Here is a 134,769-nt window from a genome sequence, read left to right on the forward strand (position 1 = left end):
AGTTCAATATCCTTAGTCATCAGGGGAATGCAAATCAAGACAACACTGAGAATGGCTAAGATAAAAAACTCAGATGACACTAAATACTCAGATAACACTCAGAATGGCTAAGATAAAAAACTCAGATGACAGTAAATACTGGTGAGGATGTGGAGAAAGAGGAACACACTCCTCCATTGTTGGTGGAACTGCAAACTGGTACAACCACTCTGGAAATCAGTCTGGCAGTTCCTCAGAAAAGTGAACATAGTAGTACCTGTGGAACCAACTATACCTCTCCTGGGCATATACCCCAAAGGTGCTCCAACATATAACAAGGAGACATGTTCCACTATCTTCATAGCAGCCTTATTTATAACAGCCAGAAGCTGGATAGAACCCAGATGTCCTTCAACAGAGGAATGGATACAGAAATGTGGTATATTTCCACAGCTATTAAAACCTATGACTACAGAAAATTCTTAGGCAAATGGATGGAACTAGAAAATATCATCCTGAGTGAGGTAACCCAGTCACAAAAGAACATACATGGTATGCATACACTCATGAGTGAATATCAGCCCAAAAGCTTGGAATACCTAAGAAAAAATTCCCAGATAATATGTCGCTCAAGAAGAAGTAAGACCAAAGTGTGGATGCATCAGTCCTTCCTAGAAGGGAGAACAAAATACTCAGAGGAGCAAATACAGGGACAAAATAGTGGAGCAGGGACTGAAGGAAAGTCCTCCAGAGACTACCCCTTATAAGGTTCCATCCTATATGTAGCCACCCAAACCAATCACTATTGCTGATGCCAAGAAGTGTTTGCTGATAGGTGTCAGATATGGGTGTCTCTTGAGAGGCTCTGCCAGAGCCCTACTGATACAGATGATGATGGTTGCAGCTAACCATTGTACTGAACAAGGGGACCCCAATGGCAGAGTTTGAGAAAAGACTGCAGGAGCTGAAGGGGTTTACAACCCCATAGGAAGAACATCAATATCAATCAACCAGACCCTATCAGAGCTCCCAGGGACTAAACGACGAACCAGTGAGTACACATGGAGTGAACCATGACTCCAGGTGTATATGTAGCACAGTATGGCACTGTCCAGCATCAATAGGAGGAAAGGCCTTTGGTCCTGTGAAGGCTTGTTTCCCCAGTGTAGGGGAATGCCAGTGCATTGAGGTGGGAGTGGGTAGGCGGAAGTAGTAGCATCCCCATACAGGCAGGGGGATGGGGAAGGGAGTTTGCGAGAGGGTGAAAAGAGGATAACATATGAAATGCAAATACATAAAAAAATCCAAGAAAAATAAAATAAAAAGAAATACAAATGCATAAACTCTCCAATAAAAGTAAATAAATTAAAAAAATGTATTTGGGTGTCTTCCACAGAGACATATGGAAAAAATCAAGAATTCACTGGTAGAAATCAGTTTCTACCTTGGTCCTCTTACGTAAGTGTAACACTGTTTCCTGTCAACAACTGGCAGGAGAGACACTTGTGAGAAGAAATAGTATTCTTCCTGTCCAATTTGTTCTAAAGGAGTGGTACATGTCTTGCTGCCACATTTTGTACAGATAATTATGAATGTGTACAACTCTCAGTAAGGACCTAGGTGAAACAAAACAAGCTCAAGGTATTTTGTTCATTCCAAGTATGTATTTTTTTTCCTAAAGAAGTTAATCTTTTCGAGCATTCGTGACAAATTTATCTATCTAATCACTTAAATTCCAGGTACCAAGGTAGGAACATTATAAATCAGATAAATAAAATCTACAGAAGCCTGGTGATTACCTTATTTGAAAGACCAGGCTTCTTCTGTCCTAGATGGACCAGCTTTTGCAGTGTCAAGTGAGTACTTTAATGTCTAATGAGTTAAGAGGTTCCCTAAAAATATTACCCATTCGGTGTCTGTGAACCCAAGGAGCCAATCTAGCCATGAGTGCGTAGTTATATAATAGAGATTGTAGACAATCATTTGGAAGCTAAGAGTGTTGATATTTTAATTAAAAGACAGGTTTATCTTATAGGAAAAACCATCTGGATTTCAGCAGAATGTGAGCTCTTTTTCTTCTAATCAGAAACACATTTCAGCAGAGGGAAACACATGTGTATACAGTGGCAACTACACTTCTGATAAGAAATGCATGAAATGTTTTCTGTCCCAATCAAAATAGGAAGCTGAAGAACTGTCTTGCTTAGAATAACCAGTTCTTCAGTGAACTATCAAAAAGCTTCTTGCAGGGTACATCTATGGATGGCCTTGATTTATGTCGTTACAGTCACATCAGTTTTTTATAAAAATTACCATCACTGATAAATGGATAATATTTGCAAATTGTTTATAGAATATCCTTTCTGGAGGCCATTTAAAAAGCTAAGTGTATTCTTAACTCTTATTGTCTGTTCATCTGTGAGTAGTAGTAGAGAGATGTGAGCTACCATTTGAATTAGCTTATTTTAAGATATGGATTATGTCTAAAATTTGAGTGATGAAGACATTTGAATTAATAAAAATAGATAGTATATACTGTAAGATAGTCAAAAACTACTATTCTCGAAGCCAGAAAAAAATGTCATATGGTGACATATAAAATATTTTTAAAAGAGAGGAGGGTGATATGCAAGAGGACTGACTGGCTGAGGTGGAATTGATTGGTTTACAGTGCTACTTCATTTTTTTAATGAAAGAGAGAGTTTATTTGGGTTCACGGTTTCAAAGGGATAAAGGGCAGACATGGTAGGAAGGCCTGGTAGGACGTGGCAGGCAGCAGGAGCAGAACACTGTGAGATCCCAACTCTAACAGAAAGCATGAAGTACTGAGAATATAGGAAAGTACGGCAAGGCTGTACACTCTCAAAGCCCACCCCCAGTTACATACTTCCTCCCACAAGGCCACAATTCCTAAACTCTCACACACAGCATCACCAAATGGACCCTGAGTGTGCAAATGCCCAAGCCTTGAAAGGACATTTCTGTTGTTGTAAAAATATAAAAAATAAAAAAAAAGTATTGTTGTCTTTTACCTCGCTAGGTCCTGCACCACAATGTCCCAAGATATGTACTAGATATATTGGTGGAAGCACATCCCACCTCCGCAGCAGCCCAGTGTCTCCTGCTGCTGCATTTTGCTACACTCAAACCATCACATAAAAGAACACACAACACAATAACCTTTGACCTAATTGATAAGATATAATTGCCCACCTAAACATACAAAGCTCAGTACCATCCATCCCTTAAAACACTGAACTGAGAATAGGACCCCCGTTGAAGGAATCATAGAAAGAACTGGAAGAGCTTGAAGGGACTCGAGACCCCATATGTACAACAATGCCAAGCAACCAGAGCTTCCAGGGACTAAGCCACTACCTAAAGACTATACATGAACTGACCCTGGACTCTGACCTCATAGGTGGCAATGAATATCCTAGTAAGAGCACCAGTGGAAGGGGAAGCCCTGGGTCCTGCTAAGACTGAACCCCCAGTGAACTAGACTGTTGGGGGGAGGGCGGCAATGGGGGGAGGGTTGGGAGGGGAACACCCATAAGGAAGGGGAGGGGGGAGGGAGATGTTTGCTCGGAAACTGGGAAAGGGAATAACACTCGAAATGTATATAAGAAATACTCAAGTTAATAAAAAAAAAACGAACATTAATAACAACCTGTTAATAACAGAGTCGAATCTTAATGTCACCTGCCATGGCTTCTTCCCCTTCTCTCTTGTCTGTCTTCCTCCTCTCCATTCTAGTCTCCTCCTCTTCCTTCAAACTTCTCTCCTGCCCATCCTTCCTTCTCCTCCAGTGACAGGCCTCCTTCTATCCTGTACCTGCCCCTCACCTGTATTTTACAAATTCAATGGAAAGAAGGTTCTGGTGAAATCACCTGAGTCCTGAGTACTTGACTAAGCAGCTGTCCTTGGGGCAGTGGAATTAGCATCAAAATACAGATAACTCCAGGGCAAACCACAACATTTCCCCCTTTTTGTCCAGTTAAAAGGCCTTTTCACTTCTATATAAATTGAGTACAATTGTTACCATTCTACAATTTTTAAAACATATACTTAACACCGAGTCCATCACTATATCAGTTAAACAGAACATTTAGTTATCCATTCCAGGTTAAGAAAGTCTTAAAATCTATATTATATCTTGGTTAGCTTGTATACTATCTGATAACTATCCAATAAAATATGTATTTCCAGAGTTAAACAGCCTGATAGTCAATGAGACTATAATCAGTCTTCAACCCTGTCAGAAATCTGAGAATGACCAAATATCTATACACATAGGAAGTCTAGCATGGCTTCCAGAACTGAGAGGTTGTAGAGACAAGTCTCCACTAGCACAGTCCTCTGTTAGCAACATGTGAGCTCAAGTCTTCAGCCTTCTGACCCAAAATCAACTGACAGACCCTTGAAATGCAGATTTTTGAAGGGCTGATTACCCTGTCTTGGCAGAGCTTATTAGTCAACTATTCTGCATAATTTGTCCTTTTCTGGACAGTATTAGTCTGCAGATGAAACAGGCAGTTTTGTCCAGTGGCTGCCTAGGCACAAAGTATTGCCTCACCTGAGGTAGAGATGTTCAAATTCTTCATTAAATCCACGAAAGGGGAACCATTAGGAGCAGATATGTCTCAACAAAAGATAAATAACTTTAAATCTTAAATTTTGTGGATTTCTGACATTTTTGAAAACCGTCTAGCTATATAAGACAATCTGGGCTGTTCTCTTTATATCTTAATATTGTCTTGTATGTACTCTCACAAAGTTAGAGCCATGAATTTGCTTTTTAGCCCTTCACTCATAGGTGTAATCAACTCAGAAGTTTGTAATGACATCATTAGAAGGACTGGCTCTAAACCTTGTACTTATAAACTTTTTTGACAAATAAATTTTATACCAAAGCAAAGATATGATTTTAGCCTAGTTACCAAATGAGATTATGACTATACAACTCCATCTAGCTAATTCCTCCCTGTTAAATTACAACTATTTCTAAATTCCTCATAAAATCAACTTTAGAATAACTGCTTTCAGCCCCCCAAAAGTCCAGGGTTGGGGCGACTCCTCCTCCATAACTTCTTCAAGCTATACATGGGCATTGAGATATCCTTGGGGGTAGGGGGGTAGGAAGAATGAAGCAAATGCTGTAGCCGATGTGTCCTGACACGGGACCCAGCTGAAAATCCTTGAGACCAGGAATCCAAGTAGGCACACTCTGTAAAATACAACTCTCAAAACAAAAGTTTAGAATCAAGATATCTTTTTGTTTGATTCTCCTGAATCAATTTTTTCAGGCGGTCTACCTCTATCAAATCTGATCAGTATGACTCTGTGAGGTTTCCAGAGCCTAATCATACTTTTTAAAAACACAAAGACAAAATCATTCTCCCAAAATACTGTGTTCCTTAGTCTGTAACCAGAAAAGCTTGTATCTTGCACTCTCTCCCAGAGTAACAATATAACCACAAAACTCAAAGTCACACCCATTTTGAAGATTAAACAATTTTTTAAAAAAGGAAGTAAGCTAAACAATGAGCCTGATAGGCTTTTGTACTCTATGATATCAGGAAATGAACCCAAAATTCCCGTGGAGCCCACATTAAGAGAATCTGTTTTTACCACAATTTCCTGTTGTGGTAAATATCAAAAGTAACCACAAACCCTTACTAGCTGGCATCAATGAGCCATATGGCCTTTAGTGGGGTAATTCATAAACTAAACACCTTCTATCAATTCTAATATCAATAAGTAAACCAGGACATTAGCCCAAAATATCTCAGTCTGTTAAGCTCTCTACCTGGAGCCACAGATTTTTATTTAACCTTAATACCTTCTATAATATATGTCTGCATTCACTCCACCTGGTGTTACAGACATTATCGCAACTCTCTACTTGGAGTTAGTGACTAATTTTTCCCTATCTAAGTTCTGATCAGTGGATGAGAATCCCCACCTGATTCAGGTAATCTCTTTACTCTCTTCTTTCTAAAAACAAACTTAATCACCTTTTAATAATACCTGTCACTAAGAAGTAGCTTGTCTAACTAGAATTTCAACCCAAAATTCCTGTGAAGCCCACGTTAGAAGGAATATGAGTATCCTGAAAGACTTTCTAAACAACTTTCTTTAAAAAGCAGCTTTTAATCTCTATCTCTCTGATCTGCCATTACTTATATCACAGCAGGGGACCTACAGCCTACCAGCCCAGGCTACTTTGCTCTTTCTTTGTTAAATTCCCTAGCTTGAGATATCATATGACTTAACATGGCACTGGCCTCCTCCTACATAGAAAATAAAACTTTCTCTCAATTCATAGGATTACTAGTGGATTCTTGCCCATCACATTGGTTTGCCATCAGTTGTTGTAAAAATATAAAAAATAAAAAAAAGTATTGTTGTTTTTATCCTCACTAGGTCTACAACGCAGTGCCCCAAGATATCTTAAGTCTCAGATATCTTAAGTCTCAGTCAGCAAAGTGTCTCACCCACTTTGCTCCATCCCATATCACACCGCCAAAGGCCTCTCTCTAAGCAGTCAGTAATTTTTCTACCTATCTATTACCCAAAGAAGATTTCCATGCCAGAAACACATCCCAACTCTGTGGTGGCCCAGACCAGCTGCCCCACACTCCATTACACTTAAATCTACACATGAAAGACCACACAACACAATAACCTTTGACCCAGTTGATAAGATATAATTGCCGACCTAAACACACAAAGCTCAATACCATCCATCTCTTAAGAACATTAATAACAATCTTAACGTCACCTGCCATGGCTTCTCCCCCTCTCTCTCCTCTCTCTTCCTCCTCTGCTAGTTCATTCTTGAAAACAAGGGAAAAAAATCAGAAGGTAAGTTTAAACCACTTTGAAAACACACATTCACTTCATTCTTCTGATATATGCTTTTTTGAACTTTCTGAAATTTTAACAAACACATGCTTCTGGTGCTTATGGATAAGTTTTGACATTTGGTTGAATCATTCCAGGTTATCATCATTCCAAAAATTAGTATTTATCAGTTTTAAGTTAGGGTGCTATTGATGTCCTTTAAGGTGCCTTATAGTGAGGACCAGTGGGGATAGCTTTACAATGAGATCCTAGGTTAATAGCTCTAATACTGCAGATTCAAATGGAGGTGTGCTGGCTATTCTCCTATCCCATGTCCCAAACAATGGTTCGAGGTATATAGACTGTTTAGTCCCTCAACTTCATGCTACTACTGCTGTCACACACAATTCAAGGTTTGCTTCTGAAAAGTCACCCTCCTGCATTCCCCCAAACTATAATGTTCTCATCCTCAGTCCTCCAAAAATGTATTTCTACCCCTGATTTGTCATGCAATCTTACTTTACTATTAATCTTTCTTCATACCACATTTTTTATCATCAGATTGTAAAGTTCTTGAGGGCCAGAAATATATGATTCTCTTATATCCCATGACAAATAGTTAATGTGTTAAATAAGTTGTACTTCTATTATAAACAATGATATTGGTCATTTAACCAAATGATCATCTATGATTCTTTATCTGGAAACAAGCTGTGATTTTTTTCATGCAATTGAATAATTGCTGAGACTCTGTGGGGCCTTACATTGTTGTTTCCTAATTTTAATGCAGTAGTGTGTATAGATACCCAGAGATACTTTTAGAAGATACATTGTAACTGTTGAAGGATATTGTAAAGTACTTAGAATTGTTTTATAATTAGTAGTTAGTTGCATTCGTATCTCTTAGTTAACCATCTTTAAAATTCTAGTTTTAACACTAATTGACTTTCTAATTACAGTATTTTAAAGACTAAAAGAACTCTAATTAGTAATTTCAGTTAAAATAATATTTGATCACTTGAGGCCAACAAAATTATCTCTTTTATAACTACAGAAAATCCACTCAGATCTACCTCTCATGGATCAACTAAATTCTATCCAGATCAGTATACCCACCAATCAATAGCCTAAGTTCCCACTTGCTACCTATTTCATAGGGTAGGATTCCTCTCTTGTGCCCTGGGATTGGGACTCCCCTCACCCTTAACCACAAAGGTTTCAAATGTACACCTAAGAAATACTTTTTTGTTGTGTTTCATTAAAAAAAGAAAAAGAAGGCAGGGGCAAGATTAGTGGAGGTGCGATATGATGTGGAGGAAGGGGGTGCCTCTGTAGGTCCATGCTGAGGCATCCCTTCCCTCTGAGGTTCAAGCCACAGGACAGTGTAGTACAGAATACAGTTGATTTAGGGCATGGGAAGGAAGTTGAGGGAGTAGAGACACAGAGAGAGAGAAAGAGAGAGAGAGAGAGACACAGAGACAGAGACAGAGACAGAGACAGAGAGAGGCAGACAGAAACAGACAGAGACACAGAGGAAGACAGAGAAAAGACAGAGAGAGATACAGACAGAGAGACAGAAAGAGGGAGGGAGACAGAAAGAGGGGCGGGAGAGGACCAGTAGCCCCTTTTATAGTGAGTCAGGCACACCTGGCTATTGCTAGGTAACTGTGGGGTGGAGCCTAGATGAAATGCCAACACCATGGCTGCCTGGACACTGCCATGCTTTCTGCCATGATGATAATGGACTGAACTTCTGAATCTGTAAGCTAGGTACAATGAAACATTGTCCTTCATAAGGGCTACCTCGGTCATGGTGTTTCTTCACAACAAAGGAAACCTTAACTAAGACATTTATACCCTTCAAACAGTGCATTTTTATGTGCTAATGAAAACAGGAAAACACATAATTTTGCATGGCCCTTTTGCCCTTGCTTTCGCCTGCTTGCATTTTTCTGATATATAACTTTTCATGTAGCCCTGGACAGTGTTAGTCTTTGCACAGTAGGGGACCTAAGAAGACTTAGCTGTGAAGTAAGGACCACATTGTACCTTTAGCATACTTGCTTCTTCATGTACCTCCAGCTCTTTAGGCTTCTCTGCTCTCATATATCACCTTCCCATCTCGCTACACAGAGCCCTTTTACTCCTTGCTTTGTTTTGATTGTCAACTCAGTGCTCTCTCTGAACAGAGTTTGAATAATGAAATAAAAATAAGTTTTTCTCCAAATAAATTAAATCTTAAAATATTCTTTAGGATTCTGGTTATTTTTTTTTTACCTATGATAATTAGTAAGTGAATGCCAAAATTATATTTTATTAAAAGAGGGAATGTTAAACAAAGCCACAAGAGCTTTTAAAATAAGTAAGGTGACTCTAAGACAGTGGGATTCCAGGAGAATGGATTGCTGTTTGGCTGCAGTAAATGGCTTTACTTTCAAATCAATGAGCAGATATTTATATTTTCACTTCAATTATTATTGTAACATAGCTTGATATAGGGAACATGGGGAGCCGAAGGGGTTGTGGCAGGTAAAGGGAGAAGAAAATTGATATAATTCTATTTAAGTTAAAAAAAATAGCTGTCTCCTGAGAGGCTCTGCCAGAGCCTGACAAACACATAGATGGATGCTTGCAGCCAACCATTGAACTGAGAATGGGGTCTCCAATGGAGAAATTAGAGAAAGGACTGAAGGAGCTGAAGGGGTTTGCAACGCTATAGGAAGAACAACAATATCAACCAACCAGACTCCCCACCAGAGCTCCCAGGGACTAAACCAGCATCCAAAGAGAACACAGGGATGGACCTATGACTCCATCCACATTTGTAGCAGAGGATGGCCTTGTCTGGCATCAATGGGAGGAGAGGCCTTTCGTCCTGTGAAGGCTAGATGCCCCAGTGTAGGGGAATTCCAGGATAGTGAGGTGGAAGGGAGTGGGTGGGTGGGCAGGGGAGCACCCTCATCATGTAAGTAGGGAGGAATATAAAAAGGGGTTTCCAGAGGGGAAACCAGGAAGGGGGATAACATTTGATATGTAAATAAAGAAAATATCCAATAAAAATATTAAAACTTAAAAAATAAAAGACAGAAAACCTAAGTGCCTAAGCTTGGCTATGACACTTTGCAGCATTTCCTGGCAATAGTTTTGACAGAACTTAATTATGAAAAAGATATTTCCATTTGTGGCATGATGAATAATCTTGGAGGATATTATTCTAAGCAAAATTATCCTAGGAAGGGCAAACAAATACTGTATGATTTCCTGTGTTGTGACTGCTACCAGGATGTGGAAATAGATGGTGGGATGTTGGGTACAGTGTGAACAGTTCAGTAATCCAGAGTAATCTATTGTGTGGCCAAACATAATATAAGTGAAATTTTATACATTCTCATCATTAAACATTGGTACAAATTTGTCTAATTTCTCTTGATTTTTCATTTTGTGTGCTTTCTGAAAGTGAGAGAAAGAACATAATGTTGGGTAGGTAGGTAGGTAGGTAGGTAGGTAGGTGGGTAGGTCGGTGGGTGGGGAAGGTCTATGAAGATTTGGGGAAGGTGAAAAATCATGATATATATCAGCACACAGAAAAAATTGTAAGCCCCAGTTCTCTCTGGAAAAACTGGTATACAAAATATTCCACGTTAACTGGTTTTATTTAATGGCTCAACAGTATATGAGGACATGAAACACTGCAGTGTAGTATGAACTTTATACCAAAATCCACATCTACCTTTCCTTTGCTCTCTTTATCAGTTGGTAAGAGAAGTAAAGAGGCTGATTTTGTTCCCCAAGGTGAAAACAAGCCTCCAGGGCACCCGGATTCCTCCACTATGCTTCATTGACTATACATATGTTTCCATTATCACAAAATACAGATAAGACATTGTCACATAGTCTCCCTATTTGTCCTCCTTCACTGCAGTTACTTCAGTATTAATCTACATTTTAAAATTTTTTAGTCTGTTCCCTTTGTCCCTAAGTATCTCTTACAGTTTGCCCTGGTCATTGGATAAATTGCTCCATAATTTTAAATAAACCCAATCAGAGTCCTATAACAATTTATGTCCCAATCATGTTGCCCAAGATGTTAGGAAGGTAGGAAGTATGCCAGCAGATTGCATAAGGGTCTCCGTCAGGTGATGAGATACTTTGGCAAGGGACAAGTAAACAAGAGGATCAAAAGGAAGAGGGTGGAGTTAAGGGGAAGGGAAGATAGCCACATTGGCACAGAAGCAGAAGAGACGATAGCCTTTGACAACTATAGTGTTATAAAGACTTATAGTCTAAAGATAAAGCACAGAGAGATGATATGAAATGTTGTTCAGATACTTGCTTTACATGGAAAGAATAGCAATTATATGTCAGTCATAGAACAGAACAAGCACATGAATTGATGACACACAACAGGGGCTGGGATAGGTGAATCACATTGCGGCCTCCTGTACTGGCCCTAGAATTGTAGTTGTGTGCTCTCTAATATTTATCACAGCATTTATTTAAATAATTGGAGAGAATTGATAACAGTCTTTAAATTGTCTTTCATGGAACATGAGATATCACTTATATTTTAAAAACAGAAAATTTGCCTATTATTAAAGATATTCTGAATTTAGACATATGGATGTCTGATTACCTTCAAGACCAATTTCAAGGGTTTTCACCCATATTTTTGGCAAAGCATGAGTAATCTGTGTACTCTATTGTCGTATACAATCATGGTTAGAAAATCTTTATAGGAAGGAAAAGTTAGATACCAGTGTCTTCTACTTGCTCCTGATACAAAATCCCAAAGATTAATAATTTTATCTTTTAAAATGATATTGATTGAATTCTGTTTTCTGAAAAGCACTATCTGCTTTGCACAAGTGTCAGTAATGGAAAAGAAACCTTGGGAGTGGCATGTAGAAAAGCCATCTGGATGCTGAAGAATGTAGGATATGAGCTTGTTTTGTTTTGTTTTTTTTTTTTTTTACGATGAATTTCTTTAGGGAGGAAATGTGTTCCCTCCTCACTTACAAGATCTCCATGGGGTAGTCAGTCCTTCTTGGGCCATTCTGCTCATTCTTTGAATCATGCTCTCAATCTTGAAAACAGGATTTTCTTCAAGGTTTTGTGTATCTAAGAGTTGGAATGCTCATTGTGGAGAGGAAGATACAGAAAACAATAGAGAGGGCAATATGTTGGAACTTAGTGTTCCAGGATGTTCGATCACATGTGAAACCCAAGAGTGTGTTATTTATTGCGAATTTGAAGATCAGCCTAGCTTATGCCTTCACTCTCTGTGGTTGGCATATAAACACACTCTTTGTACACAACTTTAAACCCAAACAATGAAGTTAGTTTATAGAAGGAAGCACCCATGTTTGAAAGGGCTGTCGAATTGAGTGGCAGACAAAGTGATAAATCAAGAGAAAGATCTGACAGAATAGGAATTGCCCAATGTCAGGAGAAAAGAGAAGAGAATCTATGAAAGAGAGTAGTGCAGCGAAAGAAGCAGGCAGTTTCACTGGAAGAGTTTTACAGAGACAGGCTGAAGAGAGAACAAGCTAGACACAGGTGAAGACAGAATGAGCCAGAGAATGAGAAGGAACCAGAATATTAGAACGGATTGCTGGAGTTAGTTTGAGGCCAAGTGGAGCAATTCAGGAGAAGCCAAGAGAAGCCAGATTCAATGATTCTCCTTGGAGAGGAGTTTGAGCTAGAACAGCTGAGTTAAACCATTCAGACAGGATTCAGAAAGAGTGAGCTTATTCAGCAGTAAATCTCAGAGGCTGAAAACATTCTAGGCCTAGATTAGATTGTATGGAGTCTAGAAGCTTCTAGGACAAGGCCTAGGTTTGCAGAGGCAGTAAGCCTACAAATGATGCCTGCTTCAGAACAAAGGATGCTTTCACAAGGTAGTCAATTGACTTGTTATTTCAAAAGGAAAATGGAGAGCTTGCTACTCTCAAACTGACCTTATACTGTGTTGAACGACAGCATACCTCATTGTCACATACCTGTCTTTTGATTGCCTTCCTCGTAGATCATGAGAATAATCCATCTAATTAGATAGTTATAACTCTTTGATAATTGTTACAAACTGGTTTATCAAATTCATTGAAAAGTCTCCAGTACATAACTAAGATCAGGTTAAAAGTTAATATTTCATGAGCAATAAATTAAGTTTTCATTTGGGCTACCATTAAAGATTTGTTTCTGGACTTGGATTTTTTAAACAACGATGTCCTGGATACTTGAACAATATAATCAATATCAAACAACTTCATAAACCCACTTAGCCACTTAGGGGGTTATGAATGGTGAATTAACATGTCTGCAAAAAAAGAAATCCAAAAAACAAACAAACAAAACCCAACCAACATAAGTTTTTTTTTCTCCTCAATTTCTCTTAACTTTGTTTGTTGCAATTACAGCCCAAGTTCTGACTTAGTGTCCAACCTCTGTTTTAGCATGTCTGCTAATTGCTGTCTGTGGACCTCATATTCCCTTTACTATTGAAGGTACTGATGAACCTAATCACTAACCCAGGACTTTAGGTTCACACAGTGAAAAACTAATAAGCATTAGTGTTACAGGCTTCACTTCTGAAAAAAAATGATACAAGATCAAAACAAATGACCTTTAAATGTTTTTTGTGAGAAAAAAATTCAGATGACACGGACCTGAACTTTACAGAAAGAAAGATAGTTCCTGGCAATGGGGAGAGCCAAGCAAGGCTGACTGCTTCTGTGCTTCTGTGATCCCTTTAAGCACACACACACACACACACACACACACACACACACACACACACACACACTTCACCCCTTGTATTCTCTATGCACTTCAGTTTTTATATGAAAAAATAAAATATTGTGAGTTTGGAGTCTCCTTGGAGCAATTTCTGAGAAATCTTGATCCTGCAACATATGTAGCAGAGGGTGTCATTGTACAGCATCAATAGGAGGAAAAGGCCTTGGTCCTGTGAAGGTTTGTTTCCCCAATGTAGGGGAATGCCAGGGCATTGAGGTGGGAGTGGGTGGGTAGGAGTGGGAGCATCCTCATAGAAGCAGGGGCACGGGAGGGGGTACTGGGAGAGGAAGAAAAGGGGATAACATTTAAAATTCAAATACAAAGCATATTCAAGAAAAATAAAATGGAAAAAAGTCAGTCCTTGAAATCCTTACTGCTGAATCCACTCATTTGTATAGCATAGCCATTATTAGCTTAAATTTCATATCACTTACGTGAAGGACCAGATGTTTCCTTTAGAATAACTGACAGATACTTATGTGTTTCCTTTTCTTCTTCTCATGTTTCAAATCAATCAATGTCTACTTTGAGGGACATTATAGTGTTGAAACCTTGAGCTGGAGACTTGCCTCTTCCTTGTCTCAAGGAGAAGGAAGGAAACTCTATGTGTGGAAAAAACAAGGGAAAAAAATCAGACACAGTATATGGTTATACCAGATGAGGCTAAGAAAAAAATAGAAAGAACTCTTGACCGTAAGCACAATCTAAAATAATTCCATGGAAAAAAATGTTCCAGTTTCAATTGAAAATATTTATATGGTTTATTTTAAAATTCAAAATAAAACCTAACAATTATCTTTTAAATTATGACTGCTCACATGTAAGGCTTAATATGATTGTATAGTTAGCAGTTTCACTATAAACCATTGAAAGAGAAAAACAATATCCCTGGCAACATTATTAGCGATTTTTTTGTTAATTTTTGAAATTATAATATAGTCACATCTTTTTCCCTTCTCTTTCCTCCCTCCAAACCCTTCCGTTTATTACTTCTTTCTGTCTTTCAAATTCATGGCCTCTTTTAAAAGTTGTTGCTACATGTACACATACACACATGTGTGCACATAGAAATATTCCTAAGTCTAACCTGCTCAGTCAGTAAAACATTACTTGTACTCATGTTCTCAGGATTGTACATTTGGCCACTGCATAACTAATTGTGCTCCTTGCTGGGAAGACTGTTTCCTCTCACTCTCAGTCCTCCTTAGTTACCTGAAGCTATTACTGTTTTGTGATTTCTTTCTTTTCCTTTTGATGTAAGTTTGATCTGTGCATTTAAATAGTACTTAGGTGCTTATCAAGCATCACTAAAATGTTTTGTTCACACTTCTGTGCAATGGGTACGTTCATCTAGTTTCTTGACCTTTGACTTATGTTCAAATAATAATCTGTTTAGTCTCCTATGCTTTCAGCAACTTTTCTGACCAATTAAATCTCTCTGACTCTGTGCATGACCTTTGTGTTCTAGGCTATCAATTCTTTTATGCCCAGCTTTTCAAAGAAGCATATTGCTTTAAAAAGGGGGGGGAGGGTCAAATACTGTTTATTTTTTAAACTGTGCATAGCAGTCATTTTATTGTACATTAATCAATTTCTCTTAGACATTTCTAATCAAATTTTTATACACATCTCAGAGTACTGTAACTTGCGACTTTATGTGTCATGTACAAATTACTTGGCAGAAACTTTCCTCCACTAATTATTTTCAATGTCCAGCGGTCAATGGTGGTAAAGTTCTGAGTAAATCCGCTTCAATTTTTGTTAAATAATCAATTTGGAATATCATTTTCTATTGAACAAAGCACAGTCTTGGGATCTCCATAGTGACTGTCAAATGAGCAGCACTCCATCAGGAGAGCTTTCAACATGAATTGATTTTAGATGATCAGCATTCTTATTTAAATGTTCTTATGTGCTGTAGATTTAAAACGCTGGGAAGCAAAAAGCTGTTGAAGAGTTCAGGTAGACAGGGAACATTTCCAGCCTTTATTGCTGTAGTGATTTGCATTTATAAACTGGCAACAGCACCATAGGTGTCTGATTTGAACTATGTGTTCAATTGAACAGCATCCTAAAATAGTACGAAAAGTCATATTTAGCAGTTCAAATCCAATAATCCAAAACTAACTACTGATGACATTTTCATTTATTGATCCAAACACCATAGATAAGTGGAACTAGTAATGCATTTTATATTTCACGGACTTCAACAAGTTTTCCTAATTCACAATAAAAAATATAATATATTTAAGCATGAAACATTAAAAAGTAAATAGCAAATAATTAAAGACATACTTGCTTACAGGTAATGTAAAAAGTTAAATTCTAGTTTATTTTTTCAATAAGCTTGTAGTAATGAATTATGATGATTAAAATTTTACTGTACACACTAACAAAAATACTTCTGATATTTTATTGTCTAATTATTTAAAAGTAAAATTTCATTGTTAGATCAAAAATTCAAATTCAATTCTGTTATGACTATCCTTAAATACATGGTATATATTACTTAGGCATATTTCACAATGATAAAGATGAAACCACTTATTTACATTATTTATCTATGTGGTGTGTGTGTATATCTGTAAATGAGTGTATATATGTGGTGTGTATGCATGGATACATGTACCTGCTCCTATGTGCATGGCTGTCGAGACTGGAGGAGGACATTAAATGTCCCATGCTCTCCATTCTAGTCACTGGGTTTGTCTACACTTAAACCCAGAACTTGCAGTTTATCAGATAGACCAGCTGGCCAGCAAGTTCCAGCCATCCTCCTGTCTCCACCCACTTCACAGTGGGTTACTGGCCCACAGAGTCTCACCAGGCTTGTACGTTGATGCTGGCAATCCGAACTCAGGTCCTCACGCTCCTGTAGCAAGTGCTCTTACTCACTGATCTATCTCCCTACCCCCTTCAAGATGATCTTTAAACCCTAGAGGGTTTGCTTGTAATTCTAAAAAAAAAAATGAACAATGAATAAAAGAGATGGTTAGAAATGTTAGTTCATATATAAAACAACCAAATGCTGAAAATTAAATTAACGTTTTATATTCACTCAGAACTCTACTGCACACATATACTTTTATAAATAACCAGATTCAAAACCCATCACATAGGAAGCTGGAAAGATGGCTTGACAACTAAGACTACCTGTTGGTTCAGCAGCTATGTTCCTAACGCCTACATCATGTAGCCCACGACTGCCCAAAACTCCAGCTGCAGGCAAGCTAATATCCTCTTCTGGCCTCCATGTACAGTCATAAGACTTGTGTAATACACTCATTTGGACACAGAAATACAAAAAAATCAAGATGAATATATAAATATATTTAGTAGGAGTGTTCGAGTAACTTTTATTTGATAATGCAGTTATTGTCATCTCTGAGGACTACTGTCTCTATCTGTTAGCCTAGGTCTAGTCCTAGAAGCTTCTAGCCTCTGTATAATCATATCTATGTATAGAATGTTTTCAGTCTCTGAGACTTGCTGCTGAATAAACTCACCCCTTTCTAGTTCTTTCTTATCTCTTGCTGGCTGGTTCAACTTGAGTGTTCTAGCTCAAATTCCTCTTCCAGCTGATAATTCAATCTGGCTTCTCTCTTGGTCTCTGACTAACAGCTTTGCTTGGCCTTAAACTAACTCTAGCAAAGTGTTCTAATCTTCTAGTTCCTTCTCAGTCTCTGTCTCACTCTGTTTTCACCCTGTCTCTGTAAAACTCTCCTGGCAAGACCTCCTCCTCCTCCTCCTCCTCCTCCTCCTCCTCCTCCTCCTCCTTTTCCTTTTCCTCTTCCTCCTTCTCTTTCTCCTCATCTTCTTCCTCCTTCTCCTCCTCCTCTTCCCCCTTCTCATCTTCTTCCTCCTTCTCTTTGTCTCTCTGTCTCCCTCTGTCCCTGTCCCTGTCTCTCCCAACCCCTCTGCACTGCTCTCTTATATAGTGTCTCTTTCTGCTCTTGTGATATTTGGGCAGATCCTATTCTGACAACTCTTTCTCTGACTTTTTACTTTGCCTCTCAATTAGACACCACATTCAGACGTGGATAGTTTCTTCTACAAAGTAACTTCCCTGTCTTTGGGATTAAAGGTGTATTCTAAAGGTATGTCTGTATTCTAGCCAGAGGGATTGAAGTTGCGTGCTCAGGCTGAGCCACACCAGAACTAGAAATGGGTTTTTATAGTAAAATTCCAGAATTCACAGCACAACCAAATATTCTGCAACATAAGAAAACTCAGTATCGAGATTTATTTTATGAAAAATTGTTGGCAAAACCCAAAACACTTCGTTCGGATAGTAATTCCATCATATACAAGTTATAAGATTTGGAGAATAACATTCTAATGAGGTAATTACTTAGTCACGGACTCAGTGCAGTAACATTGCTGACATGCTTAGCTGTGTGCTACTCATTATGCAGGGATCTTGAGTTCATTCAGGATCTACTGAGTGCAGCTTCAGCTTGCACGTGATACCAATGTGGCTGCCATCTATCTGGAATGTTGGAGAGGAAGGCATGTTTTCAAATAGAAGAATTCACACTAAAATCCTGGAAGTTGGTTCATTTTTCAGTCTCACTGTGTGAACACTTTATTTGTCCAGAATTAATCGCTTCATTGATGTTTGCCATTACTTTCACCCATGGAGGAGACATGCTTTTCACGTGTGTATATGTGTAACACACACATAGACACAAACACATATGCATATTTTTTGGTGTGTTGTGTGTTCATTGCTGTTTTTCGACCAGACCTGATGTACTCCAGACTACCCTCCAACTCACTATGTAACTAAGGATGAACCTGAACTTCTGATCCTCCTTCTGTAACCCAAAGAACTAGGATTTCAGGTGCATTCTACCGTGCATAGTGCTAGACATCAAGTGAGCCGGGTGATGTGAGATTGCTATGGTATGTAGTGGCTCCTGGCGGAATGATGTTTGAGCTGAGATATCGGATGAAGATATGGAGCAAATTAGGAAGCAATCCTAAGAGGAAGTTTTCAGAGGTGCGAGCTCCCAGAAAGAGGCTAAAGGCAGAATGACATCTGGAATATTCCACAAAGCCATCAAAACATGAACAACATGAAGTGAACATTTAAAGTGGCAGAATCAAGGCAGGGGTTATCTACAAGTGAGGGGTTATCCATTTCGAGCCTTTGAGGGTATTCTTTTATACTGAACTCTTAGAGTGTCATGAACTCATTTTAAGATAAAGGTTTACCTAATCCGCCTCTCTCTGAGTTCCTGAGTAAGAAGGCTTAAAATCTCCAGAAGGACTGCCCTTTTATTTGTAAAAGACTTAAAATATAGCAAGTTCCCTTGTGGTTCTGGCTTCCCCAAACAAGAAAGGCCACAAATGAATCAACAGGCCTTATCTAAGAAATTGAGGTAAACCTGTTTCTTTGGCTTTTCTTTCTTTTTCTTTTGTTATTTGTTTAATTCTTCACTACTTTTGTGCTCTATACTACTGCTTAAGTACATTTTTGATATAAGTATCATAAAAGTGAAATCCACTTTGAAAACCACATCTGAGATACCAGGATTCTTTTTAAAAATGATGACTCATATTAAATTCAATATGTAAGAAATTGTTTAAGCAGACTACAGTGGCACACATCATTAATCTCAGAACTCAGGATGCAAAGCAAGGCAGACCTCTGGAAAGTTTGGTGCTAAATCCATTAATGCTTGTGTTCTACTTAAGAAAACTACAGGGTGACAGGACAACCTGGATTATATAGATAGTACCAGAATAGCCAGAGCCACTAGGAGAGACCCTGTCTTCAACAAACAAACAAACAAACAAACAAACAAACAATTATTCAATGACATAATTGACTATAGGTTAAGTTAAATAAATACTTAACTCTTCACTCTTCCAATGATAATAAATATGTATGCTAAATCTTACAAAAGAAGCATGTAAATCTGAAAGAAAACTGAGACCATATTTTGGTAAAATGATTGGCAAAGAGGCTTTTGTTGGATTATGAAATTCAAGAAGACATCCGAGAGGGAATGCTTTCACTGATGTTTTTTTTCTTTCTAATTCTTCTTCAATGTTTTTTTTCTTTCTAATTCTTCTTCAATATATCACAGTCTGGCCACAGTTTCCCCCTTCCTCCGTTCTTCACACTTCCCACCCCCTTTTCTCCCAGATCCACACCTCTACTGTTTCTCTTCAGAAAAGAGCAGTCCTTTTACCCCAGGGATCTCAACCAAACATGGCAGTATACAATACAATAAGAGGAGGCACAAACCCTCATAGCAACTGGAAGAGGTGACTCAGTAGGAGGCAAAGGATCCCAAAAGTAGGGGAAAGGGTCAGAGACACCTTCCCTCCCATGCTTAGGAGTCTCACAAAAAATAACATGTTAACAACCATAACATAAATACAGAAGGCATGGAAAGTTTGGTGCTAAATCCATTAATGCTTGTGTTCTACTTAAGAAAACTACAGGGCGACAGTAATATTTAGTATATAACTACATGTGATATATTATATACAATATACATTCCATAGAACGCACATCGTAGAAATGTCTTATGCCAAGTGTAGAGTAAATTGCTCTCAAGCCATGTGGACATTAGCAGGTGGCTTACTACAGCACTGATAGTATGTTGCAGAACCCATTATATCAGGAATAAGTTGTAAAGGGATAATGATTAGATATGGTACTTTTTCCAATCATGATTGAATTTTGACACACATTTAGCTAGAAAATTAAAAAATCTAGATAACAAAAATACTTAAAGAGTGAGAAATGCTATAACAATTACTGTGACTTGTTGGATATTTCTGGTATGTTCTTGGGTTCAGTTTGCTAGTACTTTATTGTGTATTTTTGCATCAATGTTTATAAGGGAAATTGGTCTGAAATTCTTTTTCTTCGTTGAATATTTGTATGATTTGGGTATCAGGGTGACTGTGACCTCAGAAAAATGCAGTGTTCTTTTGTTTCTATTTAGTACAATAGTTTGAGGATTATTGGAATTAGCTTGTCTTTGAAAGTCTGGTAGAATTCTGAAACTAAACCCTCTGTCTCTGGGATTTTTTGTTCTTGTTTCTGTTTTTGTTTTTTTAATTGTTATTGTTATTGTATTAGGAGATTTTAATGATTGCTTCTATTTCCTTAGTGGTTATAGAGATATTCAGACAGTTTGTATGATCTTGACTTATCTTTGGTAATTGGTGTCTGTCTAGAAATTCATCCTTTTAACTTAGATTTTCCAATTTTCAGGAGTACAGGTTTTTGAAGTAAGATCAAATGATTCTTTAAATTTTCTCAACTGTCCATTGTTTTGTATCTCTTTTAATTTCTGATTTTGTTAATTTAGATTCTCTCTCTCCCTCCCACCCTTCCTCCTCCCTCCCTCGCTCCCCTTCTCTCTCTCTCTCTCTCTCTCTCTCTCTCTCTCTCTCTCTCTCTCTCTCTCTCTCTCTCTCTCTGTGTGTGTGTTTTAGTTAGTTTGGCTAAGGATTTGGATATCATATTGATTTTCCCAAAGAACCAGTTCTTGGTTTCCTTGATTCTTTGTATTGTTCTCTTTGTTTCTAACTGGTTGATTTCAGCCCTGAGTATGATTATTTCCTGCTGTCTACTCTTCTTGAATGTGTTTGCTGCCTCCTCCTCCTCTTCTTTTTCTAGAGCCTTCAAATATAGTTTTCATACATTAGTCTGGGAACTCTCCAACTTCTTTATGAGAACACTTAGTGCTATGAGCTTTCCCCTTAGCACTGCTTTCATAGTGTCCCATGAGTTTGCATATGCCATGTCCTCATTTTAACTGAATATTATAAGGTCTTTAATTTCTTTATTTCTTTCCTTACCCAGTGACCATTGAGTAGAGAGTTGTTCAGTTTCCACAAGTATGTATTTTTTTCTTTTGTTTCTGTTGATTTTGAAGTCTAGTCTTAATCCATAGTTATCTGATAAGACACTTAGGGATACATCAATATTCTTGTATCTGTTGAGGTTTACTTTGTGACCAAATTTATAGTCTATTTTAGAAAAGGTTTTGTGAGGTGCTGTTGAAAAGAAAGTGTATTTTTTTTGTGTTTGGATAAAATGTTCTACAGACATTTGATGGGTCCTTTGGAATCATAACTTCTATTAGTTTTGTTATTTCTCGTCTTAATTTCTGTCTCAATGACCTACCAATTGGTAAGAGTGGGTTGTTGAGGTTTTCCACTACTTATATGTGGGGCTTGATGTATATTTTATGCTTTAGTAATGTTTCTTTTACAAATGTAGAAGCCCTTGCATTTGGGGCATAGATGTGTGAACAGAGGAGCAATCAACATAGGTAAGCAGGTATCACTATAGTAAGATATGGGGCCTCTAGTAATATGCACGGGACTAGAAGAATTAGATAGTGGTGAATTCATTTTTAGGTTTTGGGGAACCTCATATAATATTCTGATCTCTATAGTGTCTATGCTAGTTTATACTTTCATCCACAGCAGTAAATATGTCCCCTTTCTCCACATTTGCACTTAATTTGATATCGTTTGTGCTCTTGAGAGCAGGTTAATTTCCAAGGACATCCCATCAGAATGGCTGATGGTTCTAACTGGCCTATGCAGCATTTACTCCAAATATGCCACAATAAATATGGAGTAAATAAAATCAGCCACCTAACTTTTTTGTTTGTTTTATTTTTATAATATTTTTGGGAGTGTAGCCCAGTTGGCTTAAAGCTCATTGCTCCTCAAGGATTAGATTGTATTGGTTTGTTTGTTTTTCTCAATTTTTAAAATGATACATATTTATATTTTCATAAGATGTTAAATAACATACAATAGGGCTGGAGAGAGGCTCAGGGGTTAAGAACACTGACTTTTTCCAGAGGTCTTGAGTTCAATTCCCAGCAACCACATGGTGGCTCACAACCATCTGTAATGTGATCTGATGCCTTCTTCTGTTGTGTCTGAAGAGAACAATAGTGCACTCATATATATATAAAATAAATAAATCTTAAAAACAAACAAAAATGCATATAAATACCAGTGTATAAAAATTCTCAATGACCATTTTTATAGTTAAAATAGACTTTGTAGATCAAGAAATAAATTTTGGATCATTTTGGAAACACAAATAGCTGAGAGAGAAAAGAGAGAATATTAAAGAAGAAAAATGTAGGAAAAATGAAAGTGTACATCTAGACATTGATGAATATCTACATTTAGAATACTCGTAGAACAAAATAACCCCAACAAGAGTCTGAGCAAGGACAGCTAAAACTCAGGAATCTGTACTTTATAAGAAGCAGAAGAACAATATATGGAACACACTCTCACAGCTAGATATGTCAGTTCTAGATATCTACTGTGGAGCTCACATCTGTCCTACTTCACCTCTCTGTGTTGCTCTAAAAGAAAAGGTGGTTGTGCTATGTATTATTGCTTACCAAGCAAATACAGCAGAAGTGTGGTTAATGATGATTATTATTGCTGATAAATTACCTGAACACATCAAAAACAATTTGATAAACAGAAAGTGCCTACAGCATGCAAGCAGTCACTGTAACAAGCACAGGCTCCGTGTTTGATTTAAAAACCAGTGGGACATCTGCTTGGCTGCTACCATAATTGGCTAGCAGCCTGTTGTTTTGTTCTGCTGGAAAAGGGACCTTGTGTCCTGTGAATATTCTCTGCCCTTGGTCTAGTGGGACTTAAGTTTCCATTAGACTACAAGCTCTATACACATACCCACATGTGTATAAAGCTCTTGCAACATTTCTTTAAATCATTCTTGGTTGTTTTTCAAATAATGGGTTTCTTCACTTCTTGGTCTGCAAGAGTTATCTTGTTGGAACTATCTTTAAAGGTGCCCGTTAGTTGTTTTTTTTTTTCTTCTTTATACCTTGTGGAATCTTTGTGTGAGAACAAAACTAAACAGTTATTCACACCTCCTCAGTATTCCTAGAGGATTTTTTCTTTCTTTCTTTCTTTTTTTTTTTTGGCTGGTTGAGTAAGGATTCCACAATCCAGAACCAGAGTTAAGAAACACTTGCCTATAGGCAACACACATTCTCACATATATGCCAAATTATCTCTAGATTACTTATAATACATACACTAATATAAATAAAATATATTTTTTTTAATTACTTGAGATAATGACAAGAAAATGTCTATTTCCAGTATAGATTCAGTTTTTGTTCAAATATTCTTTATGTGGTATTGGTTCGGTCAGTGCTTGGAAATCAGAAAGCACTGATACTCTCCATATTTCAACACCACTGTTCACTGCCATCTCCATCAAACCCAATCCCACAATAACTTGCTCTCCCACTTATTCTCATTCAATTTCAACACTCAGTCTGTGCCTGCCACTCTAGCTCCATGCATCCTGGTGGTTACCCAAGGAAAGCTACTTCTACGACTGCACATAAGACTTCTTAAATTAACCTCATCATTTCCCTCCTAACAGTCCATAATTGAAAACCTACTTAAACTTCAAATTACATTTTCAAAGAAATCCACATGTGTTCCCTTTTGCTTCTGGATCGACTTTGGACAAGTTCCTCCTCTTATCCAGCAAAGGTTGCTCTTCTGGCTTCTTTCCACCCATTTCTACATCCCTACACCGCGCCCCCCGTATCCACCAGCTTTGCTCTTATAGACTTTATCAATGGAATTGAGATTTTATTATGCATTTCTCAGGGCCCTTCAGAGTTCTAGAATATGTCAAAGCTTCTTCTTGTTCCTAGTGTAGAGATAATCCTTACAGAATCCTGTACCATCTATTCTCACTCTTTCCTCTTCTCTCATCCAGAGTCTCCTTTGTGCTTTTAGTTGTTTGAGTCTGTCGTGCTCCTTACCCTCCATGGTTCACTACAGTTGCTGGCCCTTGTTTTTAAACACTTTCCTAACTGTTTGGTCACTAAGACCTCTTTACTTTTATACCTCAGTTCATTTCCTTCCCATGTACATGATTGCAAATATTCACATGTAGCTGTACATCCACTTAATAATAAAATAGAGGCACAGTCTATGACACTTATTATATAATGGAAGATGTTCGCATGTACACGATGTTAATATAGCCTCCTACTGTGTCAAAGAATAAATGGCCACCTGATGAAAAAAAAGCAGTGTGTCTTTTGGCTCTGATGTGTTATGTTAATTGTTGATGAGGTTTTTGTAATCAGTGCAGATGAGGATAGAAGGTGGCATTAAATGTGATATGAGGTTATTGACAATTTTAAGCTTTGGGAAAATACTGGAGATCTTAGTAGAAGTTGACCTTAATGGTATGGATTTCCTCTAATCTTCATTCTTAAGAGTGAGAAAACAGGAAGCGATTTCTTCTACATCTGATACTTTACAAACATAATACCGTAAGTTTTAAATTTAAGCACAAGTTGTACATGTTAATCATAGACAATGTGTTCCTTACCATACATATGTTTTGTGGGATGACTAAATCCACTAGTTAACATGGATCCTTCCAGACATTCTGCCATGTAGTGAAGCTAAGGTCTCTTTTAATTTTCCATGAATAAAACTTTTAAGTAATTTTTATGGCACACATTTCTTCTTTTTTTTGAAATTTATTTTTTTTTTATTTTTACACTCCAGGTTTTATTCCCTTCCTGGCTCACCCTCCTACTGTTCCATATCCCATACCTCCTCCCACACACCCACGTCCACTAGGATGTCCCCACTTCACCCACCCTGCCAGACCTCCAAACTCCCTGGGGCTTCCAGTCTCTTGAGGGTTAGGTGCATCTTCTCTGAATGAACCCAGACCTGGGAGTCCTCTGCTGTACATGTGTTGGAGAACTCATCTCAGCTGGTGCATGCTGCTTGGTTGGTGATCCAGTGCCCGAGAGATCTAATCTTTAAAGTCAGTTGTGTGGCACACATTTATTCTTAATTACAGCACTTGCAAGCCTGAGACAGGAGAGTTTCTATGAGTTTGAAGCAAACCCTGTTTGCATAAGTTTTGAGGCCTTGTGAGTTATAGTGTGCTATTACAAAATTATGACTTTCCTCCCCCAGAAAAGGAATTAGGGAGAGAGGGTCACAACAAAACCTTTGCTTCGAGCTGATGTTTAGAAAAAGGAAATTACATGAATGGCAGATTTGTGAAGAACTTAAGCAGAGAAATCTAATATGAAACATTTGCCACAGTTCTGATTTAAGAAATGTTTTTTAGGAAGGATGGCTTTGAGTGGCACCATTTATTCAATGCTAAGTCATAATACAAGCATACAGAAAATTCCAGTAGTGATTTGCTGGCATGTTTGCTCATAAATTAGCCATCTTTCTGATCCTGTGTACAAGCTGATAGTTATCCAAGGGTGTTTCTCAAAAATGTTTTTCTGAAACACAAGTGAGCAAGGTTAATGTTTCAATATCTCGGTGACAATTACACATTGTTTTCTAGTGCGTCAAGGAGTTGATGCCAATTTTTCCCTAGAAGGCTACAAGCTGTTCCTTCCCTGTTACGCTACTAAGCCAAGGATTCCAAACAGTTCACTGTGAACTCTCAAACAATGGACAAGGGAATACAAAGGAGGATATTTGTAGTTCGAATTTTTTGCTCGTCTGAAATGATTTTGAAAATGACCGTGTTATCACTTTATGTGCTCGAAACGTATCCAGCCTGATATATTGATTCATGACTAAGTAAATTTCATTAATAATTAATGCTTGCCAAGTGGGAGAGGAAGACATATAAGAGAGAACGACCCCTAGATCACAGGACGGATAGGAATAATGCTACAATTTCCACATCAGAGGAATGTTGTCAAGGTCCAGGTGGATTTACTCGATTCCTTGTAGTAAGCTTTTTCAAACAGAAATGAATAATATTTGATATTGTCCTGTGAGGACTCTTATCTCAACAGCTAGAGGTTAAACTATTCACTGAACCACAAAGCCTCCAGGAGTGCTTTTGGCATTGACTTGTTCAAAGTTCTAGGTTTGTAAACACTACAAAAGCAATCAACAGGTTAAGTTGAGGTTACACATTCATATTCCGTGGTGAAGTGTTGTTTTGAAGCTAACACATTAAACAAAAAAATATTTCTGGTGGTGTCCTGAGCACATGGGATCAGTGGTCTTATCCAGTAATACTACATAGACCCTCAGTACTTGGAAGTTCAACCCATGCTATCAATATCTGGCTCTCAAATATCCAGTCATCAGAAACTTATACAGAACAAACGGTGAGCAAATAGTATTCGCTTATCATTCTTAGAGTGAACAGTCAATGTTTCTATTTTAATTTACAGAGCACAGTCCACACTTTGAGCTCAAGATGCTTGGAATGCCCAAGGTGTTCTGTAATTACCGATAGGTTGCATAGAGTATTTCCAACCATTTCCTTCAAATAAAATGAGAATAGAAAGTTGAGGAGTTTTTAGTCTAAGTGGTAGGCCCAGAAACGTGTTTTCTATGATAATGAGTCTTCTTCCTTTATATTCTGGAATATATATGCTTCAAAGCTCACATAAAAAGACCTTCTTGGTATTGAGAAAGAAAGCCAGCTGCTGAAATAACTTTCGCTTGCCTACCCTTCCAGTCTGACACCTATTAGAACTCAGATTGCTTTTGGGGTGCTGCTACCCAGAAATACTCCACTAGGTTTAAGTGTGAGTCTTAAACAAGTTGTCTGGAGGAACTTGACACACAAATATAGGGGATGGCAAAGACCTCTCTACAGCTGGAGATGAATGCTTGTCTTTTTTGTGTTTGCTCAGACACAATGCTTCTGGAGCTTTGCTGGTTTCTGAGCAATTCTTTAGGGGTGGGGGGCGGATTTCTATGCTTTCCCTAAGTTTGCTTACACAAAAATAAATAGATTAAAAAGATACCAAAGCAGGTGAAATTGATGGAGAACCTGCAACTCCGGTCCAGTCAAAGCTGCATGGTTTAGACATGCATGTGAAGTCCTTTCTTAGTACTGTCCATATTTATAATTCTAAGTTAATTTTCTTTACTGTAGAATGGCCTTATAACCAATAAGTTGATCGAAAGGCTCGTTTGGGATAAGGAAACAAAAATTGATTGTCCCTCACACACAGAGAAGTGCTAAGGAGGTGGATGTCTCTGCACATGGGAACTGCAGCTAAAATAGTGTGAGAGTATTGTTTGTAATGATTTGACCAAGCGGATGGTAAGTACTATTGGTTACAGCAGAGTTTCGTATAAAACATGGAACTCTATGTGCTCTCTTTCTACTGAGTGCCCCTCTAGACCTTTCTAAAACGGAATTGTTAAATGAAAATATACCATCTAAAAAGAATCAGAGCAGTGTTTCTGTCTGAATGTCTTACGCTTTCTTGGCCTCTCTGATTAGTGTGTTTACCTGTGGAGAAATTCCCAGTACATGGATTATTTACCAAGCTAGTGATGTATTGATAGAATACCTACCCTTACTTCACCAGAGTTTAACTTTAATCACAGATTTTATTCGGATTGAAGTTCAGGCTTTAATTCGTGTACCTACCAGAAATACTAAACCCAACTGCTGAAAACAAACATTCAAAAGATTATTAAATAACAGTAATTCAAAAGTAACCACCACAGCCATGAGTGGCACATTCTGCCTCATTAATTGAGTTAAAAAAGAATGACCAAACTGACTGAAAACAGGGGAAAACATACTAAGCTTACAGTGTAAACATTCACATTTTAGGGACTGGTGTGTAATAGCTTCTCCAAGTGGCTGGAGCAAAACCCTTTTTGTTGACGAAAGTGAATTGAACTGTTATGCTGCTTTTACACTTGATCAAGAAAAAAACCCAAGACTATCTCTATCAAAGGAAGGATAATCAGAAGAGAAGCAGACTGACTATTATTCTCAGATCATTTTGAATTTCTCTATTGCATAAGCACCGCAACTCTTTCTTAAGGAACATAACAGGGTTTCAGCAGGAAGAGGATTAAGGGTTTTGTTTTCCTCAACTGAGGTACAAAACGAAGGTGATTTTTTTTTTCATGTCAGCTTTCATTTCATTTGGCTCAGGTAGCAGAGACCTATATTTATCTCCTAGTAGGCGTGGGTCTGAAGTGTTGGAATGCTCAGGATGTCAATGGCTGTCAGATGTCAGGATAACCGAGAAGATAAATGAATGGTTGAGACCCCGTGGCCTCCTCCCAGAATTCTCAGCTGCTCCGCTGTGGAAATGGTATGTTTACTTTCTGTGTCTCCTTCAACAGTCTCTCTGAAGCCAATCTTACGGTCCTGTGACTGGGCAACAAGCAAGTTCTTCTAGAACTTGGTGAGCAGAATTTTTATTTAGGAGCGTAGCTGTCTGTGTCTTTGTAGTTGATATCCTGTTATCTATGAATTAATTGTGTGAACTTTCTGAGGTTTGTGCTGTCTGGTATAATAATTAATGTGCAATACTTCTCTTAAGAAGTTTATTTGCTTGCAGTTAAGGACATAGGGACAGTTTATTTTGAGTCCTAATTTTTACATTGCCAAGTCTTCTAATTTGTTCTCTAAGATTTCTTTTGGGAATTTCATTTTTTTTCTTTGAGAATTTGTGGAAACACATTTGTCCTTGAATTTTATGTATTTTATATTTTCAAATTTTATGTTTCATGACTAAATCCTATTTCATATCTTATTGTAATGTGTTTATGTTTTAGGCCTTCTAGAACATTAATATTTTGGGTATATTACTCTAAAACCACGAATTAGACTTTGCATATTTTCTTGAAGGTTACAAAAAATCGTTCTTAAAAATCAGAGAAAGGTATATATAGACTTTGTTTACAAGCTCTGAAAGTGTTTTCTGGCTTTGGGTCACTCCTGACTTAGTGCATTAATAAAAAAGAACAACTTGTACTCTTAGCTAGTTAGCTTCTAGAAAGAATGGGAAAGACATTAATCATTGATGATCACATAACTTACATTGACCGTTGTCCCCCAGATATGTCTTTTGTGGGTCAGTGGAAGGCAGGTTTGATTATATAGCAGATATTTTTCTGCAGGTGTGTTTCATGGACAGCCATATAAGCAATTCTAAAGTAGCAACTTTCCATAAAGTGAACTCAAAAGTGTTCTTACTTATGGATTGAATAGCTGCTAGTGTAAAAATGGCAGATCATTCTGACTCTCAACTCTATTTTGCAAACCTTGGGTCTGAATTAGATACGTTTCTTGACTGGGAAAAGGTCACTGGCTTTTTGTCTCTGGAGAACGGTTGTGTGCCATGATTGCTTATTGCTGGCTGATTATTATAAAAGGGTATATATCTGTGTCCCTCACTGGTTGGAGGGAATCTGGATCACATGGAGACAAACAAGCCACCTGCCTTCTTCTCAGGTGTAGCCAAACAATACAAGTGGATTTGTGGATCTGTGAGACTCCTGTGAGCCTGTCAGGGGGGAGCGAGAAATCTCTCTAAGTGATGTACTCCAGAAGCACTAATTATATGAAACTGGAGCTTTCAGGAAAGGGGAACACCAGCTTTACAGTGGACTGATCTGATAGTTTAGAAAAGAAATCAAGCACTGGAGGATAGCAAAACAACTTCTCCTGGGAAGAAAAACAGAATGACATGCTCCAGGTCTCCAAAGGTTGTTTGTTCTTGTTGGGGGTGGGAGAGGCTATTTCAAGTGCTGTAAAGTTAGGGCCACAGGGAAGTGTGGGGCTGGCAATTCAGCAAGTGACAGCAGTGACTGAGGTTCCTTGTGCTTCTGGAGGCAACTCTTCATCAAGACGAATACTTAAAAATTTAATCATTACTAGTGTCTATAAATTTATCTTCATAGTTATTTCTGTTGAATAGGAAAAGTTACAGAATTTAAAATTAAGAATTTCTGTAAATCGAGGGTCTGCACTAGTTCCTTTATATATAAATCATGTCTTCTATGGCTTCTACATTAGCATTTGTATGAGGTTCCTGACAACGTGAATGGGTTGGCCTCTGTTTCTGGTGGCCTCTCTTTGACTCTTTCCGTCTGTTGGTTTGTTCTGTCCAATTCCAATGTGTTACTTTTTGTTTTATCTTTTGTACTATGTGAATTATGATATTATATTATTATCTCTTAGAATCCTGCTAGTTTTCTAAAGAGACAGAAAGGGAGTGGGTTTGGGAAGGAGGGGGGGAGTAGGAAAGAGTAGTGGATGTAGAAACCATAATCAGGATGCATTATGTCAGAAAATAATCAATTTTGAACAAAAGGGAAAGGGCATTAAGGACCACAACTTTCTGTAAACGGAGAGAAACGTGTTTGTGAGTTACTGTGATTCTTTATGATAGTATTGTTTGCAGGGAAACTGTGGTGTGCATTACTTTTTACAACTGGGTAACGAACTGTTTAGTCCTTGAAATTCTTTCTCTTATGAACAGTTAGTGAAAAACAGGAAATGGTCTAAAACTCTAAGGACACAGGAATGTAGAAGGAATTGTAAGTTCAGTGAAGAGTAATAAATCATTTGTTTTGTGTAGAAAGACAGGAAGTAGCTAAGAAACTGGAGGCATGTATGAGGGGCTAACAGTCTCCTATGGATTCTAGCATATATTTGTTGTTTGTTTTGAGACAGAGTCTCATATATGCCAGGCTGGCTGATTATGGCTACTACTCATTATGTAGTTGGAGGACATGGAACTGCTAATTCCCTTTCCCTGCCTCCCAATTGCTGCGATTTCAGGTATGGGCTCACAATTCCCTTTATGAGATGGTGCACATCAAAACCTGGGATTCATGCACACATGCTAAGTAATCTGCTCTACCAAGTGAGTTATACCTCAGCTCCCATAAGCTTTTCCTAAAAGAGCAGAATAGGGTGAACTCTAGTTTGTGTCCTTTACAAATAGACCACGTGCAAAATGAGATAGCATTTAAGTTAGGTGCTTTGTAAATGGTTAAATATGTGATGTGCCCAGAGACCTTTGTCACAGAAGCACTACCATATGAATGAAGAAATGACAAAAAACTGGCAATGGAAGGGACATATGAGACAACTTGGCTGCACTCACCAAGGACCAGGGCATGACCTTCTAGAAGTACACTGCTTTGCCCTTCAGTGCTTCTAAGGTTTAAAAGTGTGATGAGGACAACTTTCGGCATTTTTTATTATTCTTATTTATTGTCTTCAAAAAGTTCAAGTATGAATTTTATACTTTCTAATTTTTGTAGTAAATTCAAAATTTTGGGGCATAGAATACTAAGGCACAGAGGACATGTTCTTTGCCCTCCCATAAACTCACTGATCTGTAGGCTGAGGCAACCAATCTAACAGGTCACATATCCTGGAATACAGAATGAGTCTCTGTCTAGACAAAAGAAAACTGCCATCGCCACAAAATAGACTAATAATCATCCTATCATGTTTAAAATGTGATTTCATTAAGATAGTTTCAATTTGTCTACAATTCACTTAGATACCAGTTTTGTCCTTTCTGGAAAGTTTGTGCTTATCTATTTGGGCTGCAGTCAATGCCATCCTAAAGGGCACCTGCTTCCTCTGGTTCTGAGAAGCTGAGAAATGATGTAATAAAATCAGCTTTTGATACAGTAGTTCCATGATTTAGAACCTTGAACATCAAGTGAGTAAACCCTTCTTTCTAAGATGCGATTTTTGAGAGTGAAGCATAAAGTAGCAGGATTGGATTACTGTCTTTTAGACTTACCTATTCACTAAATGAGTTGTATGGTGTCTTTTCTAGGCAACGTAGACTATTGCTAGATTCTCTCAGCCCCTTATAACTGAGCAGTATCTTTTCATAAATCCTCAGCTTTGCTAATATAGACTACGACCTTCTGATGTAACTGATAAACAAAACCAAAACATTAATAATGAAGACATAGAAAGCATCTGCACAGTTTTCCTGTACTGTTCCTATAGACATTGGAATAAGCCGCTGACAGAATAAGGATTCAAACAAGCAATAGAGGTCCTTAAGAGAGCAGCATAAATGAGGATGGGGGCAGAGTCGTTTGCTCCCCATCCTGATCAAATGTGTGGCTTCCTTTTACAATGCTAGAGGACTTCATTGGACAATGGAAGGTAAGCAGTGTTGACTAAGTCTGTGTTCTGTGTCATGAGACTTGTGTGCACACGCATTCTGAGATGTACAGTGTTTTTCAGAATAGGTGCTTCTGGCTGAAATCATAGTCTCATTAAGGCCTTTGCAGCCTCACTTGCTGGAATCAGCAGTATTTCAGGAAGCAGCACCCACTAAATAGATTCTTTCTCATTTCAAACTGTAAGTAAAGTTTTTCGAATCTGAAATGTTCGCTGAGGACCATGACTGGTTAGAATAAATTAATTGTTTGAATAATTTAAGAATGAGGTTCTTCGATCTCATGTTTCATAGTCTTTGAAAAGTATATATGTACGCTATCCATAAAGTACAGAGATCTGTGAAATATTGTTGAATAAAATATGGAGTTAGTTGTCATTAGAGAATTACTTATCTCAGTACCCTTGGTCATAGGTGCTTGCTCGCTGGCTCTCTCTCTCTCTCTCTCTCTCTCTCTCTCTCTCTCTCTGTCTTTCTGATTTTATAGACATTTATTCATTTATTTTCATTTTTGCATCCAATCAAAATTAGCTCACGATTTACTAGAAAAATGCTCTACAAATTTTATGTGCTTGTTATTGGCAACTCATAGTTACTGAACATTCTCCATTGGTTCTGTCCACAAGTTCATTCATTAGGCCAGCAATGTCTGGGTCCTTTTTCTCCCCTTGCATGTAAGACATAGACAATTTTCTTCTGTGTTCAGTTTTCTATAGACTCCTTTTGTTATCTGTACCTTTCTAAAGTTAAAATCAATGAAAACACTGAAATCACTCTTTCCTACTGTCTATCAAAAGATATTCTTGGGAATTCACTGCTTTTTCTCATGTCTGGTTGTGACTTTTCTTGCTTTTATTTTATAAGTGACCACCGTTTGTATAATCAATGGTCTTTCTGGCTTGGCCACATTCTCTTCAACATTTTTTCTGGGTGCAGTAGCTGTGGCTGACTAGTGAAAGATCCCCAACTACCGTCTATTTCTTATTTTCTTTCTTGGTTTCCTTGTAACTCCACTGGAAGACAACACTAAGTTTATTCCTTCTGTCTTCTATGCTTTTGTGTATAGCATCCTTGCCTTGCAGCTTATGACGGTGTTGTTGGAAACATTGTTTTATCAACCAACACCAGGAAACCGAAGGATAAGCAAGGCAAAAGAAAATCTTTGTACTGGAGGGTAAAAATAAAATACTTGACCATAATCATCCTATTTTCTTCCCTAAACCATTAATATTCCTTTTGAGTGTCCACGATGAATTTTGTCTTCTCAAATCTCCCATGCACAGTTTCTGTACATAGTAACAGGGAGCATTTCTGAAGCAGAAGTTCTGTAGAGTAAACAAAAGCAATTCAACCAATCTGAATGGTCTTTCATTGAAAGAGAAGGCTTAGTTGTTATTTCCATGGTGCAGAAACAAATCTTGGTTTGTTTTATAAGACTTAGAGATAGAAATCTACTTCCAACTCTTCTGTAATGCTTACATTTTGCTTTCCTACAAATTCATCAAATAGTGGTAGTAGGAATGATTCTGCACACAGTTATAAATCAATGTCTACTGACTTTTGCAATGAACTAGGACTAATAGACATTTTAAGTGCTCACTGTGGGGAGATTGTCATCCCCTTTCCAGTTTTCACATTATCTGGGCCTATCTCTTCACACTAACTCATCTCCTAAGGGAACTTATTCAAGATCATTGTTTGATCTGCATCTTAAGCTCTAACCACTTTCTAAATGTTCTACTCAGGTATCTCTATGTCTAGTGTTTGAGTTTCAGATGCTGCTGGCATGCTGCAGGTCAACTTAAAACTGTATGTTCTTTCAATATACATGCTTGCCATTCTCCAATTTCATGGTGACAATGCTTCCATTAAAAACAGATGAGAAATAGCCCCCTAAATCTGTATACCTTGTACCTAATCTGTCCTAGGCATCAGAAAAACATCTGCATATAAAATATACTCTGTAAATTCTTATATTGTAAATAAATAGATAAAATATGCTTATTTACTCACTTTGGATAGTCACAATGGAGTCTGATAATGATTATGCAAATGATAAGTATTTAATGAAAATCATTATAAATGATTGATTAAAGTACCCCCTTTTTATTAACATTTTATATAAACATAATCTGAGACCTTCCAAAGTCCTTGGGGTCTGTGAATTTGGGCAAGTTAGTAAACACCTTTGTGAATCTGCTTCTGTATTATAAATCTGGACAATAAATGTTATAGGGTAATTCTAGAAAATTAGTGAGTTAGTGTAGATATATATATTGACTTTCATGTATTAATTGATCTAACAACCTAAGTACAATTTTTACATTGATTTAAAAGTACCAAATATTAATGCTATTTTATGTAAGCCTTTTTATTTCAAAGTGTTAAAAACAAACCTATCATAAATTCAATTAAAACTTTACCTGACAATTGCATATTTCAGATGTATCACTGATTTCTTCATGTATACTTATAAACATTAATGATTTTATTATTTATTTATTTATTTATTTACTTATTTATTTACTTTTTTAGTCTAGATTTTACTCTCCTCCCAGTCTAATCTCTGACTATTCCACATCCCATACCTCCTCCCTGCTACCACCCCTGTCTTCATGAGGATGTCCCCACTTCACCCATCCCCCATCAGACGTCTAAATTTCCTGGGTCTTCCAGTCTCTTGAGGGTTGGGTACATCTTCTCTGACTGAGCCCAGACCTGGGAGTCCTCTGCTGTATATGTGTTGGAGACCTCATCTCAACTGGTGTATGCTGCCTGGTTGGTGATCCAGACTATTTTAAATGATTAAACAGAGAGATTGAAAGACTAAGCCAGGACTCTGCATGTATAAAACATGTGTTCCCTTTAAACTCAGTCAGTATTAACTCAGAGTTTTCTCCTAACTTTTCCTCAGTGTCACGGGTACCTCCTTTAATCTTGTTGCTCAGTCTCAAGCCTGGGAGAGTTCCCCCAACCAGCTAATGGCTTGTCATGGCCCAGCTACAAATTTCACTGTCTTGGTGTTCCGTGACTTGTTCATATTTCTGAAGCCTTCCTTCCTTCCTAGATTCTTTAGCAGCTCGCTCTGGCCTTACCTCCAACTGTTTCTGTTCAATGGCTGTTCTAGTCTTTGACTTAAATATCATAGAATGAAACCTCTTCACTGAAGGAAATTTGCAATCCTGGATGCTGTTACGTAGCCCAAGTTGTCTTTGATGCCCATTTTCTTGGTGGTTTGAACTTCTAAAACTCATACATCATAATAAACCTTACCAAAGTCATGCTTCTCCTATTGTACAGTCTCTTGATGTATGTTTTCTATTCTTCTCTTTGAAAAATCCTTTGTCTTCTACCACACCCCACTCCACCCTGGACTTGCTTTCCATAGCCCTCCATGTCAGGCTCCCTCCACCAATTGTTCCACAACACCTCCCTCATTTCTCTCTGGAATTCATTCTCAATACAGTCACATTCTAGTTCAATCAATGGTGTAGGGGTATACCCTTCAAATACTCTTCAAGTTACCCGTGGTCTACTTGGGGAAGATCCCAGACTTGTGCTTACTTGCATCTGGAATTCTCTGAATGAGGTGTCTAATTTCCATAATCACAGCACTGGGAAGGCTGAGACAGGCAGATTGTCATGGAGTTTGAGTGTAAAGATCAGAAGGAGATTGTATCTTTAAAAAGTAATAATTCAGGGACTGGAGAGATGAGTTACCGGTTTAGAGTCCTTGTTGCACTTCCAGAGGACCAGGGATTAATTGCCAGCATCTACATGGCTGCTCACAACTGTCTGCTACTATAATTTCAGGGGATCCAGTGCCTTAGTCTAGCCTGTTTGAGCACCACACACTTACATATTGTTTAGGCATATATACAGGCAAAACCCTCATACTCACAAAATGATAAATAATAAACGATATTATTTTAGAAAAGGAAAATAAAAAGCATATTCCAAGCAACGACAGGAGTGTCAAGTTCACACATATGCTGCTGATTTGAACAAGAACTACCTTCAAAGGCAAGATAAGAGCCTCAGAATCAACCAACCACACCTCCCAAAGCTCCCAGGGACTAAACCACCAACCAAAGAGTACACAAGGTGGGACCCATAGCTCTAGCCTCATATGTAGCAGAGGGTAGCATCGTCTGTCATCAATAGGAGGAAAAGCCCTTGGTCCTATGAAGGCTCATTTCCCCAGTATAGGGGAATGACAGGGTGTTGAGGTGGGAGTAGATAGGTGGAAATGGGAGCATCTTCATAGAAGCAGAGGGAGGGGGAGGAAGGATGGGAGAGGGGAAAATAGGATAACATTTGAAATGTAAATACATAAAATATCCAATAAAAATAAATTTATTAATTAAAAAGAGAATAATTTAAAACATGGGGCATTTTAAAGTGGGGGAGACAGATTGATGAGTGTCTCTTGGGAATTATGGCTGTGCATAATAAGGATACATTGCATGTGTCTATGAAATCGTCAGAGTAAATAAAAATATTAATTAAAAAAGATAAAAGATCTGATGATTTTGAAATGGTATTTGTCTGTGTGCTTGGTGTTAATCTGTCAGTGAGGAGAGATATATTGGAACATGGTTTCAGTTGCAGGCATGACTCGTCAGCAGGTGCTTGCTATGTAGGCAAAGGGTTGAGGGCAAGATAAGATTAGGGAAGGACATGCATCACACAGGGAGAGCCACGCTGAGTCTGAGTTAATTTTAAATGTTTCCACGCTATTAGGAATTGGAAAACAAATATAGGACACAGGGCAGTGAGAATACACAGCTTGATTTAACAGTGGATTAAACTGGGTTAGGCTGAGTATACTATTTCTCAAAAACCACTGAACATTGGAGTACTGAACTCAGCACTCACGATGCCAGCTTTAAAATCTTCATTATAATTATAATGTAACAGTTATTGTACCTGTTGCTTTAAGAAACAGAAAGTTGTGCCTGTGTTTATTGCCACATAGGTCGTTTTAAGATTTTATTTTTTTCTAACTGTGGAGTCTGTCTATTTCATCTTTAAATGCTATTCAAAATTCATTATTATGAGTTTGCTTGCGGTGAGCTGGAAGGATATTTTCTTCTCAAACCATATTATACTCTCCCGATGGACATTTCTATGAATAACAGAATATTGTAATGTTGTGGCCAGGATTTCTCTCCTGAGTGTTATCTTGCTGATATAGAAGAACAGTTCTTGGCCTTCTTTGGAAACACAACTCTGATAAAGTTCTAAGGTGCTACATGGTCCCTGGTAGGTAACCTCTCTCTCCCGGTGACCTCCTGGTCAGCTCCCAATGACTTCTTAATACTACTCTTCCTCTTAGCCCATGGTTTTCCTTCTTAGAAGGTGCATTTAGATTTCTTGAGAATTCTCACGCATATCAGAGCATTTGGAGTGAAGCACACCTATCACTGCCCCTGTCCTTGCTATCAGAAAACATCTGTGGATCAACTTGTTTAGCTGTTACAAGGAGGTAAGATATAGCATGTGGCAGTGAGGGTGACCCAGTGAGAGGTTGTGTCGAGTGATGTTTTCTATCACTGTAAAACAAAAACAAACAAACAAACAAACAAACAAAAAACCAGAGCATATCAAGTTAAAGGGGAAAGGATGGTGTAAAATGTTTCCATTATTTCTGCAATGGTAGTGAGGCAGAGCATTATAGAAGCGCACCATGGGGTGGTACTCAAAGGGGTGAGGAAGGGGAGGAATTTGTAAGCGCATGGGACTGGGAAGAGAGGAGGAATGAAGTTCTGGATCAGGATGTAAAGTGAATTTGAAAAAAAATTAATTTGTTAGAGCAAATACGGAGAGAAAGAGGCATGGAAAAGGGAGAAGGGGAAACCAGTTCCCTGCTTCTTACTAATTCTCTCTTCTAAAGTTTCTATCCCTTCACAATATCCCTTTGAATTATGAATGCATGAATGGGTTAATCCATTCATGAATTTAGGGCCCTCATGTCTCAGCCACCTCTCAGATGTCCCGACTGGAACACTGACAATGTTTTCAGCACATGAACTTTTGGGTTCCATTAACATTCAAATAACAGAAGCTCTGAAATTTAAAAAAAATTGATAGAATTTAATTGTGGTTGGTAGATTTGGGAAGGAATATAAAGCTGGGCAGCTGAAGTAGAAGGTGAGATAAGGCAATTTATGTTTGTGTTAATCTTTTCTAGTCAGATGGGAGGCTAGAATGATGCTAAAGCTGTAATTGATAAGGAAGCAGTTGTTACACAGTGTGGTTTCTGTGGCTTAGACGCTCAAAATTTCCCTGTGTTCACACATGATTGTAGAGGACTTCCTTTAGTATTTATCCATTATGCTCTCAGAGAGTTATTATCTAAAGAACATGAAAGTCTAGTTGTGAATGCCAGACCATGTCTACTGATAGGCCTTGATCAGCTCCAACAAATTGGCTGTTTTTCCTAACACTCTGCAAACTTACTTTATGAAATCTGTACGTATAACACAATTTCTACAAGTTTGGAATAAGATTCCAACAAAGTTCCTTTCCTAATTTCCTCCCTCGCCCATAAGATAGACAAAACACACTGGGTATTTCAATGGGAAAGTCACTGTTTTGCTATGAGTGTGGTGGTTAAGAAGCATGAGAGATGATCAGCCACTATATAACTTTAAGACACACACAGTGGTCAACAGTATAATTAAAAAGCTACAGAAGAAACCATATTTTGCTCCCTACTTCTATATTTATTGTATTCTATCAAAATCTATTTTATTTGAACTTCATAGTTTGCCCTTTATTTTCTTGATGATAACATTTAAACAAATAAAATGTTCATTCTTTCCTTTCAAGTTTTACCCTCTGACTGGGTGGTAGTCCAAGTGCTGCTTTCAAGTCAAGCATATGACTATTTCATAAAACCTAAAATAGCTATTTACTGATTACAATACTGGTATTATGATCTTACAATATTACCTGCTTATTATGACTTTAAAAAAGTAAAATGTATTTACATCCTTCCCTTTCTTCTCCCTTAGTGTCCCTTATCTTTTCTCTCTCTAAGCTATCCTACTGCCTCTAACTCTCTCTCAAATATATGTTTTCTTTTTGTTTGATTTTTATTGTGTCACACATTTACATAATTATATAAATACAAACTGGTGACTTCTAGAGTTTCATATGTGTGTGCGTTGGGGGATATGGGTGTGTGTGAGCCCTTGTGTGCATGTGTTTTGTTGGTGTTTTTTGGCATACCATGTATAGACCAAATAGTTTTAAATGTTCAAGATGCTCAGGCCATGGGTTTATTTATATCTAACACAGCCCATAATTGCCCTTTTCATGCTTTACTCTGATTGTTCTAATACTAAAGAATCATGTGTTGATTATTGAGTTGACATTTCGTTAGTATAAAATCTTTATCACAAATAAGCATAAAGTTGTATTAGCGATTTGGGAAAATAACATACTACTCTTGGAGTTATTTTTCTTCAGCACCAGATTTACATATATTTATTATTTGTACATATCCATTGGTTAATATTACTGTCTGTAATGTTACTATGATAAAATATGCAAATTTTCCTGGTATCAAAGTTTATTCTGTATGCCTTGTTTTATAATTGAGAGTTACTTGAACTAGGAAAAAAAATAATAATTTCCATTGTGGAATTAGCTCTATGGTTGAGCTTTTAAATACCTTAAGTACTTTCAAATAACTACGTAACTTTCCTTGCTTTTGTCTGTTCTTCATTTGCCAGTGTCTTAACAGTCACTTTCTTCAATCATTATAGCAGTTTTCAACTGGAATGACCTGGACATTTCTTGGAGAATCTCCTTCTTTAGCACTTGGTTTGCTTTCATTCTCCTATATCTCTTCCTATTTCATCCTATATGTTTGAATAATCATGATATATTTATGTATCGTATACCCTTTGTCTGATAAGATGGTCTAAACATTTTTGCTCTGAAGCTAGGAGTTTATGTAATATCATTTGCTTCTTCGCCTTTGGGAAGTTGGAGAAGGTTTGAATCTATTTCTAGACCCCAGATGATGTAAAGGAAAAGATGCATTTCCCCTCTTTAATGGTCTCTGGCCTTGGACAGGGACTCTGTCTCTTCACTTTTTCTACTGACTCTTACCTCAACTATCTCCCATTCAATCCCCTTGGTCTTAAGTTATATTTGAGATACTAAGCTACTGCCCCTGTTCTGCAACACGCAGAAGTTAACCTTTTCTTTTTAGCAAAATCTATCCCTGGATTGAGCCTCCTACCCAAACTGAGAAAATGGAAGAATTGGGGTACTGTTCATGTCATAACACTAGCTGAAACTTTAGTCACCTTTTATTACCACGGCTGCATGTTAGCTCTATACTGTCTGTCATTCCAAGCAGAGCTGGTCAGTGCTAAAACCTCCATTTGTTTTGACCGTCAGTGTTTTATCTGCTTTTCCTGAGACTGTTGCTTCATTGCTTATCCAGTTCCCACTGCCTCTTTATTTCTCTATCCTGGATGTTATGTCTCAAAGTGTCCTCAGAAGTAGTTAGGAAAAGCATGTCTCACAATATGATAAGGGCGCTGGAAGTGTGCCTCTTGATTTTACAGCTCTCTCTGCTGTCAGGATGAACATGGAGCACGTTCCCAGGGAATCCACACTCTGACTCGACTAAGCCCAATGTACTCTTTAAAACTACCTACATGTTTCATTTCAGGACCTAATGTGGTTTTGGGGTTTTTGCATTAATCCTTCTGGGTGAATAATCTTCCCTATCTTCTCTTTTTCATATCCCCTTTAAAATTACAAACTCGTATCCTGTTGGGTTTCTTTACTTAGAATTACTTAATAGTGCTATTCTGCTTTCAGCATAAAGTTCAAACTCCTTAGAATATTGCACAAGGCACACAGAGTTCTGGTCGGCACTCATTTTGCTCCTTCTTGTCAGTTTTCCAAATGTGTCACTCCCTTCCTGCTTTTGAAACTACACATTCCGCCCCTAATGTCTTTTCTTCCTTTAGTGTTACTAGAAAATGTGTGCTCATGAATTGAGACAAATTCATTACTTTATAGTCTTATTTGCTCTCATCAAACCCAGAATCTTTTAAAGACTGTTTTCTTTTCTCTGAATTCTGCTGCCTGTTTCTTCAGAGATTTCTTTCTTCTTAATGTGAAATTGAACATTTTCTTTCCTTTTTATAATTCTCTCTCTAAAAGCTTTACAAAATTGCTTTATAAAAATTTATGATGTTTCCCCAATGGCTATTTTCAAAGATATAGCTTGCATATATGTGGTATGGGCTGTCTTTGAAGTCAAAGGTATTTCTTCAGCACAATCGTTTCATGACCTCAAATAAATTCTCTAACTTCAGCATCTCCTTTGAAAATGAACGTGTGAGTATCCTGTGTTTAAGGTTTGGGAAACCAAGATATGGGAAATTTGAAACTTTCTTCATGAGAAAAGGAATTTTAATCTTCGTGACTAAATTAAGACATTTAGATATAAGCATTTTCATTTGTGTATGTTGTCTTCATTGATAACTCTGCCTCTAACACACACCATATAAACTAGAACTCCTCTGCATCAAGATAAGGCACAAGAATTATAATCTTGCCTCACTTTTCTGTGCCCATGTTGGCCTTAAAAACTTCTCTGCCCTTGTCTAACTGACAGTAGGTGATAAGACTCTCCTCCTTTCCAGGAGATGCTGCGTTTGTCTTCCAGGAGAATTTGTACCAGAGCCTGTGTTTTATTGGTCTGTTAGCATTCTCTTCAGCATATATTCACGCAGTTAGGTCCATCCAAATGTCTCCACAAAGCATAAGTCAATGTATTTGAGGAGTCTCTATATAATTGCACTTGGGAAGTGACCTAAAAATAGCATGACATGGAAAGTCTTCTTATATATTTCCATCTCTGAGTTTCTTCATTCATGCCATGTGTTATATCCTTCCTTATAAGCTAGCCACTGTGGTGAGCATTTCTCTGAGTTCTCTCATCTAGTCTAGCAAATTAATCAAATTCACACTGTTAATCCAGTTTATAATCGGTAAGTGAAAGACATAGCAAGAAAAGGTTCCCATGGCTGTGAACTGGTATGTAAAGCGTAGCATGTAAAGCTTAGAAGGATGTGTGTCTTGAAGATGGAGCTTTCATTATAAAGAGTATGGGACCATCTCCATGTAGGTAGTGGTCCCAAAGTTAGGATTCTGCCCATCTCTTAATGCATCACTCACTGAAATGCTAAGTACGTGAAAGGGGGTTTATTCACCAAGTAGTCATAGAAAAAGAACTCTCCATTTCCATAAAGAAGTGTTTAGAGGTGTTTGTAAGACAAAGCACCAAGATTGTTCAAGAAGGCAAGGAAAAATAATGTAGGGTGTCTCTGTGCATATGATCAAACTTCATAGCTTTCACAGGAAACTTACTCAGAAAATGGAAGCTCTAAAGTACTCTAATGGTCGGAGTTCCAACCATTAGACACCTGTCCATATTGTACTTTCTCAGACCCAAGCAGGGCATCAGTCATTTCTAATGGACAAGAGCACCCCACAAGATGTTAGATGCAACTTATGAAACCATTGTAACCATGACTGGTGTGCAAGTGTCAGCACCAGAAAAGCCAGTGGAAGAATAAGACACTGGTTAGCTATAACAATCCAGCAATAATATAAACCAGAACTGGTGACTTTTTAATCACTTAAATCAACTGCCCAAAATTAAATTCAGATTTATTTGATATTTTCTTCACTTTCAATTGTGTCAGACTGAACTAGACTAGGGGATAGTAAACTGTCTTTTGTAGGATCGCTTGATTGCTTGTGTGTAGGAAAATCCCTTATAAATTGTGGGTCAACAATGAGTGTAGTCAGAAGACAGAAGAAATCAGACATTAGTTAGACCCTGTGATGGTGGCTTCTTGTTGCTCTCATTACAGAACCAGGAAGCATGATCTTTAACTCTCTGTAACTTCTAGCACAGGAGGAAGGATTGTGGCCTCTAGGGGTATGGGAGCTCCACTTGAGGACCAACAGAGTCAACTAACCTGGACCCTTGGGCTCTCAGAGACTGAACCACCAACCAAAGAACATGCATGGGCTGGATTTAGCCCTCCCCACACATATGTACCACATGTGCAGTTTTGTCTTCATGTGGGTCCTTAACAACTGGAATGGGGGCTATCCCAAAAGCTGTTACCTGTCTATGGGACATATTCTTCTAGCTGGGCTGCCTTGTCTGGCCTCAGTGGGAGATGATGTGTCTAGCCTCACAGAGATTTGAAGTACCAGGATGGTGGGATACTCAGAAGGGCCACAACCTGCTCAGAGGAGGAGGAGGTGATGAGGAGAAGGATGGTGGGAGCAGGTAACTGGGAGGGGGTCAGTGAGTGGGATATAAAGTGAATAAATAAAGGAATAACAAATAATAAATAAAAATCGGTAGCTTTGTATAAAACATAAAGAAAAAAAGCAACTTCTAATATTATACTTCTATTTCCTAAATAAAATGAGGCAGTCGTCCTAGATGCTACGTGAACAACATTTTAGTGCTGTGGTTATTTGCTTTATTGTGACCCAAATTAATCAATCTTTGTTTATATTATTTTATATACAATTACATTGATCTTTATTTTAAAACTTATCCCTATTCCTTAGAAACTATGTGTGTGTATGTATATCTCATGTTTTTTATCTTGCATCCATCATACATTCCCTTAAACTATGTATATTCACACAAAATACTCATAAAAATTGAAATAATAAAACATACAATAAAATAATAAAAAATGCAATATAAAATATTTGATGGCAGCATTTGTTATAGCAAACAGAGAAATTCCAGCTAAAATAGTTGGAGAATTTCAATACATCTCTCTCCTTACTTAATGTTTAACTAATAACACACTTCAACCAATTAGCATCACCGATTAGTACATGGGAATGGGAGTCCCCTATTTGGGGATGCACAACCAACAATGGTTACCATCTAAGGAACCTAATCCCCTTCCTGGTGTTGGTCAGTTACCTGCCTCTCTGAGTTTATATGTACAAAGTTTTTTTCATGTCTTTGACCCTTGACAGCATTCTTCTTTTAGACTAGCTCTTACATTCATTCTGGATCCATTTCTATGATGTCCCCTATGCTTGTGAAGGTGACCTATCAACACTAATTTTTCTTTAAATGGTATTGACAAAGACAATTTATTTATTCATTTTTTTACTTATTCACTTTATATCCCATTCACTGCCCCCCTCCAGTCACCCCTTCCCACAATCCTTCCCCCATCTCCCATCCTTCTTCTCTAAGAGGGTAGGGGTACCCCTGGGTATACCCACACCTGGCATATCAAATCCTGTGAGATTAGGCACATCTTCTCCTACTGAGGCCAGACAAGGCAACCCTAGAAGAACCCAGCTAGAAGAACATATTACCCACACAGGCTACAGTGTTTGGGACCCAAATGAAGACCAAGCTGCATATCTGCTTCCTACGTGCAGGGAGAACTATGTTCAGCCCACGCATGCTCTTTGGTTGGCCGTTCAGTTTCAGAGAGCCACAAGTGTCCAGGTTAGTTGACTCTGTTGGCCTTCCTATGGAGTTTCTATCCCTTTAGAGGCAGAAATGGTAACAAAGACATTTTTAAAAGGGGAAATTATATAAATTTATAAAGTTAGTAACTGGGAATTAGTGAACAATTTGCCAAAATATCTGGTCCATTTCTAAACAAAAATAAATGCAGAAATTATGAGCACCTCAAAAAAATATTATACATAACATATAACTAATATCTAACTTTAATAATATATATTTTCTAATAGAATATAATGGTATTTTAAATGTGTTTTTTATAATACTGATGAGTTGTTTAAGGGTCATTAGAACTAAAGAAAAATAATAGATAAAATATTTGCAAACAATAATATAAATTCTAGAAAAAATTCAGTATTGTACATTAATTTTAGAAATATATAATTAGGAATGGGAACCTAGAAAATGAATTTTTTTAATCTTAGCAGCTTTAAGTGTCTTATAAATGATTTTGCCAATTAATGCCTAATATGGATAAAAGTGACACACACAAACTTTGCTTTTTCTGTAAGGAAGATTATAAAATATTGTTCTACATGAAACTCAAGAAGGATGACCAAAATGTGAATGCTTCACTCCTTCTTTAAAAGGGGAACAAGAATACCCTTGGGAGGGAATAGGGAGGCAAAGTTTAGAACAGAGGCAGAAGGAACACCCATTCAGAACCTGCCCCTCATGTGGCCCATACATATACAACCACCCAATTAGACAAGATGGTTGAAGCAAAGAAGTGCAGGCCGACAAGAACCGGATGTAAATCTCTCCTGAAAGACACAGCCAGAATACAGCAAATACATAGGCGAATGCCAGCAGCAAACCACTGAACTGAGAATGGGACCCTCGTTGAAGGAATCTTAGAAAGGACTGGAAGAGCTTGAAGGGACTTGAGACTTCATATGAACAACAATGCCAACCAACCAGAGCTTCCAGGGACTAAACCACTACCCAAAGACTGACCCTGGGCTCCAACCTCATAGGTAGCAATGAATAGCCTAGTAAGAACACCAGTGGAAGGGAAGCCCTTGGTCCTGCCAAGACTGAACCCCCAGTGAACGTGATTGTTGGGGGGAGGGTGGTAATGGGGGAAGGATGGGGAGGGGAACACCCATACAGAAGGGGAGGGGGGGGTATGGGGGATGTTGGCCCAGAAATGGGGAAGGGAAATAACAATCGAAATGTAAATAAGAAATACTCAAGTTAATAAAGATGGAAAAAATAAATAAAATATTGTTCTTGCCGGTAGCTTGTAAAATCACACAAGGGTTGCCAGCACAAGGAGGGACACATCTCTGTCATTCCTTCTAGTATCCTAAATTGATTATACCATAAAGCTGTTTATGTGTTGATACTCATATGAGAGCAATGAACCCCACATTTTCTTCTCTTCAACTTTTAGTTTTGTAAAGGATATGGGTAAAATCTTTACCCTTTCAAGCTTTATCACTTCATATTGTCTTTGTTCTTTAGAAAATCTTATTCTTTAATGGATACAATTATACTTACTTGTGTCACTAGAGAAAATTAGCTGAGCTTGAAAACAGGCTGTAAAAGGAATTTAGACATAGTTTTCATAAGAGATCTTTTTACGTAATCACATTGACTTTATAGCCACCAGCAAGAACAGTGTTTTATAATCTTTCTTAAGGAGAAAGCAATGTTTGTGTAACAATGTGTGTGGGTGACTTTTATCCATATAATAGACATTACTTAGCAAATTCATTTGTCAGACACTTAATCTGCTGAAGTGTAGAAAAATTAATGTTTTAAATATATTCCCAGGAAGTTTTATATTATAACATTATTGAAAGAGTTAATGTTAGCTAATATTACATGGCTATTTTATTCATTCTTGGCCTTCAGGCAAGTTACTAAATGTGAATTTTATATTGAATGAATGCAAGCAGTACAGTGCCTTCCGTGACCGTCAAGCAGTAGCCCCAGCTACTGGACACCTATATTTCTATGCTATTGGGTTTCGATCAAAGCAGAAATAAGCCTGTCTTTTCCATTCCAAGTTCAACAGTGGTAAGGCTAAGAAGAGCCCAGACCAAAACTATCACAGTGCACAGAACGGTTAAATCCACAGTGGAAGAAACAATAGTAGTCTCTCAAGAAGAAAGAAGAAGCTGAATGTGAGGGAAATTGTCAAGAGATAGACAACAAATAGCAGATGGACTCACTCTGTTCCATAAAATATAAAATACAGATTTATACTAGGAAGGTTGATTTCCAGAGAGTTTCTTCAGAAAAATGGAGAAGCCATGGGAAAATCATCAGAGTGGTGATGAGGATTAGAGGCGGCTGGAACTAAAAGGACTGGTTAGGAGTTATCATCTGCTTCTCAATTCACATATAATCTTGTGTCAAAATATGTTTATCAAATGAGTGATTTTTATTGAAAAGTCATATGCATACGAGCAAGACTAAACAGATTCAGCAAAAAAGCATTTACACACAAACTTACACACACATTGATACATACATACATACATATATATATATATATATATATATATATATATATTGTGTGTGGGGGAGTAAAACAATCAAAATTAGGTAGAAAGTTCATGGAGTTGAGAGTGGGAGTGGCCATGGGAGGAACAAGGATGGAGGAATGTTGAGCAGAGATTATGTAAATGCAGAATACTATGCAGATATAACATTTTCCAAAAATTAATACATTCCTCTTTAGCAGTTGATAATAAGTCCCCATTATTGAAGACAACAATTGCACAACTCTATAAACTATAAATATCAAGTAGTTTCCTACATAGAGTCTTCATGTTTGATATTTCAGTGTTGTTGGTTCAAGACCTACTGTTCAAATTCTCAACGGAAAAATGCTTTATCTACAACGGTGTCCTGCCTACAAGATATGCTAAGGCAGTGGTGGCACAAAGCTTGTGCATTAAACAACCAATATCTGATTTGACATAAGGCCCATTCTTTGAGATGAATCCATAACTGACACCGCTTGACACCTGGGTCAAGATGGCCCAGGGAGCTAGGGTAAAATCAAATAATACTGGTCTACAAAAGGAAAACAAAATGTAGTGATAAAATGACTTCTCATGATAAATTGCTACAGTTAGACCACAGCCTTGTTCAACTATCAGCAGAGAAGTTTCCTCCTGTTGACATTGGGGATAAACACAAATACCTAACTCCTGACATTATTGAAAGTGAGAGATCTTGAAACACTCAGACCTAAATGGGACGTCTTCATCAAACCCCTCTCCTCAGTTCTCAAGAAAAACCACAGAATAGGACACTGAAAAAGTTTAAGAGTCAGAGGGAACAGAGGAAGCCAGGAGTACAAGACACTCTAAGTCAACATGAGTAAAGCTCACAGGAACTCACAACGACTAAAGCTCTCTGCACAGGTCCGCACCAGGTCCTCTGCATATATATCATGGTTTCCAGTTTAGTATTTTTATGGAATTCTTGGGTGTGCAAATGAGCAGGTCCCTGATTCTTGTGCCTTTTCTTGGGCTCTTTTCCTTCTGTGCATTTGTCTTTGATGTGATAGCTTTTTATCTTATTGTATTTTGTTTTGTGAATGAGTGAAGGAATTAATGACTGACTGAGTGAAAACGTAGCTGCTATGGTGGAGGTTAACAACCGAACTGTTACTTACACCTGTTGGGAGAGGGGAAATGGGTTTTCTCAGAGTAACAGTTTATCAACCTCTTTAGTAGAGGATTTGTGCTTAAATGTAGTGGACAAAGAGAAAACTGGATGCCAGAGATGTGTGTGTGTGTGTGTGTGTGTGTGTGTGTGTGTGTGTGTGGTTAAAGTTTTGGTTCTCTCTTTTTCTTTCTTTCCTTTTGGATATGCTTTTTTCTTTTCTATTTTTTCTTGAGTGGGAGATGTTGTTGCATTTGGTTTTTGTTTCTTTTATTTTTGGGTTTTCCAAGGCAGAGTTTCTCTGTGTAGCCCTGGCTATCCTGGAACCTCCATGTTGCTCTCTAGACCAGCCTGACCTAGAACTAACAGAAATTGCCCTGCTTCTGTTTCCTAAGTGCTGAGATTAAAGCCAATTTCATTTGATCTGTGCTGGATTGATTACACAATCCCTAACCTTATTTGCATCTCTTATGATGTCATAGTTTCCTATTTTCCCAGTTTATTGACTGTTCTATTTGTTTTTGCTTTGTTTTCTGAAGGTATTAATCAAACAATATTTCATTTTAAAAATATTTCTTTTAGACACAATTTCATCCACAACAGTATAAAGCTTAGCCTCTTGTTCTTATGTCAGTGTCTGGCTCAAAAAAGAAACCTTGGGTGTTTTGCAAGTTGCACATGGAGAATAGACAGGCCATGTTGATGGTTTGAGAGGTCTAGAGTTTAAGGCTCTTCCTAAAGATTACTGACTTAGACACTGATCTCCCTGGCTTCCCTTTTTGCTAGTTCATTGTCTTCCCTAAGATACTTTGACACATTCTTTTGACTTCTGATAGGCTTTCTGCCTGAGGTGTGAAGGGCTTTAAATATGATACTTTTAGATTTTTTTTTGAGCTAATCATTCCTTCATCTTCTTTCTAAGTGTTGTCTCAGTTTTTATTCCTTATCATCTAACTCTTCGGCAAGCATGTGTGTTCACCTTTCTTTGAATTTTATTGTATCTTCGTGAGAATTTCAGGCAAAGATGAAAATAAATGCTGCATTAAGTGTGCCATGTTAATCAGAAGGCTTGTCCCAACTTTCAATCCTGATTTTTTTCAATACTTGCTTTATACTGGATTGTATCCACACATTCTTATGTCCACTGATTGATCTCTTTTATTTTCCTTTACCCACATATGTAAACTGATTGTAATCTGTTTCCCTGTACCCATGGCTGTGCGCTTTGAATTCAAACAAGGCTTCAAAATTTCACCTGCCCTGTCCAATCCGTTGGGATTGCTATGCTATTTATTGCTATGCTAATAAATTACATAAGGTCTTATTTCAGCACTAAACTTTATTTACTCGTAATTCTACTTCCTTCTACTTAGGTTCAACTAATCTTCTTGAACAGATTATTACAGTGCTTGTTTCTCTCTCTCTCTCTCTCTCTCTCTCTCTCTCTCTCTCTCTCTCTCTCTTTCTCAGCTAACTTTCAAATCACATATCTGTTTCCTACCATTTTAAATATGTTATTGCACATATCTTAACTAGCGTTTTACTGCTGCAAAAAGACACCATGACCAAGATAACTCTTATAAGGACAACATTTAATGGGACCTGGATTACAGGTTCAGAGGTTCATTCCATTGTCATCAAGGTGGGGACATGGTAGAATCCAGGCAGTCCTGGTGCAGGAGGAGCTGAGAATTCTACATTTTCACCTGAAGGCCGATCGGAGAAGACTGACTTCCAGACAGCTATGACTAGAATCTAAAAACCCACGCTCAGTGACACACTTGCTACCAAAAGGCCACACTTACTCCAACAATGCCACATTTCGTAATAGTGCCACTCCCTGGACCAAGTATACTCAGACCACCACAGTATGGTATTGATTTAAAGGTTTGACTCTTCTACTCTCTTCAATCTCTATTTGGATTGAATACATGTGAATCAGAAAATTGGGGAGGGGATTTGGTGGAGCTAAGGAACTGATCTTATGATATTATTCAGTTTTAAGAAAGGGAAGGCCATTGTAATCTCATCTGAAGATGAAATGCCCACAGTTTTCATCTAGTGGGTGACTGTGGGAATCTCAAAGCAGAAGTACTTCTCAGTCAGTATGAAATATTGAAGCATCATTGACTAACTAAAGAGTGCAGGCATTCCGGCTAGATGCCAAATCATAGAACTTCCTGATCCTACATTTTTGTTCAATGCCCTGGATTGTGTGATTTTAATCAAGGAAAAGATGATTGCCATCTACAAAGTACCTATCATGAGGATAAAGGGATACCATAGCACTGAATTCAAAAAAGGCACATCCTATCGTCCTACCTATAAAAACATAAATATCTACTAGGAAAAATTCAGCTTGAGTTTTAAAGATAAAATGACTAGGCCTGTCAATATGTTAAAGTGGCTTATCAATGATAATAGAAATTACCCTGGATGACACAGAATGGAGGTGTGAGGTAAAATTAAATGTAGAATATAAGTTAATCTTTTTGCAGACCTGAGCTTATGCTCTGAAATTGCATTTTGTTTAAATGACATTTGTCTTCACAAACATTCTTTGTGACAGCTCTGTCCTGCTAATGACAATGAGGACACTTCCTGCATCCATTTCAGCTCTCCTTTGGTCTAAGCAAACTCACTGTTTCACATTGCACTTGTGAGGAGGAACATTCTGTTTCTCTGAGTAATGCAAACATGTAACTAATTCTTTTTTTGAATTTCCATTTTATTTCAAAATCTTAGAACATAGCAATCATTTTCTTTAGAGCATTTTAATGCTTTGGAAAGTACAAATACAAAAGTTTGAAAATGTATGAAATCATGCAAAAATGACCAGTTTAGACAGAATTTTATTTTCCTACTTTAAGTAAGGTTACTGTATTCTCTCATATATAACACTGTTTCCTGAGTCATATAAGGGCCTTAGACCACCTTTCTATGTCTTTATACATTGTTTCGTGTTGACAGTATTTGGTAACAGTGTGATGTAGAGAAAAAGGGTCAGAACTGAGCAGCAAGCATTTCTGGTGTCATTCAACTCCACTAAAACTTTTGTAAGTTTCCCAACCTTCAAGTATCACTTTTGCTACTTAAATGATTGGGAAAATAGTACTACATTCAAGCACTGATTGCAAGATTACTTTATATGATGTAGCTGTTTCTGGAATGCTCTCTAACATGTGGAAAGCACTCTCTTGGCTAACTATTAGTATAATATATCACAACGTCAGTCTCTTATCAAAGATACCTCTGAAAAGATGATTACAACTCTGCAAGTTAGGCATAGAGGTGTAAGACTGATGCAATTAGTTGAAATGTCAGTCAGTTCACTACACAATCGTGCCATCCTCCTTCCGATCAGATTCTGACTGTGTGCACAGACTTTTAAAACATGACAATAGCCTTAAATTTACTTAGATTCTGGAAAGGAAGGCTATAAGACAGCATTTATGTGGAAGTTATTATTTTATTCACATTGATATTTCCCTAATTGTCCTTTTCAAAGTTTACTCAGATATCTAAATATTTGACTGTTGGCATAAAGTCAACTAAACGCAAGGTAAATGAGCTCAGTCTTTGTGTTGGGGTGATCAGTATCCCTTACATGACTGAGTAAGCCACCTGCTCTTTCTTATTGCCTAATTGGGTTGAGAAATAGGAGAGCCTCCAGGACAAACTGGGGACAAAGGCCAGGGAGTAGTTTCCACATGGAAAAGTGTTCTTGTCCTCACACTGCCCATGCTGGCCTGATTTCTGGGAAGGTTACTAGAGATTATGAATGTCTGGTACCAGAAGAGCCTCATGTCCATATGGTGTGTCCGGGTAATTTTGAAATGGCTAAACTCTTGGGAACTTAAAAAGTTATTAATAGAAAAGGACAAAAAAATCCATAGGAGTTTATGTTACAACTTTTAGGAAACTATGATTGAACAGACTTAGAATATAGGCTCTCCACAAATAAGAATGGAGTAGGTGAAAACAGGAAAATAAAGTTTTATTTCGACATTTTTTCATTTGTAATTTTAAATATTTACAGAATTTTCTTGCTGGGATTTAATGGCTTTTAATAATAATGTAATACCAATTTTCTGTCTTATTTATTATTCATCCATCTTCTGTTTTTTGTTTATTGTTTCCTTAGGCCTAATCATGAGTGACAGTTTTCCGTGCGTTTGTCATTAACTGTAAGGGAGTATGGTTTTATCTTCAGTAAATCAGATAAAAATATACTAAGAACTTTTTAAACATTATATTACCTAAGAAAGCTGCTATATACACTTTCCTATAGATACTTTTAGTTTAAAAATTTAGTTTTAAAAATTAAAGTGCTTCCAGTTATTTATATGACTCTTTAATTTTGGCCTTATCAATCATTTCAAATTCAAGTTGCTACATTTCTATAACAATACAATATATATTCCCTCTTTTTCTATATTCAAATGGGTTCTCTTTAAATTGTCAATATACCAAGTATCGAAATAAAAGTCTTTTAAATGCTTTCAGTGTGTTTGCTTTTTAACCTTAATTATAAATTTTAAGACAAGATATTTTTGCAAATATTTAGCATGTTTAAGAACTTGATACTATTTCCTTTTAAATTCTCTTGTGAAATACACATGTTATTTCTGGCCGTGGCTGAATTGAGTGGCTGGCTTCTCATTTACTCTGAAGTCACAAAAACAAATGCTCCTTCTTGGAAACTTCTTTAAGAAGTTTCTAAATCTCTCTAGGGAATGGAGAAATGTCCTCCCTCTCCATTCCTCCTCTGCACTGGCAGGTGACAACTGGGTGACTCCTGACTCATCCGAGAAAGGAGACAAGATCCTCTGTGCCATGTTCTCTTTCCTAAACACTCCCCCTTGGTGACTGCTACTCTTCTTACGTTTTACTACCGTCTGCCTTGTGTACTTCATGACATTTTTTCTTTAGTTTAGACTTATCTCTATTAAACAGTTTGTTTACGTTTTGATACCCTGCACCAGGAAATAGAAATAACCAAGAAAGACTAGTTCCTTACAAGTAAGGAAACCAAAGTAATGACAAAGACAAGTTGTTGTCATTTGTCCACGATAATAATGAGAATTGTCCTAAAACACCCAGTTAGTATAACCCTATACTACTATCAACTGAAGCAGGTTAGTTTCGAATATTTAAAAGAAGTTTTCAATTAAAAATATCAAAGCCCACTGAAATGAGAAATTGTAAGCTAATTGGCGTCCTTCTAGCAACACAGTACAATTGACAATGCATAAAAATACTAAAACAGTGTAAATAATCCCAGAGGTGTGAATTAGGTGTATCTGTGTCATCAAAACCCAATGATAAATGACAGAAAGTGAGAGCAATTTTTTATCAAAGCTTGGGACAAAAACTTAGAGACAAGATGGTGAAAGAGAACACAAGAGGAAGATATGCCACCACAGGAGCAAGGCAGCATGCACTGTGGGCTGTTAGGTCATTAAGTGATTTCCAAGGGTTTCCTGATTCTTGGACCTCTGGAGCCTCCTTTGTCAAATGACCAGGATCAGATGATGATTTCCTACAGCTTGTTCACCTCCTGTAATATAAGAGCCATGAAATGCATCACAAGGAGAGTAGATGAGAAGGGGTATGAACTAGAGGATCAAGCACTCATGTCCATACAAATGGAGATCTTTGACAATTAAGACACCTCAAATTCTTTAGTGGTTCAGGTTCTCTATTTTGCCAATGGTTGGTTGTTGTTGTTGGTAGTGGTGGCGGTGGTGTGTGTGTGTGTATGTGTGTGTGTGTGTGTGTGTGTGTGTGTGAGAGAGAGAGAGAGAGAGAGAGAGAGAGAGATTGCCCATACTCCATACTTGAGCTTCTGATTCTGTTCGCCTTGCTTCCCCCTCCACTGATTGTGCTAGAACTGCAGACATTCATCACCATGCCCAATTTATGCCGTGCTATGGGTCAAGTCCAACACTTAATGCTTGCTTAGCAAGAACACAATTTCTAGAGCATCATCTTGGCCCCCAATCTCCAGCAAACCTGCTGCAACGTCTCCTAAACATAAAATGTGTGTCTTAAAAATGAGCTGTTGGAAACTTTCTAAGCAAAGTGAGCTTTACCAGAAGCCATCATCAGTACATCAGCTTGGCTGTGTTAGCAGATTCAATAAAGGGCCGTTCATCCAAGGCATTTGCTTAAAGTGCTAACTGAAGGTAACTGGCCTTCTGAACCCAGACAGTCATGACTGCAATAAAATCAACAACTAGACCGTATGCATGTAGAGCGCCAACCAGGCTTTTGAGAATTATGCTTTTTTTTAACCCCTGAGGTGTGAGGGTAGAATTTTTTTACTATTTCTTTTCACTTGATATGCTTTAAAATCCTTCATTACTTCAGTAAAAATCTCATGGTCCATACCATATGAAATATTAAGTGCTAGTTAGCCAGCTCTCGACTAAATGCTCTAAGCTAAGCATAATGTATCGTTCATGAGATCAGATTGGCCTCTTCAGTGCCTGATGGAGAACTGTAGTGATACTTATTACAGAACGATTGGCAGAAGGTGTTTGCTTTCTTCCTCTATGGGGCAATGTTCTAAGCACAAAGGGCTCACAAAGTAAATGAACTCACAAGGAAGGATGTTACTAATATTGATCCTTAGAGATTTATATCCTTAAGAGATTAAGAAGAAGAATCATGAATACTTGGTCTTATTTAGCACATTAGCATATTATGCTAATATTAAATAATACTAAATAATAATACATGAATGTCCTACTTAGCATAGTTAGCATATTATATATAATGACCTTTGGAGTATCTTTATGTTTTAAATTTATATATGAATGTATATTATTTGATGTATAACACACACACACACACACACACACACATATATATATATATATATATATATATATATATATATGAGAATTAGACTTACCCAATATTATCAACTTTAGTGGCATATGTGACAAAAGAAGATCAAAATGTTTTAAGTCTGAGCTTGGTTGTTTTGCTGGTCTTTCTGCAGTGCTCAGTGCTGTCCTCACAATTAATACTATCCTTGAAGGTAATCATGGTGTTTTGAACAGCTTTGGCTCCCAGAGACTTATATTTGAATCCCTGACCCACGAGGAGTAGCACTATTAGGAGGTGTGGCCTTATTGGAGTGGGTGTGGTCTTATTGGAGAAAGTGTATTATATATATGTATAATTTGCTTAAACTCCATCCCATATGGAAGAGAGTTTTCTTCTGTTGCTTCTTGATCAAGATATAGAACTCTCTGTTATGCCATCACACCGTCTGACTGGATGCTGCCATGCTTTCCTCCATGATGATAATGGACTCAACCTCTGAAACTGGAAGCCAGCCCTGATTAAATGTTCTTTTTTCTAAGAGTTGCCATGGTCACGGTCATGGTGTCTCCTCACAGCAGTGAAACCCCAAGACGCAGTGTTCTTCACTTCAAATTACAAGAGCACATGTCTTTCTTGAGATAAGTATAATGACTATACATACCTCTTGACAATGAGCAAGGAGACTCCTCGTTGGTGGTATTGTTTTTATATCAGTCAGAGGTAGAGAAGTGGCAGTCCTTTGTTCATCCTAGGTTAATGGTTGGCTTGGTGGTCAATGTTGTCTTATTTCTAGAATTCATAAAAAATCAAATCCAGCAATGATACACAGCAGGAGGAAAACAGAGACTTTCAGGCAATGCAAAGACCTGTCCTCTAGCACAAGGCACAGGTGGCCCATAGACACCCACTTGCCACCGAGCCGTACAGCATGTCACCCAGGGCCCAGCATGCAGCATGAGCCACCACAATGTATGTGGTGTTCAGAGGAAAGAGAAGAAGAATGGAGCAGTTGAGAGATAGAGCCAGAGGTTTGAGGGTGGAGAGGAGAGGAGTGGCCCATTATGAATGGCCAGCTCTGATACCTGGGGCCATGGTGAGGTCAGAGCCTGAAGTGTTCTGTAGAGCTGCCCCTGTCTCTCACTGTTGGCAGCCCTTTGTAGAGCAGAGTAAGACCTGTACCTTGCCCAGTCATTGCAGTGAAGCTGGACCTGGTAGCAGCAGTGTGAGTAAACCAGCCTGAGGGCATGAGTGTGGGCGACCTGACCTCATAGTACAAAAAAGGGTTGGCCCTGCTACTTGTCTGTCATGAGATGGTGTGTGTGCTGGGGTGATGCCCTTCTACCCCCTCACCCCTCACCACCTGTGGCAATCGGAAAAACTGGCCCTAAGTCTAAGAGGTCATGAGAACAGGTAAGCTGTCCTTGTTTCTCCCCTGCTGCAGCACTCGGGAAAGTGGCCCCTGCACCTTGTCTGGGAGCACTATGGTGCTGACCCTGGCTGTAGGAAGAGGGCAAGGACACAAGAAAGTTCCTGGCCAGTATCTACTCTTCTCCTGTGAGGTGACATGGGTACAGGGCTTATGCCCACTCCTTCCCCTCCCTCTTCACCAGCTGCAGATGTGGGGAGAGCTGGCCCTGGGGTGATAAGAGACCTAGTTCTGCCCCATCACAAGCTGTACCATTTGGAAGAGAGGGTCATAGCCCTAACCTGAGCAACAACACAGAAGAGCCATGATAGTGAAGGTATGGGTGAGCCAGCTTTGAGCTTGGGAGAGCAGGGAGCTGTCTTAGCTCCCCACAGTGTGAAGTGGTTGAGGTAGTAAGCCCAGTCCTGCTAGCCTGGGTAGGACAGTGGAAGTGACTCTTCAGCATGGGTGTAGGTGAGTTGCCCTGAGGACATGAGAGCAGGACAGCTGACCCCACAGATGGCAGTATTGGGTGGCCATGGTGGTGGCCGTACAGCACCAACAGGGAAGAATGTATGAGTGTTTCACTCTTGGGACTCTACTGTTTCAAGGCCCCTGGAAGTCCCTTACCACTATGCTTATTACCTGTCCCATGTGCTACTAGCTCTCCTTGCTTTTGCTATGCTCCATACTCATAGGACTATTAGGTTTCACTTCGTTGATCGTGGACAAGGCTGGGATCATGCAGGCTGAATGCCCTGGGGAGACACTATGTTTTTCTTAAAATTCCTTCTAGGGATAAAACCCTCTTCTTTTTCTGCTTCTATCAACCCCTGAGATGGAAGCATTAATCCTGGGCTTTTGGGGACATGTAATCATATTCCTAAAGAAACAACTACAGTCACGCTGAATAAGATCTGATCAACAGAGACTTAAAATGAGGAAACTATGGCAAATCAGGACACTTAAAATGGAGAAGCTATGTCTGATCAACAGAGACTTAGAAAACAGGGAAGCTATGTCTGATCAACAGAGACTTAAAAATGGTTCTTGGAAAAAGATGCTATCAGAAATTAATGGGTGTATATCAGGAAGGGTTTCTTGGTACAGCGAGAAAGCATGTCTCTGCACTTTAAAGAGTGTATGACAGAGGGCTTCTATTTGATGATAGGACGTGTAACCACAAAACCTTGTATAACTGTGTAAATGCATTTGTTAGCTAGGTATGGGCCCATGTCTACAGGACATGCCTAGCTAGACGTTTATTTTTGGCTTGGTGAAATCGTGTTTTGTAGTGCAAAATAAATTTGAGGGTGATTGACCCAGTGGATGTGTGGAAGGAAAAAGGACATCTCTTGGGAACTTTTGTAATAATGGAGCTTTTATAATGCTAATATTAGGATTTCTTTTAAAATAACCAAAGATGCCACTGCTCAGTTGAGCAGGATTGTCATTGTAGAAATAAAAATGAATTGAGTTACTTGGGATTATTTGCTTTAAAGTCAATAGGTGGTCAATGTCTGCATTTGAGCCAACCCCCCCTTGCCTGGTTTAGGACCTGAGCCTTGCAGCTGGAGCTGGTCTCCGGCAAGTGGTGCGCTGAATAGGGACCTAAAGTTGGTAGGTAAATATTGGGACTGAAGGAGATAGGATTCTGCCTAAGGGTACTACATACCTGCCAGGAGGACCCCTGGCTTGAGGGAGAGGCAGAGACTCAAGAACTTGAGAAGTGTAGTACTCTGTCCTTCATAATAGGACAAAGTTAATCACAGGAAATAATACAAAAACTTGAGAAAGGTGGTACCCTGTCCTTCAGAATAGGACAGCGTACATCAAAGGAAATGACATGATAACTTGACAAACGTTGTGCTCTGTCCTATAGAATGGGAAAGCCTGTATCAAAGGACATTATTCTCTATGCAGATATCATAAAACAATTAGTCAAAAATAAAGTTGCTACTAATTGGACTTTAGGGTTCGTAAAATTTGTTCTACAGTTTTGCCCCCAGTTTGCCTGTTAGGGAACTCTTGATTCAGATGTTTGGAAGAGAGTACAAGTTAACCTCAGGGCCTGGTGAAGAAGTCCCTATTCCTACTTTCACACTGTGGGGGTTTGTTTGTACCTGCATGACTCATGCTAAGGAGGATACCTCCTCGCTTCCTGAATTTTACAGAGTTACCAAAAGAAGTCCTTAACAGTTCTTTTAAGGGGTCCCTTCCTCCTTATACCCTCTCACTAAACTCTACCCTCTCAAAGAAAAAACAGAGGAGAGGAGGAAGAAGAGGAGGAAGAGGAAAATGGGGTGAAACTCTGGATATTAGAGATGCCTTTGATTTAGAGGAAGAGGCAGCTCTTTATCATAATCCAGATTGGTCTCCTCTAGGGAGAGATAACAGGAACGCAGAGAAACCAAAGATTAAATTTAAAACTTCCCCCAAAGCAGGAGGAGTTTCAGTAGCTTTACCACAGGCTGCTTTTGATTATGGCTACTTACACAGGAAAAATTGCTGGCAGCCTCTCAATTGGTAAAGGAACAACTTAAGGCAGGCCATCTTGAGCCCTTAATCCCTGGAACACTGCTATTGTTGAAGGTAATATATTTTATTCTCTTACCCTGGCTGTTGCTTCTTTTTTTTTTCTTTTCTATTTTTCGGGGCTGGGGACCGAACCCAGGGCCTTGCGTTTGCTAGGCAAGCACTCTAACACTGAGCTAGATCCCCAACCCCCTGGCTGATGCTTCTTAAAAGAGGTGCTCCAGTGTCTCACAGCAGCGCTTAATAAATTTAGACTTAGTGTTGGCCTCCCACCAAAAACAAAACAAACTATCAAAAGACTCCAAACAAAGCACTCTCAATATTCTTATTTATAAAGAAGGATAGAGAATGACTTTGTCACCTCTCAGTCTTTGCAGATCTGAGTAGACAAGTTACAGACATGAAATGATTTCAGAGACTATTGGGTGATATTAACTGGCTCAGACCATATGTGAAATTATCTACTTCCAAACTTAGGCCTCTGTTTGATATACTTAGGAGTGATCTAGAGCCTAGATGTCCTAGGACACGAGATATCCTAGGACACATACCTCTGGAGCACAAGAGGCCCTAAGGATAGTAGAACAAACTATTGCCTCACAAAAAGTGACAAGGATTGATTACACTAAGTCCTGGCTCTTGGTCTTTATTTCAACAAACCGTACACCTACTGGCTGTTTATGACAGGAGGGTCCTTTGGAATGGCTTCATTTACCTGTGTCTTCCAAGAAGGTTATAGCCTCATACACTGATTTGGTAGTCACTGTAATATTAAAAGCCTGAAACAGAAACAAGGAATGTATTTGGTCAAGATGTTTCAGAGATTACTATACACTATACTACTGAACAAGTAACTGTATTGTTTTCTGAATCTGATAATTGGCAGATCACTGCTTTGGGTTTCACAGATATCTATAAACATCCTTTGCTCCTTTGCCCACTCCTGCATTTTGTCCATAGACATTCTTTTATATCCCCTCCCATTTGCCACATTTCTCCTTTACTTCCCCACAAAGCCTTGGTCTTTACAGATAACTCCTCTAAAGGCACAGCAACATATATCATCAATGGTAAGCCACATTCTTTCTCCACAGAGGAGACTTTGGCTCAGAGGGTGGAGCTCAGAGCAGTTCCTGCAGTATTTGATTGCCTCTCAGAACAAACTTTTAACCTTTGTGCAGACTCCTGGTATGTTATTTCCTCGCCTTGAAACTGCTGCTTCTTGCTGCATGGACTTCTGTAGTTTTATTTTTACTACAGTTTCAACCCGCAGTTCATTCACAGTCTTTCCCGTTTTTTTAATTGAGCACATGCGTGCTCATTCTCAGCTTCCTACTCGCCCCACTGTTTGCTCAACGCAAGAACATCAAGATCACGCTCTGCACCGTCAAAGCCCTTCCGCTCTTCGTCTTCAGTTTCACATTCCTTGTGAAGCAGCACACGTTATTATTAGGGATGGTTTGGCTCACTCTACATCTTTTTATCCTCTACCTATGGGGGTAAATCCCCAGGGTCTTCACTCCAGTGACCTTCGGCAAGTGGACGTGACTCACTTTCCTTCATTTGAAAGGGTCTGGATATTTTACCCAAAATGCTAACATACCCGTTTGAGGTCTTCATGGTGTTTGAGTTCTTGGTTATGAGACAGCATCATGGCAAGATACCTTATTCCACTGCTGCCCCAGCTGAATTGGAGACACAAACACCCACTATTGGGGACCCAGCCCTGTCCACCCAATCTTTTACTGACTCCAGAGGAAGAGATAATGGTGGGAAAGTTCGCGGCGTCTAAGTGCTCTGATCCACTTCAGTTTCTTATGTTTCACTTCACCATTGTGTCCACCATGCTTTGCTCACTTCGGGTCAGACCAAGGCCCTCGCCTCAGGAGCCAAGAATTTGCCTCACATTTTTTTTTTGTTTGTTTATAATTGTGATTGATTTGCTTGCCATTCAGGTAATCCTCTTGTTTTTTCCTTTCTGTGCCAGGGCAAGGTCAATTCTAGATTTATGTTCCTGAACCACCATTTCTCCATCCTGTTACTTGGGATTATGAGGACGTTATAGTTGTGGTAAAGGACCCAAAACTGATGGGGTTGTGGCTGGGGGCGTGGGCGGGGGAGATGGTGATGCATTTGTTACTCATAAGATGTCTGATGTTCCAAATTACACTGGATATGCTGATGGCTTACTCAACTGTTTTGCCACTGTAGGTCTTTCTCCTCAGCATGGTTGTGCTTCTCTTAATTATAGAACCTTATTGATTAATTTTCCTAAAGGAGGAGCAGATGGTAACAGATATCTCTGGACTTCGAACTTTGTTTCTCCTTCTGATGAGATTTCTCCTGGGGCCCCTTATAATCGGTAAAGATTCACCATCCAGTTCCTTACCTAGCTAATTTGCCAGCTGATCATTTTAACCACAATTAGGATATGGTTGATCCAAGAAGTGGCTAACCACAGTTGTCATCTTGAGTGTTTTCTAGTAAACGAGTAACTTGTATGGTTTAATAATCCCCAGACAACATATATTGCTCTGTTCCTAATCATACCTATGATTATAGAAATTATTTAAATGTCAATAATGTCTGCTTTCCTGGAAAGATGATATACTTAAAAAGTTCTCTCCAATTTGTTATTGGTATTCCACTAGTTGATTGCTTCCAACTTTTCTAGCTAAACCATCTGACCATCTGTCCTCCAAAGACATTTATATAAACTTTTGGCTGCAACCAATTATATTGTCATTAAATGCCCCTTGCCAAGTTCTTCTTTTTACTCTGGGTTTTAAGCCTATGTTATTTTGAGTGAAAGTTTGCTCAGTGTTCTACTATTAGAGAAAAATAATCCTTCCTAATGCCTCTTGTGTTAATTGTGGTATCACCAATTGTACTCGAGACGTTTGCTCCTGGCAATTATTTTTTTGATTGTTAGACAATGTCCTTGGGTTCTTTTGACTGTAAACTTGTCACAATGACTTGGTGATCCTGGAACTTATGGAATGGGAGTGTGGCTCTCTCAGTCCATGTGCTTTATTTCTGCCCTGATATTGGAAATTGCAAGGTGGATCTTTATGATAGCTTCTGTTACTGCCTCTTCCACAGCTTTGATTCAGCAGGTCCTTACTTCTGAACATGTTAACACACATTCTAAAAATGTTCTTACTGCTCTTTTTACACAGGAAAGAATTGTGACGTTATTTCAGATAGAATTAATGTTTTACAGGAAGCTATATTGTATATGGGCACTCAAATTCAAAATATTGAGGTTAGGCTTACCACTGCCTATATAAGTGAATTTGTGTTATTCCCTTGCTCTATATGGCTTAGATTATACTTGGGACTAAGTTCAGAATCATATTATAGGTGCATATGAAATAACACTAAATTGATTTATGCTTTGTGGGCAGATTGCAGCACTCTTGCATCTTCCTTTACAGCTGCCTTTGGCCTTCTTTCCCAATTCCGTCCAGTCTTATGTTTCTAATAAGGATTTCTGGTTTTTTTCTCAGTTATCCAGGAACCACTGTTGCTGTGTTTCTTATGTTTGTTATTCTTTTTCCAGTCATTCTCTCGCAAGTAAGTCCAGTCTCCATGTTGTCGTATTGATGTCCAATATCTTCAACTGAAAAAAAGATTAAAAAGTGAGAGAGATGGTGGTGGTGTTTTAGGTAGGGTTTAACTGCTGTGAACAGACACCATGACCAAGGCAACTCTCACAAGGACAACATTGACTTGGGGATGGCTTCCAGGTTCAGAGGTTGAGTCTACTGTATTACCAAGGTGGGAGTTTAGCAATGTCCAGGCAGGCATGGTGCAGGACGGGCGGAGAGGTCTATATCTTTATCTGAATGCCACAGGAGAAGACTGGCTCTCATGTGGTTAGGAGGAGGTCATACTGCCTACCACCATAGTGACACACTTCCTTCAACACCTACTCCGCCTACTTCACACCTACTCGAATAAGGCCATATTTCTAATGGTGTCAAGCATATTCAAACCACCACAGGTGGGCACGTAGCATCATTTTCAGAGAACAGCGCATGAGTGTTTCTCTGGTGGCACTTTATTACAGCAAGCTCCATGGAAAACCCTCCTCACTCAGCGAGGAGCAGTGACAAATTTGGTGGCCTCTGTGATTATTACCTAGGTCGCCTGTGCTACAAGTCATCCTTGTTCGTGCTGTACTCTCTTTGCTCATGGCAACGTTTAGCTCTCTTTGTTGGTCATGGGCAAGACTAGGGTCATACAGGCTAAAAGCTCTGTGGATGATTCTGTTTTTCACAACACTCTTTTTGAGGGGTAAAAGCCTCCTCTTCTCTTTCTGTGACAATCAATCCTCCAGACGTGACCATTAATCATGTGTACGTTGGGACTTGCAATCATGTCCCTAGAGAAGCAGCTACAGTCATGCTAAGTAAGCCTGTGGCAGTTCTGGAGAGCAGTAGTTCCTACTTGCGTAACTGTTTTGAGGAAGCTGTGTCTGATCAAGAGAGACTTAAAATGATTCTTACAAAGATGGTATCAGAAATTGGTAGGTATATATCAGAAAAGGCTGCTTGGTACTGTGAGCATGTCTCTGGGTGCAATTTTAAAACGTTTTATAAAATAGGGGAGCAATTTGATGACTGGACTTATACCCATAAATATTTAATCTGTAGTTAACCTTGCTTAACTGTATAACTTTATCTGCTACCAGCTGAATATGGGCTCAGGTCGACAGGACAAGGCTGGCTAGACATTTATTTTTGGCTTGCTGAAATTGTGCTTTGTAGTGCAAAATCAGGTCAGGGATGGGTTGAGTGTCCCTGCAGTAGTGAGAAAGGAGGAAGGAAAATTATTGGAGGCATTTTTGTAATGTTTATTTTATAATGCTGATGTTAGGATTTCTTTTAAATAAAATAACCAGTGAAGTTACTGGTCAGGCAGGCAGGATTGTGATTGTGTAAATAAAGATGGCTTGAGATGTTCTAGGCCACTTGCTTGAAAGTCAGTAGGTGGTCAGTGTCTTCATTTGAGCCCTTGTCTGTCTCAGGACTTGAGCCTTGTGGTTGAATCTGGTATCCAATATTGCCTGGTCAGAGCAGTGCAGGAGAGCTCTCCCTGGTGGTGAGAATAAGGGAGAGCCAGTGGACTGATAAGCTCAGATACCATCTAGGCCTAGATCCTGAGCTCTACATTGGCCTACCCCCAAATCCATATTATCTGTAAACAGAGGCAATGCACTGGCGGAGCAGTCATGCTGCTCCGTAGCTGCAGAATCTCTATGACACAGGCAACAACAGGATAGTCAGGAGTCCTGATGAAGATCCAATGCTGATGAAAGAGATCTCGAACTAGAGCAATTCAATGAACATTAGCAAGTGAAGACATGTGGACAAAGAGATTTACTGGGGACCACCCTGGCATACTACAGCTTCCACAATGAGACGTTTTCTATGCTTTGCTGTTGTTGTTGTTTGGTGGTGGTGGTGGTGGCGGTGGTGGTGGTGATGGCGGTGGTGGTGGTGGTGGTGGTGGTGTGTGTGTGTGTGTGTGTGTGTGTGTGTGTGTGTGTATGTGTAATTGAAGGGGAGGTTATAAAAGGAAAGGGTAGATATGAGGGGATGGTAAAATGAGGAGGAATGGGGTGCATGATGTGAAACTCACAAAGAATCAATAAAAAGTTTTTTAAAATTTTATGATTATAATGTCCTATGTATTGCTAAGACACAGGATGCTGTCAAGGGAATTGCTGTGAGTATGTTAAGTGGAATGTTTCCCTAGAGAGGGTTCTGCTCCTCTGTTCTTTTAAACATTATGTAGTACTTCTTTCCTTCCTTCTTTCTTCTTTTCTTTCTTTTTCTTCCTTCCTTCCCTCCTTCCTTCCTTCCTTCCTTCCTCTTTCTTTCCTTCTTCCTTTCTTCCTTTCTTCCTTCCTTCCTTCCTTTCTTTCTTTCTTTCTTTCTTCCTTCCCTCCTTCCTTTCTTTCTTCCTTTCTTCCTTTCTTCCTTTCTTCCTTTCTTTCTTCCTCTTTCTTAAAGAGCAATTCACGTTTAAGCTGGACAGGTTAACAAAAGCTGGATGCCAGGCTTACTTTGGTTTATAAGCTTCACTGCTGCACTGGAGCGTCAATCAAAGTTCCACAGCCACTCTTGGATACTTGGAGGTGGGGCTAAGTGGTGAGCAGCAGTGATTTGACTTGGGGCAAAAAAGGCTGGAGAGATCAGTGACTCTGTAACCTTGCAACTGCATTTTGATGGTTCCTTTAAACTCGTGGACTTGTACTCTCTCCTCGGATGGCTAGCTGATTACTTCTGTGTAGTAAGTGAAAATTACCTAGACTATAATTTGGTGATCTAGACTTTTGCCTGCAAATCTAAAAACAGTTCCTTTGATGGGATTATTTGGTTCTTTCTTGCACAGTTTAGAGTATAATTTGGACTTTTGTCAGAGAAAGGGGAATAAGTAGGAAATATTATATGTAGTCAGACATCCTGCTTAAATTTGTAATTGAGAAAGAAAGTAGATATTTTGTCAGCTTTACTAATTTTACTGTAATTTTGAGAGTGATGTTTATGTTAGTAAGTGATAAAAAGGATGCAGAAATATCTAAAATTATAATACATTTTATGCATATTATATATACACATGTAATATATATATGTGTGTGTGTATGTATGTGTGTGTTGCATTAGAAGGATATCTTAATGGAGTTAAAAGGGCATATTTATATATAGGTCTCTATTATCTACCTACCCATTTATCTGTCTGTCTATCTGCCTATCTCTGCCTATCTGCCTATCTACACATGTATCCTAAGAAGACCGTTAAATTGCAGGTGATCTTTTTCTTTCTAAGAAGGAAACATAATAAACATTATAACCAAGGCTTTAGCCTAGGAAGACTTTGTAGCAGAGTGCTTGTCTTTGTAATCTTTCAGAAAGAAGACTATGTCCTTGCCTGCTTCTGGTGACCGATAATAATAAACGGAGGTCACAGGCAGTCACTGCTGCTGGCTTTCCTGGCATGGTGCAAGTCAACAAGTCCTCTGTGAACTATTTGTAAGATGATTTTGCAACTTTGTCTTCTTTTTTTTTCCTCAAGTTAAAAATTTCATCACCGTGACATGTAACTCATTTAACATAAGCTACTGAAACATTGATGAAATAGTAGGGCGCTTAAAGAACACTAACACCCTAAACTTAAATTAAAATTTTTTCAATTCACTAATCAACTACCAAGATGTTTCCATGGTCATGCTTTGCTGATAATAGAAGGTATGCAGAAATCAGTACTGCAATTAGGCAGAATTATAGACAGCACTGCTTTATCAGTTACATACTTCTACTTGCCAATCTTTATGCTTTGACTTACATTGTGATGCAATGCTCTATAGCAATATTTGAACAGCTTAACTGTAGTTACATGACAGAGTTGGCAATATTGCCTCGGGAACTAGAACACGGGGCAGCAGGGAGATAGTTAGCCTCAGTGGGCACTGTGAGAATGCAGGGTTGAATGTGCTTGTAGATTGGAGGAGATGATGTTCATTCTTGTTCCCCGAATCACAGCTTTGCTTGTGTCTAGATCTGTCCAATTCTCTTTCTCCCTTAGGAAACTAAAAGTTGTACTTACATATTGTAGGCAAGCTATACTTTCACAATCTCAGATAATATCTACTTTATATTATCCAGCTTACCTAAAGCTTTAAATACTAACTACAGCCAAAGTGATGTATTGCAGAGTACAAATGCTACAAAACCTATTTTATATTAAATGGCAATAAATTCATTAATTTTAGAATTATGTAAATTACTATTTCTGAAGAGTTAGATGTTGTGTTTCATCTAGCTTACTGAGTAAATACTTACTCATATGAAATATTGATCATTTTCTAAACTTAATTTTCTGCACTTAGCAGTGTAAACATTCAAAGAATTCCCAGTGCAAATACTGTTTCATAAACTACAAGAATATCCACACAGGGGACCGGTGAGGGTCACTACTCTACTGGATAATTAAGGAATCCTTGACTGGATTTGGTACCACAACAGTGATATTTGTTCTCTAAAGATGATGAAAGATCAGTAGAGTCCTGGTGCAGTCTGTGGAGCCTTGGGTTGCTAAGAAACTCAGTGACTATGAGCTTGCTATGGCAACCCAAGTTATCAGTGAGTGCAAACTTAGCTGGCATTCTGCTACATCTCCATATTTTACTGGTAAGAATATTTAGATAATACCTTCTATAATCTCACTAATTTTACTAGTTATGCAGCCAGCATAAATGGCACGTTAACAGACTCAAATATGAAAGTAGCTATTAATAATAGATTTTACTTACATGAAATTGATTTTTACTCCTAAATGTGTTCTATTTCAAATTTATGATGTCTGCTGTTTGCTCTCTCTCTCTCTCTCTCTCTCTCTATATATATATATATACTTCTTTGTATATGTATACATATATATATATACATATGAGAGAGATAACTAGGTATTCTTCATCAAAAATATGAGAAAATGGGAGATAAAATGTTATTTAAATGTTATATTTATAAATTTGACTCACTTATTTATCTATGAATATAGTGCAATTTATTGTTATTATTATTTTATTTTACTCACACATTTGCAGACCATATATATGTATATTGTTATGTAGTTTCTCCTCAATATCTTACATTAATAGCTACGTAATCTGCTATATTAGTACTCAAATTTCTTTGGCGAGCACATTGTGGAGGTCATTGCAAAGGCACAGGGAGACTGTCGTCCTTTTAGCTTGTGAACTTCCTCACCGCAGTGTGTCTATGGGACTGTGGTCTTTTTGTGGCTAGCTCTGCCATTAGATTCAAGGAGTAGCTTCACTGTTCTCTACATTTGTACGTTGTAGAAGCTTTGCTCTTCCTTGAGCTCTCCCTATGTAAGCTCTATGCTTAGCTTATCACTGTATTAATTCCAACTTTGTGTTTATCACTATCAGTAGCAGAGGCTCTCCTGAGACAGGACACCACAAGGCTCTGTGGCTGTTCTTTTCTCCTGGGCATTATCATTTATGCATTTTGTTTTGATATTTAAGTGTTCACCCTGTTAATATTTCTCTTGAGAGAAAACACAACTTGACTTAGGTTATCACAGAAAATGGCATGATTAAATAGATGCTAAATTTTTATACCTTTTTTCATATTTGTGATTCTGTAAATGGTCACCATCTGTGAATTACTTAGTATGTTAGCACAGGTCTATGGTGTCTCTGTAGATGGTAATAAGCCTCAACTTAGGGAATAGCACAAATGTAAACACAGAACTTTGGACTGTTTTCTGGAGTTAATGGTCCACTGAATGACTAACCCAGAGCTCTTCAAGATTCTAATGAGCATTCATTAAGTAAATCATGTGTTGCATAAGTATTTTCCCTTTTTATATAAAAATAGATTCTAAGCTGCACAGCAGTGGCTCATATCATTAATCCCAGCACTTGGGAGGCAAAGGCAACCCAGTCTCTGAGTTCAAAGACCAGACTCTGGTCTATAGAGTGAGTTCCTCTCTTTACCAAGGTTCCACAGAAAAACTCTGTCCTCAAAACTGAAAACTCAAAAAACCAAAACAAACCAACACAAAAAGAAAGAAAAGAAATTAATTATTTTACAGTTTATTCAATATATTCTGATTACAGCTTCCCTTTGGAGGGAGTTTACTCCTCCCAATTCCTCTGAAAGTCTGAACCCATCTATATTTATCTATGTTTAGATGGTTAACAGTTTACAATAAAATTCACTTCGCTTTGTTTTGTTTTGTTCTAGTTTTTCATGACAGGGTTTCCTCTTGTGGCTCGGGTTGTGCTGAAACTTGTTTTGTAGAGCAGGCTGACCATAAACTCAGAGATTTGCCTACCTCTACCTCCCCAGTGCTGGGACTAAACACGTGGACTACCCTCACCCAGCTAATAAGCTCTAAGAACCAATCAACATAGCAGACACCTTCTACCTGCCATCAAAATTTCAGATGAGTACATGGCGGCCATGTTTCCTTCCACTTTACATCTTGAAAATCATTTTCACAGCTATAAATTTATAGCCTTTTATAGGTTTCCTTTATATAATTTACACACAGATCATCTAAAATATTTAGAGAAAACATATTTCATAGTGCAGTGTAATTACAGTGCATTGTAATTATGTACCAAATATGCTATAGAATGGAAAGATTCAAGCTATCCACGTAAATATTTGCTAATATCCTGTTTTATATATATATATATATATATAACTCAGTATATATAATATATATTATTTATATATATAAATATATATATTTATATGTATAAATATATATTATTTATATATATATTTATATATAATATATATATTATTTATATATATATATATATAACTCAGTATATAATTCAGTTTTTGTTTAAGCAAACCACACGTTTTATTGGTTATATTGCATGACTGATGTCTACTAAACCAAAAATTTTACATCTGGGAAATTACCATCCTTGTAAATTTTTATATCAGATAACTGGAAAAGGCAAGTATTCACCATAAACATGTCTCTTTTAAGTGCATATATTTATAATAGGCTATCTAATATTAATTCAGTGGATATTTGGACAAAATTGTGTTTTTGCTTACGGTTTTAAACAATGATATATATTGTTCAAATTAAAAAACAATTCCTAGTAAATCTTCTACTTTTTTACTCAGAAATTGAACTTGGGATATATGATTTCTATGGCAAGTATACTACAGTGTTCTTAAGACACACAGAGTTCACCCATAAGGAAGGGGAGGGGGGAGGGGGATGTTTGCCCGGAAACCGGGAAAGGGAATAACACTCGAAATGTATATAAGAAATACTCAAGTTAATAAAAAAAAAAAAAGACACACAGAGTTTTAAAATGTAGTCCTATGACATCTTACTACATTTAATTATGTCTATTATAGAATTCATTATGTATAAGAATATTTTTCTTTTTTCTTCTATCCTTAAAACATTATTTCAAACACCCTTCTTGACCACATTCGATGAACGAAATGGTTGTTTATGTTACTCGTTTTTGTTTGTTTGTTTAAGTCTATGTGGTTAGGCTGACAAAGTTCTTCTGTGCAAGCAGGAAGACCAGGGTTCAGATCCTTAGCTTTCATGCAAAAGCCAGCCTCAGTAGTGCACATCTGTAATCTGAACACTAGAGAATAAGAGAATAAGATAGACAAGTTGTTTCTACTTTCTGTTCAGACACCAAGCAGAATTCATGAGCTCTGGGTTCAATAAGAGACACTCTCCAAAAAAAATGATTTTGAGAGCAATTGATTAGGATAGGCAACTTCAACCTCTGACTTACTATTACACCAAGGAGCATCTGCATGCATACATGCATATATGCAAATACATATTTTTGAAAGGGAAAAAATTGACACTCATTTCCCATATAGTGTCAAAGGTCATATCTGCAAGATATCCGGTGACACATGACTTTGAGAACAGCAAGTTCTCATTACTTTATGAAATATCTGAAGATATTAGTTTGGAACAAATACTACTACTATATTTTGTTTTAACCTAGAAAACTCTTAAACATTGAAGTGTTTTTTAAAGTTCATGAGTAACTGAACTGTGATTAATTAACTCAGTCAAATGTATTTATTAAGCTTCATCTTTATGTATTAAATTCTTCAAAACACATGTGTTAGGTTTTTCTGACATAGATTATACACCATTGTTTCACTTTATTTACATAGATTAAAGAAAAAGCCATGTGTAATCTAGTCATGGACAGCCATTTTATAATTATAAAGGTTTTCCATATCATTAATTTGCACCAAAATGCATAAAATATTACCACAGTGCTTATATTTTACCCAAATGGCATAGCAGGTAAGCCAGAGAGTGATTAGTAAATAGCAAAAATGCAATTTTTGTGTTCAAATTTTAATTTTGATCAGTTGAAAATCTCACATATCTTCAAAGAACAGAGTAACGTGTATGAAGTCAAGAAAGAAAGCAGTAGAATTGCAGTAGAGTAGCTGCAGTTTTGGTGGAGACACGTTTCACTCTGTTAAGATGTGGCGAGCTGCCACTGGAAGCAGCAGACCATACACAACTGCTAAACTGATAAAATGACCAGAACTGTAACAGGAGTCAGGGCTGCAGCAGCTTACGGTTTCCTCTGACTCAAGAACTTATGCGTATGTATGCGGAATTGTAATATATTGGTTTGGATGTAATCCCAAATTCACGTACTTGAAAGCAGATGCCATTTTGAAAGAAAATTCTATTCAAAACAGGATCTCAAATACTCAAAAAATAAATAAGAACACAGTGACTGCAAGGCAGCTTAGAAAGGCAAAAGATAAGAGAGATCTAAGGGCTTTCTGGAAACTTTTGATGGCATCTGTCCTCTGGGGTACTTTTCTTCATAGCTTTTAATAAGTTTGTGTAATGTGATTATTGGGGTTTTGTCCTGACTTACTTCGCTTGAATTATTTTACTTACTCTCAGTCTCTTTCCTCCAGCAACACTGTGATTATCAAACTTTCCCCAAGGAGTTGTTGAAAATGAGAGGAAACACAGGCCTAGCAATGTCTTGGAGCACATCCAAGAAATATTTTTAGAGCTCATAACACATGGAGGATGGTGCTCCCAGCCTTAGACATAGAGTTGGACTAATATGGGATACCCTTAGCATATTGATTCTAAACACCAAAGCTCTATGTTGCTAACAAAGACAGAATTACAGAGCACCACAGAGTACGCTGTGATATCCAGAGCATGTCACCTTACACTTTCGCCCACGAGCTGGAGGCATTATAGAATAGAACACTGTGTGGAAAGGTTTGTTAACCACAGCTAAGAGGCTGTGGGCTTTCAGAACACAAGGAATGGTGTATCCTGAAAGTCTGGCATGACCTTTGTTTTCCTTACATATTGCAAAGATCACAGAACTTGTTCACTAGTAAAGTCATTTGAAAGTAACATCCCACACCTCATACATAAGGTACCACAACCTATTGTGGTTTACCTGAGTTAGAACCAGGAGCAGAAGAGAAAAGTTACCCTTAGGAGGATAAGAGAAGACAGTAAATGGAATTGGCAGACACTGGCAATAAGATAGGGTTCGGGATGCCTAAACTGACCGCAAAGAGTCAGAAAGATGACGTTTTTTCTCTGTAGCCCACAGGGTGAAATACTTGAGTCACTGCCATCACTCAATAATGAAAAGCAAACATTAATGATTCTGCTTTGTTGTCGGTAGAAGGATGAATGACACTTCTGTTACCTACTGCTTAATTGTAGAAATTCCTAAGTGATAATTTCCTCTTCTGTTCCACAAGGTTGGAACTCCTTTCATCTAAGAAAGCAACAACATCCACCAGAAATCATACACAGGGCCATGGGAAAGTCCTCTATTTTAGGGCTATTCAGAGCACGAAAGCCATAGGTGTGTCATACACACTACGGATTGGTAGCCTGACATCTGTTACTCCTCTAGGGTCTATTTTCTGGGATGAATTCATAAAAGCCATGAAATAAATGGTAGTGGTGGTACACAGTTTTAATCACAGCATTCCAGAGGTAGAGGCAGGCAAATTACTGTGAGTTCAAGGTTAACCTGGTGTATAGTGTGAATTCCAGGTCAGCCAAGCCTACACAGTAAAATTCTGTCTCAAAAATACCACCACCAATAGCAATAGCAATAATAATAATAATAATAATAATAATAATAATAATAATAAACAAGGACATCTAAAGGAATCGTAGCAATCTAAGGAAAACATTTTGCTATGGTGGTTTTTTTATGACTTCATTCAATATATTCTATATGTTTATGCATTAACAGTATATAAAATTTATACGTTTATGTAGTTTGGAAGTATTGAATCGTACTTTGTTGAAACTGAAAAAGGAATTCTTGGAGTAAAAGATGTTTCCACTTTTAATGTGATGATTGAAAATCCTAAGCACACTGTTTTTTCTCAGGTTTATTTATTTACGTGTCTGACTGTTTTTGCTTGAGTATATCTGTGAGCACATGTGTGCTTAGTGCAACTGAAGGTTAAAAGAAAGTATGCTATAGGTAGTTGCGAGCTAACATGAAGGTGCTAGGAAGCAAAGCTTGACCCTCTCCAATCGCAGCATGTGCTCTGAACTGTTGAATCAACTTTCTGGTCCCCTAATCATACTGTTAAAGATCTCGGGGGTTTGGTTTAAGAAGTAGCATTTCTTGAAAGACATAACTTGTTGACTTTTCCAAGAATAGATCTTCAAGAGCCAAACTGGATTAATGAGGTTTTATTTCACTATAAGGCTGGACACATTGCTTTATGTATAAAGCCTGAGTGAAGCGGCTGTGTCACTCAGAGGCAGTGTTCATGCCAAGTGCTTCTTTGAATGTCAGGGCAGGAAGATCACACTTCTTCATTCAACAGCAACAGAAAGCATCAAAGGCGTATTATTTTCCATGTGGTAAAGTTTGAATTAAGCTATTGTTAGGTAAGATACTTCTTAGAATATATCTCCCTTGGCTTTACAAGGAAGTCTAATTGAGTTTCCATCCATGCTTTGGGAACAGTGAGTGGTTCTTGCTTGTGGGTCTTGTATATGTATTTAACTCTTTCAGAAACTATATTCTGCTATTGGGGCTTTAAACATAAGAAACAAATATAAAATATTATTTATGCACTTTTGTTTTTATTTTTAGCACAGGCTGGTCAGTCTCACAAAGAATACTTCATACAAAATCATTAGGTCTAACGTTTAATAAAAAAAATGGACATCTTTCTGTTTTAAAGCATTTATCATGTGATTCAGTTATATTACTGTTTGAATAGCATGACATTGTGATACTGTTTTCGAATCACAAAGCATATTATTTTGCTCAACCCAAGGGTCAAACCATTATTCTTTTTGCTAATGTTTTAATTTATTATTAACTTTGCTTTTAAGCTTCCCCCGCCCCCACCCAACACACTTCAGGAACTCTGTTACAGCCTGGCTTTGCTACAAAACACCTCAATATTAATATTTGTTTTTCCTCAATAAAAGGGAATGCTTTGACTTTTTGCCATGTAAGTTAAGACACTGAATAAACTCCTTTTCATGTTTTATTCATTACGTACTGGCTTAGCTGTTGGTTTAGCTGTTACTTAATGCTATGCCCTGCTATTTCAACTGATTGTACATTGTTGACTCCTGGTTGTTTTACTTGATATTTTTTTCTTTTCTCCTCATGGTCTCCCTTGTACCATGTGAACAAATTTCCTCATTTGTTGAAATGAACTTTTCCTTGGCGTATATTTTCATAGTTTACACAATCCCTTTCCCTTCCCTCACCTTACACAGTTAAGTCGTGTTAGTAAATTTTTCACGTAAGAATTGGGTCTGCCAATACTTTTCACTGCTTCATGAGATTTGCATATTGACCCAGCCATGCCCACATGAGAATTCTCCCCAAATACAGAGGCAGTCTCTGTTCACTCTTTCTCATTCATGCACACGTTCTACTGTAGTTTTCATTAAGCATGTAAGTAAGGTTATTTTGTGTTCTTAATGCTTCTGTTACAAATTCCTTTGATTTGTTTAGGTCATGTGATGTTAGCCTACAAATTACCTTAATATTATACACTTTCTTCTTTGAGGGGATCCTTGTAATTTTCTTTTGAAAGCAATATTAGGAACATCATTTATGTTTTCAATATTTTATTGGAATTATACTATTGCATATTTATATCTGTATCTTAATGAGACAAACGCATTATAGCATGCATTCAATACTTCTAATAAACAGGCTAGACATTGAAAAGTCCAGATGTATGATCATATTCTATATAAGTATGCATGTAATACACACGTGTAAATTATGTCTGCATGGACAATCTTTATTATTCTCTGGACATTAAGTAATAAATGATTTCCTTAGTATTACTTTGTTAATTAATGTTTTGATTTAATTTATAGGACATTAGAATGCCATTTTTATCTTATCTGATTATTAATTATTACCTGTTCATTGTTTATCATGTACACACATAATTTTCTTCTTAATTATTTCTAAACATTAATTTGAAAAGAATACAAGAGAGAGACAGAGAGAGAGAGAGAGATATTAACTGAGTAGAGGAGGTGGGTACGGATCTGAAAGGGTTTGAGTGAGAGGGGTAAATATGACTAAAATACATTATATTAAATTCTCAGAAAATAAAAATATTTTTAAAAGAAAAAAGAGTATATTTAAGATTTCATATGTTATTTAATGTGTTATTGTGTTTGTTTGGGGTGTGGGCATATGTGTACTGTCGCTCATGTGTGGAGATCATAGGGTAGCCTTTGGCTGTCTTTTTCCAACTTCCATCATGACTCCCAAGGCTTAATCTCAGGGACTTTGGTTTGAATGGCAAATATTTTCTACCATGTGCTATCCAGGTGGGCCATTCATTATTGCTTCCCCCAGAAAAAGGACTTGATGTTTGTTTTCACAAACATAGCCAAAATCTTAGTGTTTTCTGAAATCTAATGAGAGTGCATGGTGGTCAACTGAAATAATCCAAAGTAGTCCAATGTCGAGAGGATGGTAAAGGCCCAGTCATGTGTCAATACTCTCAGCTTATGACTACTTTAATATTAAGAATTTTTGTTATATACGCAATATGCATTTATAGTCAAAGTTATACAAAGATGTTGCTTTCACTTGCTGAAGTGTCAAAGAAAACAAGTCAAGTATCTTAAGCAGGCATCAGTTATTGAGAATCACCAATAACCTCGAGTTTCAGGTAAACCTACATTTTAAAGGTTATAGCCACCATATGAGTTTTATTAAGCTTGAGAATGTAGACTGTGTGAGCTTTCACTTCCTCTGGTGAAAAACATCAGCGACACAGTGACTATGTCATGCTCTGGTTCAGATCCTGTTGTGAATGTATGGGGATTAAACATGAGCTCTCGTAATGCATCTGTCATCTTCCTCTTAAATATGTCCCAATATTTGTGTACTCAACTTATTGCACTTCCTCTTTTCACAAGAGTTGAACTACATAAATCAGCTCTCTAAAATACTGCCATGAAAGATTTTTAAATAGTCATAGACACTGGGTAAAGGGTACTATTTTCATAATCCCAAAACAGGAGAGACATTGTAACTGGGTCAAAACCTCTAAAAGCAAATGACAGAACATTAATTAATGAAATACTGAATTCTATAGTTTAAAAAATATTTTAAAGGGGTAAAATTTTCATTTTCTTTACTGTTGTTTAAATTATTTGTTTAATTTACACCCAGATAGTAACTTCCCTTCCCTCCTATCCTTTCAGTCTCTCCCTCTCCCATCCCATCCTCCATCCACCTCTTTTCCCCTTTTCTTCCCGAAAAGGGGAATGCTACCGTGGGTATCAATCAGCTTTGGCATATCAAGCTGCAGTAGGACTATCTGATCTTATTCTGTTGAGCCTAGATAAAGCAGCCCAGTAGAGGGAAAGGAATCCTAACACAGGCAATGTAGTCACAGACAGCCCTTGCTGCCACTGTAGGAGTGCTATATGAAGACCCAGCAGCACAACTCGTGCATATGTGCCTAGGTCCATCTAAAAGGGTGACATTTTTAGTTGAATTTTTTTAAAATCTCAAATGTCAAAAGATTTTCTGCTTTCCTACTAATAAATAAGAGAAAAATATAAAGGACCTCTGAAGGAAAAAACTTGCAATATTATTAGAGTTAAGGTAAAAATGGGTAATAGGCTTCAGAAAATAGGTTAAAATTTATTTAAATAGTTACCATGAAGTCCAAAACAGAGCCTGACCAATGCACTTGTTAAAACTCAGAGCTCTGTATGAGTCAATGTAGACAGTGTTTGAAGGCTTCTTGCATATTGAAGAGTGCTTATGATCCTGCTCAGTACTGTGGGGAGTGATAGCTAAAAGAATGTAACTCCTTCCTCAAAGACAAACCATATCAGCAGTTAAATAAAGAGGACATAGACACTAATCAGTTGTATGACTTCTTCAACCATGATAAGTGACCTTTGGGAAAACAAAGCAAGGAAGAAACAAAGATTTATAGGCTCAGGAATGGGAGTGTCAGGAACGGAACCCTGACTGACTGTCGGGCAGCTTCAGGCATTGTCAAGTGCTGGACGCTACACAACTTAGTGTTTAATATCATTTTTAATTTTCATCGTTTTTTGATTAAAAGACGGAAAGTAAAAGGCACATTAAGTTTTATAGTCACAAACAAAAACAGACTATAAGTCATGGTTATATAACTCCTGTCACACACTAAATAGTCATACCTAATAAGAACAGGTTTCAAACCAACATCTGCTCACATTCTCATGGCAAGGAGGCTTCCAAAAGAACTGAACTTCAGTCGACTCATTGCCATTGATGGTTCTATTCTACCATTCATAGCATTTATTTATTGCTGGAATGGATATCTAGAGGGCTAGATGGACTTCACATGGAACACATTGGCTCAAAATACTGTTTCAAGCAATATTTAAGGATGAAAACTTAGGCCTGGTGAGAGATTTCCATCAGTAAGGCACTTGAACATCCCAGAATCCATGTGAAAAGACCAGGCCTGATGTTTCTAGTCCCAGAGCTGTGGAGTCGAGATAGACATATATCTGGAGCTTTATGGCCAGGTTTCCTCTCATAGTCACAGAGTCCCCGATGCCAATGAGAAACCTTGTCTCATAAAACAACAAAAAAAGAAGTAGATAGCATACATAGGAATAACACCTATGGTTATACTCTATCCTCCACATAATGTGTGTAAATGGACACATGTACCCATACTGATGCACATACATGATTACAAATATATGCATATACCTTCCGTCTCCATACACACACACATGAAACTAACCCAAGTCTTTACTCTTAAATGAACATAGCATGCACTGCATTAGTACTCAAATTGCAATTTCTTGAAAATTCATGCTGTGGATTTGATTCCACTGGGTGTCTTTTGAGTCTTAAATAGCAAGAGCTGTTGGCTATGAAGCTGAGCAAAATCTATCAGTGGCCTCTGCAAATGTAAATTTGGTGTTTGGACTTGCTCAATGGAATATGTGACATTTTACTCTCCAGAGAAAGTCATAAGATAGAGATGACATTAGAGTGTTAACTAATAATCACCCAAGTGAATGCAGTGTTCACGTACACATCCATTTTTATGACATATCTTTTCCTGTTAGTGCCCATATTTTCCACATTTTGTATTGCCTTTGCCAATATTGTTAAATATTCTCTTTAAGACTTACTTTATCTGCCCTTATGTTGAAAATCTATCTCTAGATGGTTGCCTTAATATTTATATGCATGAGAATTAAATCTGAGAAAAAAGCATTTATATTAAAAAGATTGAATTCCATAATAGGTATGTAGAAAATCTCAGTCAAAATATTTATTAAGATATTCTTTATTCTCCATTGTCTTGTCATGCAATGTAGATAAAATGTTCATAGTTTTAAAAGGATTGCCTATGGTTTCCTTTCCTATAAGTAACTCCTCCGATATGAAAAGGTCAGTAGTTTATAGTGAGGTTTAACAAGATGGTTTCATCTTTTAATCCACTGAGATCCAAGTCAAAACCCCAATAAAACCGGAGTGGATTAATGACCTCTTGGTAATAGTTAAATGGATGTATTGGTGCCATTCACCTTGGAAGCCTCAGCAAAGCATAAGGCTAAGAAGGAGTTTCAGATGTTCTCTCTCTTTACTTTTCACCCCTCTAAGGGAGAGGAAGCTGGGCCAGCATCACACACCCACATGTACAATGTAAGACCAAGGACTGGAGTAACTCTGAGCTTAGGAGCTAAATATATTCTTGCCTGGGACTCTCAGGTTGCTTCACTTCAGGAGCAACTTGGAGACGATATTCTAGTGAGTCTGCCAGCTTTTGGCCAGGATCACCTTATGAGGGTTTTGTCTGTCTGCTCCTGGTGTCTTTGTGAGAATATTCTTCATGTTGTAGGTTTAGAAGTGACTGCGGTACCTGAGATGCCAAGCTCAGTAGTAATTAGATTTGTATAGTCCTTGCTGCTTCGATTTGAATCAAAATATCTAGGCTAATTTTTTTTAAATCATGTCACTGTCCTCCTGAAATTTCAGCTAAATTAACAACAAAAAAAATGACAAATAGATAAGAACTTCCACTTAGAACAATGGGGCCATTTCCTTTTGTAAAGTTTGTTTGTCATCCCTGTTGATTGACAGGGTTTCCAATTGTTTTCCAAATTATGAATCTGAGAGTCTTTGGGTTCATGCTCTGTAGTATAGGTGGGGGGCACTATTCTTTGCACTTTATGATCTGAGATTTGCAAGTTAATTGTGACAGATCAACGAGTTCCCTAATTTACTTCCCCCTTGCTGCAGCCCAGCATCTGGAATAATGATTACATTTGAAAACAAAGCATTGAAGGGGTGGCTCACTTAATCAGTTCCGTTGGTTCTCTGGCCTCTGACTTACTTGGATGGGAACATAGCCAAAATTAAAAAAAAAAAAAAAAGACTGCTGGGTATTTCAGATGTAGGTAATGGGTCTTCACCAGAAATAGACCCCTATGAGTTTAACTAGCAGTGTAGTGTGGGTTTTTTTTTTTCTTTTCTCTTTTTCAATTCTGTTGGCAACAAACCACAAACTGGCCTCTGACACTGAATTTTTTTTAAAAGCTCATTTCAACTCTCCCACACATAAGTAGTGGGGAAGACAGGGTAGGGGTTTTCTATTGAGGACCTTTTCTTCTTCACAGCCGCCTTCTGAAATGTGTGGAGCAACTGGTGAATGGTTTCCTAGCTTTTCAAAGGTAAGTTGTGTGGGTTTTTCCCCCCTTTACATAAAAAAAATATTAGTTTTTCTACTCTTACAGTGATAGGAAATGATAATATTTTAAAACGCTTCTTATGAAAAATGTTAAAATGAAAAAGTAAATCCATTGCTTTTGTACACACTCTAGGCTTTATTTGAATTGTTATATTCGCTTTTTACAGATCTTCCTACATTTTTGCTGGATAGTATTAAAATTGTGTTTAGTGACCAGTGATATTTTAATTTATGAGTTTTGATATCATGTGTATTTTCCAACATTCATTTGTTAATATTTAAAGTGATTTATAGGCCAGTTGAGTTTTATTCAAATTTCTCTATTTAAACATGATTTTATATTAAAATATGATTAAGAACATTTTTAATGAGTATTGAAACAGTGAGATTAGTATACAAATGATTTGTAAATCTTATGGCAACACTGTCTTTAATGAAATTTATTAACACATTTGCTGCTGTTCTGTGTCAATAGCTTGTTGAAATGTCCATGGACAATTTTGGGTGAACTTGATTTTTCTCTACACAGTTAGAAGTGAGGAGGGTATTACATATACATTTACCAAAGACTTTTCTTTAATGAACAAAGATATTTTATTACCCAAAAGAAGTTGATTATTTCAAAAGATGACTATAAGTTTAATTAGTGTAAATCGATATGCACCTTAAATGTAAAAATAAAAGTAAATGAATGCCTTTGAAAATTAAAAAAAATTGTTTCAAATATTAGTTAGTTCCGTAAATCATAATTTTAGATTTAAAATTAGATAACACATTTTAGAAAAAATAATAATCTAATTATAAGTAACTATAAATGGCATAAATTATTTTGAATAAATTTGAAAAGTTTTTGAACATAGAAGGATCCCAGGACTTTCCAGTTCTTTCATAGGTAATTTTAAGCTGTCACTTTCTTTTGAAAAATCTAAGAAAACCTTATAGGACATATTGCTTTGTCAATCAGTAAAAATGAAATTCTCCAAAAAATTTTACTAGTTGATTTTCCAAGAGTCTTTTAGAGTATATAAATGAACAATATTTTAAAAAAATAAACTTTTCTACCAAAATCATTTTTGAACCAGAACAATAAACCAGATTCAGATTAACAGGTAACAGTCTGCGGAAAACATTAGAGTTAACAGTGGATGGAGCATTTGTACAGAGTGTACCCACAACTTTGGAATTCATTTTGAAAGTCACAGTTGATGCTCTTACCTTTAGTGAAACTTATGATTATTTTTTCTAAATTTGACATTTTTGACTTTTTTTTTTGCCTATTTTGCTTTTGATTTTCGGAAGGAACCAATTATTTTACTGCTTTGTGATTTAATCCAAGACTTTATAGTTAGTTTACTAGAAATTTCAAGTTCATGATCTGATGGAGTAGCTCTCTCACCACTGAACAAAAATTTAATATTACACATGCAATGTGTACAAATCAGATATTATTGAAACTTGAAAATTTTTATGTAATTTTTATATAACCACATTTACTACAGTTTTCCAAATTACATTATTGGGCAACATGAAATTAGTCATTACTACATTAAAGTTGCTTAAAATAATATTGCATAATGCTTCAAACTCATTGTGTGCAAAATTTAACTTCTTATAGTGTTTGATTTCATTGCACACTTGTAATCTTTCTTAATCTATGTCATACTCAGAGAAAATAGAATAAAAAATAATTTGCAAAAAATTCACAACTGAATACATATTTCTTAACTTCAGATTTTAAACCCTGAAAACCTTGCAGTAATATTCTAACTAGAATTTAGAGCAAAGAAAGAAATACTAATGCTACCTAGGTTCGAATAAATATTTGTACAAATGGCTCACATATATAGTTTCACTTAATTTCTAAGGTTGAATCAGACAGAATCCAATTAATTCCTAGCTGTATTCATTGTTAACAATTTGGGGACACAGTTTACAGAAGTTATAAAAATTGATTCTCAGGCTTAGGGAAGCAGATGATACTTCTTGGATCTTCCATTGGATGTTCTTGGAGTTCGTTGCTCACTAATGAAATTTTCCTGCTGTTACGTTTAAGCCAATTTGTCAAAAGGAATCAGTTCAAACCTACAGTAATTCCAAGTTAAGCCTCTAAAAGATAGACTTAGCTTTGAAGGATTTGGGCCATTATATGTGTAATACAATCTATTAATTACATAAGGTTATCCCCAAGACAAGTTTTTATTGTAATTCAATAAGTTTAATTAAGTGAAATGATTTATTGACACTACAAATACCTGTTTATTGATTTATTTATTATTTGCTGTAAATGTCACCCACATATAATCTATTAGGATGCAAATGGACATGTGAGTAAGACAGGATTCTGATGACTTGAATTGGATGAGAATTTGGAGGTCACCTTATCAAGATACTTACAAGTTTTCTGCAGAGCCCTTGAATCCTGAAGTGATATTTGAAAGCTGCTGTGAGGCACAGCTGAAAGCAAGATCATAATTCTTACCTTCTATGTTTTAGCCCTTCTCTAAACTGACTCATACGGGCTATTAAACCAAGGAGTTCTATGTCCACACATAATTTTATAAACATTGGCCTTAGGCCTTTTGTTCTAGTATGATCAAGTACTATCAGATAACTGAACACCTTCCCATAGAGAAGTTTTAATCCAGCAACATGGCTGCTTTAGCAAGAGATCATATGCAAATTCCTCCTATATCTGTGTGATCTGGCTGCAATTACAGACACATCTTTAATCCCAGGAGACAAGCAGCTCTCTTGGGTTCAAGGAGTTCAAGACCAGCCAGGGATAGGGCAAGTTTAACATTAAAAAAAAAAAAAAAGCTTAGGTCCAGGCACTTAGGTAAATGCCTTCAATCCCAGCACTCAGGAGACAGAGGCTTGCAGAAACTCTGGGTTCTGAAAGTCAATCAGTTCCATTGTATCAATGAGTTGAGAGGCCCTGCAGTAGAAAGTTCTTGGCAGTTCAGTTCATGGAATTCAGAGTCACTTTTACTGGGATAGTTTTAAAGAAAAAAGTTGTAGGTGAAGAGAGAAGGAGCCAAAGAATGATAAAGGGAAGATGAGAACAGATTGCCAGAGTTAGTTTGAGGCTAAGCAGAGAAATTCAGCTACAAGCTGAGAGAAGCCATTTTGAATCAGTCAGTCTTGAAAAGAGTTTTGGCCTGGAAAGCTGAGTTAAACCAGCCAGCCAGAATTCAGAAAGAGCTAGAAAGGGTAAACTTATTCAATTAGGCCTCTGAGATGACAATTACATCTGGCAAATAAAAATTACATTTACACCTTACTATGAATCTATTCTTAAATGTATATATTGTCTTTATAGAATCATGGCTTTGTAAATACCAATAGACAGGGTGGAGAGTAAATGTGTGAAAAGGACATAATCAATTTATTTTGAAAAAGTCCTGTACTCACATTTAACGTAAATTCAATTTATTCACTAAGTTACCCCTAGTTGTATTTCCACATTAGGTTATCATGGGTAAGTGCTGCTCTTTTCTCGGGTAAGGAAGATAGTGTATGAAAAGATAACAATTTCAACAGAGTTCTATGGCCTGGTTTCCAATGCTAAGAAGTGGGAGGAGCTTTATATGTAGAATAAAAATTTTTAGCTGTTGGGTGATGGAGGAAAAGATAGAACCCATGCCCCAGTCTGACTCTGAGACATTTTCATATTCGATGTTCAAGTGTCAGCAAACGTTACCTGTGGGCCATGCCTTTTCTAGGTGGAGTTTCTGAGGGAACACAGTTTGAAACACACGTGGGAATAATTAGAGATTCCTCCGGGGAATTTCCTCTGCTGTTCGGCCTACTTAGCTGGGAGGCTGCTTATAGTTCATCCTACCTCAGGCTTTGACCAATCTATTGGGTTCTACTAAGTTTCCCATGTAAAGGAAGGAGACTGTGCTTCAAAGTTCACAATAGGAGTACTTCTGCCAACCGGGAAAATAATAATAATAATAATAACAATAATAATAATAATAATAATAATAATAATAATAATAGTAATACAACTTACCATATAGAAGTCACTATGAAGTTCTGAAAAACGAATCTATATGTATTTTATGCACTGAATAAGAGATAGCAGCTGACAGATTTGTAGCTGGTGACATTTTAAAATATGCCATCTGAGTCCCTCTCCTCTTTTAGATTAGTTCAAACAGTTCTCTTGTACTGATTACTCTTTGATTTCTAAATTTCAATACTTTAAGCAGGAAAGTTTGATTGCAAATAATATCTTCACTATAGAATATTACCAAAATTAATGTAACGTTAGAAAATAGACAATGTAAAATATGAGCAGCTGTGCTATTGAGAAAATGTAAACTTCTCAGATCCAAATTGTGTGATCTTTAATAGCTAAATTGACAGACAGGAGTTAAAAAGACTGTACATTTCTCTGAAGATAAGTTTGGATGGACAAGCTGCTGACTAGAATGAGCTAACCTGAGCATCTATGTCCTCAGGGTAATGAAACACCTTCAGATTTAGTCATGTATGAAAAACCAGCCAAGATCACACTAAAAATCCCTCCTTCCTCATAATTTTAAGGGACTAAATAAATGATAATCAGTGGAACCTAGTAAAAAAGGATCTTTCCTATTTTAGGGGAAACCCAAACACTTTCCATGACATGATGGAATGATCGTGACTCAGTCATTAAAAACATGAGCCAATGGACAAGCTAACTTCCTCCATCCTGTCAAATATCAGCACATTGTTGAAAGAATGTTAGATAAATGCTTATATCAAGGTTTAACATCATACTCTAACTAAATATATTTCTTGATACTCTTGTTTTCTAAGAAGTCTGACTCAATATCAGTAGGATATGTACAATTGAAGCAGACACAACTCAAACCATACCCTCCTCTATCTGCTAATTGCTATTCTCATGTACATGTTTCATGATTGATTTCTTGGCAATGGAGAACAGGCTCTGTTTCTTGGGTGCTCCAGTAGATGCTGTTTAAACTTTGCATTTCTTGTCTAAACTCTTTGCTGACATACATAGGAATATTCAATAAGAAAAAAATGTAGAAATGGCATACTCACAATTCACAGGTGCATATCAAGTTCAGAAGAGATATTATTCTAATTTTAAGGTCACTTTATGCTCTTCTTGTCAGAATTGTAAATCACCTTACTGAATAATTTCTAGCATTTATTAAAATCTCTGTGTGTGTGTGTGTGTGTGTGTGTGTGTGTGTGTGTGTGAGCGTGTGTAAAACTTTCAGGGTTTAATTCTCTATTTTTGCCTTGTAAATGTCAATCAACATATCAAACTTGGCAGCAATTGGGCTTATGCACTGTGCCATCTCCCGGCCCCAAATAAAAAATTTTAATGATGTTCATATCAACATTAAACAACTTCCCAAATGAAATGACTCAGTATGTGCCTTGACTTAGATCTAATTAATTTGTATCTACCAAACTTCTAGAACACACAGGATTTCCTGTCCCAGTTCTAAGATCATGGACCCCACTTTCCTAAAGAGGTTCTCTTCAACTTCTCTAAGAAGTGTTAGGCAGATATGAAGTATGTCGGGGACAAATGTCTCTGGGTGTGAAGGCCTTGCTGTGCATTCCCAGTTTGATCTCGCAGGCAACAACTTAGAAAATGACCAAAAAAAGGGGGGGTGAATACCATTTCTGCTACTCACATATTAAGTTGCCACTTTCACTTTAGATCCGATTTTGAAACATTAGTAAAGTCAAGATAGGGAGTGACTGAGTAGTTCTTTATGGCCTCTAAGAAGGGTGCAGAAAGGTCAGGTTTATTTAATCTCCAACCTTTTATTTGTGCTGGCTGCTGGATCCTTCTGCTTTGATTTCTGCCTCATAGGTATGAGTTCTTCCTTTACAGCTGGAAGAAGTCCAGCCTCCTCCCCAGTCCTTTGGGTACCCGAAAGATTGTTTCAGGAAATGCCTCAGACCTTCCAGTTGCATGAAGAGAGTAGGCCTAAGTAAAGGGAAGCCCCAGGGATTGCAGGGGGAGTACAGTTGCCAAGAAAGGGTCTGGACTGTTATGCTTCTCCATTTTTGAGAAAGGCTTATAGTCGTACACAGAGTGTTTTATAAGTGCTCTCTGTGTGCCTTATCTTTTCTTGGTTCTGTTGACATCTGTGTTCCTCTTGGCAGCAGGTGTTTTGATGTAAAACAAAACTGTTACAAAGTGCAAACCACAGGTATACCACACTATGAATGGCAAAACACATCATAAAGCTGTCACTGAAACCCAACTTCGTCTTCAAGCCTTGATGAAGAAGACACGATTTTATTAGTTTTGATGCAGCAGAATTCAGTGGTTCTGTAAATTGCTTCCTTTCAATGTATTCAATAGCCACATAAAATAAGATGTCACAAATTAAACTGCCCACATGGAGTATACAAAGCAATACTACTGTATTTGAGAGCATTGACATTATATATATACATATATATATATGTATATATATATATGTGTGTGTGTGTGTGTGTGTGTGTGTGCATCTTCAAATCCTTTAACCTATGTTTTGTCAAAATCATTGATAATGAGATTAAAAACCATATACTTTTAAAAGTTTCTTTAATGTCTCCCATACTGTATGGCAAAAATGTCAGACATGAGCATAAATGTTGGAAAACAAGTAGTTTTCCTTAATGCTATGATGACATGAAAGAAAATGTTAGTATATATTTTGTGATAATGTGCATTTCCTCTGCCTTTGTGTCTTGACAGGTAGCTTACAAATGATTCGAAGTGTTGAAACTTTCTGAGTCTCAATGAACTATTTCTCACACAACTCAGATACTGCTGTTCATGCATGAATTAGGTATGTTACCACTACTGCCATGGCTTAGTAGACAAGGCATATCAGTCCAGCCACACTTGTTTTGCAGGAGGATTCCTGGCAGAGTATTGAGGGTTCTGTTTGGGTGGAGAAACTAGATAGGGAGTGAAGGTATAAAAAAGCATGCATGCTGTGGTAAGGAGTATTAGGATGGGGATGTTTATATAGCTTTCCTTAGATAAGATTATAGTATGTCAATCACCTTGGGATGAAAATATAAAACAGAAAATTAAAAAAAAGCGAGCATTCTATTTTATGTTGCTTCTGCTTCTATTGGGATTTTGTGAACAAAAAGAACCAGTAGGACCTAGAAAACCAGCGTGTCATAGCAAACCAAAAGATTTGTTTGTTGTTAGTTGGCTAAATGTTCTGTATCAGTTGCATGAATTCTTTGCACTTTGATCTTTTTGTTCTGATACTCAGGCTTCTTTTTTATGACCTCTTTCTAATAGTTGAACCAGGCCACATAGAAAGCATTGTAATTGTACCTGTGAGTTGGCAAGAAGCAAGTGCTCTTCCTTGATTCTGCTGCACGAGGAGGAGAATGGGCTGCGATCGGAACTGTGGGCTCATTACTGGAGCCGTTATTGGTGCTGTCCTGGCTGTGTTTGGAGGCATTCTCATGCCGGTTGGAGACCTACTCATTGAGAAGACAATCAAAAGGGTAAAAATGATTGAGAGAATCTTTTGTGCCATTTAATTCTTTTACCTTGTCTCTTGTTACTGTGTTATTGTTCTGAATGCTTGCTTGTTCTATGTTGCCTGGTAACTTTATGCTTTGAGTAAGGAGGGTGACTGTGAGTCACTGTAACCCCACAAGATAGTGTAAGCCTGTGGGAAACATTACGATGTAGTGCAAAATGATCGCATACACTCTTAGGAGCACAATGTAATATGGACTGGAAGATATTATTAATCTTAAATGTATCAAATGTGATAAAACTGCAGGTTATAATCATGTAGTTTAGTAGAAACAATTTTCTTCATCTTTGGAGTAGACTGACGTGCTTTTGGATAGAAATATTCAAATGAGTATTTTGTAAGAGTATGTTTATAAAAGTAGTTGCATTTTAGTTAATCATGAAAAATGCACATACTTATGTGTGTTAGCATGTCAAAAAGTGTCTAACATTTAATGAGGAGCTCTGAAAATTGATCATTTAAACAGGTATAATTGTCATTACTAATAAAGAGTCTCTGTTTACTCACTTCAAGATTTGACTTTGTCAAAAGTTCAGGGAAAATGTTCTGTAGGACACATTTTGGCAAACATCAATAAATTGGATCATAAACTCAAATTGAAATGATGTAAATATATGAATATGTACAAAATCCTCTCCCTCCTTGGTTCATTGTTCTGTGTTTCAAATTCAAAGACCTTTTAGTGAATTGAAGATTTATTAAGGGAAGCCTTTCTGCTGTGGTCCTGAAGAAAATTCATTAGTTTGGAATTAGTGGTTACTAATGAAAGAAACCTACCCAGACCAAAGTCAATGGTACAGAAAAGGTTTCTGCCCTGCCCAGAGGCACCTATTTTCATTTGAAAAAGTATCAACAACAGTACCCAAATGCAGGAGTACTGGCCTCACTTTCCAAGTTAGTTTGATTCTAACAAACTAGAAAGACAGTAACTATAGTGCAGAGAACCAGAGCAATGGATTAATGGTATTAATGTGCACTGAAACTTCTGTTATTGCCAAGACCATTCAGTCTCTTATCTACTTGTTAATTCTGGCTACATCACCTTCATCAAGATGTAACCTCAAAACCCAGTAACATAAAGCCAGTATGTTTGGCACTCAGTCATATCGGGGCAAGTTTATTAGGGAGAAACCTTCTTGTTCCTGAAGCAACAAAGCAGTTAACAGAATTACTTTATTAATTGTCTCTCTATGTATACTGTTTTAATAAAGTACCCTTACTCTAGGCTTAAGGTAACAAACTGACTATCTATTTCATTAAAAAGTAAATAAATAAAACTAGACGCATGAAATATTTTACTGGCCTAAGAAGATAGAATCCCTAAAATAAATGTTTAAATGTTTAATAGTATGGGTACAAAAATTGTTTGGGTAATCAATACTAACTGAGCAAGTAGTTAAGTAGTTGTTATTATTCCTTAATCTATACTCTTAAAGACAGGTAGAATTTAAGCATGAGCTCACACAGCAGACAAAAAAAAAGAATATGATCATTCAAGAAAAAGAAGATATAACCAAACAGTATTTGAATTCACAGGAGCACTGGCTTAATATAATTAATATAAAAAACCTCAAATATAGTTATTCACAAATAAAAGTTACTACGTTGTCATTTTACTTGTTTCATTACAAGTGTTGAGGATTTAAGGTGAAATATTCCCTCTCCCTGAAGTATTTACCTGTCATCTCTCTGTGTAGAATATTAAAGGTAAGAATTCCTACACACACACACACACACACACACACACACACACACACACAGACTACATTGTTCAATAATTATACAGTCATCACTTACATGTTTCCAAATGTTTGCCTTTAATGGAAAACATGTTATATTGTACAATAAATGGTTTGAAATATACACACTATTATATATACATATTATATATGATCCTTAACTCAATTTTTGATAGGATTATCATTCTTGGTAGTATTATTAATATAAAATTACAAAAAATGGAAAGGGTGGATCAGAAGAGGCTTGCTTCACCAGGGTTGATGGTGGGGTGGGGGAAAGGGAACTGCCACTGCTCCAGGTCTTTTTATTTTATTACTTGTGGTTTCCACCCAGACCATCATAGATTATTGTCTCTGTTAACCCATAGACTGGAACTATTCTTTGGAGAAAAAACAAAGTCACAGTCTTCTAGGATATAATATGATATCCAACAAGAACAATGGCTGGGTACTGATCAGTTAATCTTTTCTTCATTCAACAAAATTTGTTCATATAAACTTTCTTAAGTAGCATGTGAGTGCTAGCATCATTCTGAGTCAAATCTTTAATAATTTGATATGAGCTCATAATGAGAACCCGTAAAAAGAGAGTTTGAAAATAGTGGTTACAAATGAAGGAAACCTACCCAGAACAAAATGAACGGTAGAGAAAGGGTTTCTGACCTGCCCAGTGGCACCCACATTCGTTTGAAAAAGTATCAACTAACAGTGCCCAAATGTCATATTCACGAGTGTTGGCCTCATTTCCCAAGTTAGTTTTCGTAATCTTTGAGACAATCAGTTGTATCAAAGCACAGTTTTGTAGCATGAATAATTGGTAGCATGAATAAATCAAAAAGTTTAAGAAATATCTAAGAAAATTTGTGTCCTATGGAAAAAATGGACAAAACTTTGAGAGCATAGAATTAAATTTTGTATATTATGAAAAATTAAATGTTACATAGGAAGAAAAAATGAGAGTAGTCATGAATATTCAGGAAGGCACTGAAATTTTGATTTTGAAGAAGCTTATAATTTGAAAAGCCCATAAGATTAATTAATGGTCAAAGAAAAGCTTTGGGCTACAACTACATGCAATAAAGAGGGACAGGCTACAGAGCAACATGGAGGAAAGATAAAAAGATTGTAGAAGTCATGTGGTTGGCTCCATGGAAGCAGTGTTTTCAGTCGTATATATGAACTCTCAGAGACTGTGATAGTAAGCAGAAGACCTACACGAGTTCAAACGCGGCAAAAAGCCAACAAAGAGAAGAGAAGAGGACACAAATTGCCACCCCCTAACCAAGAATCTATACAATCAATATGTGCTGGGGAAAAATCAGGTTTCTTCAATGCAGTATCACTTTTAGTGATTTATAGACACAACAGGAAAGGTCATATCAGGACCAAGAAGTAGTTGGTCTACACAAAATGGACTCCATGTTTTATTGCGCACCTTTTGTTTGTTATGACTTGGTTTAGTTTTTTTGGTTTATATGTCTAATTTGCTTTGTTAATGTTTCTGTGTTTGATTTTCATTTGAGAGAGAGAAAATGAATGAATGAATGAATGAATGAAAGAAATTGGGTGGACTTGGTGGTGAATATAAGGGTAAGATCTTGGAGGACTTGGTGTTGGGGGAGAGGAAAACATGATCAAAGTGTATTGTAAAGTATTAAAAGTTAGAAAACTTAACAGAGAAATTAGAATAAACAACAGGGGTGTACAGAGTGTACTTGGATTTGAGAAGCTTTAAACACTATGAAGAATAATGAATTGGTGGTGTGATAAACACTGTTGCTGTATTATTTTCAGTAAGATGAAAGGAAACATGCATTAAGAGAGCAGTACCATCAATAGACCGGTGGTATAATTAAGACTTTCCCATGTAAAAAAGTCCATCTAATTGTCATAAATGTGAAATATTTCATCAATTTTATAATGTCAAGATATCATTTTTTCTTAATTAATCAATAGTAAATATAACAGGTTAGATAATATAACCTTGAATAGTATGACCCTTTAATGGCTGTGGTCATGAAATGAAGACACAAAAGCTATAGAAGAATAAGCATTTCTCACACAAATCTTTGTAGAAGAGAGTTAAAGATGGTTTTTATGGACTAGAAATGTCATTGTCTATAGGTCTACTATATCACAAAAGGCCTGAAATGGCAAAGCTTCAGCAAAAGCTATTGAAGTATGGATGCATTAGAATTTTAGATAAAGGAATTAAATCAGGGAAGGGAGAAAGTCACAGGACTTTATCATAAGATGTCCAGTTGGCTTGTTGATGGAAATATATATTCAAAGAAGTGAAAGCATAGATATTTGGCAAGTGGCTTGACACAAGTATAACTCTGTACTCAAAGATCAGAGTTCAGATAGATTTAATCACTGCTGGGAAATTAAAGATAAACCTAGACAAGCCACTGCCTTCTAGGGGTTGAATGTCCAGAGAAAAGAACAGGAATATGTACTACAAGACTTTGTGCCGGAGGCAAAGAGAAACAGGAAAGGGAGAGAAGAGTTTTTTGTTTTTGTTTAGGTTTTTATGAAGAAGGTGGGGAAAAAAGAGTGTAATTTAGGAGGAAAACAGGTATTAAGGGAAGATCAAATGAAATTTTTCTTGGCTGATAAATGTTAAAGAAACAATGGTTAGAAGTTGTGGAGAGGACCCAGTTAGTCCATACTCGTGACAGGGATGGGAAGAACTGAGCTCTATCCCCAGAACCCACATTAAGGACTGCCATGGTAGCTCGTATTTGAAATCTCAGTAATGGAGAAACAGAGGCAAATGGGTTCCTGGGGAGTTCTGACCCACAGCCTAAACTGAGCTCTGACTCGATGGGGAGTTTTTCCTCAGAAAGGACTGTGGAGTTGAGGTAACCCAAAGAATGATATTTGAGATAGACCTCAGGACACCACACGCAAGCACACACCATTTTGGCTCACAATCCATGCTTTAGAAACAGCTTTCAGCACATGTACGTTTCTTTTTCTTTGCCAGGTTATTGTCATATAGTTCGCGTCTCAACCTGAATGACAGTCCTCCATATTAAGTTCTAATATAAATCCTGAAAGGATAATTTTTGAATCTCTGAAATGTTAAATTTCAATGCTCCAATAGAATTCAATATGTTTTAATACATATTTTAAATAATTATAGCCTAATTTAATGGGTTTAAACCTAGTAATAAAGCCATTTGTTCTTTTTAACATAACTGTAACCAATAATATGAATTCTCTTTCACTTCTCAGATATAACCCACAAATGTAAGAACTTTTATAAGTTTATATTAGTTGTGCATACCAAAGAGTTTCCCTGTGATATTTTCCAATATGCATAGAATATATTTCGATCATATTCACGCCTCATGATCCTCTTTATCATCTCTCGGTGACATCTTTTCTCTTCAAGTACTACATCTACCTGATTTCTTTATTGGTGACAGGATAGAAGAGTTTAATTAGTGTTGTTTACAGGTGGGATTCAGTGACCCTGCCTCTTATCCCTAATGGAAGCTGCTGTGTCCAACTTTCTGCACATCATATTCAGGTCTGAACAACTTTGATGAGTTTGTGAGCAAAGCATCCATACCAGTCATACCATGCCACCACATTCCTTGCCTTCCTCAAGCAGCTACGTTTCTTCTAGCCCTTCTTTGAGATGTTCTCTGAGATTTAAAGGGGGCCTTTTAGATGCCTAGTTCAAGGCTGAGCCAACAAGAAACATTCACTTATTCTCAGTGCTTTCTCAGTTAAAGTCTCTACAGTAACCGCCATCCACTGCAAAGGCAAGCATCTCCACAGTGCTTGTCCGTGAGCGTGGAAGTGAAATATTAAGAACACAGTTGGAAGAGCACAAGTCCACTTAGCAAAACAGCCACAGATGTTAGGGTCTGCAACCTCCACATCGATAGGCATTTGACTAGATTTACTGTCCCAGGAGAGAATTCCCTCCTGTGCAGTGGAGCCTCACATCTAACCTGGAAAAGGTTGGCCACTCCCACCAAAGTCATTGTCCTTCTGAGTATACTGTTCTACTTAGAACTGGTACTGCATAGATCAGATGTATGATGAGGGAGACAAAAGTCTACCTTTTAAGAAAGAGTTTAATGCAGACAAGATGAAATTATAAATTGATTAACAGAAAAAGTACCATGTAATAGTGTGAGTTACTCTGTGTGTGTGTGTTTTAGTTAGTTAGTTAGTTAGTTAGTTAGTTAGTAGTTAGTTAGTCAGACAGATAATACTTGAACTAAGACTTTGAACAATATGAGAAGAAATGAGTTATAGTTTCCCCTCTAACATGTACAGTCTATTTCTAAAATACCAATAGCAAACATTTGCTGATTATTTGCTATGTTCCCACTGTTCAAATTCCATTTTTATTTGCTATAATTCATGAGGTTATAACAAACCCTTTTAAAATGCCATGAATATATTTTACCTTTAAATGTGCTAAATTCATATGGCTCAATATGTCTTATCTTTACACAATAAGGAAACTAAAATATAACTAAGTTAAATAATCTGCACAGACTCACGCAAATCTATAATATTTAGTTTCTAATATAGTATCTAGTTTCAATATAGACTGAATGTGCTAAACCAAACTCTCAGTTTTCACGTGGTCTTTGGTGAATGAGGTAAATTTTATAATTGTTTGTGCCACTTATTCCAATAGAAGAAAATAGAAGGGAGCTTTAATTAGTACATTAAAATTGACTGTTATATGAAAGAGGTTTTGCCATTATAAAAGAGTACTAAAAGAGTACTCACCCACACAACTGTCAAAGTTAGAGTGCACACCTCAGTCTTTCAGTGATAGGTGCCCCACCCTAAACGTCTACTAGCTTCTCTGTTCAAAGAACAAAATGATAAGTGTGGTCAGAAGTCATTTCTGATCTCCTAAGAGTATATTGACTGATTTTCACTAAGAACTGACATAATTTTGCTTTTTGAGTAACAATAACTATTAAGTTGGGCCTTAAAGATTTTATGACCTGTAGATCCATAGTCTTGTGACATAAGTCAATACAGATTTCAGCTTTAATATTCACAAACACTATCTAAATAAAGCTGGGTACAGTCAGTTCTGTAACTTTGCTCTGATACTGGGCTAGTGTGGAAATAAGCATTTTGGCTACATATCTTTTTTACAGGAAATTATCATAGAAAAGCAATAGCTATCTGAACCTCACATGATCAGCTCTTGTTCCTGTGTGCATGGGTTACAGTGCTAAAGCATTTCCAAAGACATCCTAACCTTCTGCCTTGCTTTTTCTAATCCCATCATGCCCAGCTTTAAGCAGTATCATTTCACGAAGAGAGGAAACTCAATTAACACCTACCAACTAAACAGGTGATCAGGGTATGCATATGTGAGGGAAACCAGTAACAGCATGAACCAAAAGACGACTGGTATAAGGCCCAATAGTGCAAATTTCCCTAAGACTGTGCTAGTATTTGCCAAGTTGCAACTTATTCCAGTCATGTGCTTTCAAGGAGACTCAACTTCAAAAAGCATGTCATATCTCCCTATCCTTTCCTGACTCATTCAGTGAATTAATATTTCCAGGTGAGGAAAGTAGGTTAGGTTGTTCTTGTGTTCATGGACTCCCTTAGGCTAATTTTCTATGAAATACGTTTCTTCCTCTTCTCCTTAAACACTCTTGAACATGGGCATTCTTCCCAAATTACTTAATTAGAAGCTATAAGCTCTCTTTGTTTGCAGTAGCTACTATGACTACACAGAGTTCCTGTTCAGAGAGTAAAAGCACTAGAAAGAAGCTGGGCAAGCATCTATGGTAACTCTCTTACTTTGCAGACAATGAACCCTAATGGGTTTAGTGGCTTTCCACTTGGTCCCAAAGCTCCTAAACAGGAGGCAGTTTCTTAAAAAAAGGCATTCCAATCATGAGGCTGTATATTTTCTTGTTTCATATTTTCAGCACTGCTGGTATACATGGTTTCTAATGTGTATCATGCACACACGCGTACATGCACACACACACACACACACACACACACACACACACACACACACACACCATACCACGCTTCCCTTCTTAATTTTGCTCTTTGAAAACTAGTGATGCAATGACCGATTAAGGAGTTGTATTATGTGTAAAAATACAATCCTGCAATCCTCAAACATTGTTCCCAGTGGTTCTATAGAACAGGATCCCAAAGAGGAAATATCCATATTTATGTAATTCTTCCTCAAAGGTTTATGATCTTTATTTAATAAAGACTACCTATAATATCTTGAATTGCCCAATTTTGAAAGAAAGGGATTTTGTTGTTGTTGTTGTTGTAGTTGTTGTTGTTGTTGTTATTGTTGTTGCTGTTGCTGCTGTTGTCGTCATCGTTGTTGCTGTTGTCGTCGTCGTTGTTGAAAGCTACAAATAGCACTCAAGTTGTCTCTCAGTTTGTATCTTTTGCCTCACCAACACAGATTCTCAGAGTTAGAAGATTACACCTGGCAAAAATCTTTGGTTTGATAACATTTAGAAGTAGCTTAACTTACTGTTTATTGACTAAGGGAATATTGCCACAGGTTCACTTGAAAGGTTACTTTAAAAGCAACAAGGATGACTCCATCCTTTACACACTGATCCTTTTCATAAACGTTAACCAAGAGAGCACCCTTTCTGTGGACAGCATTCCTGCTTCAAGTGTGTGACAAAGTTACACAAGTTCTCACAAGGTGCTCCTTTTATTCTGACTAAACATAGCAAGGTCCTAGAAGTTTCCATGTTGACTACAAGAAACAAACCAAATTTGTTTCCTTTTTGCAGGAAGTTGTCCTTGAAGAAGGAACCATTGCTTTCAAAAACTGGGTGAAAACGGGCACCACTGTGTACAGACAGTTTTGGATCTTTGACGTGCAAAACCCAGAGGAAGTGGCAAAGAATAGCAGCAAGATCAAGGTTAAACAGAGAGGTCCTTACACATACAGGTGAGTGGGCTCTTCAGGAGTAGTGGTCTCACTCTGTTTCTGAGAACGCTTCCTCCTAAGGAATTCCATGGCATTGAAGTGTACTTAATCTTGCCAACAAAATTTACATCAAAATGTTTTCCCTACAAGTAAAGGATCCTAGTCTACAGATTTAGGTTCTACCAATATATGCTACCCAAATGTTACCATATATTATATGAAAAAGAGCTGTAGAATTTATTGCAAGTTTAAAGCTACTAAGTAGCTCCCCTACTAAAAACTTTATGGATGGTTGTTTGACACTTGAGTCATGTTCCAAAATGTCCAGTTGGCATACTGAGAGATTTATGAATACATGATGAACATCTTAGAAGGAAACAGGTATCTGACTTCTGTGATTATCCTGGTGTGGCCTCTAGGTCAGAAACAACCGTAACACCCGTCAACTGCTACAACAAGTGGATGGAACAGACTCTACCTGGTTATTTCAAACTCCTTTGTGGAAATCAGATATGAGTTCAGTGTTGAGAACCACAGAAATGAAATGATTGTGCATAGCTGCAGCCCCTGCTAAGTGTCGAAGTCAGATATGCATTGAGATTTAAATAGCAATTTAAAGCTTACAATGTTTCACGCTCTTATACTTTCAAGTATTTTAATAGTTTATTTAATAAAGTTATAAATAAAAATTGAAATAAGTGCATCTAGGGGAAATACTAATTCAGCACCTTTTGTTGGAAGAAAAAGAAAGTGGAAGAAGCAGAAGGAGAAGGAGAATGAGGAGGAGAAGGAGAAGGAGGAGGAGGAAGTAAGGAAGAGGACGAGGAAGAAGAAGAAGAGGAGGGGGGCACAAAATGATACCACCAAATGTTGTCAACATTCATATAGAGATAGATAGGAGCTGGTAGTCATATTTCTACATATACTTTTTTATATTTAAATTATAAACCCTCTTCTTTTCCACTTTTAGAGTAGTCAAAGGCACTTGAAACAAACTATTCTACTATAGGATTTATGCCTATAACATAACCTATTTCTGTACAGAACTATAAAAGGATAGATTATATATATATATGTGTGTGTGTGTGTGTGTGTGTGTGTGTGTGTGTGTGTGTGTGTTTTGCTTCTTAAGGCAACAGAGAAAGCTGGGAAGGAATAGGATTTACAGCAAGCTCTTCTTGTATGGCAACTTCAAACTATCCTTGATGAAGTATACTTCTAGTCTCAAGAGTTCATCAAACTGGAATTTCTTTAGCTGGCCTAGTTGCCTCAAACAAAGGAAGAAGAATCAGATTTAAGAAATCTCAAAAAAAGGTTACTATATTGGGGTATTCTGTGTGTTAGGTGAGAGTATGATATACATGCCTTTGATGATACTTGAATCCATTTTAAATTGAAGATGTTGAAAAATATGCCCCCTAAAACAGAAGCACCGGTTGGTTTGGCCAATGACTGTTAAAATGATATAGATGAGGCATTAATTGTCATTATAAGATATGATCGAAGCATAAAATTGCATGGTCTAATATCATAATTATATCTCAATCTATAATAATTCTGATACTATAATTCCTTCTAGATATTTTACCTTTTAAATTTTATGTTTTCTTTGGCAAGAATAGTAATGAAGGCATCATGTAAGCATGTGCAGAAGGCTATTTCTCTTGAAATTGTTAACAAATATATCCAAAGACATCCATTTTTTTATTTTAAAATTTGAACAACAATACCAACCACCCAGACACCCTAGAGCTCCCAGGGACTAAGCCACCAAACAAAGAGTACACATGGCAGGCCCCATGGCTCCAGCTGCAGATGTAGCAGAAAATGACCTTGTTGGGCATCAGTGGGAGGAGAGGTCCTTGGCCCTTCCAAAGCTAGACGCCCTACTGTTGGAGAATGTCAGGGCTGGGAGGTGAAAGGGAGTGAGTGAGTGAGTGTGTGGGTGGGTGGGTGAGGAGTAGGTGGATGAACAAGGTCATAGAAGCAGGGGGAGGGAGGAAGGGCTAGGGAGTTTCCAGAGGGGAAACCTGGAAAGGGGAGAACATTTGAAATGTGGATAAAGAAAATATCCAATAAAAAAAATTGAGCGATTATGCTCTTTCAAAATAACTTTCCTAAGATGAGGCATGCTTTACTGCTTTTGTTTTCTCTTACTGAGTGCCATCTACTGGTTTGATGTTGTAAGTGCCAGTTAGGAAAAAAAATGCATCAGAATTATTTAGCTTTTGTTTCACTTAGTCATCCCTGCATTGAAGTCTCTGAAATTGCTGTAGCCTTACTTGAATCGATACTGATGATACCTGAATGTTAAGTAGATATTTTATGAGAACGACATTATTAGGAATTTAGTGCCTTGGGTTGTTTCAGTGTTAGGTTGCTTAAGTATCTTACTCAACGGAGAATAAATGATAAAGCTTTTTATTTTTTTTCAGATTTTTTTTTATTAACTTGAGTATTTCTTATATACATTTCGAGTGTTATTCCCTTTCCCGGTTTCCGGGCAAACATCCCCCTAATCCCTCCCCCTCCCCTTCCTTATGGGTGTTCCCCTTCCTATCCTCCCCCAATTGCCGCCCTCCCCCCAACAATCACGTTCACTGGGGGTTCAGTCTTAGCAGGACCAAGGGCTTCCCCTTCCACTGGTGATCTTACTAGAATATTCATTGCTACCTATGAGGTCAGAGTCCAGGGTCAGTCCATGTATAGTCTTTAGGTATTGGCTTAGTCCCTGGAAGCTCTAGTTGCTTGGCATTGTTGTTCATAAGGGGTCTCGAGCCCCTTCAAGCTCTTCCAGTTCTTTCTTTGATTCCTTCCACGGGGGTCCTATTCTCAGTTCAGTGGTTTGCTGCTGGCATTCGCCTCTGTATTTGCTGTATTCTGGCTGTGTCTCTCAGGAGCGATCTACATCCGGCTCCTATCGGCCTGCCCTTCTTTGCTTCATCCATCTTGTGTAATTGGGTGGCTGTATATGTATGGGCCACCTGTGGGGCAGGCTCTGAATGGGTTTTCCTTCTGTGTGTTTTAATCTTTGCCTCTCTATTCCCTGTCAAAGGTATTCTTGTTCCCCTTTTAAAGAAGGAGTGAAACATTCACATTTTGATCATCTGTCTTGAGTTTCATTTGTTCTAGGCATGTAGGGTAATTCAAGCATTTGGGCTAATAGCCACTTATCAATGAGTGCATACCATGTGTGTTTTTCTGTGATTGGATTACCTCACTCAGGATGATATTATCCAGTTCTGACCATTTGCCTACGAATTTCGTAAAGTCATTGGTTTTGATAGCAGAGTAATATTCCATTGTGTAGATGTACCACATTTTCTGTATCCATTCCTCTTTTGAAAGGCATCTGGGTTCTTTCCAGCTTCTGGCTATTATAAATAAGGCTGTGATGAACATAGTGGAGCAAGTGTCTTTTTTATATGTTGGGGCATCTTGTGGGTATATGCCCAAGAGAGGTATAGCTGGATCCTCAGGCAGTTCAATGTCCAATTTTCTGAGGAACCTCCGGACTGATTTCCAGAATGGTTTTACCAATCTGCAATCCCACCAACAATGGAGGAGTGTTCCTCTTTCTCCGCATCCTTGCCAGCATCTGCTGTCACCTGAGTTTTTGATCTTAGCCATTCTCACTGGTGTGAGGTGAAATCTCAGGGTTGTTTTGATTTGCATTTCCCTTATGACTAAAGATGTTGAACATTTCTTTAGGTGTTTCTCAGCCATTCGACATTCCTCAGCTGTGAATTCTTTGTTTAGCTCTGAACCCCATTTTTAATAGGGTTATTTGTCTGCCTGCAGTCTAACTTCTTGAGTTCTTTGTATATTTTGGTAGGATTGGTAAAGATCTTTTCCCAATCTGTTGGTTGCCGTTTTGTCCTAACCACAGTGTCCTTTGTCTTACAGAAGGTTTGCAGTTTTATGAGATCCCATTTGTTGATTCTTGATCTTAGAGCATAAGCCATTGGTGTTTTGGTCAGGAAATTTTTTCCAGTGCCCATGTGTTCCAGATGCTTCCCTAGTTTTTCTTCTATTAGTTTGAGTGTATCTGGTTTGATGTGGAGGTCCTTTATCCACTTGGACTTAAGCTTTGTACAGGGTGATAAGCATGGATCGATCTGCAATCTTCTACATGTTAACCTCCAGTTGAACCAGCACCATTTGCTGAAAATGCTATCTCTTTTCCATTTGTTGGTTTTGGCTCCTTTGTCAAAAATCAAGTGCCCATAGGTGTGTGGGTTCATTTCTGGGTCTTCAGTTCTGTTCCATTGGTCTATCTGTCTGTCTCTGTACTAATACCATACAGTTTTTATCACTATTGCTCTGTAATACTGCTTGAGTTTAGGGATAGTGATTCCCCCTGAAGTCCTTTTATTGTTGAGGATAGTTTTAGCTATGATAAAGCTTTTTGCAACATCTATTTAAATACTGTTCTTGTTTGTGATACCATGAGCATGTTTTTTAAATAATACAGCCACTTCATGAAGAAGTGAGAACCAGGTATGCTGACCCACCTTTGTAATTACAGCACTTGGGAGATGGCGGGGCCATAGCAAGTTTGAGGCCAGCCAGCTGAACTATCTAGTTCAAGCCTGGGCTAAAACATACCAAAAAGTAAGAAAACACTGAACATAGTCCAAATTCATTATGTTTATGGGGACTCATAATCTGTATTTGATAGGAATTCAAAAGTTCCTGTGAAACTTGTAAGCTCATGATTTTTCAACTATAGTTCTAATTCAGTTCCTATTATTGATATCTAACAACAGAATAGTGTGCTGTGAGGTCTATCCTATTTCATGGTATTGTCTACTTTGTTCTAACAAAATGTTTTTCAACAAAACAATCACCTTTTAACACAGTCTTGAAAACTATTACAAGCATTAAAGCCAAGAGATTAGAACTAAGGCATCAATATATAAGATGAATGGAGTTAGATCTGGATCCCTTTAAATTAGAAATGACTATTGGTTGCCTAATGGTGGTTTTATGAACGTACCCAAGAACAGGTAGGTTGGATAGACTACACACTTGGAGAGGTCTTTCTTCTTCTTTTTTTTCATTGGATATTTTTATTTACATTTCAAATGTTATTCCCTTTCCCAGTTTCCTGGAGATAAGCCCCCTATACCATCTCCCTCCCCTTCTTCTATAAGATTATTCCCCCTCCCCAACCATGTTCTTTTCAACCCCCCAACCTCCAACATTCCCCTGCACCGGAGGGTCCAGTCTTGGCAGGACCAAAAGCTTCTCCTCCCATTGGTGCCCAACAAGGCAATCCTCTGCTACATATGCAGCTGGAACCATGAGTCTGTCCATGTGTAGTCTTTGGGTAGTGGTTTAATCCCTGGGAGCTCTGTTTGGTTGGCATTGTTGTTCTTCTGGGGTTGTAAGCCCCTTCCACTCCTTCAATCCTTTCTCTAACTCCTCCAACTGGGACCCTGTTCTCAGTTCAGTGGTTTGCTGGTAGCATTCCCCTCTATATTTGACATGCTCTGCCTGAGCCTTGGAGAGGTCTTTCTAATATGAAAAATATATTCATACTCTCTGATCTTCTTTATTTCAGGATAAAGACTGCCACTTAATCATATAGCCCTTGTATGTCTGAAATCTCAATTTGTGCCTTTCATTCCCACTTACTCTTTTTTCTCTCGTTTATTAAACAACACTCAAGCACCTGCATTTCTCATTCTTTTTTTTTTTCCAGAGCTGGGGACCGAACCCAGGGCCTTGCGCTCGCTAGGCAAGCGCTCTACCGCTGAGCTAAATCCCCAACCCTTGCATTTCTCAAACCACATCCTCAGCACTTCAGTATTTTACCCTTGCTACGATTAGTCCTTCCTATGTACACTTACCCTTACTTAGATCAACCACCACATGGAATGGCTACCAAAATGAGTTTCCAACCCATTTCATTTTAACCAGCACAAGGCCTAGTGTCTATTTTAACCCAGTTCATGGTAGTCTACTTCCTATTCCAGGTTTAATACCCTTTGGTTCAATTGCCAGAGATGTGGTAATAGCTAATGTTTATCATGACATTCTCTTAGTGTAAATTGTGATTTGTTCTGGGTTCAAATAGATTTTGTAGAATAAATTGAGACATTTGTCATGCAAGACTTTGACACCCCCCCATTTCGTTGACTTCTGTTTGTTTCAGAGTTCGTTATTTAGCCAAGGAAAATATAACTCAGGACCCCAAGGACAGCACTGTCTCTTTTGTACAACCCAATGGAGCCATCTTTGAGCCTTCACTGTCTGTTGGAACAGAGAATGACAACTTCACAGTTCTCAATCTGGCTGTGGCAGTAAGTGAATAGCAGATGCTATGTGGACCATTTCGGAGCATGTCACAATTAACCTCAGAAGTATCCTCATCATTTGGCTTGAGTTGTTTTACTACTTCAAAAAACTAAAACTGTTTTGTACTATTTTATTATCTGGAGAGATGACCCTATCAGCATAATCAATTGACTTAATTGATTGATTAACTAGTATAATTTAAAACTAGCTCTTATAAAAAGTAATCTTATAAGGGGTTAGAAAAAATGCCACAAATTATATTTTATATTAGGCAAGGTGTGGCAGATTTGAAAGGTTTGTTTTGATTTTAATTGAACTCAATTTTTATATATAATCCATTTAATTAAGAAATATATATATATATATACTGATTTCTCAGAATCTGATATTTTTTTGTAGGCTGCACCACATATCTACACAAACTCATTTGTTCAAGGTGTGCTCAACAGCCTTATCAAAAAGTCCAAGTCTTCTATGTTCCAAACACGAAGTTTGAAGGAACTCTTGTGGGGTTACAAAGATCCATTCTTGAGTTTGGTTCCATATCCTATAAGTACCACAGTTGGTGTGTTTTATCCTGTAAGTACCAAATATAAATGTTTGTTATATTTTTAAGTATGTAAATAAAATGTTAATGGGAAACATTTATAACTTCACATATTATTAGCTTTACTAGTTAATCTGTGAACATATCATTATTTTTAAAGTCAAAATCTTTCATGTTATCAGTTTTCATAGTGAATAATTACTTAATATGTTTGACTAATTTTACCTTAAAAATTAGTCAAATTTTATTCTTATAGAAAATTAAAAATTCACATGTAAAATTTGCATGTTGTATTTACTTTTAATTTTTCTAAAAAATCAAGGTTAATGTCTTTGTATACAAGTCAGACATAATAATCATATCTTTCCTCATTTTTAGAGCCTTAATCATATTAAAGTTTTGATGAATAAGTTACTGTGAATTTTCACTTGAGATACTCAGCAAGCTTCTCTTAGTGAGAATTGCCAGTGAACTTCGCAGAATGGCAGTTTAGTGATTCTTTTATATATATATATATAATTTATATGTATATATAATTCTTTTATATTTATAAAATTTATATATGTAATTCCTTTACATATATATATATATATATTAAATGTAGGTTTATTGGGAAACTACACTCAGGCAAGTTCACTGACCCCAAGGACTGAGGCCAGGGAAGTCTACATCTTCAGATAAAAGGAGTAGGGTGGGGGCAGGGAGAGAAAGAGAGAAGGGGATGCTCACAGAGAGAGCTGAGAGGAAGAAGAGAGAAGTCCAGCTTGGTGATTCCTGCTCTACTTAGTCTCAGCTTTAAGTTTTAGATTCCCAGCGTGATAAGAACGACACGGCTAACCCATGTCTCTTTTGATCGTTGTATACTGGACACTGGACAGCAGTGCTGCTTCAGTTCTTCCGTTCCTCATGACTAATGCTTCAGGTTACTCGTTGAATTCGTTAAACATTGACAGAGAAGCCTGAAGGAATTAAAGTCAATTATTATTTGGACAAAATCATTGCAGCTCCTTCTTTGGCTGAGAGATGTTTTTAATTCTGTTTGTATGATCTTGTTCATCTTAGTAACCACTACTAATGACTTCAGAATTTAGAGTATACTTAGGAATCTGTAGAAGCTTTGTTAAGTTTAACTCAGTGTGTCCTTACCTGAGAGCATGACAGCTGGATAACTCACAGCAATGCTGGAATGGTACCTATTAGCCTTGTTACTTATTTTCTTATATTTTGGGTGAGCATATAACACTTATTTGTGGTCAACCTTTATATTTTAACATTAAAATACTTTAAGTTCGAAATGTAAAACTCACATTGTGTCATATATCACAAATGATAAAAAAAATGATGCTGAATGATTGACCCCTTTTTGAAAAATGTGAAAGTAAGGTCATACGTGTTATGACAGAGTAAATAAATGTTGATCCATGAGTAATCTTTTATTCATATTTTTCAGTACAATAACACTGTAGATGGAGTTTATAAAGTTTTCAATGGAAAGGATAACATAAGCAAGGTTGCCATAATTGATACCTATAAAGGGAAAAGGTAAGGAACTCTGTGTGTGTGTGTGTGTGTGTGTGTGTGAGAGAGAGAGAGAGAGAGAGAGAGAGAGAGAGAGAGAGAGAGAGAGAGAGAGAGCCAGAGCAAGACAGCAAATAAAATAGATACAGAGGGTGAAAGACAGACAGACAGACAGATAGACAGGCAGGCAGACTAGGGTATTCTAATGTGCTATTAGTATTACTTTACTATTACAGTTAAGGCACAAGCATCAGCCTATAAAACAGACATGGCTAAAGGGAAATCTTAGCAACTTTTTTTTGCCAGACATTATACTCCTCATGGCACTGTCTTGTTCATAACCAACCTGATTTACAGTCGGCAGCATGAACATATGAAAACTTTGCCTTTATTCATAGCTTCTCTTAGAGAAATGCAGCATTAATTTTTTTCTCTGCAGCATGTCTAACACTACAGTTCATCCATACAATTAGGTGATAATGAGTTGAAACATCAAAAAGTCTATGAGGTAGGCAAACATTCTGCGTTTTAAAATGACCATATGAAAAAATTATACCTTAGAATAATCTTTTCCAAATGAGTCAAAGCAGGTGAGTGTTTAAAGTGAATTCGTACACCTTTTTAATTTTACTGCCATGCCAACTTTTCCTACTGATAGAAAATGAAATTAGTATTTCAAGGTAAATTAACATAATATACAATGTCACCTTTGAAAAGGTCAAAGAACACAATAGATTCATGAATCTATAATTTCCTGTATCTCCATTCCTGACAATTTATCTGGAAGAATACTAATTTTTGATATCAGTAAAATAGGAAGAAAACTAATAAGTATCAGAAGAAAAAGAATCTTTGAGGTTGTCAGATTGTGCATGCAGTTGATTTAGATGTATGTATCCTCATTAAGTATAACTAGCACCACTTCCTTTAAAAAGATTAATCAACAAGTGTATATGATATACTAGTAGACATTTTTAGGAATAGATGGCACTAGTGAATTTTTTTATTTCTTACTCAAATGATTAAAATATATTCATGGAGATTTAGTGCTAATATTTTTAATCTGGTCCATATATAATTATGCATAATTTAGATAATAAAAGGTGAATAAGTTCTGTCCCATTTTAATACTGGTTTCTGAGTTTCTAACATTACAAAACTGGGAAAAATGTAAAACATGTTAAAAGTACAATGAGGAAAAGTAAACATTAAATATTTACATATTTTGAATTCTACGAATCCACAGCCTTGATACTCAGCTTTCTTCTTCTTGTTGTTGTCCTTCTTCTGCTGCTTCTTCTTCTTCTTCTTCTTCTTCTTCTTCTTCTTCTTCTTCTTCTTCTTCTTCTTCTTCTTCTTCTTCTTCATCTTTTTCTTCCTCCTCCTCCTCCTCCTCTTCCTTCTTCTCCTTCTTCTCCTTTCCCCTCTCATTCTTCTTTTTTCTCCCACTTCTATGTGATGGGAAGCTCATGTCAGGAATGTCCTTAATACTTTTTTTCTATCAGGATGAACACTGAACAAGTTACCACATAATTGATTTCTCTCAAGGAAACCAATTCCAGCTTGGAGATCTACATCTCTCATATTTTCTTCCAGAACCATGTCTGTCAGAGTGCTTTCTAAGGAGCTTGGCATCTAGCTGCTTATGTTTATGGTCTGTCCTCTTCTGTTGCCCAGTATTTCCTTCATAGTGATAAGATTAGGGGATAAAACAAATATGGATTGAGTGAGGTTGAATAGTTACTAAACCTTTAGTGTCAACGCCTCTGTTCTGTACTGTGTTGAAGAAAGAAGTGTTTCAAGTTGAAAGAGTAATATGAGTATGGTGTTCTTGAAATGAGAGTATTTGTTTATCTTCTTTCTTTTATTCCTAAGGAATTTGTCCTATTGGGAAAGTTATTGCGACATGATTAATGGCACAGGTAAGAGTCTTTGTTGTAATAAACATAGTGAGAAAAACTTCACGTTTTCCCACAAATCTACCCCTCTTCTAGCCAAGAAAATCCAGGTTGAGGGGCTATGATTACCAGTCAGTATAATTCAGAGTCTATTTTTGGGTAGGTTGGGAATAGGATATGTCCTAAACGGGATAGGATTTTTCAGATTAACCATGGAAAATAAGCCTTGTTTCATTACAAGAACAGTTCTTCTTTGTAAAGTAACTCGCTTAGGGATTTGTCAGAATGTAGAGGTATAGTTATTAGTCAATTGTTGCTCAGTAGTAGACTGACAATGAAGACGTGAATAAATACAATTTCACAAAGGATAACCTACCCACCCCACCCCCAGTAAGAAGCAGAGCTTAGGTAGAAGCAACAAGGTTGGAGAGCAGAAGCAACCTATTTTGGACATGTTGGTCAGCATGAGGGAGAAAAGGAAAAAATAAAACAAGCTTAAATATATACTATAAGGAAGAATATATGCAAAAATGTGTTCTACATTAGATTTGGAATGCGAAGAAAATATCTTTGCTTTAGGATATAGTTAGGTAAGGGTTATTATTGTCCTTAATGAAAAACAAAGTACACACTGTTCTTCCATGTATGAATTATGGTTGTACAACACAATGGTAATCAGATACCATGAAGTAATCTAAATCAAAGAAAAGCCTTTAATTAGTAAGAAGCACATACATAATATTTACAAAGTAGGTGAGGGAATACATAATAGGAAAATGATATAATGCATATGATGAATGTTTAAATAGAAAGGAAGCCTGGGGCTACCTTTCCACAGGCACAATTGAGAAATGCAGGTTTATTTATGTTCTTTCTCACAGAGTAGAAAAGAAAGAGTGGTGACAATAATGTTTTCCAAGGTCACTTATCCAAATAAATTGTCAAATATTTCAATACTTTGTTATATAAGTCTAACACTCCTGTACTACGCTGTCCCTAAACAGTCATGAATGATGAATGCTTCATACTTAAGAACTCTGTTCTTGGTCTCAGGAACTGAAGAGAACAGAGCTTTGGGAATTTATTAGTGATAAGGACTGGAATGTGAGTAATGAAACCAGGGATCTAGAGGCACACTCCAGAGGAAATCGTAACAGAAAGAGAGATGAGTAACAAGGAGATGGTCCCTGTGAGAGGGACTCTCGATATGGGACTAGGAGGGGACAAATGAAAGTGAGACAAAGACGCTAACATGTGTCCATCATAATCTAAAATCGCATCTTCTTGTGGTTTGAAGCACATCCACTAAAAGGAATGATACACATTTAGAATGTTTGTTTTCAGAAAAGCATCTCTTGGGTAATGGGGAGATAATTTGGTTAGGAAATAGTATGATAAAAAGTATAAGAACCCAAGTTTTGGTCTTAGGAACCATGAATGGAAACATTAAACATGGTTAAGTGTAGTAGTAATTCTACAGTTGAGTAGGCTGAGATGGGTGGATACCTAGAGTTCCTTCACTGGCCTGCCCAGCCAGTAAGCTTCAGGTCCCAATAAGAGAAAATTAAAGATGGACATTACCTATAGTGCTATGTAGAAAGTTTCTCACTGGTCTCCACACATACATGACTGTGTAAACAAAAGAAAACTGTAACTCCACTAATAACTATTTTATATTTCTTGACTGTGGAAATTTGCAGATTTAATTATTCTCTATCTTCAGTGATGTTTCAAAAATAATTAAAGTGTTTGCAATATATAACCTTTTAGTTGATTAATCACTGGATGCTCAAGTGTAGACAAATGCCTACTGGTCTGGAAATTTTAAACTATCTAGTCCTCGAAATGAAAGAATCAAACATTGGTAACTAGAGCACTATAACTTTCTTGATTTTTTATTCATATAAGCATGAATGAAGAATAAAATTTAAAAAGTTAAAAAATAAAACTTTATGAGAAAAACACATGAACATGTAGTTGAATGATATACCAGAACATTTTACCCAAACACAACCAGTGGTGGTTCACTTTGGACATATTCATTAGTGGAACAGTGAAGAGTTATCTTCTCTGTGATAACTTCACTTCTTCAGTGTCTGCCATGAAAATTATACTGAAATTTGAATAAGCAATAAAATATCATAAGTATAAAAATATTTTAAGCATTTATGAGAAATTCTAGCAAGGAAAAAATTAAAAATTATTAAGTCTGATTAATATTAAATGCTAGAACAATGCTGATACACTAGGGATACTAAAAGCGTTTATGCCAAGAAAAGTGCCAAGCTGATAATAGGGTTGGACACATTCACAACTTTAGCAGTGGCTTTACTAGGGTTTTTTATTTCATAGCAGTAAATAGACATTGCATATATCTGTCAGTAATTTATGTAGTTTCCAGCCATGTGTGGTTTTTAGGAACTTGAATTATACCTGCAATTCTGGTTTCATTGTATTGCTGTGATACAACACTCTGATTTAGATCTACATGGGGAATAAAAGATGTATCTTATTTTTCTATTTTGCTACTGAGGAACTCAGAGCAGGTGCTAAAGGCAGGAACTATTTTTCAAAACTTTATGTGTGGATGCTGTTTGCTGGCTTGCTCTCAAGTTCGTGTTTAGGATCTTGCTTAGTTATCTTTCTCATATAGCCCAGGACCATCATCCTAGAAAATAGTAGTACTCACAGTGGGCTGGGCCCTCCTCCATTGAATAATAATCAAGACACTCTCTGTCTTAGACAGACAGTGTTCTATTCCTGTGAAGAGACACCAGGACCACAGCAATTTTTATAAAAGAGAGTATTTAATTGGAGCTTACTTACAGTAGCTGGGGTTTAGTTCATTATCATCATGGCATGATAGCACATAAGCAGACATGGATCTAGAGAGTAGCTGAGGGTTCTCCATCTGGATGGATACTAGGTCAGAAGTGTAAGACAACGGACCTACCTAGGGGTTTTGAAACCTGACTTCCTTGACACTCTTCCTCCAACAAGGCCACACCTACTAATTCCTTCTAAGCAGTGCCACTCCTTGATGACTGAACATTCAATTATAAGGCTACGGGGGCATTCGTATTCAAGCCACCATATTCCTCTCCTTGCACCCACAGAATGTAAAAGTATATTAAGTCCAACTATAAAAGCCCCAATACTCTATTCTAATCTCAATGCTGTTTAAGTTAAAACTTCAATGTCTCTTCTGAGATTAAAGTCAATCTCTCTCTTTATTGCCCCTTTTAAGCTTTTTATTGAATCTTCGTAAATTTCACACCATGTACCTCAGTCCCACTCATCTCCCACATCCCTCATACACACACTCCGTCCCTTGCAACCTCGACTTTTGGAAGTTGTAGTGTGCAACAGTGTATCCTGCCATGTAGCCTTTGAATTCCACACACTTTCTTTCCTTGCAAAAGTTCGTTGCAAATATACTCATTAGCCCGGTATGAAGCCTCTGACTTCTGATACGCTATCAACACTGGAACCTCACTAGGACTCATTTTGGATATCCTGTTGTTGTCCTATGTCGTGGAGATCCTGTGATTTTTGATCTGTAGGACGAGGACCTTCATGTATTCCAGGAGTTCGTTGATAGGGTAGATGCCAATGTGGGCTAATTCAAAACTCTAGATTTGAGCCTGAGAGGTGTCAAGGCCGGTTAGTCCTCCATCTCTCTTACTCTCACAACACAGGGCTGACTCATCTGCAACTGCCACAAATAGGGCGCGCTCTACCCTGCTGCCTAGGCAAGGTGCAGGGTTTGCTGTGCCAAGCATTACAGTTGGTAACTGACATGGCCAGTTCTGCCACTCTCATGACCAAAGCGTGAGCTCTCCCACCTGGCATAGAGGTGAAAGGATGAGGGCGTAGAGAAGTCTAGTCTGAGCCACATCTCAGCAGATATGAGGCAGAACAGGTTCCTGTGCTCATACCCTCGGGACCAGCTCACCTGCAACTCCCACATCCAGGGCCAGCTCTACTATGCTGCCCCGGCAAGATGCTGGGAACATTCTCCCAAGTGCTGCAGCTGGTGAGGACAGGGACAGCTCTTTATAAGTCCCTATAAAAGCAAAATAAAATAGCAGATCACATATTTCCTCCAAACAGGGACACCAATATGTTACTATTGCAAAGGGGAGGGGAGCATAAGGAGGAAACAGTGGACCAAAGCAAGACTGAGAACAGATGAGAAAACTCCAAATTTTGCATTTCCATGTCTGATGTCAAAGCGTACTTCAGACTGACTCCTATCAGCTTTGTTGCTAGTAACATACTTCTCTCCGGTTCTGCACCACACTGCAGTTCTCCTTGGACTTTGTCCCAGGTCTGGCATCTCCAACGTCTTGGCATCAGCAAGGCAAACCAAACTTCACTGTCACAGATTTATGCAATGCTTCTATAGGCCTTCATGCAGGGACAGCCCTGGTATATTCTTCACTTCAGCAAATTTGTTTATTTGCAAAAGATTTATAACTTTAACTCTAAAGCTAGAACCAGGAGATGACTGAAGCTGCCATGTTCTGCTGATTGCTGGACAAGAATTTGGCCCTCTATTTCAGTTAGGTTTTCTCAAATTTGGTAGTTGATGTTTTCCTTCACTGTGTGAGTTTTTCTGTACATGCTTTGCACAAGTTGGAAGTAAAGCTGGTTGAGTCTGTAGCTGAGGTCATCGCCCCCTTATTCCATTTAGCATCAGTCTTTTCCTTAAACTCTTAGTCTCCTTGATCACTGGACTTAACTCATTGCAATTTCTGGCGTTCTTTTTCTCCTCAAACTGAATTTGAGCATTTCCTCACTCCTTTTCAGAAGAGCTCTGCATAAGTGTTACCACTACAAACCACGTGACAAAATCTCCTTTGCCATTCCATAGCCTTTAAGCCAAAACTCTTCAATTTAGCCTTAATATATATGTGTGTGTGTATATATATATATATATATATATATATATATATATATATATACATATTCGAGAATGGCAGTGATCAGTCATAATCTTTGAAAAATATCACAGGAATGTCCTCTATGCCCACTTACTAATATTCTTTTCCTTTAAAATATCTTGAGTCAAGTCCCATAGTTCAAGTCCTCTTTAGCACCAGCTTCCGTGTTTCTACTGGCACGGTTCTGCTTGAAGCATTCACCTGCTTTTCTAGTCCAAAGTTCCAAAGTCCACATTTGACCAAAATGCAATCAAAGTGACACCCCACTCCCTTGCACCAAGATCTGTCTTAGTGAATATTCTATTGCTATAAAGAGGTAGCATGACCATGGCAAGTCTTATGGAAAAAAATTTTATTAGTTAGGCTTCTTGCAATTTCAGAGGTTTAGTCCATTGTTGTCTTGGAGGGGCGCATGACTGCTGGCTGACAGTGCAGGAGGCAGCAGGAAGAGAAAGACACTGGATCTGGCTTGGGTTTTGGAATCCTGAAAGCCCCCAGTGACCCACTTCTTCCAACAAGCCATACCTAATACCTTCCTCCCTGATGGCTAGCATTTAAATTTAATCTATGTGGTGATTCTTATTCAAATCATCTTACTCCCTTACATACATGCTCATGGGCCAATAGGATCTACGGAGCTCTTTAATGGAAGTTTTCTTCTCAAGTCACTTTAGGCTGTGTTGTATTGATAAAAATAGCTAGAATATCTGTTATGATTGAAATGATCTGTAAGAGTTCATATGTTATACATTAGCAATGAAAGATACTTTGATTATATGTTGAAAATGAAAACCTGTATGTCCTTGAGTAAATTAAATATACCTCTTATTTATTTTCTAAAAGTAATTATCCTACTAGGTAACTTTAAAATTTGTATGCAGTTTATGTTTTATTTCTTTTGACTATACTAGAAAGAGATTTACAGATTTTTTCTAGAATTCACATCACATAAAACTCTTGTCACTGGCTTGATTTTTAACAGATGCAGCCTCCTTTCCACCTTTTGTTGAGAAGTCTCGAACACTGAGGTTCTTTTCCTCTGACATTTGCAGGTAAGTTTCAAGAACGTAAATATTAGACTTTTCCCATTCCTGTCTTAAAACAAAAAAACGCGAAGCATAATTATGTCCACTATTTTTAAAAACTAGACAAATATTTCTCTTGATTTCTTAATTATAAATGTGACAAAATGGAATTTATATTTACTGATTCTTCCAAATTAGCTTACAGATTTCGACACTATAGTACAAACCATTTTCTTTGACATTTATGAGTAGTATTTATCATGTCTGCTGAGAAAGTTTCAAGATACAGAAAACAAGTGTAAACAACAGGATCTTATCTTTCTGAAGACATCCAAAGAAAATGACACATTTGTTACAGAGCTATGTTGAAGATCCACACAGTAAAATTTTTGAAATGGTGGGGTTGTGTATATATCCATGAGTACAACTACCTTCAATCTACAGTCTTATCCATGAAGATGAGATGATAGATTTATTGATTAGACATGCCAGAATGATTGCTGAGGACATTGATTTGTCACATAGGAGTAGCTGGAGAATCCTGAATGAGCTCTGACACAAAGAATTGCTCATAGTAGACACAGGGTAAATGATAGATATCTGATCCAAGCCCACCATGCACATAACCCACCAAGTGAGTGGTTCTTTCTCCCACTCCCCACCCCCAAGTAGTTCTTTCTTTAAGCTCTTTTGAAAGCTGAAAATGTCTAAATTGAGCACAAATGTATAACTTGATTAAGACACATAAATATTGTTAGATGGAAGAATTTAAGCATACAAACCTTCTCTGACATTTATCCCCCATGACAGTTCACATGTAGACTTGACCTTGAAAGATGTTTAAGAACTAAAGGATGTATATTGTAAACTTATGCTTTTAACCATGTTATGCCTTAAAATGTAAAAGCAGCATCAACGGTTTTCCCTTCGAATTAAAAAAGAGTTTAAAATTTTATGAGGAATGTGTGAACTTTTTATAACTTAGAGCAAGAATGTAAATTGATTCAAGCAAAAGGATCAGAATTCCAGAAGAGGACCTACTTCTCTAATATGAAGCTCTTTTCTTGAAACCCCATGTAGGTCCATCTATGCTGTGTTTGGATCTGAAGTGAACCTTAAAGGAATCCCCGTGTACAGATTTGTTCTTCCAGCCAACGCCTTTGCCTCCCCACTCCAGAACCCAGACAACCACTGTTTCTGCACTGAAAAAGTAATCTCAAATAACTGTACGTCGTATGGTGTGCTGGACATTGGCAAGTGCAAAGAAGGTGTGTAGATGTTCTCGTTCTCAAAGCTCATGTGAACTTGTATTTCTTACGCTTGAGGATTTTATTCTTTAATGTGTAACATGTAAAATTAGATAGGTCTAGATAACATTGTATTGTACAAAATATGCCATATTCAGAAGGATAAATATCACAAATATTTTCTTACCTGCAGAATATAAAGTGAAATCTATCTCTCCTCTCTCTCTCTCTCTCTCTCTCTCCCTCTCTCTTCTCTCTCTCTCCTCCCCCCCCCTCTCTCTCTCTCGCTCTCTCCTCTCTGTCTCTCTCTCTCTTTCTCTCTGTGGTCTTGAAACTACAATAGGGACCATAGTAGGAAAGGACGAGATCTTAAGCTAGAAAGAGTTAGTATTGAAATTCATGTGCAAAGAAAGCTTAGAGAAGGGCTGCTATTTGAATGAAAGAGTAGAGGAAAGAGAAGGAAATGGATGAATGAGAATAACGTATCTTCACACCTAATATAATATTAACCCATAACTCTTTTTATGGGACATTTAAAAAGAAAGAAAGCAATGCTCATGGGATGTAATCTTTAGTGGTAGCACATTCTGTTTTGTTTTATGTGTTTTTCCCATGCTTTCTTTCTGCTCTTTTTCCTGAAGCTACTGTTGTGTTCTAGTACTGTAAAATGGGCTTATTAGGAAAACCATACTGGCATTATGCCATGTTGTTTTAATGGTTACAGAGAAGGAAAAATTCCCAGTATTCAATGTTTTCTAATCATCTGCCATTATCATAGTGCCCCTGCCTCTAGAAAGCAGAGAATAAACTAAGCTGTTTGTGTGCCCCTACAGTAAGAAGGGAAAAGCACAGACCTCAGAGTCATCCTTGTCATCTTTGTATTCATCGTGGAATAATCATGATAAAGAAGAACAAACTACTGAGATACTCAGTGTACCAGTAGCACCACTCGATGATTGAACATGTTCCAATTGGGTTCAACAGTGAACATTAGAATTTTGGAAATTAGTGTGTGAAGAAACAGACAAGTGACTGTTTAATAAAATGTCACAGTTGTTTATGTTATTTTGCAGAATACTGACTGCATGTAATGCTCTTACTATCACCATTCCAGAAATGAGTGTATTTTAATCTACCAAAGGTTATCCTCTAACAAATGTTTTAAGTCATATGTGAGCTGTGCAGTAATGTACTTCCAATTGTCTTCAGGAAAGCCTGTGTACATTTCTCTTCCACATTTCCTACATGCAAGTCCTGATGTCTCAGAACCTATCGAAGGCTTGAATCCTAACGAAGATGAGCATAGGACATACTTGGATGTGGAACCCGTAAGTCATTATCTTACTGACTTAATTAATATTCTTCTAAGTTAAAATAATTGTCTTTGGATCATACCCTTAAGACCAGTGAAACTGTCAAGGAGAATAAAACTCATTTCTTCCTATTCTGATGTATGAATGGCATGAAATTTATTTTTGGTTTCAGCAAATGGAGCTTTATAAGGCTTTTCCTGGAACCAAGGAATTCTAATAATAAAAGTTAGTGTAATTGTCTATTATTATTATTATTATTATTATTATTATTATTATTATTATTATTATTAATGTAACTGGATTTGCTTTTGTAAGGAATCATTGCTATTGGAGATTAAAGCACATTGTGATTATATGTAAGTTTCAGACAAAATATATAACAAGAATAACATATAACAGTTGCTCTAGTACTACTATTAGCATTTAAATTACCTTGATAATTATCTTTTTGAACCTTTGAAAGGAGACTATGGATGTACTGAATAGTCTAATGCTTGCTAAGCAACCATGCTCTGGAACTGACCCTCAGCATCTGCGAGCTATGGACTTACACTTCTCCTTAAATAACAGATGATTGTAATACTGTTCTTTACTGATATGTGGGCTCTGAAGAAATAAATATTTGGACATATAGTTCAGCAACTACATGAACTGCGTTGCCCTTTTTGTATTGTTTTACTAATGTTCTTTCTTTCTGAACAAAATTGTGTTTATTTCACAATCTAAAGGAAACTATAGTTAGCTAAGACAAATTCTCTCACCATATTTATGTACATATACATGCATACATTATGTATATAGATACAATTGTGAGTATAAATGCAGGTAGAACATGACCACTTACGTACATTATTCATTTAAATACTCTAATTTTTCAGCATTAAGAATTCTTTCATTTTTAAATACAAAATTACTCTCTTTGAATAATAGAAAAGGCAAAATATGACTATTCTAAAGGAATGTTTTAGAAGTTTATAGTTATTTAAATTTCTTCTTTTCAGATAACTGGATTCACTCTACAGTTTGCAAAACGACTGCAGGTCAACATACTGGTCAAGCCAGCTAGAAAAATAGAGTGAGTTTCCCTAACAATGTTTTTTATTAACGCATTAGTAGCACTTTCTTATAAGATTGTGAGTAAATGAAGAAAAATGGAAAGAATGTTTTATGGTTTTTCATCTTTATGCTACTATGGAATTGTTAAATATCTGAGACATATTTTACTTGAAGGAGATTCAGATCTGATGGTTATTGTTATAGTATATTTTAACAGTTGGACACTGTTGAGGGCACTTCTTTTGTACCATATATCCAATTACTATTACTGTAACTTCTACGTCATGTACGTTTGTAGACTAAAATATGTACCTGTGATCCCATAAAATGTAATTAGAAATCTACATTAGATATGTGAATTGAGACTATGAGAGACATCTCCATTAAAATTGATTCATTGACTAGAACAAAATCAGAGAATTTAAGTGATATACATGAATAATTGATTTCCGATAGCTTATTTAATATAAGTGTGTTTTAGTTATGTATAAGCATACTCACAATTATTTTCGATATATATTATAGAGCACTGAAGAATCTGAAGAGACCTTACATTGTACCTATACTGTGGCTAAATGAGGTTAGTGCTTCATTATTCATTAAAATAATTTTTACATAAAATGATTTTGTTACTTAAAATGATGCTGCAGCAGTTGGTGGGAGAGTGTGGGTGTGTGGGGGAGCACTCTCATACAGGCAAAGGTGAGGCGGAAGAATAGTATAGGAGGAGGGGTTGGTGGATGGGTAACCAGGAAGGGGGAGTATCATTTAAGATGCAAAGTGGAATAATCATTAAAAATAAAAATAAAAGATAAATAAAAGGAGGTATAGTACAGATAATATATATGTACTCTAATATAATGTAATTACACTGCCTGTACATATGCTTGTACACTTTGATATATCTATTAGAAAGAAAGCTAAATTACATAGAACTGTTTGTAAAATTTTATGGTTTCTTTTTCAGACAGACATATATTTTTACATGTTTACTTGTATGCAAGAAACATACACATATGTAATAGCGCAGAATTCATGACTCATTGAGTGTAACCGTGACAATAAAAACCAATTATTCCTAATCAGGGCAGGTTAGACTAGACTCATAATCCTATCGCCTGGTAAACTGTCTTGCTGTAAGCTACTAAATTCATTAGTCACAGAATTAGAAAATGCAATGCATAAACCTTCAAAGGAAGTACAGCCTTTGACCTTTGCCCTTTCTCCCTGACACTGGGAAACAATTGGAAAGTTGTGAAATAGTTCAAAGAATCTGAAAGATCAAATGGATGCACATGCACTGCCGAGCTCTAGGCAGCCTGATCAAAGTGGGAAGGGAGTGACTTCGCACATCAGCATGTGCAGTAGGTCAACTTAGGACAGGAAGTGAATTTTGCTGCCTTACTGACACAGGTAGATGACACCTATGCGAATGTTAAAAGGAGAGAATGGCATAAAGTTATTTTGTTTTATTAATTTAGCAAAATAACATTAATGGTTATCTTGGTTGCAGACTGGGACCATCGGCGATGAGAAAGCAGAAATGTTCAGAAACCAAGTGACCGGGAAAATAAAGCTCCTGGGCCTGGTTGAGATGGTCTTACTTGGTGTTGGAGTAGTGATGTTTGTTGCTTTTATGATTTCATACTGTGCTTGCAGATCTAAGAATGGAAAATAAGTAAGTGCACATCAAAGTATGTATCATCTCATCAAAGTATGTTTTCATCTCATCAAGAAGGGATTATACATGAAAGCACAAATATTATACATTTCTGCACGTGTTTAGCCAGCTATAACGCCTTAATATATCCCTATTTTTGATGTTATTGTTGTAAAGTAAATTAAGAAGCAAATGATGATTGAAATCATTACCACAGGGAAATGAGTACAAGTATAATTTTTGTCCCAACTTAGACTTGCTAATTTCTTTTATTTTAAAAATTATTAAAATTAAACCTTATAAAAATTATAATTATAAAAATTTTAGTAGATAGAAATTTATAAGAGCAAGATGTAGATGTAGCAATGTATAGATTTCGATTAACAGAGGCAAAAGAAATTAGTACCATAAACCCTGGGTGGATGCTTGTAGATGCTAGCCTTTCTTATTCCCAAGTAGAGCTTAATAGCATGACATGCTGATGATGAATTAAAAGTCATTGTCTGAGAATTAGAATAAAAAATTACAAGATAATAGTATAATTAATTGACTGAGTCACTCAGTTTAGAGAGAAAGTATGGAATTGTGGATAATACGTAAGAGTCTTGGCTAAATTGTACAGGGTGTTTTACATAGTAATGCCCACTGTGGCTAGATATCAATATCCATGTTTCTCTATATGAACAGAAAGGGAAGCTTAGCATTCTTCCCCTAGCCTAAGTGGAAATAAACTTTGAAATATAAATCTCCAATCCTGTTAGAAAAATTGATGAGGAGAAAATGCTTGGTTTGAAATTGTATTCTACTTAAGCCAAAAATTAACCATAATCTGTGTCTTGCAGAAATTTTGATTTTAGTCCCAATAACTGATATTAAACACATACTGATAATGCTAAATATTTTACATGAATTATCACATCACCGCTATATAACTCTCCAGTAACCTGGAGTAAATAGTATGGATTCCCTGGAGACATTCTATAAAATTAGAACAAATGTCACATTGTCCATGTTGAAGTCTAAGATAACCATGTCAATGTTTTCTAAAGTAATGTGGAAGTTAGCTAACAGTATTTATTCTATGGGAGTTGAGCATCTTTATGGTGTGGAAGAAGCAACTCAATGTTTTGTTCTGGATCATTTGTTTCACTCTAAAATTCTTTTGAGCGCCATGTGTTTAAAATGTTAACAAGACATATGAACAATGTAATGCATAAAATAAGAGTCAGAGACATGGCAGTTGGTTATGAGCACCATTGCTCTTCCAAATGACCCTTTCCCAGCAGGTAGCTGCTAACTCCAGTACCACGTGTTGGCCTCCACGGTCATTGACACATACATGACGATGGACAGAGAGACATGGAGGCAAAATACCCATGCATATAGAATGAGAACTTCTCAATCTATTGTATGAAAGACATTTATTTTCAATAATATATGAGAAAAATGTCCCCTCCAAAGTTAAAATACTTTAATATTTCTCATTAGCCCATCAGTGTTATAATGGAACACATGTGTACACATATCAATATCATAGATTAAACAGAATATCCATTGGAAAGGTATCAAATCCCTGCTCAAATACAAAGGCGTGCCTATATAAGTTATTGTTTTATTTAGTTAGATGAATAACTTCATATTGTTTAATGATCCTTGAATATAAGGTTTCTTAGGTTTATATAGTACTAATTGATAACAGAATTAAAAGCTCTTAGTGTCTACATCACTGTGTCTATTTAATTCATGCATTCCACAGTTTTAAAGACAGAAATATCACCTCTTAAAGACCATGCTTTCAAAAAACAGATTCTTCCTTGGCAATAAATTAACTCTACTAGACTTACAATTATGAGACTCAGGTTTGCTGAAACAATCTTTTTGTAATATGTTAAAATTTATGTCTCTGAGAAAACGTGTGCACTATCTTAAGGGGGGTTGGATGTACAAAATGGAATTAGGTAGCACGCTAGGGAGAAAGTGACTTCTGCTGGGGAGACTAAAGTAAGCTCAGTTGAAAGCTGTCCATGTATATCCCTTCATGGAAAGCAGTCTTGATTGTATGAGGGTCCTCAGTAGCCAATTTAATTGACTACCCTCCCTGCTTTCAATATGCTTAGCTCTTGGTAGTAAGGATGTAGCTTTCTATGTGTCCTTCTTGAGGAGGAACATGTATCTCCCTTATAATGAAACTGAAAGATGACTTCTCTCTTTAGCATGAGATACTGTGGTGCATAACTGAAACTATCATATCTCGATACAATATGATATGTAAGGTGTGATATATGTGATATAAGGCTATTTTGCCTGTTTATTATCTCACTGCTCTCTGATTGGTAATGTCTCTTCTGTTTACAGGTAGTGGATGAGCCTACATTATGCACTAGCTACATTTTTGGTAAAACCAATCTCCAAAACGAAGACTTAAGACATGCTTGTTTTTATAAAACACACCTATCTGTAGTTGAAGAAACGGTGGTGTGCGCGCTCTCTCTCTTATTGCAGATATATATTTATTTATATATTGCAATAAGCCACAGCATATTTCGAAAAGATTAATATGTCACTAAGCCTATATTTTTTAATAAAATCTTGTATTTTGTTAAGTCCATCATCTGCAACTGAGTGGACATCAATTTCTGCAGAACTAATTATCTTTTTTGGTTCTGATTTACTGATTTTTTTTCCTGTTGGCAAATTTCAAGAATGTATATATTCTAAGAAACGCTTTGTTCCTCATCGAAGTAAACTGTTATCATGTCTGGGGTGGCCCTTTCATTTATAGCAAATGTTCCTTGTGACTGTCAGCACATGATATGTCATAAGGATTATATCATTTTAAAGATTTAAGGATGAAAAATGAACAATTCACATATGAACCATTGTTGATATATTGTTTAATCCTCTCCCTCTCTGGTGTCCTTGGCAACAACAAGGCCAGGTATCACAGATACTTTTTTCTTTTTACTTTCTTACACAGAGCTTATATGTTCTGTTCCTCGCCATGAAATGAACTATTTTTAGCACATTTTAGCTCTTTATTTTAAGTATGTTGTCAAGTTCCATGCTGCCTAGCTCTTTTGAAAACTGAGTAGGTTTTTCTCTTTCTGCTCAGCCGCAACTAATGTAACTTCAGAGAGCTGTTATAGTGTTAAAAGATGTAATTTATAATAAATGGATTATGATATAGAATCTTAAAAAAGCTAGAATTGGCTTTAAATATGTATTTGTGGTAATATATTCTGCTTTTATAATCACCCAGAAATAACTGGTTTCTAACATTAAAGATGTTCTTAAATTCAAACGTTTTGTCCAGTTACTGTTGTATCAAAATATGTTTTATTATTATTATTATTATTATTATTATTATTATTATTATTATTTGTGGAAGTATTTTATCTGAAGTCTTACATCATTCTGAATCATTTAACCTGACTTCTCTGTCTTAATCCAATTGGAAATGGAGGTTTGGCTTTAATTTTATAGCAAGAACATAAGAGTGAAGGCTAACGTCTTTCCAGGACACAGTGATAATTGCTTTGCTTCCTTTAGCAGAGTAACCTATTTCAAAGAATATTAGTCCTAGTAGATTCTAGTATAGAAGACAAAATGAAAGCAAACATTTGTGTTGTATACATAGAAAAAGAAAGGAAAAGGAACTCTCTTGTCTAGATATAAAACTTATCAAAAACAGCATGACAGTTTGGGGCAGAACTGCTGGGTCAATGGTTAGAAGTGCTTGAGGTTTCTACAGCAGACCTGAGTTTGGTTCTCAGCTCCTATATGTCTGCTCACAGCCTCATATAACTCCTGTTTAGTTGCTACAATGCCTGCCTCTCCTCTGCAGCCTTCTGCGTGCATGTGACACTTGTATGTTTATACACTCAGGCACGCATATGCACATGGAATTTAAGAGGGACAGAGGAGTGTGTGAGAAGGTTGTAGGAGAGAAAGGAGAGTGGGAAACGGTGTCATGGTAAACCTCAAATTTAAAAGAAACTTTTTCTTTCTCTCCCTTCTTTTTTCTTTTTCTTTTTCCCTGCTTTTTGTTTCTGTTTTTGCTTTTTTTTTTTTTTCTGTTTTTGCTTTTGTTTCTGTTTCTGTTTTTGGTTTTGGTTTTTTGTTTTGGCTTTTGAGAAAGAGTTTCTCAGGGTTGCCCTGGTGGTCCTGGAACTTGCTTTCTAGGTCTGTGGATCAGGCTGGTCTAGATTTGCCTGTCTCTGCCTCCTCATTGCTGGGATGAGAGGTTTGCATTGAGTGGTGGGATTAAAGGCATGCAGCACTCCCAAAGAAACAAATTCAATAAATAAATGGTAAAATTTAAAGATCTTTAAAAGTAATCACATAGCATCTATGTGTAAGTTTTCAGATTTATTTTTAAATCCTGTTAAAAAACCTCAGGTTGACCTAATACCTCTTAGGAAGAATCTTCCAGATATCTGAAGGTACTCAAAGCATAGAGACTGGTGTCTTTTCTTTTAATTAGGATGGGGAAATCGTTGCTCTAAGATATTGAGAGAAGTTGCTTCACCAGAGGTCAGAAACAAAGGGTGCAATCACATCACATGTATACAGTACAGGATTAATGAAAGATGCATTGAAAAGAAGCAGCAGAACAGTTCATATTACTCCCATTGCCTTCTTGGCAAATTCACTGAGAACATCATGGGCAGAAAGAATTTGTACCTAGAAGGGAAAATCAGACTTTGCTGTAGACTTTAACATCAGATGTGCGACAGTATTGGGAGACACCTGTCTTCCATGTCTCATAGAGAAAGCTGATACGTTCTGCATGACTAGTGAGTCAAGCACCCCAAGTTCCATGAAGGTGGACTCTATGTACAGCATGCAGCAGTCTAGGAAATTATGGTGGCATTAGACTTCAGGAGAAATGCAAAGATATGGAGATTTCTATGACTATGAGCTTCAGACATGGCCCAGTGTGCACTTGCCAGTGGTGACATGATTTCTTTGTGTAGCATTATGGACTTCTAGCATCTTATAACACTGAAACAGGCAGACAAAGTGGCCCAAATACAGATCTCGGGGGTTTGGTTTAAGAAGTAGCATTTCTTGAAAGACATAACTTGTTGACTTTTCCAAGAGTAGATCTTCAAGAGCCAAACTGGAGAAATGAGGTTTTATTTCACTATAAGGCTGGACACATTGCTTTATGTATAAAGCCTGAGTGAAGCGGCTGTGTCACTCAGAGGCAGTGTTCATGCCAAGTGCTTCTTTGAATGTCAGGGCAGGAAGATCATACTTCTTCATTCAACAGCAACAGAAAGCATCAAAGGCGTATTATTTTCCATGTGGTAAAGTTTGAATTAAGCTATTGTTAGGTAAGATACTTCTTAGAATATATCTCCCTTGGCTTTACAAGGAAGTCTAATTGAGTTTCCATCCATGCTTTGGGAACAGTGAGTGATTCTTGCTTGTGGGTCTTGTATATGTATTTAACTCTTTCAGAAACTATATTCTGCTATTGGGGCTTTAAACATAAGAAACAAATATAAAATATTATTTATGCACTTTTGTTTTTATTTTTAGCACAGGCTGGTCAGTCTCACAAAGAATACTTCATACAAAATCATGAGGTCTAACGTTTAATAAAAAAAAATGGACATCTTTCTGTTTTAAAGCATTTATCATGTGATTCAGTTATATTACTGTTTGAATAGCATAACATTGTGATACTATTTTCGAATCACAAAGCATATTATTTTGCTCAACCCAAGGGTCAAACCATTATTCTTTTTGCTAATGTTTTATTTTTTTATTAACTTTTATTTAAGCCCTCCCCCCCCGCCCCTACCCATCACACTTCAGGAACTCTGTTAGAGCCTTGCTTTGCTACAAAACACCTCAATATTAATATTTGTTTTTCCTCAATAAAAGTAAATGCTTTGACTTTCTGCCATGTACATTAAGACACTGAATAAACTCCTTTTCATGTTATATTCTTTACCTACTGGCTCTATGCTTGGTTTAGCCGTTACTTAATGCTATGCCCTGCTATTTCAACAGATTGTACATTGACTCCTGGTTGTTTTACTTGGTATTTTTTCTTTTCTCCTCATGGTCTCCCTTGTACCATGTGAACAAATTTCCTCATTTGTTGAAATGAACTTTTCCTTGGCGTATATTTTCATAGTTTACACAATCACTTTCCCTTCCCTCCCCTTACAAAGTTAAGTCATGTTAGTAAATTTTTCACGTAAGAATTGGGTCTGTCAATACTTTTCTCTGCTTCAGGAGGTTTGCATATTAACCTAGCCATGCCCACATGAGAATTCTCCCCAAATACAGAGGCAGTCTCTGTTCACTCTTTCTCATTCATGCACACGTTCTACTGTAGTTTTCATTAAGCATGTAAGTAAGGTTATTTTGTGTTCTTAATGCTTCTGTTACAAATTCCTTTGATTTGTTTAGGTCATGTGATGTTAGTCTACAAATTACCTTAATATTATACATTGTCTTCTTTGAGGGGATCCTTGTAATTTTCTTTTGAAAGCAATATTAGGAACATCATTTATGTTTCCAATATTTTATTGGAATTATACTATTGCATATTTATATTCTGTATCTTAATGAGACAAACGCAATATAGCATGCATTCAGTACTTCTAATAAACAGGCTAGACATTGAAAAGTCCAGATATATGATCATATTCTATATAAGTATCATGTAATACACACGTTAAATTATGTCTGCATGGACAATCTTTATTATTCTCTGAACATTAAGTAATAAATGATTTCCTTAGTTTTACTTGGCTAATTAATATTTTGATTTAATTTATTGGACATTAGAATGCCATTTTTATCTTATCTGATTATTAATTATTACCTGTTCATTGTTTATCATGTACACACATAATTTTCTTCTTAATCATTTCTAAACATTAATTTGAAAAGAATACAAAAGTGAGACAGAGAGAGACAGAGAGGTATTGACTGAGTAGAGGAGGTGGGTATGGCTCTGAAAGGATTTGAGTGAGAGGGGTAAATATGACTAAAATACATTGTATTCAATTCTCAGAAAATAAAAATATTTTTAAATGAATGAAGAGTATATTTAAGATTTCATATGTTATTTAATGTGCTGTTATTGTGTTTGTTTGGGGTGTGGGCATATGTGTACTGTCGCTCATGTGTGGAGATCATAGGGTAGCCTTTGGCTGTCTTTTTCCAACTTCCATCATGACTCCCAAGGCTTAATCTCAGGGACTTTGGTTTGAATGGCAAATATTTTCTACCATGTGTTATCCAGGTGGGCCATTCATTATTGCTTCCCCCAGAAAAAGGACTTGATGTTTGTTTTTACAAACATAGCCAAAATCTTGGTGTTTTCTGAAATCTAATGAGAGGGCATGGTGGTAAACAGAAAGAATCCAAACAAAGTAGTCAAATGTCGAGAGGATAGTAAATGCCCAGTCATGTGTCAATACTGTCAGCTTATGACTACTTTAATATTAAGAATTTTTGTTATGTATGCAATATGCATTTATAGTCAAAGTTATACAAAGACATTGCTTTTATTTGCTGAAGTGTCAGAGAAAACAAGTCAAATATCTTAAGCAGTCATCAATAATTAGGAAAAACCAATAACCTCGAGTTTCAGGTAAACCTACATTTTTTTTATTAACTTGAGTATTTCTTATATACATTTCGAGTATTATTCCCTTTCCCGGTATCCGGGCAAACATCCCCCTAATCCCTCCCCCTCCCCTTCGTTATGGGTATTTCCCTCCCCATCCTCCCCCCATTGCCGCTCTCCCCCCAACAATCTAGTTCACTGGGGGTTCAGTCTTAGCAGGACCATGGCCTTCCCCTTCCACTGGTGATCTTACTAGGATATTCATTGCTACCTATGAGGTCAGAGTCCAGGGTCAGTCCATGTATAGTCTTTGGGTAGGGGCTTAGTCCCTGGAAGCTCTGGTTGCTTGGCATTGTTGTACATATGGGGTCTCGAGCCCCTTCAAGCTCTTCCAGTTCTTTCTCTGATTCCTTAAATGGGGGTCCTATTCTCAGTTCAGTGGTTTGCTGCTGGCATTCGCCTCTGTATTTGCTGTATTCTGGCTGTGTCTCTCAGGAGCGATCTACATGCGGCTCCTGTCGGCCTGCACTTCTTTGCTTCATCCATCTTGTCTACTTGGATGGCTGTATGTGTATGGGCCACCTGTGGGGCAGGCTCTGAATGGGTGTTCCTTTTGTGTCTGTTTTAATCTTTGCCTCTCTATTCCCTGCCAAGGGTATTCTTGTTCCCCTTTTAAAGAAGGAGTGAAGCATTCACATTTTGATCATCTATCTTGAGTTTCATTTGTTCTAGGCATCTAGGGTAATTCAAGCATTTGGGCTAATAGCCACTTATCAATGAGTGCATACCATGTATGACTTTCTGTGATTGGGTTACCTCACTCAGGATGATATTTTCCAGTTCCAACCATTTGCCTACGAATTTCATAAAGTCATTGTTTTTGATAGCTGAGTAATGTTCCATTGTGTAGATGTACCACATTTTCTGTATCCATTCTTCTGTTGAAGGGCGTCTGGGTTCTTTCCAGCTTCTGGCTATTATAAATAAGGCTGCAATGAACGTAGTGGAGCCTGTGTCTTTTTTATATGTTGGGGCACCTTGTGGGTATATGCCCAAGAGAGGTATCGCGGGATCCTCAGGTAGTTCAATGTCCAATTTTCTGAGGAACCTCCAGACTGATTTCCAGAATGGTTTTACCAGTCTGCAATCCCACCAACAATGGAGGAGTGTTCCTCTTTCTCCACATCCTTGCCAGCATCTGCTGTCACCTGAGTTTTTGATCTTAGCCATTCTCACTGGTGTGAGGTGAAATCTCAGGGTTGTTTTGATTTGCATTTCCCTTATGACTAAAGATGTTTAACATTTCTATAGGTATTTCTCAGCCATTCAGCATTCCTCAGCTGTGAATTCTTTGTTTAGCTCTGAACCCCATTTTTTAATAGGGTTACTTGTCTCCCTGCGGTCTATCTTCTTGAGTTCTTTGTATATTTTGGATATAAGGCCTCTATCTGTTGTAGGATTGGTGAAGATCTTTTCCCAATCTGTTGGTGGCCGTTTTGTCCTAACCACAGTGTCCTTTGCCTTACAGAAGCTTTGCAGTTTTAAGAGATCCCATATGCCGATTCTTGATCTTAGAGCATAAGCCATTGATGTTTTGTTCAGGAAATTTTTTCCAGTGCCCATGTGTTCCAGATGCTTCCCTAGTTTTTCTTCTATTAGTTTGAGTGTATCTGGTTTGATGTGGAGGTCCTTGATCCACATGGACTTAAGCTTTGTACAGGGTGATAAGCATGGATCGATCTGCATTCTTCTACATGTTGACCTCCAGTTGGACCAGCACCATTTGCTGAAAATGCTATCTTTTTTCCATTGGATGGTTTTGGCTCCTTTGTCAAAAATCAAGTGCCCATAGGTGTGTGGGTTCATTTCTGCGTCTTCAATTCTATTCCATTGGTCTATCTGTCTGTCTCTGTACCAATACCATGCAGTTTTTATCACTATTGCTCTGTAATACTGCTTGAGTTCAGGGATAGTGATTCCCCCTGAAGTCCTTTTATTGTTGAGGATAGTTTTAGCTATCCTGGGTTTTTTGTTATTCCAGATGAATTTGCAAATTGTTCTGTCTAACTCTTTGAAGAAATGGATGGGTATTTTGATGGGGATTGCATTGAATCTGTAGATTGCTTTTGGTAAAATGGCCATTTTTACTATATTAATCCTGCCAATCCATGAGCATGGGAGATTTTTCCATCTTCTGAAGTCTTCTTCAATTTCTTTCTTCAGAGTCTTGAAGATCTTATTGTACAAATCTTTTACGTGCTTGGTGAAAGTCACACCGAGGTACTTTATATTATTTGGGTCTATTATGAAGGGTGTCGTTTCCCTAATTTCTTTCTCGGCTTGTTTCTCTTTTGTGTAGAGGAAGGCTACTGATTTATTTGAATTAATTGTATACCCAGCCACTTTGCTGAAGTTGTTTATCAGCTTTAGTAGTTCTCTGGTGGAACTTTTGGGATCAGTTAAATATACTATCATATCATCTGCAAATAGTGATATTTTGACTTCTTCTTTTCCGATCTGTATCCCCTTGACCTCCTTTTGTTGTCTGATTGCTCTGGCTAGAACTTCAAGAACTATATTGAATAACTAGGGAGAGAGTGGACAGCCTTGTCTAGTCCGTGATTTTAGTGGGATTGCTTCAAGTTTCTCTCCATTTAGTTTAATGTTAGCAACTGGTTTGCTGTATATGGCTTTTATTATGTTTAGGTATGGGCCTTGAATTCCTATTCTTTCCAGGACTTTTATCATGAAGGAGTGTTGAATTTTGTCAAATGCTTTCTCAGCATCTAATGAAATGATCATGTGGTTTTGATCTTTCAGTTTGTTTATATAATGGATCACGTTGATGGTTTTCCCTATATTAAACCATCCCTGCATGCCTGGGATGAAGCCTACTTGATCATGGTGGATGATTGTTTTGATGTGCTCTTGGATTCGGTTTGCCAGAATTTTATTCAGTATTTTTGCGTCGATATTCATAAGGGAAATTGGTCTGAAGTTCTCTTTGTTTGTTGGGTCTTTGTTTGGTTTAGGTATAAGAGTAATTGTGGCTTCATAGAAGGAATTCCGTAGTGCTCCATCTGTTTCAATTTTGTGGAATAGTTTGGATAATATTGGTATGAGGTCTTCTATGAAGGTCTGATAGAATTCTGTATTAAATCTGTCTGGACCTGGGTTCTTTTTGGTTGGGAGACCTTTAATGACGGCTTCTATTTCCTTAGGAGTTATGGGGTTGTTTAACTGGTTTATCTGTTCCTGATTTAACTTTGGTACCTGGTATCTGTCTAGGAAATTGTCCATTTCCTGCAGATTTTCAAGTTTTGTTGAATATAGCCTTTTATAGTAAGATCTGATGATTTTTTGAATTTCCTCTGAATCTGTAGTTATGTCTTTTCATTTCTGATTTTGTTAATTTGGACACACTCTCTGTGTCCTCTCTTAGTCTGGCTAAGGGCTTATCTATCTTGTTGATTTTCTCAAAGAACCAACTTTTGGTTCTGTTGATTCTTTCTATGGTCCTTTTGGTTTCTACTTGGTTGATTTCAGCTCTGAGTTTGATTATTTTCTGCCTTCTACTCCTCCTGGGTGTATTTGCTTCTTTTTGTTCTAGAGCTTTTAGGTGTGATGTCAAGCTGCTGACATATGCTCTCTCCTGTTTCTTTCTGCAGGCACTCAGAGCTATGAGTTTTCCTCTTAGCACAGCTTTCATTGTGTCACATAAGTTTGGGTATGTTGTACCTTCATTTTCATTAAATTCTAAAAAGTCTTTAATTTCTTTCTTTATTTCTTCATTGACCAGGTTATCGTTGAATAGAGCATTGTTCAATTTCCATGTATATGTGGGCATTCTTCCCTTATTGTTATTGTATACCAGTTTTAGGCCGTGGTGGTCCAATAGCACGCATGGGATTATTTCTATCTTTCTGTACCTGTTGAGGCTCGTTTTTTGACCAATTACATGGTCAATTTTGGAGAAAGTACCATGAAGAGCTGAGAAGAAGGTATATCCTTTTGCTTTAGGATAGAATGTTCTATAAATATCTGTTAAGTCCATTTGGCTCATGACTTCTCTTAGTCTGTCTATGTCTCTGTTTAATTTCTGTTTCCATGATCTGTCCATTGATGAGAGTGGGGTGTTGAAATCTCCTACTATTATTGTGTGAGGTGCAATGTGTGTTTTGAGCTTTAATAAGGCTTCTTTTACGTATGTAGGTGCCCTTGTATTTGGGGCATAGATATTAAGATTGAGAGTTCATCTTGGTGGATTTTTCCTTTGATGAATATGAAGTGTCCTTCCTTATCTTTTTTGATGCTTTTAGTTGAAAATTGATTTTATTTGATATTAGAATGGCTACTCCAGCTTGATTGTTCCAAACATTTGCTTGGAAAGTTGTTTTCCAGCCTTTCACTCTGAGGTAGTGTCTGACTTTGTGTCTGAGGTTTGTTTCCTCTAGGCAGCAGAATGCAGGGTCCTCGTGGTGTATCCAGTTTGTTAATCTATGTCTTTTTATTGGGGAGTTGAGGCCATTGATGTTGAGAGATATTAAGGAATAGTGATTATTGCTTCCTGTTATATTCATATTTGGATATGAGGTTATGTTTGTGTGCTTTTCTTCTCTTTGTTTTGTTGCCAAGACGATTAGTTTCTTGCTTCTTCTAGGGTATAGCTTGCCTCCTTATGTTGGGCTTTACCATTTACTATCTTTTGTACTGTTGGATTTGTAGAAAGATATTGTGAAAATTTGGTTTTGTCATGGTATATCTTGGTTTCTCCATCTATGTTAATTGAGAGTTTTGCAGGATACAGTAACCTGGGCTAGCATTTGTGTTCTCTTAGTGTCTGTATGACATCTGTCCAGGATCTTCCGGCTTTCATAGTTTCTGGTGAAAAGTCTGGTGTGATTCTGATAGGTCTGCCTTTATATGTTACTTGACTTTTTCCCTTACTGCTTTTAATATTCTTTCTTTATTTTGTGCATTTGGTGTTTTGACTATTATGTGACAGGAGGAATTTCTTTTCTGGTCCAATCTATTTGGAGTTCTGTAGGCTTCTTGTATGCTTATGGTTATCTCTTTCTTTAGGTTAGGGAAGTTTTCTTCTATGATTTTGTTGAAGATATTTACTGGTCCTTTGAGCTGGGAGTCTTCACTCTCTTCTATACCTATTATCCTTAGGTTTGATCTTCTCATTGAGTCCTGGATTTCCTGTATGTTTTGGACCAGTAGCTTTTCTCGCTTTACATTATCTTTAACAGTTGAGTCGATGATTTCTATGGAATCTTCTGCTCCTGAGATTCTCTCTTCCATCTCTTGTATTCTGTTGGTGAAGCTCGTATCTACAGCTCCTTGTCTCTTGTTTTGGTTTTCTATATTTAGGGTTGTTTCCATGTGTTCTTTCTTGATTGCTTCTATTTCCATTTTTAATTCCTTCAACTTTTGCTTGTGTTTTCCTGGAATTCTTTCAGGGATTTTTTGTGACTCCTCACTCTGGGCTTATACTTGTTTATTTATGTTTTCCTGGAATTCTTTTAGGGATTTTTGTGATTCCTCTCTGTAGGCTTGTACTTGTTCTCTAAGGGAGTTCTTCATGTCTTTCGTGAAGTCCTCCAGCATCATGATCAAATATGATTTTGAAACTAGATCTTGCTTTTCTGGTGTGTTTGGATATTCCGTGTTTGCATTGGTGGGAGAATTGGGCTCCGATGATGCCATGTAGTCTTGGGTTCTGTTGCTTGGGTTCCTGTGCTTGCCTCTCGCCATCAGATTATCTCTAGTGTTACTTTGCTCTGCTATTTCTGACAGTGGCTACACTGTCCTATAAGCCTGTGTGTCATGAGTGCTGTAGACCTGTTTTCCTGTTTTCTTTCAGCCAGTTATGCGGACAGAGTGTTCTGCTTTTGGGCATGTAGATTTTCCTATCTACAGGTCTTCAGCTGTTCCTGTGGGCCTGTGTCTTGAACAAAGGCAGGTCACTTGCAACAGAAAAGTTGGTCGTACCTGTGGTCCAGAGGCTCTAGTTTGCTCGTGGGGTGCTGCCTATGAGCTCTCAGAGGTGGCAGCAACCAGGAAGATCTGTGCTGCCCTTTCCGGGACCTTCTGTTCACCAGGGTTCCAGATGGCATTTGGTGTTTTCCTCTGGCTTCAGAGATGTGTGCAGAGTGCAGTCTCTTCTGGTTTCCCAGGCGTGTCTGCCTCTCTGAAGGTTTAGCTCTCCCTCCCACGGGATTTGGGTGCAGAGAACTGTTTATCCGGTAGGTCCCTTCAGGTTCTGGCGGTGTCTCAGACGCAGTGGACCTCCTGCTCCTGGGCCCTCCTCTAAGGGAACCCAGAGGCCGTATACAGTTTCCTGTTGGGCCAGGGATGTGAGCGGGGGGGGGGGGGCAGTGTTGGTGGTCTCTTCTGCTCTGCAGCCTCAGGAGTGCCCACCTGACCAGGTGGTGAGGTCTCTCTCCAAGGGGTTTGGGAACAGAGAGCTGCTGCCGTAAACCTACATTTTAAAGGTTATAGCTACCATAAGAGTTTTATTAAGCTTGAGGATATAGACTGTGTGAGCTTTCACTTCCTCTGGTGAAAAACATTAGCAGTACAGTGACTGTCATGCTCTGGTTCAGATTCTGTTGTGAATGTATGGGGATTAAACATGAGTTCTTGTAATGCATCTGTCATCTTCCTCTTAAATATGTCCCAATATTTGTGTAGTCAACTTATTGCACTTCCTCTTTTCACAAGAGCTGAACTACATAAATCAGCTCTCTAAAATACTGCCATGAAAGATTTTTAAATCGTCATAGACACTGGGTAAAGGGTACTATTTTCATAATCCCAAAACAGGAGAAACATTGTAACTGGGTCAAAACTTCTAAAAGCAAATGACAGAACATTAATGAATTCTGAAATACTGAATTCTATAGTTTAAAAAATAGTTTAAAGGGGTAAAATTTTCATTTTCTTTACTGTTGTTTAAGTTATTTGTTTAATTTACACCCAGATAGTAACTTCCCTTCCCTCCTATCCTTTCAGTCTCTCCCTCTCCCATCCCATCCTCCATCTACCTCTTTTCCCCTTTTCTTCCCATAAAAGGGAGCGCTACTGTGGGTATCAACCAGCTTTGGCATACCAAGCTGCAGTAGGACTATCTGATCTTATTCTATTGAGGCTAGATAAAGCAGCCCAGTAGAGGGAAAGGAATCCTAAGACAGGCAATGAAGTCAGAGAAAGCCCTTGCTGCCATTGTAGGAGTGCTATATGAAGACCCAGCAGCACAACTCGTGAATATGTGTCTAGGTCCATCTAAAAGTGTGACATTTTTAGTTGAATGTTTTTAAAATCTCAAATGTCAAAAGATTTTCTGCTTTCCTACTAATAAATAAGAGAGAAATATAAAGGACCTCTGAAGGAAAAAATTGCAATATTATTAGCGTTAAGGTAAAAATGGCTAATAGGCTTCAGAAAATAGGTTAAAATTTATTTAAATAGTTACCATGAAGTCCAAAACAGAGCCTGACCAATGTACTTGTTAAAACTCAGAGCTTTGTATGAGTCAATGTGGACAGTGTTTGAAGGCTTCTTGCATATTGAAGAGTGCTTATGATCCTGCTCAGTACTGTGGGGAGTGATAGCTAAAAGAACGTAACTCCTTCCTCAAAAACAAACCATACCAGCAGTTAAATAATCAGGACATAGACACTAATCAGTTGTATGACTTCTTCAAGCATGATAAGTGACCTTTGGAAAAACAAAGCAAGGAAGAAACAAAGATTTACAGGCTCAGGAATGAAAGTGTCAGGAACGGAACCCTGACTGACTGTCAGGAAGCTTCAAGCATTGTCAAGTGCTGGACGCTACACAACTTAGTGTTCAATATCATTTTTAATTTTCATCGTTTTTTGATTAAAAGAAGGAAAGCAAAAGTCACATTAAGTTTGACAGTCACAAACCAAAACAGACTATAAGGGATGGTTATATAAGTCCTGTCGCACACTAAATATTCATACCTAATAAGAACAGGGTTCAAATGAACATCTGTTCGCATTCTCATGGCAAGGAGACTTCCCAAAGAATTGAACCTCAGTCGACTCATTGCCATTGATGGTTCTAGATCACGATTCATATCTGTTTATTTATTGCTGGAATGGATATCTAGAGGGCTAGATGAACTTCATGTGGAATACTATGACTCAAAATACTGTTTCAAGCAATATTTAAGGATGAAAACTTAGGCCTGGTGAGAGAGTTCAGTCAGTAAAGCACTTGAAAATCCCAGGATCCATGTGAAAAGGCCAGGCTTGATGTTTCTAGTCTCAGAGGTGGGGGGCGGGCAAGATAGACATAAACCTGGAGCTTTATGGCCAGGTATCCTCTCATAGTCACAGAGCCCCTGATGCCAATGTAAAACATTTCTCATAAAACAACAAAAAAAGAAGTAGATAGCATACATAGGAATAACACCTATGGTTATACTCTATCCTCCACATACATGTGTGTATATGGACACATGCATCCATATTGATGCACATACATGATTACAAATATATGTATATACCTTCCCTCTCCATACACACCCACATGAAACTAACCCAAGTCTTTACTCTTAAATGAACATAGCATGCACTGCCTTAGTACTCAAATTGCAATTTCTTGAAAATTCATGCTGTGGATTCGATTCCACTGGGTGTCTTTTGAGTCTTAAATAGCAAGAGCTGTTGGTAATGAAGCTGAACAAAATCTCTCAGTGGCCTCTGCAAATGTACATTTGGTGTTTGCTCAATGGAATATGTGACATTTTACTCTCCAGAGAAAGTCATAAGATAGAGATGACATTAGAGTGTTAACTAATAATCACCCAAGTGAATGCAGTGTTCACGTACACATCCATTTTTATGACATATCTTTTTCTGTTAGTGCCCATATTTTCCACATTTTGTATTGCCTTTGCCAATATTGTTAAATATTCTCTTTAAGACTTACTTTATCTGCCCTTATGTTGAAAATCTATCTCTAGATGATTGCCTTAATATTTATATGCATGAGAATTAAATCTGAGAAAAAAGCATTTCTATTAAAAAAATTGAA

The 134,769-nt window shown here is 37.3% G+C and overlaps 1 protein-coding gene across 15 annotated transcripts; it reads left to right on the top strand.

Annotated features, from left to right (window-relative positions):
- The first annotated feature begins 28,346 nt into the window (after nucleotides 1-28,346).
- Cd36 (CD36 molecule) lies at nucleotides 28,347-121,401 on the top strand. Of its 15 annotated transcripts, XM_063285671.1 has the most exons (17): nucleotides 65,792-65,887; nucleotides 66,507-66,627; nucleotides 80,318-80,371; nucleotides 87,110-87,203; nucleotides 87,674-87,885; nucleotides 96,448-96,608; nucleotides 102,748-102,895; nucleotides 103,290-103,469; nucleotides 104,888-104,979; nucleotides 106,831-106,877; nucleotides 112,782-112,851; nucleotides 113,905-114,092; nucleotides 115,281-115,399; nucleotides 116,386-116,459; nucleotides 116,966-117,020; nucleotides 117,954-118,118; nucleotides 120,456-121,401. In XM_063285671.1, the coding sequence occupies exons 5-16, from the start codon at nucleotides 87,766-87,768 to the stop codon at nucleotides 118,116-118,118; spliced, it is 1,419 nt and encodes a 472-aa protein (XP_063141741.1). In that variant the 5' UTR covers nucleotides 65,792-65,887; nucleotides 66,507-66,627; nucleotides 80,318-80,371; nucleotides 87,110-87,203; nucleotides 87,674-87,765; the 3' UTR covers nucleotides 120,456-121,401. The 15 variants fall into 15 exon arrangements, with proteins under 15 accessions (XP_038963124.1, XP_038963122.1, XP_063141743.1 ...); XM_063285673.1 differs by lacking the exons at nucleotides 65,792-65,887; nucleotides 66,507-66,627 and adding an exon at nucleotides 28,585-28,763; XM_039107190.2 differs by lacking the exons at nucleotides 65,792-65,887; nucleotides 66,507-66,627 and adding an exon at nucleotides 28,739-28,856.
- The last annotated feature ends 13,368 nt before the right edge of the window (nucleotides 121,402-134,769 follow it).

This window comes from Rattus norvegicus, chromosome 4, assembly GCF_036323735.1.
Source record: "Rattus norvegicus strain BN/NHsdMcwi chromosome 4, GRCr8, whole genome shotgun sequence".
NCBI lineage: Eukaryota > Metazoa > Chordata > Mammalia > Rodentia > Muridae > Rattus > Rattus norvegicus.

Excerpts from the sequence above, each read along its gene's own strand:
- Cd36 (XM_039107196.2), top strand. The coding sequence starts at position 87,766 with ATGGGCTGCGATCGGAACTGTGGGCTCATTACTGGAGCCGTTATTGGT. Across the intron at positions 104,980-106,830 it reads GATACCTATAAAGGGAAAAG|GAATTTGTCCTATTGGGAAA; the intron begins GTAAGGAACTCT and ends TTTATTCCTAAG. Across the intron at positions 117,021-117,953 it reads CTATACTGTGGCTAAATGAG|ACTGGGACCATCGGCGATGA; the intron begins GTTAGTGCTTCA and ends TCTTGGTTGCAG.